Source organism: Mobula birostris, chromosome 10 (assembly GCF_030028105.1).
Source record: "Mobula birostris isolate sMobBir1 chromosome 10, sMobBir1.hap1, whole genome shotgun sequence".
Lineage (NCBI taxonomy): Eukaryota > Metazoa > Chordata > Chondrichthyes > Myliobatiformes > Myliobatidae > Mobula > Mobula birostris.
Window position 1 is genome coordinate 96,381,613 of NC_092379.1, and position 144,179 is coordinate 96,525,791.

General features: G+C 40.5%; 2 protein-coding genes across 2 annotated transcripts in view; one reads left to right on the top strand and one right to left on the bottom strand.

The window, feature by feature from the left end:
- The first annotated feature begins 5,217 nt into the window (after window positions 1–5,217).
- On the top strand, window positions 5,218–111,184 carry LOC140204181 (exocyst complex component 1-like). The gene is made up of 18 exons (XM_072270645.1): window positions 5,218–5,580; window positions 21,735–21,865; window positions 26,502–26,661; window positions 45,565–45,764; window positions 49,328–49,555; window positions 51,156–51,288; window positions 54,320–54,429; window positions 59,827–59,976; window positions 62,915–63,017; window positions 65,183–65,310; window positions 72,393–72,443; window positions 79,457–79,564; window positions 80,658–80,740; window positions 81,875–82,118; window positions 94,742–94,925; window positions 98,072–98,271; window positions 99,501–99,695; window positions 110,698–111,184. The coding sequence occupies exons 1-18, from the start codon at window positions 5,457–5,459 to the stop codon at window positions 110,848–110,850; spliced, it is 2,685 nt and encodes an 894-aa protein (XP_072126746.1). The 5' UTR covers window positions 5,218–5,456; the 3' UTR covers window positions 110,851–111,184.
- Window positions 111,185–140,898: 29,714 nt separating this feature from the next.
- The window catches only part of irg1l (immunoresponsive gene 1, like), a 5,732-nt gene continuing 2,451 nt past the window's right edge, over window positions 140,899–144,179 (bottom strand). The window contains exon 6 of the mRNA XM_072271272.1: window positions 140,899–142,984. Coding sequence (XP_072127373.1) covers window positions 142,066–142,984 — 919 coding nt within the window. The 3' untranslated portion in view covers window positions 140,899–142,065. The remainder of the gene's footprint in view (window positions 142,985–144,179) is intronic.

The following is a 144,179-nucleotide window of genomic DNA, read 5'->3' on the forward strand; positions in this document are numbered from 1 at the left end:
CTGTGGCTTCAAAGGTGGGAGCAGAGAAAATTGAAAGTCTAATATCACATTAAATCAGAGTGGGAGAGAGAATTCAAGGCAAGATGAAAGCAGAGGCACGAACTTCCAAGAAGTAATCAATGTAGTTTATTACAACTGAATCCATGGTAATGTATTGAATACTGTGAATAACTGTAACGTAGCATGATTGATAAGAGTCATTGGACTCTTTGGTAAGTCTTATGTGGATTGTTTACAATTGATACCAAAAAATAGTTACGCATTGTGGATCACTATCTTTGTGGCTTTGAGACTAAGAGAATCAATGACTGGGTTTAACATAATAACATAAATAATTTAGAATAATAACATAAATTGAGTTTAAGAGCTGAGAGGTAATGTTGCAGCTATTTAGGACCCTGGTCAGACCCCACTTGGAGTACTGTGCTCAATTCTGGTCGCCTCACTACAGGAAGGACATGGAAACTATAGAAAGGGTGCAGAAGAGATTTTTAAGGATGTTGCCTGAATTGGGGAGCATGCTTTATGAAAATAGGTTGAGTGAACTCAGCCTTTTCTCCTTGGAGCGATGGAGAATGAGAGGTGACTTGATAGAGGTGTACAAGACAATTTAGAGGCATTGATCGTGTGGATAGTCAGAGGCTTTTCTCCAGGGCTGAAATGGCTAGCATGAGAGGGCATAGTTTTAAGGTTCTTGGAAGTAGGTACAGAGGAGATGTCAGGGGTAAGTTTTTTACACAGAGTGGCGAGTGGTGGAATGGGCTGCCAGCGGCAGTGGTGGAGGCGGAAACGATAGGGTCTTTTAAGAGACTCCTAGATGGCTACATGGAGCTCAGAAAAATAGAGGGCAATGGGTAAAGCCTAGGTAGCCCTAAGGTAGGGACATGTTTGGCACAGCTTTGTGGGCTGAAGGGCCTGTATTGTGCTGTATGTTTTCTGTTTCTAAATTTTAAAAAAACTGCAGATTCAAAAAATCTGAAAGAATGAAGGCAGGAAATGCTAGAAACAAACAACAGGTTAGAAATCATCTGTGGAAAGTGAAAAGGAGTTAATACTTCAGGAAGAAAGACTGGCATACTGAGTTCTTACCAACAATTTAACTTAAGAACCAGTGGTGATGGAGTATGTGCAAGCTGCCACAGAAGGAGGAAAAAAAACATTTGTAGTTTGAAGGAGATTACAGACATCAGAAGTGGCAAGGACAGAAATACGAATGCCAATATTAAAACTAAAACATTTCTGCAGCAGAGAATTGTGTAACCAAATTAATACTATGGTGAATGTGTCTGAGTATGATTTATGGTAAATCCAATTTTGTTTTGAAATGCTGGAAAAAATGCAGAGGTAAAGGGTATAGAAGATACAGTATATCTAAAAGCAGCAGAAATTTCCAACGGTTGTGTGTAAGAATAATATTTTCAGTGGTAATGGAAAGGAGTATGGTTTAAAACACAAGATTTCTCCTCCAGCTTTGCCAATGATCTAGACCAGGGATAGGCAACCTTAAGCACAAATGATTTTCTCGCATGTATTATTCATTCATTTGAGGCAAAACATAACTAGATGTATTTAAATGGATAATTCCCATATTTCAAGTTTTTTATGGCATTTATCTGGCCCACCGTCCACTCATTAATACGTGACCCGGCCCAGAGGCAAAAAGGTTGCCGACCCCTGATCTAGACATTGCCCTTGCAAATGTCATCCATAGGCTATCCTTAAAGATGGAACAAAACATGAACCGTAAGTTGTCTCCTACAGTTGGCTGTATTTTTTGTTACACACAAGTCCCTTGTTGAAAAAGAGAAATGCATTGGCACAATAGTGGTGAATCACTAATACTAATGAGAAGTTTGAGAATTGCAGATCAAGATCGGCTTATGTCTGTGAAAAATGACAGGTATAAGGAGGTGAAGGAGCTTACAGCAAGAAGTGCAATTAAGCAAAAGATAATGTCGTAAAGATCATCTCATTGATTAGAAAATACTGGTGTTCAGGAAGGGATACAAGTGTTGGATCAAAAATTGGCGCAAGGCTAAGCAGATTACTCAGAGATTAGAGTCACAAGGCTTAGCTTTGAGCTATTTTAGGTCTATTTCCCACATCGCTGCTTCATACTGAGGGGATACTGCTGGCACTAATCCACTTTGTAATTTCACAATTGGCTGTTGTCTTGATATGTTCTGGTGCCTGGAGGATGAGCAGGAGCAATTCTATCAGTATTGCTGGCAGCCACCTATTTTGTGTTTGATAACAAGAGTCTAATGTGTGCCTTATTCATGTGATGCTGATGAAAACATGCAGCTTCCTAATCCATGACATAATACCTATCAAATGAAAAGCAACTGGTGATATTTTCCTAAAAAAAACAATTCTACATGTAGCTAGACTTTACAAAATCAGGGATAAATTATATTCCCACTATTGGCAAATGATCACAGACACAGACACGCTCCAAGCCAGACATTGATCTTTTCAAATAAATAGAGTTGTCTTGGTCCTGTCTTTATTTTAGACTTCAAGACTGAAGTAAATCACATATTGTGATTCCTGCATAAGCTGAGTGTTAAGACTTGAAACTTTGATGAGCAAAGAAATCAGGAGAGAAACAAATGCTATTTTAGGTAACAGAAAAGTGATTGGCTGTAGGGTATTAAGGTACTTGTTGACCTTTAAATTATGTCTCTTGAAACTATAATACAATGTTAAACTTACACCTTTATTGATTAAGCTATTTAAAGACAAACAATCTGAGTAAAAAGTTTACCGAAATAAATAAAATTAGTTTAAGATATGAACAAAAAATTTGTGTATCTGGAACACAATATGAGGGAGTTTACGTATGGTAAAACTGCTGTCAGCAAACTCATTTGTAGGTGTCACTGGGCCAAACCTCCCTTGCTTATTTAGAGTCATAGAACGTGAGTTGGAGACATTCAGTGAAATGTGAAGAATGGCATGAAAAGAATTTCCAAATTATTTAATGCAGAAGGAAATACCGTACAGTTTAATAAAGGGTGGGATATGACTATTTAAAAAAAAGTAGGTCATGGAAAACCTATGGCTAGCAATCCTATCCAAAATGTAATATGCACTAATTACCTATGGTGACATGGAGAAAGATCAGACAGTGGAAAGCCACAATGTAGACCAATTTACCATGTCTCAGAAGGTTAAAAAAGATAGGGAAGGTGAGGCTGGGGCATGGAATAAGAGAGAGGAAGGAAGAGTACAACAGAAATGTGGCAGCAATGCTTAGCTTTGAGCTATTTTAGATTCTTTTCGCCCCACATTGCTGCCTCATTCTGAGGAGATACTGCTGGCACTAATCTACTTTGCAATTTCACAATTGGCTGTTGTCTTGATGTGCTCTGGAGCCCAGGGAAGAAGCAGCAACTCTATCAGTATTGCTGGCACACTCCTATTTTGTGTTTGATAGGCACCTCCTTTTCCATCCATGTTTGGAGTCTGTAGTCACTACATTAGCTTCAAGAGCCACTCAATACCTAGCAAACAAAGTTCGAAGTAAATTTATTATCAAAGTGCATATGTCACCACATATAACCCTGAGATTCATCTTTGTGCAGGCCTACTCAATAGATCCATAATAGAACAATAACCATAATAGAATCAATGAAAGATCGCACCAACTTGGGTGTTTAACCAGTGTGCAAAAGATAACAAACTGTGCAAATACAGAAAGAAGTTAACAATAATAAATATCCAAGGAATAACAATCGAGAACGAGATAAAGAGTCCTTAAAAATTAATTCTTGGCTGTAGGAATATTTCAGTGATGGGACAAGTGAGGTTAAGTGAAGTTATCTCCTTTGGTTCAAGAGCCTGATGGTTGAGAGGTAATAAATGTTCCTGAGCCTGGTGTTTTGAGTCCTGAGGCTCCCGTAACTTCTTCCTGGTGGCAATAGCTAGAAAGAAGCATGGTCTGGGTGGTAGGGGTTCCTGATGATGGATACTGCTTTCCTGCAATAGCATTTCATATAGGTGTAATCAGTGATGGGGAGGGCTTTACCTGTGATGGACTGGGTCGTATCCACTACTTTTTGTAGGATTTTCCATTCAAGGGCATTGGTGTTTCCACAGCAGGCTTTTGCTGTTTTGTATGGCAGGTGTTTTTCTCTTCACACTTCTGATGAAGTGTGGCCTGGGAGGGGCAGACACAAATCAGTCTGTTTGGGAGCCTGGGTTGGATGCAGCCAATCAATATACTCTCCACTACACACCTATACAAGTTTGTCATAGTCTCAGGTGTCACGCTGAATCTTCACAAACTCCTGAGGAAGGAGCGGCTCTGACATGCTTTCTTCATAATTGCACATGTGCTGGGCCTAGGCCAGGTCCTCTGAAATGATAACATAACACGGAGGAATTTCAAGTTGCTGACCCTCTCCACCTCTGCTCCTCCAATGACATCTGGCTCATGAGTTCTGGTTTTCTCCTCCTGAAATCAATAATCAACTCCTTGGTTTTGCTGACATTGAGTAAGAGGCTGTTGTTATGTTACCACTCAACCAGAATTTTAACCTCCCTCCCATATGCTGATTCATCACCACCTTTGATTCAACCTACCACTGGTGTCCTCAGCAAAGTTAAATATGGCATTGGAGCTGTGCTTAGCCACACAGTCATGAGTGTAAAGCGAGTTGAATAGGGGCCCATGCCAATGGAGGAGATGTTGTCGCCAATCCGAACTGACTGAGGTCTGCAAGTGAGGAAATCCAGGATCCAATTGCACAAATAGGTGTTGAAGCCAAGGTCTTGAAGCCGTCCTTGAGCCGGAAAAGAAGAATGTTACTGTTGAAATGAAGAAACGCAAGCAACTTCAGCCGTTGACCCAAAGATCGGTTTTCGACCAACCTCCCACGACGTGCCACGGAGTACCTCGGGCAAAACAAGCATGCCAACATCATCCCCTCACCGGTGTCATTCCAACCGGCACCATTCAGTTACCAGGCGAACGAGTGTGAATCATGAACACGCGGGACTGAGCAACACAGTCAGATAGCATGCAGGGTCTCGGCCCTTCCCGCGGACGCTGCCCGGCCCGATCCCCGACGCCGACAGGATTCCGCGCGCGGGGCACGGGTGTCAATCCGGTGGGTGGGCGGAGCCTCCGCGCGCAGGAGCGGCCAGCCTCGCTTTGGCTGAGAAGCTCGAGCTGCACGCGCAGGATTTCCCTCGCGCGTCGGTTGGCCGGAAGCGCGTGTCCGTTGGTGAAGTCAGGAAGGTGGAGGACGGCTGTGTCACAGCAATCGTTTCTTGTACACAGTTTATCTCTCTGTCAAGCGATCAACAACGACCAAAAACAATACGCACTTAGCCAAATTGTCCGTTTTGGTCGCAAGGGTTGTCCTATCATGTGTACAGCTATCTCATCTTCCGAGAGTTGCTGAGTTATTTTCAAGCGGTCAGTTATTCGTGTCCTTTCTATACCTGACATGATTGCCATTCGGAACCAGTTACAGAAGGATTTTTTCACCCCACAAGAAGAAAGGCTTCTGGGCTTGGTGTATGCCTGGAAAGCCGGAAAAAAACGGAAAAACTGCATTTTATGTGTCGCAGGTGCGTGGGCTGTATGATTCTGAGCTGGTTGGTTTGTTAAGAAGCTTTTACAGCGAGTTGTCATCCGGTTTGAAGTTGATGCGAGGAGCAAGTGCATCACGCAATCACTGAACAAAAGTTTTAGACAGACGTATGCAGTTTCCCATGATTCAAATTGCTGAAGCTTCAAGTGCTACTATCTTGTTTTGAAAAAGAATCTAGTCTGCTTGTGTAAGACATTTTAGATGTCGGTTATAAGATGTCAACTCAATTTGCTTCTGATTTGGAGCTTGAAATGCATCAGTATAGTTCAAGCTGAAAACTTCATAATGCGTTTGATCTACTCATTTGCTTATTTTGAATGAGATGGTATTAAGCCAAGTTAAGCACAATTTCACCTTAACAACAAAATGACTGTAAACTGTTTACTGTAAACCAACTTACCGTAACCCACTCAGCAATATAAAATGTATTTCCGATTTATAGCAAAATCACCATGGTAAATCTGCTAGATTTTTATCTTGTCAAAATTTACTTGAGTCATTAACTCTGATGTGTTGTGCTGCAGTATTAAACGTTGTACAGTAGCATATGAGACAATTAACAAATAATTAGATTCTTAAATGTTAAAGAAAGTCAAGGAAAGAGATGAAATCACCTCGTCTCACTGCACACACATTGAACAAATATTTAAAATTAAGTTTTGGGAATTGAAAAAGACCGTTGTTTCCTGCCCATTAGAACGGTTTGAATTTAGTTACTGCCTGAAAATACTTCATGATTCTTGGAGAAATTTTACTGCAGATGGTGCAAGCTATTAGTGGGAACAATTTTGACTGCTGCTACGGAGAAACCAAGTCAAGCTACCTATTGTATTGGTTATACAGTATGTACATTTAAGTGTGTTCCCTGATGGTGTTGCGACTGCAGTATTTAGTCGGTAAGAGGACTGTATGGTGATGGGATATTTACTTTTTATATGAAAGAATGTTTTTTAAAAGGTTGTGATGATAAGCTCTTATTACTGTATAGGCTCATTGATTATTGTTTGGTTATCAATATCTGCACAGGAGGCCAATGTATATTTCAAGATGCATATTTATGTTCTGGAATTTCCCAGTTTAACTGAATTTCTGAATGTGTTACAGTGTAATGTGGTGGTTTTAACTACACTTTGTGATCTCCACCAAATTTTTACCACCTTTGAATGTCCCTTTTTTAACCTAAATGATCCAAATTTAGTGAAATACTAAATGCATCACCTTGTTTTGCAAGTTGTGAGGGAAAGCCATTTCAGAGGTTGCATGTTCCAATGCAACTTCCCCATTTTACAGAAATATAGCTAATAATGTTTCTCTTTTGTACAGTTAGAGAACTAAATTTGCTTGTACTTAAGTCTCATTCTTAATTTAATTTTTGGCATCAGAGAATTTGCCCTGTGTTAATAACAATCTGATATATTGTTAGACAAATACTTAGACTGAAAAGCGTGGGCCAAAATTTGTTTTATTGCATTCAATCCATGTCTTTGTTATCAGTTCTGGAGCTGTGTGACAGTATCTTAATTTTCTTCTGATAAATGTGGGAGTGGAAATGATTAAAATGTCTTGTATTTAATATGAGTATTACTCAGGATGTTTAGATGCAATTTGTAAAAATAATGTAGCACAACTGTTCATATCCCATTAGATGCTACATCTACTTTTGAATTGCCAGTCAGATAAGGTTGTTGTTTCCAGGATATCTGCAATGGAATATTGAATTACGGCCAGAAATTTCTGCAAAATTATATTCATCAGTTCTGAGTTTGCCTATCTAATTTGCAATTAAATTAATTGCTAATCCTCTTCCAGGCGCTTTTCCCTGCAAGGGACCAAAGTGCTAAACCTTCCCATACACCTGCTCCCTCATCTCCAAGCAGTCCTTCCAGGTGAGGCAACACTTCACCTGTGAATCTGCTGGGGTCATGTATTGTGTCTGGCGCTCCTGATGTGGCCTCCTCTACGCTGGTGAGACCCGTTGTAAATTGGGGGACTGCTTCGTCAAGTACCTCCACACCATCCTCCACAACCAGGACTTCAGTGGCCAAACATTTTAATTCCGATTCCCATTCCTGTTCTAACGTGTGGTGTCAATCCATGGCCTCCTCTTGCTGCAAGATGATGCCACCCTCAGGGTGAGGGAGCAACTCCTTGTATTCTGTCTGGGTACCCTCCAACCGGATGGCATGAATATCAATTTCTCCTTCTGATGAACAAATTCCCCCAACCCCCCATTCCTCACTCTGATTTTTCACTTCCTCTCACCTGCCTATTACTTTCCCCTGGGTCCCCTCCTCTGTCCCTTTCTCCTGTTGTCCATTCTCCTCTCCTATCAGATTCCTTCTTCTCCAGCCCTTGACTTTTCCCACCCACCTGGCTTCACCTATCACCTTCCAGCTAGCCTCTTTCCTCTCCCACCACCCCCCCCACCTTTTTTTATTCTGGCATCTTTCCCCTTCCTTCTCAGTCCTGAAGAGGGGTCTCGGCCAGAAACGTCAACTGTTTACTCTTTTCCATAGGTGCTGCCTGACATGTTGAGTTTTGTGTGTGTTGCTCACTAATCTTTAATTTAGTAATATTTGCATCTGACCTAGAAAGAGGATATTCAGCCCAATGAGTTTATGCTAGCTTTAGAGCAGTCCCATTCTCCAGTTATTTTACTGTAACCTGCCCTCATGCCTGACCATTAATACTTCTGATTCTCCTACCAATTCACTTACCTTCCAGCATGTTTATGTGATATGGGAGGAAGCTGGATTACCTGATCACACTGAAGATCAGAATCTAGTTTGGGGCATCGGAGATATGAAATAATTGTATGACTTGCATTGCCACAGTGCTGGATTCCCTTGATTGCAGTGGATGTATAATGGTGTCAAGCTGAGTCACTGACAAGAACCTTGACATGTTTGTGTTAATTTACTAATGCACAAAATTCCCACAGTTGTTCTCTGTTCTTCGAGTACTGATGTCTAACACTGGTAGCTTTTTATAATTACTGTTCCGAAAACCAGACTACTGACCTATGCTGAATAATAATTTATTGGTACATATACTATGTTGTATTTTTCTCAAGTGGACATTCGTCTGTTGGGAACCATGACTACAAATACTTGCAAGCTTCAGTCTTGTGTGCATTGAGGCTTTTGGTCTATGGATGGAATATACTATTCATCCTAGATGAAGTATGAATATTCACAAATAATAGCTGAATAGAAGGACTGTATGAATTTTCATGGCCAGAAATAGTGAAATAATTTACAATGATACTAGAGACAGTTCAGATTGGGGGAACTCTGAGCAAGTTGTGCAGTGAGACTATAGGAAGTGATTGAGTAAGGAGAGTCAGCGGATGTTGCTAACTTGGATTTTCAAAAGACTTTTGACAAAGTGCTACACAAGAAGCTATTCAAGCTAGAAGCTCAAGATATTACAGGAATGGCTGACTGGCAGAAGGGAAAGAGGGAATAAAGGGGGTCTTTTCTAATTGGCTGCTGGTGACTAATGGTGTCCTCAAGTATTGAGTCAATTACTTTTCATGTTGTATGTAGGTTATTTAGGTGACAGGATTGATAGCTTTGTGGCCAAGTTTGTGGACAATTCAAAGATAGTGCTGTGGAAGCAAGGAGTCTGCAGAAGAACTTGGGCAAGTTGGGAGAATGGGAAAAAAGTGTCAGATGGAATGCAATACAGGTCCACAATCCCTTATCCAAAATCCTTTGGGCCAGTTGCATTTCGGAATTCAGAATTTTTCGGATTTCAGAAAATTGATAATTATATTGATAATTAACCAGTGCGGGTGGACTTTAGGACCTGGGAGAGCTCCGGACATATGCACATCCTCCCGTATACTTTAAATCATCTCTAGACTACTTATAATACCTAATACAATGTAAATGCTATGTAAGTAGTTGTTATACTGTATTGTTTAGGGAATAATGACAAGAAAAAAAGTCTGTACATGCTCAAACAATGAATGCTGGAGAGAGAACTTCCGGGTTTTCCCGATCCGCGCTCTTTTACAAATACTATTACAGTTTATTTATAGAGTAATATACTGATAAATGAAATAGTGGGATAATTATAGACCATAAATACACTAATGCATTTTATTTCCAACAAAAACATTCAATAAAACATAAAAATATACAGTTTCAAATGAACCTAATCAAACACATGTTAAATGACTTACTGGAATAAATGTAGAACATAAATACTCTAGGACATATACAGGCTCAGACTAAGCTAAATACGTACAGGTACCTCTAGTTAAGTTAAACATAGAAACATAGAAAATAGGTGCAGGAGTAGGCCTTTCGGCCCTTTGAGCCTGCACCACCATTTATTATGATCATGGCTGATCATCCAACTCAGAACCCCACCCCAGCCTTCCCTCCATACCCCCTGATCCCCGTAGCCACAAGGGCCATATCTAACTCCCTCTTAAATATAGCCAATATACTGGCCTCAACTGCTTCCTGTGGCAGAGAATTCCACAGATTCACCACTCTTTTCCTAAGTTTTTCCTAATCTCGGTCCTAAAAGGCTTCCCCTTTATCCTCAAACTGTGACCTCTTGTTCTGAACTTCCCCAACATCGGGAACAATCTTCCTGCATCTAGCCTGACCAATCCCTTTAGGATTTTATACGTTTCAATCAGATCCCCCCCTCAATCTTCTAAATTCCAACGAGTACAAGCCCAGTTCATCCAGTCTTTCTTCATATGAAAGTCCTGCCATCCCAGGAATCAATCTGGTGAACCTTCTTTGTACTCCCTCTATGGCAAGGATGTCTTTCCTCAGATTAGGGGACCAAAACTGCACACAATACTCCAGGTGTGGTCTCACCAAGGCCTTGTATAACTGCAGTAGTACCTCCCTGCTCCTGTACTCAAATCCTCTCGCTATAAATGCCAGCATACCATTCGCCTTTTTCACCGCCTGCTGTACCTGCATGCCCACTTTCAATGACTGGTGTATAATGACACCCAGGTCTCGTTGCACCTCCCCTTTTCCTAATCGGCCACCATTCAGATAATAATCTGTTTTCCTATTTTTGCTACCAAAGTGGATAACTTCACATTTATCCACATTAAATTGCATCTGCCATGAATTTGCCCACTCACCCAACCTATCCAAGTCACTCTGCATCCTCTTAGCATCCTCCTCACAGCTAACACTGCCACCCAGCTTCATGTCATCCGCAAACTTGGAGATGCTGCATTTAATTCCCTCATCCAAGTCATTAATATATATTGTAAACAACTGGGGTCCCAGCACTGAGCCTTGCGGTACCCCACTAGTCCCCGCCTGCCATTCTGAAAAGGTCCCGTTTATTCCCATTCTTTGCTTCCTGTCTGCTAACCAATTCTCCATCCACATCAATACCTTACCCCCAATACCATGTGCTTTAAGTTTGCACACTAATCTCCTGTGTGGGACCTTGTCAAAAGCCTTTTGAAAATCCAAATATACCACATCCACTGGTTCCCCCCTATCCACTCTACTAGTTACATCCTCAAAAAATTCAATGAGATCCGTCAGACATGATTTTCCCTTCACAAATCCATGTTGATTTTGTCCGATGATTTCACTGCTTTCCAAATGTGCTGTAATCACATCTTTGATAACTGACTCCAGCAGTTTCCCCACCACCGACGTTAGGCTAACCGGTCTATAATTCCCCGGTTTCTCTCTCCCTCCTTTTTTAAAAAGTGGGGTTACATTAGCCGCCCTCCAATCCTCAGGAACTAGTCCAGAATCTAACGAGTTTTGAAAAATTATCACTAATGCATCCACTATTTCTTGGGCTACTTCCTTAAGCACTCTGGGATGCAGACCATCTGGCCCTGGGGATTTATCTGCCTTCAATCCCTTCAATTTACCTAACACCACTTCCCTACTAACAAGTATTTCGCTCAGTTCCTCCATCTCACTGGACCCTCTGTCCCCTACTATTTCTGGAAGATTATTTATGTCCTCCTTAGTGAAGACAGAACCAAAGTAATTATTCAATTGGTCTGCCATGTCCTTGCTCCCCATAATCAATTCACCTGTTTCTGTCTGTAGGGGACCTACATTTGTCTTTACCAGTCTTTTCCTTTTTACATACCTATAAAAGCTTTTACAGTCAGTTTTTATGTTCCCTGCCAGTTTTCTCTCATAATCTTTTTTCCCCTTCCTAATTAAGCCCTTTATCCTCCTCTGCTGAACTCTGAATTTCTCCCAGTCCTCAGGTTAGCCACTTTCTCTGGCTAATTTGTATACTGCTTCTTTGGAATTGATACTATCCCTAATTTCTCTTGTCAGCCACGGGTGCACTACCTTCCTTGATTTATTCTTTTGCCAAACTGGGATGAACAATTGTTGTAGTTCATCCATGCAACCTTTAAATGCTTGCCATTGCATATCCACCGTCAATCCTTTAAGTGTCATTTGCCAGTCTATCTTAGCTAATTCACGTCTCATACCTTCAAAGTTACCCCTCTTTAAGTTCAGAACCTTTGTTTCTGAATTAACTATGTCACTCTCCATCTTAATGAAGAATTCCACCATATTATGGTCACTCTTACCCAAAGGGCCTCTCACGACAAGATTGCTAATTAACCCTTCCTCATTGCTCAAAACCCAGTCCAGAATAGCCTGCTCTCTAGTTGGTTCCTCGACATGTTGGTTTAAAAAACCATCCCGCATACATTCCAAGAAATCCTCTTCCTCAGCACCTTTACCAATTTGGTTCACCCAATCTACATGTAGATTGAAGTCACCCATTATAACTGCTGTTTCTTTATTGCACACATTTCTAATTTCCTGTTTAATACCATCTCCGACCTCACTACTACTGTTAGGTGGCCTGTACACAACTCCCACCAGCGTCTTCTGCCCCTTAGTGTTACGCAGCTCTACCCATATCGATTCCACATCTTCCTGGCTTATGTCCTTCCTTTCTATTGCGTTAGTCTCTTCTTTAACCAGCAACGCCACCCCACCTCCCCTCCCTTCATGTCTATCCCTCCTGAATATTGAATATCCCTGAACGTTGAGCTCCCATCCTTGGTCACCCTGGAGCCATGTCTCTGTGATCCCAACTATATCATAATCATTAATAACAATCTGCACTTTCAATTCATCCACCTTATTACGAATGCTCCTTGCATTGATACACAAAGCCTTCAGGCGCTCTTTTACAACTCTCTTAGCCCTTATACAATTATGTTGAAAAGTGGCCCTTTTTAATGCTTGCCCTGGATTTGTCGGCCTGCCACTTTTACTCTTCTCCTTAGTACTTTTTGCTTCTCCCCTCACTTTACACCCCCCTGTCTCTCTGCACTGGTTCCCATCCCCCTGTTGTGAACTAACTTCCTCACGCCTAGCCTCTTTAATTTGATTCCCACCCCCCAACCATTCTAGTTTAAAGTCACCTCAGTAGCCCTCGCTAATCTCCCTGCCAGGATATTGGTCCCCCTAGGATTCAAGTGTAACCCGTTGCATTATGTCTGGCAAACAAAGCTAAATACTCTACAGGTACCTGATGGGCCAGGAACAGGATTCTCAAGTTATGAAGCAGCACTATGACAGACAGTGTTTTTAAAGACTTCTTCAAGTGTCATCTGTCTCATTAACTCAGACTTTGTCTGAGCAATCTCTCTTTAACTGAGTAAACTGCCATAATCTCTTGCTCACTGATAAATGCACGTTGTTCAAGGCCAGCAATTAACTGATCACACGCGACGATCAAGCTTCTCCAATAACTCCACTTTCTGCGTTATTGATAATGATAGATGCTTCCTTCTCTTTTTCTCATTGTTACCCATAGGGGTACCTGCAGCTCTTTTTGACATTTTCACAGTGAAATTAAACGCAAAGTCAACAGTGAACACAAAATATCAGCAAATAGCAAATGCACGTGTAACCAGTACGAGCGCTGAGCCACAACTGACGTTTGACAGCCTCTGCTAGTTCTTCCACGTCACACCTGAGTGATGTCAGCTGTTGGCGTGCTAAACAAGACTTGTTACTACATGCTGCACACTCCACAAAAAAAAAACTTCGGTTTTTGAAGGTTTTAAGATTTCAGAATTTTGGATAAGGGATTCTGGACCTGTATAGGAAAGTGTATGGTCATGCATTGTGGTAGAAGGAATAAAGGTGTAGGTTATTTTCTAAACAAAGAAAGAATTCAGAAATTGGAGGCACAAAGGGGCTTTGGAGTCATTGTGCAGGATTCCGTAAAGGTTAGCTTGTGGGTTGTGTCAGCACCAAGAAAGGCAAATGCGGGAGGATTACAATATAAAAGCAAAGATGTTGTGTTGAGGCCTTATAAGGAGTAGTCAGGCCACATCTGGGGTATTGTGACCAATTTCAGGCACTGCATCTAAGAAATGACGTGCTGGTGAGGATCCAGAGAAGGTTTATTAGAATGCTTCTGGGAATGAATATGAGGAGCATTTGGTGGTTCTGGTCCTGTACTTGCTAGAATTTAGAAGACTGAGGGGGAACGGGAATCTCATTGAAATTTACAGAATATTGAAACCTCTTAAATTTTCCAAAAAAGAATTAATACCTTTATCTTTCCAAAGTAAAAAAATTGGATCACTCAAAGAAGGCTTAAAAAGGTATTTTCGATAAATTAAACTACAAAGCTTGAATTTTTTAAGATTAAAAAAATTGCAGAACTGAAGCCAAGTTTGTAAAGAATGCTTAATCACAGAATATGTTTAAATTAGCAACTTTAGCTAATTGTATAGGCAAAGCAGCTCCCAATAACGAAGTTAAATAAAACTGTTTCACAGCTTTCAATTCCAAATCTACCCAGATAGGCCAATCCTTCTTATCAACCCAATATGACCAAAAGGACATGTATCGCACATTAATAGCCCAGTAATACATTCTTAAATTAGGCAAAGCGAGACCTCCATCCTTTTTCAACTTTTGTAAGTGACATTTACTAATTCTTGGTTTTTTATTATTCCAGATAAAAGATAAAATAATAGAATCAATCCAGTCAAAAAACTTTTTAGTCAAGAAAACAGGGATATTCTGAAATAGGTATAAAAATTTTGGTAGAATCATCATTTTAACTATACGGATGTGACGAACAAGTGAAAATGTAAGTGGACTCCATCTACTAAATAAATATTTCATAGAATCTAACAGAGGAACAAAATTGGCTTTATAAAGATCCTTATATTTTTTAGTGATCGTGACACCTAAATAACTAAAAGGATCTGTGACTTTGAAAGGAGTATTGTCATACATAGAAACGGATTCATTTATAGGAAACAATTCACTTTTGAAGGTAGACTGATGTCCTTTGAACAATTAGTTGATAAATATTCTCTTTCATACTCACACTTTTTACAATATCTCCAACTTAGACATTTCTTACAAAAATATTTAAGTAATTTTCCTTAGGTATTGGATGCTGACCTGTTAGATACTATTATGAGTATGAACCCTTCGAAGAAGGGTTCCATTGGAAGAATTTATAATTTACTATTGCAATGGGATAAGCGCCCTTTATTTAAGATTAAACAAGATTGGGAAAGGGAACTCAATTTGACTTTTACGGCAGAAGATTGGATGCGAATTCTGAAGTTGGTTAACTCTTCTTCGATCTGTGCTAGTCATTCACTGATTCAATTTAAAATTGTACATCGTTACCATTTAACGAAGGAGAGATTGTCTAAAATATTCCCTCATGTTGATAGTTATTGTGATAGATATAAAACTGAGATAGCGACACTGATACACATGTTTTGGTCTTGCTCTACTGGAACAGTTCTGGAAGTCAGTTTTTTCGACAATTTCTAAAGCACTTAAGATTAATTTACAACCTAACAAATTAACTGTGCTTTTCGGAATAACTCCTCAAAATATCCATGGTATCTCTGTGTCTGACCAACATGTTATTGCATTTGTTACATTGATAGCTAGGAGGGCCATTTTGTTGAAGTGGAAGGATACAACAGCTCCCACTTTGTCGCAATGGTTCTCTCAAGTGATGCTATGTGTTACATGCTCAAGGAGAGCTGTGTTTTTTTTGTGAGAATGATGTAATGGTCTTTTGGCGGTCACCTGATGTAATTTTCCCACCGATGTGAGGTCATGTGATGACATGCGCACCATGGGTATATAAAGGTCGACCCCAGATGACGCAGTTAGTTTTTAGTTTGTAGATTTCCAGGTAGAACATGCTGAGTCTCCGTTTCTGTTGCGTGTTTGTTTTGTAACACAGTTTCATTTTTAAAACGGAGTGTTGCATTCTATTGCAAGATACAATATTTTTGGACTGGAAATTTTTGGCTAGATGTGCTGATTTACTCAATTCCAGTAGTAGAAGGGAGAGTGAAGACTTTATCGAGGTACAGGATCGAGGGATCAAGAGGAGTCGGCATCGTTTGGCAGTTTAACAAAGGATCGACCTTATTGAGTCTTCGTTGAAGGAGTAACGACCTGCATCGAGATAACTCTTGCCAAAAAGAGCAAAGAGTTCATGCAAAGGTTTGCTCTCTCTAAAAGAATTTAAGGTCAGTTGTTTTAAACTGTTTATTTACTGTCTCGTGAATCCTGCGGACAGAACCTGCAGGAAAGTCACGTCTGTGAAGAAATCCTTCTCCAGAGAAGTCTCCCCCAGTTGAACGTATAAATCTGTTGGAATTTCGAATTTACCATTTTAAGAACTGTATCTGACTGTATCTCTTTAAGAACTGTTTTCGCATTTAACGCTTTAAGAACCAGTGCCGAGTGACGATTTGGTGAATGGCTGCATAACTGTTAACTTCCGGTTAAAGTTTTTGTTTGTTTTTTTTTTCCTTATTGTTTATCCGTGTTTAATAAACATTTGGTTGATTTTATAACCTGTCTCGATTGATATTCATTGTTGCTGGTTATATAACATATGTCTTAGTTTGGAGAAAATTAGAAGTCGAACTTTTGAACCTATGTTTGATTTTGAGAAAAGATGGGGTTCATTTGCTCGTTATTATGATTTGAGTTAATTGATGGATTCTCCACGATCTAATTGTAGATTTTTTTTGGTACTTTCTTTTTTGCTGGCAGTTTGATATTTATCTTTAGAAGCTTTATGCATGACGCATAGCTCTGGGGTTGAACACCTAATGGGATTTTTCTTTTTTCCCACTTTTCTTGTTTAGTATGGGTTTTTTTCCATCACAAAATTTTTTCAATCTTTATATAATGTTTCTTTTTCTTGAGACATTGTAAGTGCTGTTTACTTCGATGTACTCATGCTTATTTTTGAAAAAAAAAGAATATTTGAAAAGAAAGAAACCTCTTTACTAAGCTATCATGAAGAGGATGTTTCCAAAAATGGGAGAGTCCAGGACCAGAGGGCACAGCTCAGAATAAAAGGACATACCTTGAGAACAGAGATGGGGAGGAATTTCTTTAGCCAGAAGTGAATCTGTGGAAATAATTGCTGTAGATGGCTGTGGAGGGCAAGTAATTGGGTATATTCAAAGTGGAGGTTGATAGATTCTTGATTAGTCACACATCAAAGATTACAGAGAAAAGACAGGAGAGTGGGGTTGAGAGAGAAAAAGAAACAAACTAGTCATGATCGAATGGCAGAGCAGACTTGATGGGCCAAATGACCTAAATCTGCTCTTAAATCTTATGGTCTTTCTAGTGCTCCAGATACTGTTTTAGCCCAGTCCTACAATGAAATGAAAATGTTTGATAGAAACTGAATTAATTAAGTAATTGATGTGTTTTATAAAGTTATGTGCAACTATGAATAGCTGAATTGAATTTGAATCAGAATTCTCTAACTGCACTGGGGCCCTTAATATTTATCAAAATCATTCTGAATTAATTGTTTTCTGAATTACTGTGGCAATTGTGAAAAATTCTATCTCCTATATTTCTGATCTGGGAGCCCATTGACTCCTCACATGCAATACATTTCCTTGCTGCATTTACTGACCTCTTGGGATGTACAGGCATTAAAATTTTATCAGGAAATACACCTTTGGATTATTTATTAACACTTGTTGTTAAGCTTCCAAATCCCCACTAATAGTAATATGTTTGCAGTGACTTTAGATATATTTTTGAAGAAAAATGTCACTTTAAAGTTGGATGTAACTGTGGCTGCAAAATACATTTATTATCTCTAATCTTAAAATTTTACTGATTCTGCAGCACTTCCTGTTGTTAGTTTGCCATTTTTGTATACAAATTGGGACTTTTCACTGGAGCACAACAGAAAAATGGATGACCTTAGAGTTGTTAAAAATTATGATGAATGATGTATGATAAATGCATACATTCCTAGAGTTGAGGAATCAAGAACTGGAATGTCTGCTTTTAAAATAAGATGGGAGAGATTTAGTAAGAACCTGAGGGGCAACATCTTCATCCAGAAAGTGTCAGTATATGGAGCGAACTGCCACAGAAAGTTGCTGACGCAGGTACATTAACAACATTTAAAAGCAACTTGGATAAGTACATGAATAGGAAAAGTTTAGAGCAATGTAGGACTAGCTTAGTTAGGCACCATGGTCAGCATGGTCACCTTTGTAGGAGCCATATACAGAATATCTGATCTCCATCTGCTTTGTATTCTGTGTTGTATGTTTATTATGGTAATATGAGTCACATGAGTGGAGGCATGGTAAAAGGAAAGGGAATAAGTAATGTATTCTTGCTTATTTCATGGCAGTTGATAGCTTGGGACCGGTGGAGGTCATATCTTCTGCTGACTGCTGAATATAGTTTAGTTTACACTTGGGTATGCTGAAGTTCATTGCTTCAAATTTGATTGTCTGCTAATTGCTAATAAAAGGTTGAATAAAGGATTCAACTTTTGGAGCAACCATTGGAGCCGGGGGCACTTAATGCAAGTATAACAATTCTGTAGCGGCCACAGGCTAGCTACAATTGATTTTTTTTTTGTTTTGGTTTAGTTTTGCTGCTACAGCCTTGATTGACTTGCTTGGCCCAAAGGGCAAATACGAATAGTTCCCTTTAAAGTTCTTTCCTTATATCATTTTCTAATTGGGATTTTTAAAAGTTTTTTTTAAACTAACAAATTCAGATGTCCTTTATGATAGAGGATGACTGATTCCACTTTGAGTTTGTGGGTTTTGAAGTGACCGATAAAGCCAATGTGGGAAATTCAGATATTGGCACATGCAGGCAGGTGGTGGTGGGGGTGGGGGGGGGGGTGGAATTATGAGGTTGTGCGCTCCTGCAGCCTAAGTAGGGCTTCTGTGTGGTCCTGATGCGCAAGCTTGAGTTTCTCAATATCCTCCCCAATGCTCCTTCTACACTTTGAATAGTGATGAGACAGAAATTTCCAAGAGACTGTGAAATGTTCCGTTTTCTCAAGGAGGTTTCAAGCAAATCTTCAAATGTTTTCCTTTATCTGTCTGGTAATTTCTTTCCATAATAGAGCTCAGAATAGTGTGTAAATTTTGGGTGTGCGATGTTCGGCATGCAAACATTGTTGCCTCCCATTTACTAACATACTAACAGCACTCCCATTAGTTAAAAGTTATTGCAACACACATCAAAGTTGCTGGTGAACGCAGCAGGCCAGGCAGCATCTCTAGGAAGAGGTGCAGTCGACGTTTCAGGCCGAGACCCTTCGTCCATGCTGCCTGGCCTGCTGCGTTCACCAGCAACTTTGATGTGTGTTGCTTGAATTTCCAGCATCTGCAGAATTCCTGTTGTTTGAGTTAAAAGTTATTGTTATTTTTTTTCTTTTAAGAAAAGCAATTCTAAAGTTTGTAGCAGTTTCTGGGTTTGATTTTTTTTCACAGTGTGATTCTATGAGGAATGGTTAATTAAGGTTTTCTAGACTAAACACAACTATTGAAACTAATTTTTCAGAGTTTTTTTTTAGCTAATTTTTTTTAACTCTTTCAGATGCTTCACCAAAGCAGCCTACTGCAAGTAGTGGATTTCTACAGTTTCCTTCACAATTGCACAAAGTTCCCTAAAGTATTGTGTTCAGAATCAGAATCAGGTTTATTATCACCAGCATGTGTCGTGAAATTTGTTAACTTAGCAGCAGCTGCTCAATGCAATACATAATATAGAAGAAACAAAGTAAAGATAAATAAGTAAATCAATTACAGTGTATGTATATTGAATAGTTTAAAAATGTGCAAAAACAAATAATATATATTTAAAAAGTGAGGTAGTGTTCATGGGTTCAATGTCCATTTAGCAATCAGATGGCGGAGGGGAAGAAGCTGTTCCTGAATCGTTAAGTGTGTGCCTTCAGGCTTTTGTACCTCCTACCTGATGGTAACAATAAAAAAAGGACTTGGCCTGGATGCTGGGGGTCCTTAATAATGGATGCTGCTGACTAAATTTATAACCCTCTGCAGCTTCTTTCAGTCTTGTGCTCTATCACCCCCCCCCCACCCGCATACCAGACAATGATGCGGCCTGTCAGAATGCTCTCCACAGGACATCTATAGAAGCTTTTGAGTTCTTTTTGTTAACATAACAAATTTCTTCAAATGCCTAATGAAGTATAGTCACTGTCTTGCCTTCTTTGTAGCTGCATCAATATGTTAGGACCAGGTTAGGTCCTCAGAAACCTTGACACTCAGGAACTTGAAACTGCTCACTCTCTCCATTTCTGATCCCTCTATGAGGATTGGTATGTGTTCCTTTGTCTTACCTTTCCTGAAGTCCACAACCAGCTCTTCCATCTTACTGACATTGAGTGCAACGTTGTTGCGGTGTCATCATTCCACTAGTTGGTATATCTCGTTCCTGTATGCCCTCTCATCTGCATATGACATTCTACCAACAATGGTTGTATCATCAGTAAATTTATAGATGGTATTTGAGCTATGCCTAACCACACAGTCATGGGTATAGAGACAGAAGAGCAGTAGGCTAAGCTCACACCCCTGAGCTGCACTAGTGTTGATCGTCAGCAAGAAGAAGATATTATCACCAATCTGCACAGACTGTCGTCTTCCAGTTAGGAGGTCAAGGTTCCAATTGCAGAGGGAGGTACAGAGGCCCAGGTTCTGTAACTTCTCAATTAGGATTATGGGACTATGGTGTTAAATGCTGAGCTATAGTCGATGAACAGCATCCTGATATAGGTGTTTGTATTGCCCAGGTGGTCGAAGGCTGTGTGAAGAGCCATTAAGTTTGCGTCTGCCGTTGACCTATTGTGGTGATAGGCAAGTTGCAGTGGGTCACGTCCTTGCTGAGGCAGGAGTTCTGTCTAGTCACGACCAATCTCTCAAAACATTTCATCATTGTAAATGTGAGTGCTACTGGGCCATAGTCTTTAAGCATCCCACATTGTTGTTCTTAGGCACTGGTATAATTGTTGCCTTTTTGAAGCAAGTGGGAACTTCTACCCATAGCAGTGAGAGGTTGAAAATGTCCTGAATACTCCCACCAGTTGGTTGGCAGAAGTTTTCAGAGCCTTACCAGGTACTCTGTTAGGGCCTTCCGCCTTCTTTAGAGACAGCCTCCGAGACAGAGATCACAGGGTCACCGGGTGCAGCAGGTATCTTCACAACTGCAGTTATATTCTCCCTTTCAAAGCGGGCATAGAAGGTGTTGAGTTTATCTGGTAGTGAAGCATCGCTGCCATTCATGCTGTTGAGTTTCACTTTGTAGGAAGTAATGTCTTGGAATCCCTGCCAGAGTTGTCATGCAGAATGATCCTCCTTTTTGACAGTTTAAGTACACTTGTCTGCCTCTGAGACATTATTATTGAGCCCCTACATACTACAATGAAGGCAAAGACTCAAAATAAGTTGCACTTTCAACACTGGCAGTGAATGGGCAAAAATTATGACCTCATATTTGCATACACAACACACAGAAAATGCTGGAGAAACTCAGCGGGTCAGGCAGCATCTATTGAAATGAATTAACAGTCGATGTTTGGGCTGAGACCCATTTATGATTTGCTATGCATGTGCCCAAATTGAATTATCTGTCATTATTTAGTACATGTGATAAAAAAAGTATTAAAAACCTTTTGAGTTTACTTGAACCAAGCTTTTACTGTGCTGATCGAAATGAAGTTGAATTCAGATGGATCAATCAAGTATAACAGATTTTTTTGTTTCTAATAGTATTCTGCCATTAGTTGTAATGATTCTCCATTTATTTCCTTGTGTAGTATCAACTGATCGTCCATATCAAGCTTCCCTTGTGAAATTTAAAAAAGCTGACAAAGGTGATGCATACAAGCAGGTGGCATGGTGGTCATTTGAAGATTTGCTTGAAGTTGACGGGAAGGATGCAGATAAGGTAGATGAAAAATTATTTTATTGCTTTTCTGACAATCAATCCAAATAATAGTTTAAAGGAATGTTACATGTTTTTTTTTGCAGTTTTGTTCTTACTTTTGTTTACTTTCCTGAGTCTACATGCTCTCCTGTACTTTGCCCCAGTGGATATTAATTATGAATGACTCCTTATAAGAACTATTGATAGGTTGGCATGTTATTTTTGCAAAGAATTTCTACCTTCCTAGATTTCAACCATTGCACTTTCACTCGGGAGGAACTCATAGAAATCAAATATTGGACTTGATTTTCTTTTCTCTATAACCCCGTAAGGTATTGCGCAGCATTGCTATTTCAGCAGAGATCAACAAATCAAGACATGTATTATGATTTGTACCTAGGATTGTCCTGATCTTTGTGATGCAGCTGCTCAGTTAAGCATTGATATACAGCAATACATTTCTTTTGTTTCAGTTTCTTATTCTGATGTAATGGAGTAAACTTGATGCATGAAAGCATCTATCTTTACACAGCACCACTGCCCTAGATGAATGAGTACCTGTTGAGCATAATTAAGAGAAGCAATAGAAACAAAAATCTACTGAACTTAGTCTTATGCCTACCAGTGTACTTGTTACAGGTAGGTTTCTCTGTGAGATTTTAGTAGGAGGGGCCATTATGTAGTCCACTTGGAGATTAAGTCCCAACTTCACACTGAACTTCAACAGATTCAGCACAAATCCATGAGCTCAAATGTAGTTATCCATAAGACACTGACCAATCAACAGCAGAAGGTTTGGTTTCAACAATATCGTGTAACTTCGTAACCTTGTGATGTTTATCATTCACTGTACTGTGACCATCAAGCTAGATAGCTGCTTCTGGTTCAGCATGTCTCCAAAAGTATGCTAAGACAAAGTACTCTCAAAATTGAGGTTCCAGTCTGGTAAGCTATAAAAAAATGAATACATGCATGTTAAGCTAAAACTAGTTGTTAGCCAAATTAATTTACCAGCATAGAACATAGAATATTACAGCACTGTACAGGCCCGTTGTTCCAAAATGTTGTGCCGCCAACCTTTTACTTACTCTTAAGACTAATCTAACCCTTCTTCCCATATAGCTCTCAATCCTTCTATTTTTCTCAAATGTCCCTAATATACCTGGCAGGATATTCCATGCACTCACATTTCTCTGTGTAAAAAAAAAGGTTACCTCGGACATTCCCCATATACTTTCCTCCAATCGCCTTAAGATTATGTCCCTTGTATTGGCCATTTAGCTCTGAGAAAAGTCTTTGGTTGTCTCTTGATCTATCTCTCTTATCATCTTGTACAACTCTGTTAAGTCACTTCTCATCCTCCTTCACTCCAGAGGGAAAAGCCCTGGTTCACTCAACATATCCTCTTAACACATGCTCCCTAATCCAAGCAGAACCCTGGTAAGTCTCTTCTGTACCCTCTAAAGCTTCCACATCCTCATAATGAGGCAACCAGAGTCGAATATAATGTTCGAAGTGTGGTCTATCCAAGGTTTTACAGCTGCAACATTATAAGGCTTTGGCCATCACTGAATGTTGTGGCCATCTCTGAATCAATGCTGAAGGATGGTTGTAGTGGGAGCTGAAATAGGAAGGTAGGCAGAGGGGGTAGCGTGGCTGTGCTGGTAAAGAATAGTATCAAATCAGCAGAAAGATGTGACGTAGAGTTGGAAGATGTTGAATCCCTATGGGCTGAGTTAAGAAATTGCAAGGGTACAAGGACCCAGTGGCAGTTATATACAGGCCTCCTAACCGTAGCTGAGATATGGACCACAGATTACAACGGGAAATAGAAAAGGCATGTCAAAAGGGCAATGTTATAATAGTCATGGGAGATTTCAACATGCAGGTCGATTGGGAAAATCAGATTGGAAATGGATCTCAAGGGTGTGAGTTTGTTGAATGCCTAAGAGATGGCTTTTAAGAGCAGTTTGTTGTTGAGCCTACTAGGGGATCAGCAATATTGGATTGTGTGTTATGTAATGAACTGGAGGCAAGTAGGGAGCTTAAGATAAAAGAACCCTTAGGAGACAGTGATCACAATATGATTGAGTTCAACTTGAAACTTGATAAGGAGAAACTAAAGTCTGATGTAGCTGTATTTCAGTGGAGTAAAGGAAATCATAATGGTATGAGAGAGGAGTTGGCCAAAGAAAATCACAAGGAGCTGCTGGCAGGGATGACAGCAGATCAGCAATGAAGTTAGTTTCTGGGAAAAATGAGGAAGGTGCAGAATAGATGTATTCCAAAAATGAAGAAATACCCAAATGGCTGAAAATGGAAGTCAAAGCTGATGTAAAAGCAAAAGACAGGGCATACAACAAAGCAAAAATTAGCGGGAAGATAGAGGATTGGGAAGCTTTTAAAATCTTGCAGAGAACAATTAAAAGAATCATGAGGAGTGAAAAGAAGAAATATGAAAGCAAGCTAGCAAACAATATCTAAGTGGATAGTAAAAGCTTCTTCAAGTATGTAAAAAAATAAAAGAGAGATGAGGGTGGATATATGACCACTAGAAAATGAGGCTGGAGAAATAGTAACAGTGGACAAGAAGATGGCAGATGAACTAAATGAGTATTTTGCATCAGTCTTCACTGTGGAAGACACTAGCAGTGTGCCAGATGTTGAAGAGAGTGAGGGAAGAGAAGTGAGTGCAGTTACTATTACAAGCGAGGAGATGCTCAAAAAGCTGAAAGACCTAAAGGTACTTCAGTCATCCAGACCAGATGAACTGCACCCTAGGGGTGTGAAAGACATAGCGGTAGAGATTGTGGAGGAATTAGTAACGATCTTTTAAAAATCATCAGACTCTGGCAAGGTGCCAGAGGACTAGAAAATTGCAAATGTCACTCTGAAGAGGCTATAAAGGAATATAAATTGTTTAACTGCATGATCAAAGATTTGGTAAACATAATTGTCCATTTTAGCCAGAAAAGGAAATGGAGCTGTGAGGCAGCAGGTCTTCTAGTCATGTGGCAGTGCTGCCAGAACAGATATTCAGTAAACCCTGCCCTCAAGTTTACCTGGTCCATTTCCGACACCACCCTCCCCTTTCTAGATCTTTCTGTCTCTGTCTCTGGAGACAGCTTATCCACTGATGTCTACTATAAACCTACTGACTCTCACAGCTATCTGGACTATTCCTCTTCTCACCCTGTCTCTTGCAAAAATGCCATCCCCTTCTCGCAATTCCTCCGTCTCCGCCGCATCTGCTCTCAGGATGAGGCTTTTCATTCTAGGACGAGGGAGATGTCTTCCTTTTTTAAAGAAAGGGGCTTCCCTTCCTCCACTATCAACTCTGCTTTTAAACGCATCTCCCCCACTTCACGTACATCTGCTCTCACTCCATCCTCCCGCCACCCCACTAGGAATAAGGTTCCCCTGGTCCTCACCTACCACCCCACCAGCCTCCGGGTCCAACATATTATTCTCCGTAACTTCCGCCACCTCCAACGGGATCCCACCACTAAGCACATCTTTCCCTCCCCCCTCTCTCTGCATTCCGCAGGGATCGCTCCCTACACAACTCCCTTGTCCATTCGTCCCCCCCATCCCTCCCCACTGATCTCCCTCCTGGCACTTATCCGTGTAAGCGGAACAAATGCTACACATGCCCTTACACTTCCTCCCTTACCACCATTCAGGGCCCCAAACAGTCCTTCCAGGTGAGGCAACACTTCACCTGTGAGTCGACTGGGGTGATATACTGCGTCCGGTGCTCCCGATGTGGCCTTTTATATATTGGCGAGACCCGACGCAGACTGGGAGACCGCTTTGCTGAACATCTACGCTCTGTCCGCCAGAGAAAGCAGGATCTCCCAGTGGCCACACATTTTAATTCCACATCCCATTCCCATTCTGACATGTCTATCCACGGCCTCCTCTACTGTAAAGATGAAGCCACACTCTGGTTGGAGGAACAATACCTTATGTTCCGTCTGGGTAGCCTCCAACCTGATGGCATGAACATCGACTTCTCTAACTTCCGCTAAGGCCCCACCTCCCCCTCGTACCCCATCTGTTACTTATTTTTATGCACACATTCTTTCTCTCACTCTCCTTTTTCTCCCTCTGTCCCTCTGAATATACCTCTTGCCCATCCTCTGGGTCCCCCCCCTCCTTGTCTTTCTTCCCGGACCTCCTGTCCCATGATCCTCTCGTATCCCCTTTTGCCTATCACCTGTCCAGCTCTTGGCTCTATCCCTCCCCCTCTTGTCTTCTCCTATCATTTTGGATCTCCCCCTCCCCCTCCAACTTTCAAATCCCTTACTCACTCTTCCTTCATTTAGTCCTGATGAAGGGTCTCGGCCTGAAACGTCGACTGCACCTCTTCCTAGAGATGCTGCCTGGCCTGCTGCGTTCACCAGCAACTTTGATGTGTGTTGCTTGAATTTCCAGCATCTGCAGAATTCCTGTTGTTTGAGATATTCAGTAAACATTGAATAGAAAGTTTTCTAATAATGGGTAGGAATGCAAAGTTGAGATTGCATTTGGATTAGCTTTGATCTTATTGAATGGCGGAGCTGTTTTGAAAGGTCAAATCAACTAATATTAATTTATGTGGTTTTATATTGACATATTCTTTTACATGAAGTAATGTTTTTTCTTATTTTCATAGGATAACCCTGAATTCAATTTGCATTTTGATAAAGTATACAAGTGGATTGCCAGCAATTCTGGAGAGAAAAATAATTTCATGTCCTGTCTTTTCAAGCTCAATCGACATTATATGCACAGTAGAATTAAGTTTAGAAACATCAGTCCTCAGATTTTAGAAGGTAAGATTTACAAATGCATATTTTACCTTAATGAAAATTATATTACAAAGATGTAAAAGGAAATGTGTTTAAAATGTGTAAATCTCTCCTCATATCCTGCTTGGCCTGCTGAGTAATTCCAGTATTTTCTGAGTAATTTCCAGTATAATTCCAGATTAGCTATTGTTCCTCTGACAACAACAGGCATAGTTTGATTTATGTCTGCAAGACTTCTTCTTTTCTACACTAATGTAGAATTGGCTAAAGGCTTTACTGAGCAGGCTTCAATCAGTTTGTACAATCAAGATCATTTCTAGGGAACACACACAAAATGCTGGAGGAGCTGAGCAGGTCAGGCAGCATCTATGGAAAAAAGTAAGCAGTCACTGTTTAGGGCTGAGACCCTTCATTAAGATCAAGATTATTTCCATACAACTTCACACGTGACTCTGTTTACCATCTCAAAAAAACTCAGAAAATTCCCTGAAAATAATGGGTAGTTTCCCCATTCAGAGACTAGTCCTATTTACAATTTATTGGTTAGTAGGGCTATCTGTACTAGTTTGATTGTTAATTGTCCCACTATCAAGGAAATAGCTGAAATAAGTAGCATAATCCAGGATCCAAGCATGAAATTAAAGCATGTCTTGGATTTCTCAGATTGTATGTATAGGAATAACAAAACAAAAATTAAATCACTTCCTTGTTCTCAAATAGGAAGATATTGTAAATTGCAGTGCCTTATTTCCTATTTTGTAGGCGATGAGTAAAGAGTAGTAACTTGCATTCACATTACTCTTCTCATGCACTGAAATATCTCTAAAGAGGTTTAACAGCTGAAATACTAAATGACAAAATTGACAGTTTGACAGGGGAATATTCCCTTTTTGAAATGCTTTTTTCCTCCTTTTGAAATGCTCCTTAAACCAAACCCCTTTAACCAAGTCTTTGGTTAAAGGGGTTTGGTTTAAGGAGCATTTCAAAAGGAGGAAAAATTAAAAGGATGTTGGGAGAGATTTCCATGGGTTAAGCTCAATACAAAAGAAGACCTGGCTGCCAGTGGTGCAGAAATTAAAATCAGGAATGTGCAGAATAGTATAATTTGTGGTGCACAGAGTTTTTGAATTGAAAGGAAGAACGGACTTTGAAAGACATTATGGTAGGGAAAGGGATGGGAGATGATAGTGTATTTGAATTCAGGATCGTGGAAAGATTTAAAAATAATCAGGGTGATTATTTTGAAATTGAGCTACTGTCATTGCGGGAACCATTGTATATTAGCAGGTGTAGGCCTAATGGATCAACAGGATTTGGAAAGAGGGTGACATGCCAGCATAGCATTTAGCACAACGCTATTACAGCTTGTGTTTGAAGTTCAGTTCCAGCGCCGTTCTGTAAGGAGTATCTCTGTCCTCTCTGTGGATATGTGGGTTTTCGCTGTGTGCACCGGTCTTCTCCCACAGTCAAATTCATATCAGGTTGGTTAACTGATTATCGTAAGTTGTCCCATGATTAGGTTAGGGTTATTCGGAGTTGTGGGGTTGCTGGGCCGGCAGAGCTCCAAGGGCTGGAGGGGCCAACTCTGCAGTGTATCGCTAAGTAGAAAAATAAATAAATAAAATGTAGGGAGCAGGAAAGGACGTGATTTCACAATTGAGGTGGTGAGAAATTTTAGTGCAAGTTAGGTTCAATGGACTAGGAAAAGGGAGGGAAATGACAGGTGAAATTATAGTTACAATCTTCAAGATAAAAGATATATTGTAGTTCTCACACCTTTTGTGGGAGATGTTTGTTGAGGATATAGTGGGAATAATGAGTTTGTAAAAAGAATTTATGGTAGAGAATGAAGTGTTTTCATTGTACAATAATTGCTCCTGCAATTTCAATTGCAGGAGGCATTACTTGTGACAAGAATTGAGAGATTTAAAAACTAGTGCCTGATGGGACATTTTGTTCAGTTTCAAGTAGCAAGAGCCTAAAAGAGGCACAATTGCAAATTGTTGGTTGAAAATTGATTAAGCAATTATGTAATTGGCAAGTACCAAAATAAAGATTAGATTAGATTATGAGAACACTCAGTCCTCTTTTATTGTCATTTAGAAATGCATACATGCATTAAGAAATGATACAGTTTCTCCAGAGTGATATCACAGAAAACAAGACAGATCAAAGACTAACACTGATAAAACCACATAATTATAACATATAGTACAGCAGTGCAAAGCAATACCATAATTTGATAAAGAACAAATGATAGAGATAGTAAAAAAAAGTTCTCAAAGTCCCGAGTCGATCGACTCCCGAGTCCCCGATAGCAGGCAGCAAAAGGGAGAAATTTCCTGCCATAAACCTCCAGGCACCGTCAACTTGCCGATACCTTGGAAGCAGCCGACCCTGAGTCCATCCGTCCAAAAACTCTGAGCTTCCGAGCAGCCTCTCGGATACAGCCTCCCGAGCGCCGTCCTCTGCCGAGCGCCTTCAACCTCTCCCCGGCCACTGAAACACACAAAGCCGAGGATTTCGGGGCCTTCAGCTCCGGAGATTCCGTTACCACACAGTAGCAGCAGTAGCAAAGCAGTCATTTCAGAAGTTTTCCAGATGTTCCGCTGTGCTGTCACATCTGTCTCCATCAAATCAGGATTGTGCACGGTCCCCTACTTGACAAATAACAGATATTCATCACCGAAGTGGCTGCGCGCGCTGTCATCGCGCCGCCATCTTCTCCCCCCTCCCAGGTTTGTAAGGTTTGTGCAAAGTGGCCATTGTGAGAATGGCCATAGTGTGAGTGGACAGTGTTAGAGTGGAACTCTGAGGCTTTGATGAGAAGAGGTGGAAGCTAAGGTGAGGTTTCTGTTAAATTCTCTATATTTTTATCATTAGTCTGTTAGCATAGTGGGAATGGAACCCAGGACAGTGGAGTGCTACTCTTGTGGGTTGTGGGAAGTCAGGGAGTTTTTCAGTGTCACTGATGAACACACCTGCAAGTGGTGCATCTGGCTACAGCTTCTTACAAACTGTGTTAGAAGAAGTGGAGGCAAACTGGATGACCTATGGATCATTCAGGAGACTAAGGGATTGATTGACAAGTGTTCCATGAAGGCAATTATTCCTAAGTTGCAGGACACAGACAAATGGGTGACTATCAGGAGAGAGGAAGGGAACAGGGAGTCACTACAGATTACCCCTTGTGGCAGTTCTCGTCAATAACAAGTGTATTATTTTCAATACTGTTGTGCAGGACATAGTAACAGAGGAAAGCTACAACAATCAGAGTTCTGGTACTGACCTGGTTATGTAGCTCAGACAGAAAGGGGTGGGGGAGGAGAATGAAGGAAGAGGTGAGAATGAGTTATGGGGCATTCACTGGATATGGGGGCAAACAGGAACAAGACTCCAAATGGTATTATGTTGCCTCCTGGGTACCAGGGTCAGAGACGTCTCTGATGAAACTGTGGCATTCTTTTGTGCAGCTCCTGATTGGGGTCCACATTGGTACCACTGAAATAGGTACGAAGGGTGACAAGGTCCTGCGAAGTGAGTTCAGGGAGTTAGGTGCTAAGTTAAAGCACAGAACCTCCAGGATTTCAGAAATGCTAGCTGTGCCACATACTATTGAGGCCAAAAATAGGAAGATAACGCAGTTTAACACGTGGCTCAAGGGATGGTGCTCGAGAGAAGACTTTAGATTTTTGGAATATTGGGCTTATTTCCAGGGAAGATGGGACCTGTACAAACGGGACAGTTTGCTCCTGAAATGGAGAAGGATCAGATATCCTTGGAGGGTTGAAACTAGAGTTGTAGGGGGTTAAGAACCAGAGTGGCAAGGCAACAAGTGGAATGACTGTGGGGAAAGATACAAAGTCTACATGCAAAGACAGAAACTGAAGGCTGAGCATGTAGTACTAATATTCTGAGTCTACTTCAATGCAAGTAGTATTGTAGGTAAGCCAGATGAATTTGGAGCATAAATAAGCATATGGAACTACGATGCAGCCATTAGTGAGATATGGTTGCGAGAGAGGCAGGACTGGCAGCTCAATGTTCCTTGGCTTCGTTGTTTTAGACATGATAGAGGATATATCAAATGGGGTGGGTAGGCATTACTCATCAGGAAAAATGTCACAGCAGTGCCTAGGACATATTGGAAAGCTCATCTACTGAGGTAATATGAGTGGAACTAAGGAATAAGGAAGGAATGATCATATCAATGAGTTAATATTATAAACCTCCCAATAGTCAGTGGAATTTAGAGGGAAAAATATTTGTAGTGAGACAGCGGACAGAAAAATAAGGTTCTGATAATAGGTGATCTTAACTTTTTGCATATTGACTAGGACTGGAGATTCTAACTTGTAGAAAGACCAAAGAGATTCAGGTAGGTGTGGAATGGGATAGATGGTTTTCTGGTTAAAATGATACATGGAAAGTGAGAGGTCTTCAATACTGAAATATTGAGAGTACACACTTTTGTACATTAGAATCATTAATTTGATAGAATAAAAAGCAAGGTTAAAAGGTTTGGGGAAACCTGGTTTTCAAGCAACTGTGAGGCCCTGTTTAAGAAGATGAAGGCAACAATCAGGTCTCTGCAGTTAGGATCAAATGAGGTGCTTGATGAGTATAAAAGGAGCAAGAGAACATTTATGAGAGAAATCAGGAAGACTGAATGAGGAAATGGGGTTGCTCTAGCACAGTGGTCCCCAATCACCGGGCCGCAGACCGGTACCGGGCCACAAAGCATGTGCTACCGGGCCGCGAGGAAACGATATGATTTTGTGATATGAAACGATATGAGTCAGTTGCACTTTCCTCATTCCTTGTTGCGCCCACTGTTGAACTTGAACGTACGCGAAGTCATCAGTGGCCCAAGATGTGCAAAGGAATGGGTCCGTGACCCATTTGTGAATGTCCTTGGCGAATCATCCATGTCAGCGTGGGAAAAAGATCAACTCTTCGAGCTTGCAAATGACGGTGGGCTGAAAAGTATGTTTGACATAACATCTGTGCCAGCATTCTGGATTAAGTTAAGGCTGAATATCCTTAGATAGCCACGAAAGCACTGAAAACATTGCTTCCATTTCCAACATCATATCGCTGCAAAGTGGAGTTTTCTGCAATGAATGCAACGAAAACTAACTTGCAGAATAGACTGGACATAAGGAACCCCCTTCAAGTATCTCTGTCTCCCATCATCCCTTGATGGGACCGTCTTGTTGCAGGAAAACAAGCCCAGGGCTCCCACTGATTCAGCAATATTGGTGTGTTGCAATTATTTTATATGTTCATACGAGGAAAATATGTGCTGTGTTTAATATCCAAATGTTACTTAAAATGTTATGATGCTATTGACTTATAATTCAGTGGTCCCCAACCTTTGGGCCGCAGACCAATACATTGCCGCGAAGAGTGCAGCAGTGGCCTGAACGCACCCAGCACAACTTTAAGAAAAAAGCCAAAATAAATAAGCTAATTAATTAGGTGCCACCCGGCTCGTAAATGTCGGCCCAGATCAGAGGCGATTGCTGATTGTGTCATGGTGCTAAAAAGGTTGGGACCCCAGCTCTAGCAGACAAGGTGAAAGAGAATTCCAAGGGCTCCAATAAATATATTAAAGGCAAAACGATAGCAAGGGACAGAATTGGTTCATTTGAAGATCAATGTGGTTATCTAAGCATGGAGATGAAAGAGATCTTAGGCAAATTTTTTGCATCTGTGTATACTCAGTAGCTGGACACATGATCTATAGAACTGAGATAAATGAGTAGCGAGGTCATGGACCACATCTGGATTACGGACGTGGAGTTGCATACTGTCTTGAGGCAAATTAGAGAGGATAAATCCTCAGAGCTTGACAAGGTGTCCCTTCCAATTTTGTGGGAGAATGATGAAGAAATTGCAGGGGCCCTAGCAGAGAATTTAAAACGTCCTTAGCCACAGGTGAGGTGTCAGTGGACCGGAGGATAGCAAATGTTGTTCTGCTATTCAAGAAAGGTGCTAAGAATAAGCAGGAAAATTACAGGTAAATTATTGGAAAGTATTCTAAGGGACAGGATATATCAGTATTTAGGTAGATGGGGCCTAATAGGAGGTAGTGAACATGGCTTTGTGTGTGGTAAGTCATGTCTAACCTGTTATGATATACTTGTACATGCACTCGTGAGCAGACGATTAAAGTTGGTGCGCATGTGCCGGTGTGCCGAGGAAAGAGGACCGGGTCGAGACAACAGAGACTTATGGAGAAGAGGAGTTCGGTGGGTAATAAAATGGATGAGTTCAGAGCGCTAGCCAGGCGTCAGAGAACATTTCGGGAGTGCAGTATTATGTGTTTCACTGGTACGGGGCTGCACAAGGACATACCCGATCAAAACTTCTCCATGGATGGCTTCCAGACCGTTAGGGCTGACCGGAAGTGCACTGAGAGCGGTAAGCATAAAGGAGTTGGGTGCTTACTGTTCGGGTTAACAACAGATGGTGCAATCGAGGAACGTGTTTGTAGACCGGATATCGAATTTTTTGTTGGACTTCGGCCATATTCCACCGAGATACAACACTGGGCGGCACGGGAGGTCGTTTCTGCCTGTGGCCATCGAACTTGCAGCTCCTCCCGTGAAGGATCAGACACCCTGAGCCAATAGGCTGGTCCTGGACTTATTTTCCATCTGGCATAGTTTGCATTTTGTTGTTTGATTGTTTGTGGTTTTTGTATTGCTATAATTATGCTCTATTCTTGGTTGGAGTGGCTGTAATGAAACCCAATTTCCCTCGGGATCAATAAAGTATATCTATCTATCTATCTGAAATATCTGTCTCGAAACATGGTGGCAGCGATGGGGTTCGGAAAATTGCTTTTTTCAACCGCAGCGCCTGATTTTTTTCAACTTGCTGTTGGCAGCATAATAGCAGAACTCTGAAACATCAGAGGGTGAGTGTTAAGGTAGAAAAATGTCGACCGAGACAGGCAACCAGCCACAAGTAGAGACGGGTGCAGTAGCAATGCTTGGAGGTGAGACAGCAGAATCTCAGCAGCACCCAGCGCCCACGGGCGACCCCGTGCCGGAAAACCATGGTCGGGACAGAAGTCCTCCCCCAGTCAGCGGCATCCGCCCGCCACTGGCCGTGACGGTCAACCGCGGAGTGATAGACGGGTGGAAGACATGGCGGCATATGTGGACTAACTACAGCGTCGTAGCACAACCGCACAAACAAGTTCCAGCATAGCAGATGGCATTATTTTTGCATACAATTGGACTGTCAGGACTTGAGGTCTACAACAGTTCTGTGTTCACAGATGAGGCTGAAGGCCAAGACCTCACAAAGATTTTAGCTGCATTTGACAGATATGCTATCGGTGAGAAAAATGAGGCATATGAACGGTACTTGTTCAACAAGTGGCAACATGAACAAGGTGAGACCTTTGAATGGTTTCTTGCCAGACTTAGATCTCTTGCAAAGACATATAATTTTTGCTTGTGTATGTCAGACAGTCTGCTGAGAGAGAAGCTCATACTGGGCATTAACGACTCCCAAACCAGAAAACTTCTGTTACAAGAGAGAAAACTATCGCTCAATTACTACATTGACAGCTGTAAAAGCACAGAAATGGCTGAATCACACCTACAAGCATTCAGTACAGCTGCAGATCCGCTAGTGTCCATGGGGTTAAACCTCGCACTAACAAGAAAGGTTCAAAGCATCCTGGACAGAAGGCTAGTGCTAGTGATGGAGCCAGAGCAAAAGGCACCTTGAATAGCCACAGAAGCGAGGTGAACCCTTGCAAATACTGTGGCACGGAACATGCAAGAGACAAGCAACAATGCCCAGCATACGGACAGGTGTGTAAGGCGGATGGCATTCAAAATCACTTTGCAAAGGTATGCAAGCAGAAGCCTGTGCATGGGGTGGAAGCACAAAGCGATGATCAGACCAACAATGACAGCAGTACTGAGTTTATCGACAATGTCATACTGGTGATCAACAGTTTGAAGACAAAGGATGACGTATTTGCACAGATGCTCATCGATGGAAAGTTAATAGACTTCCAAGTCAACAGCAGCGCGAGCATTAACATCTTACCCCGCAAGTACTTGAAGGGAGTAGTCCACATACTAAGACAATACACAAAAAAGCTGATGATGTGGAACAAAACCACCATGGATGCAGAAGGGATGTGTAGAGTGAAATTGCGTAACCCCATGATGAACCGCAAGTATTTTGTCGAATTTGTTGTGGTCACTGACGACTTTATACCATTGCTGGGAAGTAGGGCCAGCCAGCAAATGAAACTGATTACGGTCAACGATGACAACTTTCGCAGGGTGCATGCATCTACACTTAAAGAAAAACAATGCACACCAGAAGAATGCTATGAAGAAGTGTTCGATGATACGCTCAGGGAGCTTCCGGGTGCAGCCCACCAGCAGATTGATGAAGAAGTTCAACCTACAGTGTTACCTCCACAATGTCTTCCTCACACTATGAAGCGGAAAGTGAAAGCTGAGCTTGATCAACTGGTAGACCACAAGGTGATAGCTCCAGTCCATGAACCTACAAGGTGGGTCAGCCAGTTGGTGGTCACAGAGAAGAAGAACGACAATCTTTGTATATGCATTGACCCTCAACTATTGAACAAAGCACTGAGGAGAGAACACTACCCCCTTCTGGTGATAGAGGACATTTTGCCAGATCTTGACCAGGCTAAGGTTTTCAGCAAGCTTGATATGAGTTCTGCATTCTGGCAAGTGAAATTGGACTGTGAATCAAGCGTGCTCACCACATTCAACACACCTTTAGAGCAGTATAGATGGCTCAGACTCCCGTTTGGAACCAGCATTTCATCAGAGATCTTCCAGTGCAGGCTGCAGCAGGTGCTGGAAGGACTACCGGAAGTGATCTGCGTCGCCGATGATATTCTGGTGTACGGAAAAGGGGAAATGCAGGAAAAGGCAATCACCTATCATGATTGGAAACTTGACAGCTATTACAGCGTTGTGCAGGGCAGCATATCAGGCTCAACAAGAACAAATCTGTCTTCAGAGTGACAGAGATACCCTTTTTGGGGCATCTCATCACAAGTGAGGGACTTCAGCCTGATCCTGAAAAGGTCGCTGACATTCTCGACATGCCAGCACCCATGGATGTGCAGGGAGTGCAGCAATTGATCGGATTTGTCAACTACCTGAGCCATTTTCTACCAAGTCTCTCAGACACCCTTGAGCCAATAAGACAGCTGACAAAGCAAGATGTAACATGGGAGTGGTCAGCTGAGCAGCAAAATGCTGTCTCCAAGGTCAAGCGGATGGTATCCGAAGCACCGGTGGTAGCATTCTACAATTCTAAGGAAGAGCTAACCATCCACTGTGACACCAGCAACAAAGGCCTAGGGGCAGCACTCCTCCAGAATGGACGTCCGATCGCATATGCAAGCAGAGCACTAACGGACACAGAAATGCGTTACGCAGCAATTGAAAAGGAAATGCTGGCAATTGTTTTTGCACTTGAGCATTTTTATCAATACACTCTTGGCCACTTCACAAGAGTACTCAGCGATCACAAGTCACTCGAAATGATAGTTAAGAAGCTGTTGGTGAAGGCACCAAAGCACCTACAGGGTATGCTTCTTCGCCTGCAGAGCTATGACTTCGACATCACCTACTGTCAGGAAAGCTCATGCACCTCACGGATACACTATCACGAGCAGTTAGTGGTACTCCAGGCCTGCCAGGAGAACAGCTTCGACAAAGTCAATATGCTATCGCACCTGCCAATCCACGATGAGCGTCTAGAGCAGACTTGCATAGAAACAACAAAAGATGACACACTACAGATGTTGAAACGCGTAATCATCAGTGGATGGTTGAGCGAACGTGACGCGCTAACAGAACAACTTACGCCTTACTATAGCTATAGGGATGAGCTCGCAGTCCAAGATGGCTTAATCTTCAAAGGTGAGCGTGTCATCATACCGCAAAGTGAGCGAAAAGAAATGAAGGAAATAATTAATTCGTCATACTTGGGCGTAGAAGGATGCCTTAGACACGCACGCGAATGTCTTTTTTGGCCAGGCATGAGCAGCGTTATCAAGCAATATATTGCTGCATGTGATATTTGTCGCATATACGAAATGAGTCAGCAGAAAGAATCGCTTATGAGTCATGAGGTACCTGCTCAGCCGTGGGAAAAGATAGGTACTGATTTTTTACATTTGAAGGAAAAGAGTACCTCGTCACCGTTGATTACTACAGCAATTTCTTTGAGGTAGATCTTCTTTGCAATACGACCAGTGCAGCCATTATTCATAAATTGTAGGCTCATTTTGTGAGATATGGTAGCCCAACACAAAAGTGGTTAGTGATAATGGGCCACAATACACGTCAGCGGAGTTTCGCAGATTTGCACGAGAATGGGATTTTGAGCACTTCTGTAACAGCCCTGGAAATAGCAAAGCGAATGGAAAAGCTGAGTCAACAGTTAAAACAGCTAGGCGGATCCTCACAAAGAACAACAAATCACGAGCAGCTCCCTACCTCGCACTCCTAGACCATCGCAACACACCTTCGCAAGTGCTAAGCACAAGTCCTGCTCAGCGTTTGAGTCCTACAACAGCGAGTTTACTGGAACCCAGAGTTGTACGTGAACACAAGCATATGAAGCAACGCGTCCAGCAGCAGGCCGACAATTACAACAAATTAGATCTTGCCCCACTCGACGAAGGGGATACCGTGCGCATGCAACCCCTGGTGCAAGGTAAAAAGAATTGGGAGAAAACAATTGTGTGTCAGCGCCTTGATGTGCGTTCATATGTAGTTCAAGCCCCTTCTGGGATCTACTGACATAATCGCGAACATCTGAGGAACCGCCTGAAAAGCTAATCACATATGAACAGGCAAAACTAGGTCAAACAACCGAGATCAATGACCACAGTGTGCCTAACACATCAAATGCACACAGCTAAATACTAGCAGAGGCTAATGACATAACACAAACACTAACACAAACGTTGAAACATGCAAATAACAAACAACAGGATTCGGACAAAACAGTAAAAACTCGTTCTGGCCGCACAGTGAAAAGGCCATAATATCCAGAAGACTTTGTCCCACATTGAATAATTGCATGAACAATTGAACAATAAGTCTGTGACACTATTTGGCATTTTAATGTCATGTTTATACTCAAAAAAGGGCCATGTCCTATTTTAGGTTGTGTAGTTTGTAGTTTGAAGTTGAAGTCGAATTTTAGTATTTTTTATATTTTGTATATATGCTCATACAAAGGGAAATAATGAGTGGTATGTATTTGTGACAGGCATAAGAGACATAAGGCATGATTAATGAATGCTTTGAAAGTTAATTCCATGAAAATACACTGGAAAGCAGACTTCAGAGAAATTGAGTTTGTTAATAAATTGTTCCTTTTCTTTGTTTTGATAAAAGGGGGGATGTTACGATATACTCGTACTTGAACCCGTGAGCAGACAATTAAAGTTGGTGCACATGCGCCGTTGTTTTTATCTGAAATATCTGTCCCGAAGCATAACCAATGATGGAAATTTTTGAAGAGGTTCCAAGGGAGGTTAGTGAAGGAAAGGCAGTAGACTTTAGCAAGGCTTTTGACAAAGTCTGCATGGGAGGCTGATCCAGAAGGTTAAATTGTTTGGCATTCAAGATGAGATTGTCAGTTGGATTCAGCATTGGCAGAAAACAGAGTGGTAATAGATTGTTGTCTTTGACTGGAGGCTTATGACTATTGGAGTGCCGCAGGGATTGATGCTGGGTTCTTTTGCTGTTTATCAAGTATATTAGTGATCTAGATGTGATAAACTGGATCAGAGAATTTGTAGTTGACAGCAAGATTGAGGATATAGGGTACTTGAGGAAGACTATCAAAGCTTACAGTAGGATCTGGACCCAGTGAGAAAAATGGGCTGAAAAATGGCAGATAGAATTTAATACAGATAGATGTGAGATGTTGCACTTTGGTAGGCCAAGCCAGGGTAGAATTTACAGAGTGAATGGTAAGGCACTGATATGTGTGGTAGACCCCCAGACGGATCTGGAAATACAGATCCCTAATTTCTTGAAAGTGGTATCACAGGCAGTTAGGGTTATAAAGAGAGCATTTGGCACATTAGCCTTAAGTACAGGAATTGGGATATTATGTTTCTGCTCATGATCCTGAAGACCAAAGCCCAAGGATTGATTGATGGTCCAGAAGCTGAAGCCCTAGGACTATGAGTCTGAGAGTCTACTAGGGAAGTCGAAGGTCCGATATCTTCAAGTCCACTAGAATACTGAAGGCAACCTGTCCTGAGGTTGGAAGACTGTCTGAGTGTGTGAGTGGGAGTATGGGTGGGTGAGAGGGAGGAAGAGGGCTTGTTTTGCTGCTATGATATTCTGTGTTATACTGTCAGGCATTGTGGACATGCTTTGTTGGTGCCGGAATGTGTGGGGACACTTGCCGGCTGACCTCCACACATACTTAGGTTGTGTTGTTTGTTAACACAAATTGTCTATATCACTGTTTCAATATACTTGTGATAAATAAATGAGTCTGAATCTTTTGTACACAACATTGGTGAGGCCAAATTTGGATTAGTGTCTACAGTTTTGGTCACCTGCCTGTAGGAAAGATATCAATTAACTTAAAAGGTTCCAGAGAAAATTTACAAGGATGTTACTGGGAATTGAGGACCTGAGTTATAGGGAAAGGTTGACTAGGTTAGAACTTTATTCTCTGGAGGAGAGAAGAATGAGGAGAGATCTCAGAGGTATACAAAATAATGAGGGGTATAGATAGGGTAAATACATGCAGGTTTTTTTCCTTGAGGTTGGATGAGACTAGAACTAGAAGTCGTAGCTTTAGGGTGAAAGATGAATTATTTAATGGAACCCGAGTGCAAACTTCTTTACTTAGAGGATGATGCAAGTGTGGAACGAGCTGCTGATAGAAGTGATAGATGTGGATTCAATTGCAACATCTAAGAGAAATTTGGATAAAGTACATACATGGATGAGAAGGGTATGGCGGGCTGTGGTTGGTTCAGGTGATGGTAAATGGGACGAAGCAGAAAAACGGATTGGCACATAGTAGATGAAGTGAATGGGTTTTTGAGCTGCATAACTCTGATAATCTTTATATAATTGGTTTTAATACTGAAAATAATGCTTCATTTCAGCCAAAGATGGCAATAAGTGATTAAATAGTTTTCTGTCTAATAAGTTCTGTTTTACGATCTTTAAACTTGAGGGCAGAGGTGGAGAGTATTCAATGGGCTGGAAATTATGTAAATTTCCTGTAAGTGTGCGCCTGTTTGGGATTTCCATAATTATGAAAGAGCTGAACTTGTTGGTATTTGACATTCTTGTGACTGTGCCTCACCATGGTACCCTGGTGAATTCCAGCAGAGGAACGCAACATTGTATCAGTTACCCAACATGTACACTGTATAATCTACCCGATTAATGGTGTCCGGTTGGAATTGATGTGGTAGTGCGCCTGCATTGATTTCAACTCAGATTCAGATTTATTTATTTAACACATTCATCGAAACATAGAGTAAAATGCATCACTTACATTAACAACCAACACAATCTAAGGATGTGTTGGGGGCAACCCACAAATGCCACCATGCATTCCAGTGAAAACATAGCATACCCATAATGTTCAGCAGAACAGTACAGAACACAACAAACAACCACCACAACAAAACAATACCCGTTCTTCCCTCCCACCCATCCGCACGTGCACATACACAGTTCTCCAGCCACGGGACAGGACATCTCCAGCCTCCAATCTACAGCCTCCTGTGGACTTGTGAATTCACAGACGTTGGGCTTTGACATCGGTGGACTTACAGACATAGGGCTCTGGCCATCAGGCTACTACTTCCAGACTTCTGATCAACCGTCAGGCTTTAATCTTTGGTATCAACCCCAGAACTTGCCAATAACAGTGAAGGAGGACCCCGTACGCAAGACCTAACTCTGTTCTCGCTGATTTGCTTAACTAGTGGATCACCAGCCATCATATTCAGTGGCAAAGGAACAATAGATCACAGTCAGTAAAATAACTGAGATGGTCCATAAGACATAGGAGCAGAATTAGGCCATTCAGCCTATCGAGTCTGCTCCGCCATTCAATCATGGTGATCCTGGATCCCACTCAACCCCATACACCTGCCTTCTCGCCATAACCTTTGATGCCATCAACTTTTGCTTTAAATATACTAACGGACTTGGCCTCCACCACAGTCTGTGGCAGAGCATTCCACCGATTCACCACTCTCTGGCTAAAAGAAAGATTCCTCCTTACCTCTTTTCTAAAAGGTCGCCCCTCAATTTTGAGGCTGTGCCTTCTAGTTCTGTATACCCCCAATATAGAAAACATCCTCTACACATCCACCTTTCTATTCCTTTCAACCTTCGGTAGGTTTCAATGAAATCCGTCCACACTCTTCTGAATTCAGGGAGTACAGGCCCAAAGCTGCCAAACACTCCTCATATTTCAACCCCTTCATTCCCAGAATCATCCCCAGGAACTTCCTCTGGACTCTTTCCAATGACAACACATCCTTTCTGAGATATGGGACCCAGAACTGTTGACAGTATTCCAAGTTCAGCCTGGCTAGTGTCTTATAAAACCTCAGCATTATCTCCTTGTTTTTAATATTCTATTCACCTTGAAATGAAGACCAACATTGCATTTGCCACATTTACCACAGGCTCAACCTGTAAATTAACCTTCTGGGGGTCTTGCACTCCTAAGTCCCTTTGAACCTCTGATGTTTGAATTTTCTCCCCATTTAGATAATAGTCTGCACTATTGCTCTTTTTACCAAAATGCATTACCATGAATTTCCCAACAATGTATTCCATCTGCCACTTTTTTTGCTCATTCTTCCAATTTGTCTAAGTCCTGCTGCAATTGCATTGCTTCTTCAGCACTACCTACCCTTCCACCCATCTTTGTATCATCTGTAAACTTTGCCACAAAGCCATCAATTGCATTTCCAAATCATTGACAAACAATTTGAAAAGTAGCAGTCCAAAACTGACTCCTAAGGAACACAACTAGTCACTGGCAGCCAACTAGAAAAGGCTTCCTTTATTCCCACTCGCTGCCTCCTGCCTGTCAACCATTCCTCTATCCTTGCCAGTGTCTTTCCTGTGATGCCATGGGATTTTTTCTTGTTAGGCAGCCTCATGTGTGGCACCTTATCAACCACCTTCTGAAAATCTAAGTAAATGACATCCACTGCCTCTCCTTTGTCCATCCTGCCTGTAAGTTCCTCGAAGAAATCTAACAGATTTGTCAGGAAAGATTTCCCTTTACAGAAACCATGCTGACTTTGGCTTATTTTTTCATTAGTCTCTAAGTACCCCGAAACCTCATTCTTAATAATGGGCTCCAACATTTTCCCAACCACGAAGGTTAGGCTAACTGGCCTATAATTTCCTTTCTTTTGCTTCCTCCCTTCTTAAAGAGTGGTGTGACATTTGCGATTTTCCAGTCCTCCAGAACCATGCTAGTATCAAGTGACCCTTGAAAGATTATAACCAATGCATCTTCTTTTTTTTCTTTATTAATCTTTTTATTGATTTAAAAGGAACATAAATACAAGCAAGAGGAGAATTATCTCAAATGTACAAGTTTGTATATATCAATAACAATACAGAGATCGAAATAGACATTATCAAAATTATAGTGTTAAGCTAGTATGTAATATATAATAAAAAAGAAAACAGCTAATTTTCCTCATCAGTTCATGAAGAGGAAAGAAAAAAACTTTGAATTTTAAATCAAGAAAAAAAAACCCACTACACTATACAAAAAAAAAGGACTGGGCAGTCCATTCTGAGGATATGACCAAAAAAAAAGAAAGACTTTCTGATCAAATCTAAAACTTCAAAAAAAAATTGCAAGAGTAATATATCAAATTAAATGAAAATATTGAATAAAAGGTCGCCAGATTTGCTTAAATTTAAAGGATGTATCAAATGTCCGACGACTTATTTTCTCTAAACTTAAACAGGACATAATAGAGGAAAGCCAATAAAAGACAGTAGGTGGATTAGAATCCTTCCACTTCAGTAAAATGGCTCTCCTAGCCAATAAAGTTGAAAAGGCTATCATATATTGAGCAGAAACAGGAATATTTCCTGGTTTCAGTGGGGTAATCCCAAATATTGCTGTAAGTAAATTAGGTTGTAGGTCCAGATCCAAGACTTTTGATAATGTTTTAAAAACAACTCTCCAAAAGTTGTCTAGCTTTATACAAGACCAAAACATATGAGTTAAAGTGGCCACCTCATTATTACATCTGTCACAAATAGGATTGATGTTGGAAAAAATACGTGCTAGTTGCATCTTCTATCTCTTCAGTAACCTCTTTCACAACTCTGGGATGTAGTCCATCTGGTCCTGGTGACTTATGCACCTTAAGAGCTTTCATTTTGCCTAAAGACATGTTGGTTATTCACAAGCATTGCTGACTAGGACATACAGAGAATATAATGTAAGATCTGCTAATGGTGGTGATCTGTAACTAGTTCATGAACTATCCATGATTCAGAGATAGATCAAAGTTTTTATACGGTGCCAAGTACACATAAAATCCAGTATTCCCATGGGCAAATCCCAGCCACTAAACTAGGAGAGATTAGGTCAAGGTTGATGGATTCAGAATGCTTGGAACACTCTCAGCATCCTGGATGCAGGAGAACCTGGATACTGGGTGTGCTCCGAGCATTTGCAAATGGACCTGAAGCTGCAGAAAGGAAACGTGTAAAGCCCACTTCAGGCTTTTCTCCCGCATCACTGCGAAGATCATTGATTGACAGTTTATATCTCCTTTCATCTGTGATTTTTCTTTGTAAAAAGCTGAAGATACTGAAGATCTGAAATAAAAAACAAAAAGATGTTAGAAACAGTTACCAGGTCAGGCTACATGAAAAAAATAATTATACAGACTGAAGATCTTTGATCGAAGCTGGAAAATGCTCTGGAATGTTATTGGAATGTTTCCAACATTTTGTATTTTATTGTTGATTGCATGTGTCACTTGATTGCACCTTTGAGAAACTTTCCATCAATTACTGATGAATAAACATAGACTGATTGGATAGTAAATGTCCAGATTGAATTTGTCTTGCTTTTTTTGTGCAATTTTCCAAGTAGCTGGGTAAATAACAGTGTGAAAATTGCATTGGAATATCTTGCTTGACTAGAAGCACTACTCATTCTGGAGTGCACATCTTAACTACTTCAACAACCAATTTGTTTGGTTCTGAAGCTATTACTGTATCCAGTACTTCCACCTGCTTCTTGATATCAGGTCAAATGAATTGTGTGAGGAAAAAAACTTTCCTCTAAATATTTCCTTCCACAAATCTCTGCCCTCTTATTTTATACTTTCCTGCCTTGGGTAAAAGACTGTAACATCTACCTTTTCTATGCCCCACATGATTTGATAAATATCTATAAGGTCAGCCTACAGGCTCCTTTTCTCTAAAGAAAAACAATTACAGGCTTGCCTGTCTCTCCTTATTAGTCAAGTCCTCCATTCCAGGTAACAACCTTATGAAACTTTTCTCAGGAGGAGAAATATTCGTTGAGGATTCTGCCTATATCCTGCAGCTCCATGCAGGGAAGCCACTTGGTCTTTGAAGGGACCTATTCTCTCTCTAGCTACTCTTTTCCCTTAATTAAGATACTTCCTGAAATCTTTTAGGATTTTCCTTAATCCTTAATTTTCTCTTGCCAAGACCATCTTTGGTCCTATGTTTGCCCTCCTAAATTCCATGTGTATACTCCTGCATTGCCCATATTTCTCCACAGATTCATATGGCCTTTTCCTAACCTGAGCCTTAATAGAACTCGGCATTCAGGGTCCACTTCTGCTAGCCTTGCCCTTCACCCCAGCAGGAACATACAAACTTTGAACTGTCATTATCTCACTTTTACAAGCCTACCACATTTTGGAAGTCCAATTGGTCACAAATATCTTAGTTCAGTGGTAAATAGATGGAAACTCGTTTAATGGCTTTCTCATTATCAGCATTTTTAAAGTGCTGATGGAATACACTGGATGTTGTTTTCCTTGCTTTTTTTGATGATCTGGTGGTGTATTGTCCTGCAGAATTACACTTTAATGCAAGCTATCCTTTCTTGTGGCAGAGGTAAGCCACAGAGTAGATTCTGAAAAAACATGACTGAGTAACACTGGGCTAACTTGCAATAAAATACATACCTGAAGATATTCAAACAATTTTGTGATGCATCTGACCTTGATGGAACTATTATGATGAACTCGCCCTTAGTGGTAAGACCTTCAATGCAAATAATAGTCAGAGTCTGAGTCCTTAACTAGTTTGCAAGAGGGGCTTTTAAAATTTGCATTGCATTTTGTAAATTTGTACTTGATGTGTGATTTGTTTAAAAAGACATTGAGTATTCTACTCATGATTTAATATAGTTAATGAATAATTAAATATACAAAATCTGCTGATTAAAACTGTCTACTGAAATTATAATAGTGATAATGCTTTAGATGTATGCATTGCCTGTAAAGCACCTTGTGATATCCTGAGGACATGAAGACATTACGTAAATGTGCATTAGTTCTTTTGCTGTAAGTAGTAGATATGAAATCCTAAACAATGAATATTAAGCTTCGTGGGAAATTGTAATCATGAATTATTATCCTATAAGCAACTTGCTGTGTTAGTTCTTGTAATGTAGTATATCAGTCCTAATTTTTCTAATGTCATGTTTTCCCTTTATAGTTTTGCTGATATACATCATCTGTAGCATATTTAAAGATTTATCATGTGAAAAGTGCAGTCTTAAGATTTACTTTGAATAAGAAGTGCTTTGAGTGTTTTTATTTTAATGTAAAGGAAGTATAATCAAATCATTGGATTTCAGAGGGTGTGCGACCTCCAGTAGAAGAGCGAACAAGTGAGGCTGTTGAAGTTGATGACGAAGAAGAAATTGGTGTTTATCAAGAACTCACATCAAAAGAGGCACTTGATGTAGAAAAAATAATGGAACAGTTTGATCAATCTATATCAAATTCCGAAGCTTTTGCAGAGAAGATGAGTAAAGATCTCCATGTATTAGATGAGGTATTCATATAAAGTAAATGTTCTTGAAAGTCTTGATGTATTTGCTAAATGTTCCACATGGATTTGATGTTTATTTAGCTTTCTGAACCTTGGATCTTCTTAGAGAGAGGCACACTATTTCATTTATTAGTTAATACAATGTGCTCTTTATGGTGCTACTAGTTGAATTACTAGTTGATTGTTTGAATTACTTTTACTTGCTGAATTACTGAAAGTTGGTATATTATTGTATTCTGTAAAAGTCATAAATTGATAGATGCTGTAAGTATTTACTGATAAGTACAGTATGTACAATCATTTCTTTGATAAAGAAAACTTCTAGTTTTTATAATTTTGCTATAATGGTGGAATGGAAAATGGGTTACTGATATTACTGAGAAAACATTTAATTGTTTTGAAAAGCTACAAAGTACTGCTTATAAACTGCCAAGCTAGAGTAGCATTTAATACCTTAAGAAAAATGGTTTACATAATACAATCCGAGCATTTGAATTTCTACTTTTCAGTGAAAGATACTTGGACTCATAATTACCTGGAATAAGTGTTTTCTTTAATTTTAATATATCTGTTGTTCATCATACACCACCTTTTACATTCACGAGAAAGTCTGCAGATGCTGGTAATCTGAAGCAACGCACAACAAGATGCTAGAGGAACTCAGCAGGTCAGGCACCATATATGGAAAATAATAAACAGTCGACGTTCAAGCTGACACCCTTCTTCAGGACTGAGAAGGAAGATGCCAGAATAAAAAGGTGTAAGGGAGAGGAAGGAGGCTTGCAGGAAGGTGATGGGTAAATCTAGATGGGTGGGAAGGTCAAGGGCTACAGAAGAAAGAATCTGATAGAAGAAGAGAGTGGACCGCAGGAGGAAGGGAAAGAGGAGAGGACCCAAGGGAAAATAATAGGCAGGTGAGAAGTAAAAAGTCCGAGTGGGGAACAGAGGTGGGTGGGGGGATTTGATTACCAAAGGAGAAATCAATATTCATGTCATCAGGTTGGAGGATACATTGCTTCATTGCTTTCCAGAAAATCTTTTCAGTCTGCATGGGTTTTGTTGAGCTTCTAAACTGAAAATATATGCTGGAGATACTCCATTGAGAGAAAAAAGTAGAGTTAACGTTTTAGTCAACAGTCTTTTAAAAGAATTGGAGAATTTTCCTATCTTTTCAGTATTTTCTGTTCTTTTAAAAAATTTTTTGACTTTTAGTAACTGAGCTTCTGGCTGTTTAACTCTTTAATCTTGGCTCCATTTCTCCTCTGACTGGACACTGATGAACCCATTTACCTGTGATGCTCCTTTCAACAAACTATGCATTTGCACTCCTCTGTCTCTGTTGGCTTAACTTCCCAAATTGCATCACCTCACACTTAATCTGTATTGAACTCAAATTTGACACCCTTAACTCATCAAAATTCTCCTTTAATCTACGATAACCTTCTTCACTATCAACACCTCCTAATTTTATATCAATGGTATGCTTACTGATCAAGCCTTGTACATTCATATCCATATCATTTATATAAATAACAAGCATCCCAATACTGACCGCTGTGGTACACCACTCATCACCAGCCTCCATTCTGAGAAAAAGCCTTCAACTTCCATCCTCTGTTTCCTACCTAGAAGCCAATTTTGAGTCAAAGCGATAGTATCAAAATATGAATATGTCGCCAAATAATACCCTGAGATCTATTTTCTTGCAAGCATTTACAGGAAAATAAATAAGTACAATAGCGTTTACAAAAAACTGCAAGATAATAGAAAAACAACCAATGTGTAAAAAAAGGTAACACTCAGTGGCCACTTTATTAGGTATACCTCTACACCTGTTCGTTATTAGGTTTATTATCACTGGCATGTGATATGACATTTGTTAACTTAGCAGCAGCAATTCAATATAATACATAATCTAGCAGAGAAAAAAATAATAAAATTTTAAAAATAACAAGTAAATCAATTACGTATATTGACTAGATTATTAAAAATGTGCAAAAACAGAAATACTGTATATTAAAAAAGTGAGGTAGTGTCCAAAACTTCAATGTCCATTTAGGAATTGGATGACAGAGGGGAAGAAGCAGTTCCTGAATTGCTGAGTGTGTGCCTTCAGGCTTCTGTATCTCCTACCTGATGGTAACGCTGAGAAAAGGGCATGCCCTGGGTGCTAGAGGTTTTTAATAATGGACGCTGCCTTTCTGAGACACCGCCCCCTGAAGATGTCCTGGGTACTTTGTAGGCTATGGGGAAGAAATGTGTTCTAAGTAACTTTGACTGTGGAAAGATTATTGTTGCCAGGCAGGATGATTTGAGTTTCTTAAAATTGCTGGTCTCTTGAGATTTTTATGAACAACAGTCTCTCAAGTTTACAGAGAATGGTGTGAAAAACATAAATCATCCAGTGAGCAGCAGTTCTTTGGGGAAAACGCCTTGTTAATGAAAGAGGTCAGAGGAGAATGGCCAGACTGAATCAAGCTAACAGGAAGGTGACAGTAACTCAAATAATGACATAACTCAAATAACCACGTGTTACAACAGTGGTGTGTAGAAGAGCATATCTGAATGCACAACATATCAAACCTTGAACTGGATGGCCTACAGCAGCAGAAAAGCACAAACCTACATTCCTGGACTCAGTGGCCAGTTTACTGTAGACAGGAGGTACATACTGTACAGTATATATAATACTGAGTACATGAGTTATAGAGTCTGTAGGTTGTGAACTCAGTTCAGAGTTGAGGTGAATGATGTTATCCACATCAATTCAGAAGACTGATGGTTGTAAGTTAATAACTGTTTCCGAACCTAGTGGCTCCTGTATCACTTACTAGCTGTCCCTGGATTCCATGGGACCTAACCTTCCAGACCAGTCTACTGTGTGGGACATTGTTGAAGGCCTTGCTGAATTCCAAATAGACAATATCTACTACCCTATCGTCATCTACCTTTGTGGTAATTTCTTCAAAATAATTTAAAGGTTCATTACCGCAGCTTTCCATTAACCAAGACCTACTGACTCCTAATCAAACTCTGTTCATATGCTGGTATTTGCCATCCCTCAGAATTCCCTCCAGTAACTTCCTGACTTGTCAGTTTGACTGGCTTGCAGTTCATTGAATTGTCCGTACTACCTTGCTTAAAATAATGGAAGAATATTAGTCACCTTCCAGTCTTCAGGAACCTCACCATTGTCTAATGATGAAACATTTATCTCCTCAAGAGCTCCATAATTTCTCCTCTAGCCTCCCATAATGTCTGAGGATACACTTCATTAGGGCTCCCCTCTTTTTCCCTAAGTTTTAAAAACTCTTACTTCCCTAACATTTCCATTTCTGATGAAAATTGCTGCCTTCCTTACTTGCTGATTATTTCCACTCTTTAAGTTTTAATTACATACTTTTAGCCTTTCCACTATATTGTCCATGTACATGAAGCTTTTTCTAAATCATTAGACACAAAAAATCAATAACATATATATAGATAACTGCACATTTTAATATGTCCAGACATGTAAGTAACGTTGATGGTTATAGTGTACATTAAGGTTCTTGTATATCTTTCAGGCAAACATACGATCAATCATTGTGTCTGAGAAGCAAGTAACTGAACTAATGGAGTTGATCGATGTGAGTCTTGTTGAAGTGAGAAACATTGAACAAACTCTTCAGACCTATGAAGAACTGTTGCAGAGTGTTAAAGAACAGATGGACCATATTCACCAGAGTAATAATCAGTTACAAGTCATTGATTCTAACCAACAAAAACTTTTAGAGGAAGTACTTTTTCTTGTGGTAAGCAAGCAATGACCGAACTACAGGTGGGACAATAAGAGCTATGTGATTTTGTCATTTACAGGTTTACAGACCCCTTGGTTAATGGTAAGGGTCCGTGGCATAAAAAAGTATGGGAATCCCTGTTTTAATGTAACAATCTTTAGGAAGCATGGCCAAAACAAAAAAGTTTAATATGACAAAGACACTGCTTCAATCTGTATAAATGAAGCCTCAAATGCTTTCACAAGAAGAATAAATGATTTAAAAGAAAACAGGCCTGCTTTGCACAATTTCAATTGGGCTTTTATTGCTAAAAGGCTGGATGTACATGGAGAAAATTTCATGTATATTTCATCTATATTTGATTCTTCCATCGTTTTCCTTCCTGTGTATGGAAATGAATTGGCAAGCTGTGTGCATAGTGACGCATAGAGTGACACAACTCACTGGTGCGCCAGCACATGCAATTCTTGTGCTTTATGTAATTATGTTTTATGTAATGTTGTCACTTCCTTATAACTTGGTCTAGTTTCTGCAAATCAAGTTTGGCAAATTTACTTCGAAGATTTATTTAAAGAAGAATTTAAATCAAAGTTAGGGGTCTAATTACTAGTTAATAAATTTCATATTTTGTATCCTGCAAGCAGTTTGACAAATATCCTTTGTGTACTCATAAGAATGAAAGTAAAAAATCAAAAATAGTTTTCCAACAAAGAAATTGTCCTTGAGCTATAACAATGGTGTAAAATATAGCATTGGTTTGTTACTTTCTATAGTATATTTTTCCCCAACAAAGTGACTGACCACTACTTCAGAAATGAAATGTTTCTGCTATTTATTTATACATTGAAGCAATGCTTTCCTCTTTTCTGATTGAGATTTCAGGCCCATGTCAGACTGTGAGTAGTTTCATTCATAGTCTTGTGAACTGAAAACCATTTGAAACTAATTAGTCTCTATTTGCATAATGTGAATAGCCTGAGGGAGAAGAAACTACTTCTCCATTGTAAGTATAATTATAGAATTTCAGATTACTGTGTCACCTGGTATCTCAATTTAAGATTTGTCTTTGTATCCATTTTCCGTATTTTTGATTTGTTCCTGGCCAGCAAATGTTTGCATTTGAGACATATTTAATTTCAGTTTTCCAGTTTTTATAAAGTAAACCCATATAGCTCAATCTTTAATGATAAAAACTGAAGCAGTTAGTTGGCCTCTTTGCAAAACCATTAAGCATTTAACAGCATCATGAGATAAATAGTGAAACTATATACAGAAAATCGTATTGGGAATGAAAAAGAAACTTTTCATTTACATTCTCCACACACAATGAGAATATTTTAAGTTAATTTAAGGAGATGTGCAAGAGCGTGATATGGCTTTCTGTCTACAAGATTACTAGCATGGATTTTTTTCTCTTTGATGCATCTTGCAAACTACAATTCCTTCTCATCACTCTTGTTATAATGCAGTGAATATTTGGCTTAGATTTAAGGATACCTTGTTCCATTGTGTGTGCTGAAAATATTTTATCTTGTATGATTTAAATGATTTTACATATCCAATACATCATGATATTCTGTGTCTTTTTATAATACTGTAATTATTGTTTTAATAGGACAAGTTGGACCTTGCTGAAGAACATCAAGAGGCTTTAAGGACTGGTGATCTGTCCATACCTGACAACTTAAAGGCTTGCATTGCTGCTGTTGAAGCTTTGAATAATTGCATGAATGTTAGGTTATTACCGGGTATGCTCCATTTTGGCTCTTCTACATTATGTAGTTTGTAGCTCTTGGAGTTAATGAATGTGTAAATCCTATAAGTGTGTGTGTGTATATATATATACACACACACACACACACACACACATATATATATATATATATGTATGTATGTGTGTGTGTGTGTGTGTATAGGCACACTCAGTGGCCACTTTATTAGGTACACCTGTACACCTGCTTGTTAATGCAGATATGTAATCAGCCAATCATGTGGCAGCAACTCAATGCACAAAAGCATGCAGATATAGTCAAGAGGTTCATTTGTTGTTCAGAGCAAATATCAGAATGGGGAAGACATGTGATCTAAGTGGCTTTGACTGTGGAATGATTATTGATGCCACAGTGTGGTTTGAGTATCTCAGAAACTCTTGATCTCCTGGGATTTTCACACACAACAATCTAGAGTTTACAGAGAATGATGCAAAAAATGAAAAAGAAATCCGCTGAGCGGCCATTCTGTGTGCAGTGAGGCCTTGTTAATGAGAGAGGTCAGAAGACAATGCCTAGACTGATTCAAGCTGACAAGAAGACGATAGTAACTTAAATAACCACAATTTCCAACAGTGGTGTGCAGTAGAACATCTCTGAACGCACAACATGTTGAACCTTGAAATGGATGGACTATGTAGCCAGAAACCACAAACAAACACTCAATGACCACTTTATTAGGTTCAGGAGGTATTTGATGAAGTGTCCACTGAATATATGTGAGTCCGCCAATTAACTTTAATATTTTAGACCTTGATTAATAATAAATGCAATGAAGTGCAGTAGAACGTTCTGTCATTGTTCAGTATCTTTCTGAAGGGAACGTAACTCTATCTAAGCACCCAATTTGAAGACACTTTTTTTCTTGAGTATATTTTTTTCATAAGGAACCAAAAGTACAAGAAGGATGCCTTTACTCAGCACAAATTGAATAAAGCACTCCACTCACCTCCAGATTGACAAACCAATCTATCAGCAAATAAAGGCTACAGGTTGATATACCATCATTTTACACTCAATTGCCACTTTTTAAGTTACTCTCACCTTCCTGACAGCTTGAACTAATTTGGCCAGTTTCTGAGATATTCAAAACACTCTGTCTGCACCAACAATTATTCCATGGTTAAAGACACTTAGATTACATTTCTTCCCCATTCTGATGTTTGGTCTGAACAACAACTGAACTTCTAGATGATGTCTGCATGCTTTTATGCTTTGAGTTTGGCCACTGAGTATATTTGCTGAGTCACTAATAATTGGATGCATCAGAAGGGTTTAGTCTTGTGTCGTGTCTTGAGGTAAACATCAAAAATGGGGAAAAGCTAGCAGAAAATTATTTCTTACAATGCTGCAGCAGATATTTTTATCATTCTTTCATTTAACACACAACAAATTATTCAACTGTGAGACAACTATGAAATTCATAAGGCAAGAAATTAAACCTATTAAGAAATTGACTGTGTGCTATAGATATTTTATGCATTCAGTCTTAAATCCCTAAGAGATATTAATCACTGCTATTGCTTCATTGGAAACAGATGATATACCAAAAGATTTTTGAAGTAATTGTTAAAGTATTTTAGAAATATATGGTAGATCTGTCGAATAGTGATGTGTAAGGGATTGAAATGGCTTTTCACCCACTGAGCTAAACCTTGCCGCAGGTATAATTTAAAGGAATTATCTAGCAGCTAATAGTACAAGAGCAAAATAAATGACGGGAATATTCACCAGTTCATGCAGCATCTGTGGTAGGAAAAATAAGAATTTGTTTCAGTTAAAGGCTGATATTATCAGCAGTATTGTCAACAGAACTGATTTTACTGTGAAGGCTGATTTATACTTGTGCGTACGGGCTATGCTGTAGCCTACACAAGTGGCCTACGCCGTTGTGAGCATTTATACTTGTGTGTTAGTGTGACTGTGTTGCTCTGCAATTCACCGCCAAACCGCTAGTTGATGGTGGGGTTTCTGTGCCACTGTGTTGAGTTTCTTCCTGTACCTCAAACAGTGGCAATTGAAACTGAGCACATCATGTTGGAGTTGGAGCTAATAAATGTTGAACAAGAGTTTCTTTTATTGAAATTACTGCAACGCAGAAAAGAGAGAAGACATCGGAGGAGACGGTGTGTACGACTATTGAACGGATTGAGGCAGAAAGAGGGTGAATTTTCTGGGCTTGTCTGGCCACTGAGAGTCATGGATTAGGAAATGTATTTCAAATATTTCAAATATTTTTACCACTCTTCAAGTACGAAGAGTTGTACAAACGTACATATTTTCGGACTTCCTCAATTAGCCTCTCCTCGATTTGGTTCATTTTCATGCTCAACTCATGTTCTTCTTCTCTCTTCTCTGTCAATTCTGAAATGGCAGAGAAGAAGAAGCAACCGGAAATGCGTAGGAGGAAATGCGATGCTACCAAGCGGACCAATCACAGTTGTTGCGGTCTGCATCGCCGCGACACGTAGTTACATTTTGGGAGAGGTGCACGTTAGGCTACGGTGTAGAGTACAGCATAGGGTACACGGCTACGGCGTACATTTGACGCAGAAGTATAAATTGGGCTTAAGTCCGTACATGTTTTCACTGATTTTTGGAGCTCTAATTTGGGAAAATCGTATCCCCTTTTGTAACTATTGCTGGTTGATGTCAACAAAAACATAGCATAGGTAAATTCACTATATCTATACAGATGTGAAATGAGAAATGGTACTCCTCATGGGTTAACTCACTCCTTTCACACACTGAGTATTGAGGTGATGAAGATATATACTGTATGTCCTGAGCTAAGGAATTTCCCAATGCTTATAAACTGCTGCAGTTTGTGAGATAGTCATAGCAATGAGGCTACAAGCTTCATTTGATCTTGTAGCCACAAAAGCATACTGTTGATTCAGCATTTCACCTTGGAATGAAGCTTGTGGGAAATATGAGTTGTGGGCCATTATCTGTAATATTAATTGGTTGCTTTAACATGAAATGTTCCTTAATACTCTGATTTTATTAGGCCATCGGAAAATGCAAAGTGTTGTCGAGCAATTAATAACATTTGAAAATTTGCGACAGCTATTTGAAAGAAGATTCATACTGCATATTAACAATATATTTGTGCAACAGGTAAGACTAACAATAAAGTTAGAAGTTTTTGGAATAAATCTGGTTAGGAAAGTTTTTGTAAAGCTTTCTGGTATATGATCAAAGTTTCAAGTATGTGATATTATGCTGTTCTGGTTTATAACTTTCTTAATACTTTGATAAACTATAGTTAAATGCATTGAAGGTTATGCCTCATTCGTTGGTCGTATCATTTTTGAATATGACATGATCTAATATATCTTGAATTGAATAGAAAAAGTTGTGTGAATAAGCTAATTCTAATTTGATTTTGCTTACCATTCTTTTTGATACTTGTTTTCTTGATGAATGGATATTAACTGACTGGGCAATACTCAGCAAACTAACTTTTACCTGTTTAATTAAATATTTTACATGCTTTCAGCAGACCTTACAGAAAGTTTGTTATCCATGTCATTGTTAACTTTTTGAAATGTTTGAAATACAGTGGTCATTATCAGTTTGTCCCTTGTTATAACACTGGCCCAGAACTTCTGCTGAGGTGCTCACTGCTTACTTTTACACTAAACCCCACCATTATCTAGAGCAGAATCGCTGGCATAAGCCCTTTGAAACAGACTAATGTTTCCAGTGATAGCGTTTTCAATAATTAACATAAAACCTGAATCCAGAATGTTGACAACAGAAAACATTCAAACCCCATTGACTATTAAACATACAAATTTCAAAATTCCAAGAACTATTTAAAATACATAAGATACAGAACACTAGTAGAGGTATTTCCCCACAACTGTTCTTTATTTTAATAAAGGCTGCAAACTCTGCTTAAAAATTACTACTTTTTACCTAAAAGTGAGGTCATTACTTCCAACAGATAAGCCAGCTCAAAGCAGTTTCTTTTCTTTATTTTCAATAATTAAACAATGCTGGCATAAAAGGCTGTCCTTAATTGCTCTTGAAAAGTTACTAAAGTCGCTTAGTGGTTAGTATAACGCTATTACAGCTCGGGACATTCCAGAGTTTGGAGTTCAATTCCGGCATCACCTGTAAGGAGTTTGTATGCTCTCCCTGTGAACCACATGGGTTTCCTCTGAGAGCTCTTCAGGGTTTCCTCCCACGATATGGTTAGTAGGTTAATTGGTCAATGTAAATTTCCCTGTGATTATACTAGTGTTCAATAGGTGGGTTGCTTGGCGGTATGACTCGTCAGGTCGGAAGGGCCTGTTCCGCTCTCGGACTCTAAATAAATAAATAAAGGTTAGTATTAAGCAACTTTGAATTTTATGCAGTAGTAAAAATTGTCCTAATATTATGTTGCAAGTGAGCTCCAAGGTTTGGATCTGGTGGTGATAAAGGAACAATGATATAATTCCAAGTCAAAGTGGTTTCTGAGTTGAATGGTAGTGTTCTGAGGCGGCCTTCTTCTTCTGATAAAGGCTGGGTTGGGAGGAGCTGTTGAAGTAGCCTGGAGGAGTAATTGCGCTGCCTTCTTAGAAGGTCTGCACTGCAATTATAGTCTACCACTTGTGGAATATTTGAATACTTTGTGTGGGTAATCAAGAATGCCCACTTTTTCTTGGATAAAGTCATGTTTCAGGTGTTGTTGGAGTTCCATTAATATAGGTAAATGAAGAGTATTCCATCATATGCTTGATATAAGCCTTGCTGCTGATGAATAGACATTGGGCTATCGAATAGTGGTTCAGATGTTTCAAGATGGCAGTCATGGGATGCCTCAATGTTTATGGACTCATCCCATTGCTTACCAACAGTCTTTCCAAAAGTGATTGTTAGGATGTTACTAATCAGAATCAGGCTTAATATCACTGGCATATGTTGTCAAATTTGTTGTTTTGTGGCTGCAGTACATTGCAATACATAATAAAAAAAACTATAAATTACAATAAGAAATACAGTTGATTCTAGTTAACTGGGCCATCCCTAATCAGGGTAGCCAACTCTTAAATAACAAAAAGAAGTAAATAAAATAGCTGGGATTCCCTTTGTATATTTGGGACACTATACTGCTTAATTGGGACAGGAGACTGTTGCTGAGCAGCTTCTAACTAGTGTCAGTCACATGCATGTTGTTTGGCTATTAGACACTACAATGTGCTTAGAGGAAACAGATTTTAAATAGTGTCACTTGCAAGTGCTTGTATTCAAAAAGCTGTGATTTTTGTCACTGATAATTGACCAGTAACAAGCAGCAAGACAATTCAGATTCTAGGGTGATATTTATTACTTTACTAATTCTGAAGCATTATTGGCTTTTAACACGCAAGATTCTATTGGTTATTAATAACTATTGTAGAGTAATTGAGTATGCAAATAAGGTTATAAAACAGCCTCAATGTTAGCAATTGGTCAATAGCTGTTGCCAGCTATTCAATTTCTGTATGTAAGTGCCATTCTTTTGTTCAAACTTACAAACAGTTTGGTTGCAGGGTTCAAGCTGTTCTCCTTATGTACAAGTAAATAAAATGTGATTGAGTAACAAGTACAAGTTTTCAGACACAAACACGAGGAAATCTGCAGATGGTGGAATTTCAAGCAATGCACTTAAAAGTTGCTGGTGAATGCAGCAGGCCAGGCAGCATCGCTAGGAAGAGGTACAGTGGACATTTTGGGCCAAGACCCTTCGTCAGGACTAACTGAAAGAAGAGATAGTAAGAGATTTGAAAGTGGGAGGGGGAGGGGGAGATCCAAAATGATAGGAGAACACAGGAGGGGGAGGGATGAAGCCAAGAGCTGGAAAGTTGATTGGCAAAAAGGGATATGAGAGGATCATGGGATGGGAGGCCTAGGGAGAAAGAAAGGGGGAAGGGGGAATCCCAGAGGATGGATAAGGAGTATAGTGAGAGGGACAGAGGGAGGAAAAGAGAGAGAGAGAAAAAGATATATATATTATAATAATAAATAAATAAATAACGGATGGGGTATGAAAGGGAGGTGGGGCATTAATGGAAGTAAGAGAAGTCAATGTTCATGCCATCAGGTTGGAGGCTACCCAGACAGAATATGTGGAATTAAAATGTGTGGCCACTGGGAGATCCTGCTTTCTCTGGCGGAACAGAGCATAGGTGTTCAGCGAAATGGTCTCCCAGCCTGCGTTGGGTCTTGCCAATATATAGAAGGCTGTATCGGGAGCACCGGATGCAGTATATCACCCCAGCCGACTCGCAGGTGAAGTGTCGCCTCACCTGGAAGGACTGTCTGGGGCCCTGAATGGTGGTAAGGGAGGAAGTGTAAGGGCATGTGTAGCACTTGTTCCACTTACAAGGATAAGTGCCGGGAGGGAGATCGGTGGGAAGGGACGGGGGGATGAATAGACAAAGGAGTCACGTAGGGAGTGATCCCTGTGGAAAGCAGAGAGGGGGGGAGAGGGCAAGATGTGCTTAGTGGTGGGATCCCGTTGGAGGTGGCAGAATTTACGGAGAATTATATGTTGGACCTGGAGGCTAGTGGAGTGGTAGATGAGGACAAGGGGAACCCTATTCCAAGTGGGGTGGCGGGAGGATGGGGTGAGAGCAGAAGTGTGTGAAATGGGAGAGATGCATTTGAGAGCAGAGTTGATGGTGGAGGAAAGGAAGCCCATTTCTTTAAAAAAGGAGGATACATCCTCATCCTGGAAAGAAAAGCCTCATCCTGAGAGCAGATGCGGCGGAGATGGAGGAATTGCGAGAAGGGGATAGCATTTTTGCAAGAGACAGGGTGAGAAGAGCAATAGTCCAGGTAGCTGTGAGAGTCCGTAGGCTTATAGTAGACATGAGTAGATAAGCTGTCTCCAGAGATAGAGACAGAAAGATCCAGAAAGGGGAGGAAGGTGTCAGAAATGGACTAAGTAAACCTGAGGGCAGGATGAAAGTTGGAGACAAAGTTGATAAAGTCAACGAGCTCAGCATGCATGCAGGAAGCAGCGCCAATGAAGTCATCGATGTAGTGAAGGAAAAGTGGGGGACAGATACCAGAATAGGTTTGGAACATAGATTGTTCCACAAAGCTAACAAAAAGGCAAGCATAGCTGGAACCCATACAGGTGTCCATGGCTACAACTTTAGTTTGGAGGAAGTGGGAGGAGCCAAAGGAGAAATTATTAATAGTAAGGACCAATTCCGCTAGACGGAGGAGAGTGGTGGTAGAGGGGAACTGGTTAGGTCTGGAATTCAAGAAGAAGCGGAGAGCTTTGAGGCCTTCCTGGTGGGGGATGGAAGTATATAGGGACTGAACATCCATGGTGAAAATAAAGCGGTGGGGGCCAGGGAACTTAAAACCATCGAAAAATTTCAGAGCGTGAGAAGTGTCACAAACATAGCTAGGAAGGGATTGAACAAGGGGGGATAAGACAGTGTCGAGGTATGCAGAAACGAGTTTGGTGGGGCAGGAGCAAGCTGAGACAATGGGTCTGCCTGGACAGGCAGGTTTGTGGATCTTGGGTAGGAGGTAGAAACGGGAAGTGCAGGGGGTGGGAACTATAAGGTTGGTAGCAGTGGATGGGAGATCCCCTGAGCAGATAAAGCTGGTGATAGTGTGGGAGACAACGGCCTGGTGCTCCTTAGTGAGGTCATGATCGAGGGGTAAATAAGAGGAAGTATCCACGAGTTGACGCTGTGCCTCTGCAAGGTAGAGGTCAGGACACCAGACTACAACAGCACCGCCCCCCCATCGGCGGGTTTTATAGTAAGGTTAGGATTAGTGCGGAGGGAGGGAGTGGAGAGCAGAGCGTTCAGAAGGAGTGAGGTTGGAATGGGAACAAAGTGCGGTGAAGTCGAGACGGTTGATGTCCCGTCGGCAGTTAGCAATAAAGAGATCCAGAGCAGGCAGAAGACCAGAGTGGGGTGTCCTTGAAGAGGAGGAGGGTTGAAGACGGGAGAAGGGGTCATCGGTGGGGGTGGGAGAGTCCTTACCGAAGAAGTAGGCTCGAAGACGGAGCCGGCGGAAGAAGAGTTCAGCGTCATGGCGAACACGGAACTCGCTGACTTGCCAAAGAAGTAGGCTCGAAGAAGTTTTCAGAGTTCAGTTAATTTGCAAAGACACTAGCAGGTAACCATTTTTAGTACCTGACCTTGGTGAACTAACAGCAAATGTCTAATCTATCGAAAATTGACAGCTCAAGGATGTCACTCATCGTTAAGGACCATGAATTTTATTTTCCTGGAGGTGGTCGCAAACTCAGATTTTGTGTCCAAGTTCAACCAAATTGCTGAACAATGGGGTTGTCAAACTGAAGAAGGTTACAGAGACCCTTGATCTGCATGCTTAGTAACAAACCTTATTAACTCCACAGAACGTGCCTTTACTTTTTTCCTCTTTTTCAATTTTTATGTATGTTATCTGGAAGTTTTGCTGAAATATTTGTATAATCTTGGAGGTAAAGTTGAGTGATCTTGTTTCTTTCGCTAAATATTCTGAAGACTTTTACTCTTTCTTGCTTTTAAGGGAAGTGACCAAAGTGTTAGCTTGATGCAGCAGACTGGAGAACTGATCTTCCCCAAGCATAAATTTTATCATGATGAATTGTTGCCATACAGCCCTTTAATGGCCTGGCTAAAAAGCAGCAAACCCATTATATTTAATGACTTATCTAAGGTATGTTTATTTGCCTGTCAAAAATGTGGTCTATAAGATATGAAGGCCAGCAAATTATGATGTAAATACATGATTACTTATTCATGTGACATTACTCTTTGCTTAACTATGATATTAATTCTGAATTGCAGAGCGGGACCATGTATAGTACTGAGAAGTATACAGGTTTAGTATAGTCTGTCAAAGTAGTCTGAATAATCAGCTGTATCAATGGATGGCCATGTACATAATTGTAAATTAGAACTGAAATAAGAGATTTCAGCATCAAGCACATCTGATTCCACAACTTATGTTCTCATTTTCAAGGACTCTACAACCTGTGTTCTCAATATGATATGTTACTTATTTATCTATTAATATAATTTTATTTTACTTTTTATATTTGTACAGTAGCTTGTCAGCCTTTGTGTGTAGTTTTTAATTAATTTTATTGTGCTTCTTGTATTTACTGTGAATGCCAGCTAGAAAATGATTCCTAGGGTAGTATACGGAGACATATGTACTTTCATAATACATTAACATTGAACTTTTTGAAAACAATTTATGATGGAAGTTCTTAGTAGCTGCTTCTACCACACATAGAACAGTACAGCACAGTACAGGCCCTTCAGCCCACAATGTTGTGGCAACCCTCAAACCCTGCCTCCCATATAAGCCCCCACCTTAAATTCCTCCATATACCTGTCTAGTAGTCTCTTAAACTTCATTAGTGTATCTGCCTCCACCACTGACTCAGGCAGTGCATTCCCCACACCAACCACTCTCTGAGTAAAAAACCTTCTTCTAATATCCCCCTTGAACTTCCCACCCCTTACCTTAAACCCATGACCTCTTGTATTGAGCAGTAGTGCCCTGGGGAAGAGGCACTGGCTATCCACTCTATCTATTCCTCTTATTATCTTGTACACCTCTATCATGCCTCCTCTCATCCTCCTTATCTCCAAAGAGTAAAGCCCTAGCTCCCTTAATCTCTGATCGTAATGCATACTCTCTAAACCAGGCAGCATCCTGGTAAAGCTCCTCTGTACCCTTTCCAATGCTTCCACATCCTTCCTATAGTGAGGCAACCAGAACTGGACACAGTACTCCAAGTGTGGCCTAACCAGAGTTTTATAGAGCTGCGTCATTACATCGCGACCCTTAAACTCTATCCCTCAACTTATGAAAGCTAACACCCCATAAGCTTTCTTAACTACCCTATCCACCTGTGAGGCAACTTTCAGGGATCTGTGGATGTGTACCCACAGATCCCTCTGCTCCTCCACAAGTATCCTGCCATTTACTTTGAACTCTGCCTTGGAGTTTGTCCTTCTAAAGTATACCACCTCACACTTCTCCGGGTTGAACTCCATCTGCCACTTCTCAGCCCACTTCTGCATCCTATCAATGTCTCTCTGCAATCTTTGACAATCCTCTACACTACCTACAACACCACCAACCTTTGTGTCGTCTGCAAACTTGCCAACCCATCCTTCTACCCCCACATCTAGGTCGTTAATAAAAATCACGAAAAGTAAAGGTCCCAGAACAGATCCTTGTGGGACACCACTAGTCACAATCCTCCAATCTGAATGTACTCCCTCCACCATGACCCTCTGCCTTTTGCAGGCAAGCCAATTCTGAATCCACCTGGCCAAACTTCCCTGGATCCCATGCCTTCTGACTTTCTGAATAAGCCTACGGTGTGGAACCTTGTCAAATGCCTTACTAAAATCCATGTAGATCACATCCACTGCACTACCCTCATCTATATGCCTGGTCACCTCCTCAAAGAACTCTATCAGGCTTGTTAGACATGATCTGCCCTTCACAAAGCCATGCTGACTGTCCCTGATCAGACCATGATTTTCTAAATGCCCATAGATCCTATCTCTAAGAATCTTTTCCAACAGCTTTCCCACCACAGGCGTAAGGCTCACTGGTCTATAATTACCTGGACTATCCCTACTACCTTTTTTGAACAAGGGGACAACATTCGCCTCCCTCCAATCCTCCGGTACCATTCCCGTGGACAACAAGGACATAAAGATCCTAGCCAGAGGCTCAGCAATCTCTTCCCTCGCCTCATGGAGCAGCCTGGGGAATATTCCATCAGGCCCCGGGGACTTATCCGTCCGAATGTATTTTAACAACTCCAACACCTCCTCTCCCTTAGTATCAACATGCTCCAGAACATCAACCTCACTCATATTGTCCTCACCATCATCAAGTTCCCTCTCTTTGGTGAATACTGAAGAGAAGTGTTCATTGAGGACTTCGCTGACTTCCACAGCCTCCAGGCACATCTTCCCACCTTTATCCCTAATCGGTCCCACCTTCACTCCTGTCATCCTTTTTTTCTTCAAATAATTGAAGAATGCCTTGGGGTTTTCCTTTACCCTACTCGCCAAGGCCTTCTCATGCCCCCTTCTTGCTCTTCTCAGCCCCTTCTTAAGCTCCTTTCTTGCTTCCCTATATTCCTCAATAGATCCATCCTATCCCTGCTTCCTAAACCTCATGTATGCTGCCTTCTTCCACCTGACTAGATTTTCCACCTCACTTGTCACCCATGGTTCCTTCACCCTACCATTCTTTATCTTCTTCACCGGGACAAATTTATCCCTAACATCCTGCAAGAGATCTCTAAACATCGACCACATGTCCATAGTACATTTCCCCGCAAAAACATCATCCCAATTCACACCCGCAAGTTCTAGCCTTATAGCCTCATAATTTGCCCTTCCCAATTAAAAATTTTCCTGTCCTCTCTGATTCTATCCTTTTCTATGAAGGAAGAACATCTGATAGAAAGATCTTTGAGACTGTATTTGGAATTCATTACGTCCTTTATAAATCCACAGAACAGGTGAAATCCAGAAAATGTTATGATTAGAGTATATTTTGATTGTTGCAAGTTTCCCCCTCTTAGCATTTTAATTCTCTGTTTCTTTTTCAACAGGTATATGCTGAAAGCATTAGAAAACTTTATGACAAGCAAGTCAAAGAATTCTTTGATTTAGTAAAGTTTAAACTGACTGGGATAAAGAATGGTGTGAAATTCAGTAAGTATGCTTAAAGAGACAATACCAGACAGCAGGACTGACAGCAAAAAGCCTTATTATCATAGGAAAAATTTGTGACGCAGATATTACCATGGGCCTTCTGTCCTATGATACTTCCCATTCTCCCCTCCCCCTTTCTTTCTTCCCAGGTCTTCCGTCCTATGATACTTCCCATTCTCCAGCCTTGTATTACTTTTGCCAATCAACTTCCCAACTCTTAGCTTCATCCCTGCCCCTCCTGTCTTCTCCTATCATTTCGGGTCTCCCCCGCCCCTCCCACTTTCAAATCTCTTACCATCTTTTTTCCGTTAGCCCTAACAAAGGATCTCGACCTGAAACGTTGACTGTACTTCTTCCTGTTGATGTTGCCTGGCCTGCTGCGTTGCACCAGCATTTTGTGTGTGTTGCTTGAATTTCCAGCATCTTCAAATTTTCTCGTGCTTTATGAAATGGATTTATGATAATTATGTAATTTTGCCTGCCCATTTTAAAGATTGATCTTAATTATAAACTTAAGTAACTTTGCCTTGTTACAGGCACAACAAATCATAAGAAAAATGTAAATGTATTTAAATTACAGCTTTCAGCCAGGACTGTCATACTCATTTTCTAAAACAAAAGGCAGTTTGAAATTTGAAATGAAATCAAAGGTACCAAAGTTTGAAGATAGTGTTCATTTTGCAAAATTTTAGCTCAACGATAAAAGTGAATGACTTGCCTTGTTCTGGATGCTTCTGCCTTTGAAAATGGACAAATAGAAACTATTAAAAACTTCAGTTATCTTAAACATCTTAGTACCTTAAAAATCCTTTAATTTTCCATGTTAAAGGAAATAAATGCATACCAAATACAATCGTCCTCATTGATGAACTCTTTTATTTTCAGCGTCATTTTGACAAATATATCATTTGGTTCTTTCCTGGGATGTGATTCACAGGAAAAAATGCAGTACTGTAGCTGGAGTATAATGATCTTTATATGAACATAATATGTTTTGCATGTTTGTGTTTCAGTCATCTTGAAGTAAAAACTGGTGTTCCATTTGTGTTTTGTACCACTTGACTAACTATTAGCAATTTCTAGATTTTCTCCAAAAGCCCTGACAAAAAGGCAAAGGAAAAAGTATCAAAGACAGGAAGGAAGCGATGATAGAACTGAGTGTGGGTGACGCATTAATAAAGTTATGTTAGCCATTAAGCAGTCACATTTATGAGATGCAGATTATGTCTATAAGTTAAGATAAATTGTTCAGTTTCCTGTAGAAGCCATTAGCTGGGAGACGGTATAGGGTCCTGACCAAATACATCACTATCCTTTATAGATGCTGCTTGATCAACTGCCTTCCTACAGCAGATTTGTTTTTGTTTTAATTCTGTATTCAACCTTCCAGCATCTGCAGTCTCTGTGTTTCTAAAGTTTGATATAGTATTATATATTACCATTGTGCCATGTCATTTGGCGTGAGTGATCGTGGTCGTATGACCATGATTGTTCTTGACAAATTTTTCCACAGAAGTGTTTGCCATTGCCTCTTCTGGGCAGTGTCTTTACAAAAAGGGTGACTCCAACCATATCAATACTTTTCAAAGAGAGTCTGTCTGATGTCAGTGGCCACATAACCAGGACATGTGATACCAGCTGCTCCTATGCCTTCATGTGACTCTGATTCAGGGATTAAGCAGGTGCTACACCTTGCCTGAGGGTGACCTGCAGGCTAGCAGAGGGATGGAGTGCCTTACACCTTCTTTGGTAAGGACATATCTTCACCCCACCACTCGGTATCATTTAGACACCCCTATTTCTATGCTTTAATAGGGGTGTCTATATAATACTGTATCAAATGCAGATGCTGGAAGTTGGAACGTAGACAAGAAAAAACAAATTTGCTGGAACACAGCGGATCAAGCAGTATTTGTAGATCAAAATGATAAGTCAATGTATTAGGTCGGGACTCAGTACCAGGTCCCAACTAATGGCTTTAAAAGGGTGAACTATTTATTTTAACATGGACACAATCTGATTCTTATAAATATGACTATTTAATGGTTAACATAACCCTTAGGAAATATGTCACCCAGACTGTGTATTAATATAACAAGAAACAATTATGTTATCAAATATTTAACATACAAAATCTGGTTTCTCTGTTGTGTTGTGACTCTTAGAGATTCAGGAAAGTTTTGAAAAGCTGACTGCTTCCACATCCAATCTTCAGAAAACGTTTTTCAGAAATTCTTTGTATGAGCATTTAGAATCAGAAACTGACTTAACAGATCGTGGAATCCTCGACAAGGTACAGCATGTTTCCAATCCTTTAGTTAAATACGTCAGCTTTATAATAGTCTTATGGGTACCATCGCAGTTGGTCCAATGTATATTTAACTTTGAATTTTTTCTGATAAATGCATTACCTGTCCTTATTTGATCATTTGCATCAATGCTTAAAAATCAGCCGTATATTGTGAAAAATTCTACTGCGCACCATTTAAAAGTTATTACCTAAAATGTCAATCATATAATGCAGTGTTCATGTACTACTCAGATTTGGGTTACATCTTTTATTTGTCTACTTGTCACTTCTGTATTTTAACATTATCATCTTCTAAATGCGTTATTTTCACATGTGCTTTTGATCCCTTTTTCCATACACCTTATGATAGACTTAATTTTTTTTTAATTTAAAGCTTCTTTCAGTTTCCCAGACTGCTTGATTATCACTGAAAAGTGATCTGGCTAAAATGTTACTTGCTGTCACTTTGTGTTGTTATGTGACATACTGTGTGTTTTCTGTTCTTTAACCAGTCTTCACTCCTTGCCAGGATATGACGGCTCATAATCTTTGAAGGCCTTCTGACAGGAACAAACTGTTTGGTGTACTGTACTATCTACATAGCAGCCAGGTGTCAAACAAGCCTGAGTGGGAGGGAGGAAAGAGGCTTGTTTTGTTTGTTGTGTTCTGTGTTGCTCTGCTGGGCATTATGGGTATGATATGTTGGCACCAGGGTGTGTGGCCACACTTGTGGTCTGCTCCCAGCACATCCTTAGGTTGCTAACACAAACAACACATTTCATTGTATGTTTCAATGCACATGTAACAAATAAATCTGAATCTGTATTCTTATCAGATCTCAAAGTTCATTTATTATTGAAGTATTTATGCAGTATACAACCCTGAGATTCATCTCCTAACAGGCAGCCACGAAACAAAGAAATCCAAGGAATCTGTTGAAGAAAAACATCACCTTCTGCCCCACACACAAAAGCAAGTCACACAAATGGGAACAAGAACATCAATCCCCCACCCCCTACGCAAAAAACAAACAACAATAAGAAAGAATGAGCAAAAACACAATATAAAACACAAAATCAAGGTAGTCTATATTCAGTCAGATTTGTCAAGCATTCTACTGTTATTGACAGTAGTTAGCCTAATTTCAAGGTTTAGTCATTCCTCAAACGTGTGTTTTGGCTTCTAGCAATAGTATTCTACATCTTTGTTTTGATTCACGATGGTGTTAAGATACCATTTTCATGATGAATTTCATAATTTTATGAGTAAGGATTTATAATTTGGTCAGAATGTCTTTCCATTCATATATTGAGTAAGTTTTCTTGATAAGGTGATCAGGGTTGGTGCCTTAGTAATCAGAATCAGGTTTATTATCACCGGCACAAAACCTGAAATTTGTTAATTTAGCAGCAGCAGTTCAATGCAATACATAATCTAGCAGAGAGAAAAAAATAAATAAAATTTTAAAAATAATAAATAATCAAGTAAATAAATTACATATATTGAATAGATTTTTAAAAACATGCAAAAACAGAAATACTGTATATTTTTTGAGAAGTGAGGTAGTGTCCAAAGATTCAATATCTGTTTAGGAATCAGATGGCAGAGGGGAAGAAGCTGTTCCTGAATCGCTGAGTGTGTGCCTTCAGGCTTCAGCACCTCCTACCTGATGGTAACAGTGAGAAAAGGACATGCCCTGGGTTCTGAAGGTCCTTAATAATGGACACTGCCTTTCTGAGACACCACTCCCTAAAGATGTCCTGGGTACTTTGTAGGCTAGTATCCAAGATAGAGCCGACTAGATTTACAACCTTATGCAGCTTCTTTCGGTCCTGTGCAGTAGCCCCTCTCCATACCAGGCATTGATGCAGCCTGTCACAATGCTCTCCACAGTACAACTATAGAAGCTTTTGAGTGTATTTGTTAACATGCCATATCACAAGACAAGACAAAGGAGCAGAAGTAGGCCATTCGGCCCATCGAGTCTGCTTCGCAGCTCCCCCATGAGCTAAACTATTCACCCATCTAGTTCCAATTTCCGGCTTTTTCCCCATATCCCTTGATACCCTGACTAATTAGATACCTGTCAATCTCCTCCTTAAACACCCTCAATGATCGGGCCTCCACAACCATATGTGGCAACGAATTCCACAAATCCACGACCCTCTGGCTAAAAAAATTTCTCCTCATCTCTGTTTTAACTGGGTACCCTCTAATTCTAAGACTATGGCCTCTTGTCCTGGACTCACCCACCAAGGGAAACAACCTTTCCACATCAACTCTGTCCAACCCTTTCAACATTCGAAATGTTTCTATGAGATCCCCTCTCATTCTTCTATACTCTAATGAATACAGTCCAAGAGCCGACAGACGCTCCTCATATGTTAGCCCCTGCATTCCAGGAATCATCCTTGTAAATCTTCTCTGAACTCTCTCCAACATCAGTATATCCTTTCTAAGATAGGGGGCCCAAAACTGCACACAGTATTCCAAATGAGGTCTCACTAATGCCCCATAGAGCCTCATCAACACCTCCTTACTCTTATACACTATTCCTCTTGAAATGAATGCCAATCCAACTTGGTGGTTAACCTTTAGGGTATCTCATCTGCCATTTCTTTGCCCACTCTCCTAAACTGACTAAGTCTCTCTACAACCTTTCCATTTCTTCAACATTTCCTGCTCCTCCACTTATCTTGGTGTCATCCGCAAACTTGGCTACAAAACCATTTAATCGATAATCCAAATCATCGATATACATCGTAAAAAGAAGCGGCCCCAACACCGACCCCTGTGGAACACCACTAGTAACCGGCAACCAATCAGAATAGGATCCCTTTATTCCCACCCTTTGCTTCCTGCCTATCAGCCAATGCTCCACCCATTTCAATATCTTTCCTATAATTCCATGGGCTCTCATCTTATTAAGCAGCCTCATATGCGGCACCTTATCGAAGGCCTTTTGAAAATCCAAATACACAACATTCACAGCCTCTCCCTTGCCAATCTTATTCGAGATTACCTCAAAAAATTCCATTAAGTTGGTAAGGCAGGATCTTCCCTTCATGAAACCATGCTGGCTTCGGCCTATCTTGTCATGCACCTCGAGGTATTTCATAACCTCGTCCTTGGGGATTGACTCCAGTATCTTTCCAGCCACCGATGTCAGACTAATAGGTCTATAATTTTCTTTTTGCTGCCTCCTTCCTTTCTTAAATAGCGGAACTACATTTGCGACCTTCCAGTCCTCTGGAACCATGCCAGAGTCTTTTGATTCCTGGAAGATCATTTCCAATGCTTCTACAATCTCCAAAGCCACCTCCTTCAGAACACTCAGGTGCACCTCATCCGGGCCGGGAGACTTATCTATTCTTAGTCCACTTAGCTTCCCAAGCTCTTTCTCTCTAGTTACCTTGACTGTACCTAATTCTATTCCCCGATACCACTGGCTATCAGGTATATTGCTCATGTCTTCCACTGTGAAGGCTGATGCAAAATACTCATTCAGGTCCTCTGCCATCTCTTTGTTATCCATTATAATTACTCCAGCATCATTTTCAATCGGTCCCATATCTACCCTTGTCACTCTTTCACTCTTCATATATTTAAAAAAACTCTTAGTATCCTTATTTCTGTTAATCGCCAACTTCCTTCCATAATTCATCTTTTCTTTCCTAATGACTTTCTTAGTTTCTTTCTGTAAGTTTTTAAAGGTCTTCCAGTCCCCATTTTTCCCACTAATTTTTGCTTCCTTGTACGCCGTTTCTTTTGCTTTTATTTTTGCCTTAACCTCTCTCGTTAGCCACATTTGTGCCATTTTTTCATTCATAATTTTCTTTTTTCTTGGAATATATTTTTCCTGCGTTTTCCTTATTTCTTGTAGGAATTTCATCCAATTCTGCTCTGCCGTCCCTCCATTTAGTTTACTTTTCCAATTGACTTGGGCCAGTTCCTCTCTCATACCACTGTAATTTCCCCTGTTCCACTGAAATATCGATACACCTGATACCAACTTCTCCTTTTCAAATTTGAAACTGAACTCAATCATATTATGATCACTACTTCCAAGAGGTTCCTTTACCTCCAGCTCCCTAATCGCCTCAGCTTCATTACACAGCACTCAATCCAAAACAGCCGGTCCCCTGGTGGGCTTCTGGACAAGTTGCTCCAAAAAGCCATCCTGTAGGCATTCTACAAACTCCCTCTCCTGAGATCCATTACCTTCCCAACTTTCCCAATCCACTTTCATATTAAAATCCCCCATAATTATCATGACATTGCCCTTCTGACACGCTTTTTCTATTTCCAGCTGCAACTTGTAGTCCACATCCTGACTGCTGTTTGGAGGCCTGTATATAACTGCTATTAGTGTCTTTTTACCCTTGCCATTTCTTAATTCTACCCATAAGGATTCTACCTCTTCTGATCCTATGTCCCTTCTTTCTATTGATTTGATATCGTTACTAACCATAAGGGCCACGCTACCTGCTTTATCTACCTTCCTATCCTTCCTGTACACTGTGTATCCTGGGATATTCAGCTCCCAGTCACATCCATCATTTAGCCATGACTCAGTGATGGCCACAATGTCATACCTTTTAACCTGCACCTGTGCAGCAAGGTCATCCACTTTATTTCTAATGCTGCGTGCATTTAAGTCCAGTACATTTAGATCAGTACCTGTTGCCACTTGTGCTATATATCTATTTTGCAGCAAATTATCCTGTATATTCACCGGCCTGTCCTTCTTACCATCTTTGCTGCACAGTATTTTTGACTTATTTCTATTTTCCTCTTCCTCGATCCTAACACCTTGGTTTCCTTCCCCTTGCCAACTTAGTTTAAACCCTCCCTAACAGCTATATTAAACAATCCTGCTAGGATATTAGTACCTTTTGAGTTCAGGTGTAATCCATCTTTTTTGTACAAGTCATACCTTCCCCAAAATAGATCCCAATGATTCAAGAATTTGAAATCCTGCCCCCTGCACCAGTTACTTAGCCACACATTCATCCGCTTAAATTTGCTATTCTTACCATCATTAGCTTGCAGCTCAGGCAGCAATCCTGATATTATTACTCTGGAGGTCCGGCTTTTCAATTTTCTTCCTAGCTCCCAGTAATCTTTCTTCAGGACCTCCTCCCTTTTTCTGTCTATGTCATTGGTACCAACATGTACCAAGACTTCCAGCTGCTCGCCCTCTCTCCTCAGAATACTCTGGACTCGATCTGAGACATCCCGTACCTTGGCACTAGGGAGGCAACACACCATCCGGGTATCCTTGTCCGGCTCGCAGAATCTCTTGTCCGTCCCCCTTACGATGGAGTCCCCTATAACTACTGCATTTCTTCTTGCTGTCTTGATTTTGGTTCTGGGTAGAATGCTAGAGTCTCGTTCACTGTGGTCCTCCTCTGTCAGGTCTGCCTCTTCAACAGAATCCAAAACGATATATCGATTTCTGAGGGGGACTGTCACAGGGGTGCTATCCACTACCTCTCTATAGGTAGTATCTATCACCTCCTCACTTTCCCTAATTAGCCGAACTCCTAGTAAAGTATAGCCGCTGTCTTGCCTTCTTTATAACTACATCGATATGTTGGGACCAGGTTAGATCCTCAGAGATCTTAACACCCAGGAACTTGAAGCTGATCACTCTCTCCACTTCTGATCCCTCTATGAGAATTGGTATGTGTTCCTTCGTCTTACCCTTCCTGAAGTCCACAATCAGCTCTTTCATCTTACTGACGTTGAGTGCCAGGTTGTTGCTGCGACACCTCTCTACTAGTTGGCATATCTCGCTTCTCTCTTCACCATCTGAGATTCTACCAACAATGGTTGTATCATCAGCAAATTTGTAGATGGTATTTTGAGCTATCCCTAGCTACACAGTCATGTATGTATAAAGAATAGAGTAGTGGGCTAAGCACACACCCCTGAGGTTCACCAGTGTTGATTGTCTGCGGGGAGGATATGTTATCACCAATCCGCACAGATTGTGGTCTTCCAGTTAGGAAGTCGAGGATCCAATTGCAGGGGGAGGTACGGAGGCCCAAGTTCTGCAACTTCTGGATCAGGATTGTGGGAATGATTGTATTCCCCTAATAGTCTTGGATTCATTTGACATTCAACAGTCAGCTCACTCACATTTAAACCATCTGGCTGCCAATCCTTTTGGAAATAAAAAAAACATTATTGTCAACTTATGTCTTGGAAGTACTATTTTTATTATATATGTAATTTTGGCTTTTTGCATAGTGTCTTAAAACAAACAAGATGTTTTACTTTGTGTCTTCAACAAACCTATTGTCTAGCATACTCTGTTATTTAAAAAAACAAGGTATCTATTTTGGTATTTAAATAAATCAAGTTGTTTCTGTGACAAGACACGACAGCACCTCTACTTTCTTTGAAGTTTGTGTAGATTCAGCATGTCACCAGAAACTTTGACGAACCTCTGTAGATGAACAGTGGAGATTATCCTAACTGGTTGTATCATGGCCTAGTATGGAACACCAATGCTCAGGAGTAGATAGGCTACAGAAAGTGGTGGATACACCCAGTCCATCACAGACAAAGCCCTCCTCACTACTGAGTACATTTACCTAGCACACTATCATTAAGAAAATATCAAACACCTCCACCATCCAGGCCATGCCCTCTTCTCACTACTATTATCGGGCAAGAGGCACAAAAGTTTGGGTCCTACACCACCAGGTTAAGGAACAATTACTACCCAATAACCATCAGGCTCCTGAACCATTTTGGACAACTTCAGCCACCACTACTCTGAACTGATTCTGTACCCTGCAGACTCACTTTCACTGTCTTCTTTTGCATGTTGATTGTATATGTGTGCCTGTTTATCTTAAAATTCTATTGAATTGCTTTAACTGCCTAAAGAAAATGAATCTCAATGTGGTATATGGAAACATGTATGTTTTTTGATTATAAATTTACTCTGAACTTTGAACTTAGACTTTCTATTGGAAAAAAAAAGTTGTCTATGCATCTGTTCACAGCATTAATGTACAATAAACTGACTTTAAATATTTTGCTTCTTTTTTGGCCTGTATGCAATTATCAAGGCAAAAGATGACCAGGACAAGGAATGGAGCACTTCCTCATTTTGTACAGAGGTATGGCTTAAACTTAATAAAAATATTATTGTACCAATATACTTTCTCATTGCTTTCAATATATCATTTGAACAGATTAATTTGCCATAAATGAAGAACAGTACTATACCATTGTCAAAAATATATGGTCGGCATTTTGAGTATTTTCAATTATTATGTTGGGTTTCCATTATCTGAAATGCAAGAACAAAAGAAAATGAGTAGGATTAGGCTGCCAGGCTCCTTAAGTCTGCCCATCATTCAATATGATCATGGGTGTTCTATGCTGGACTCAACTCTCCACTGTACCTGTTCCCTACTACCCTCAGTTTATCAGTCTTTCAAGTATCTATCTGCATGCACTTTAAAAATATCCGATGTTCTAGCCTCTACCAGACTCAGAGGCAGAGAGATCCAGAGATTCACATCCTCTGCATTAGGTCACCGCTCATTTTCGTAAACTCCAAGGAATACAGACCAATCTGTCTAATCTCTCTGGAGAAGAAAGCACATTCATCTCAGGAATTAGCCTTGTGAAACTACTTTGGAACCGCCTTTATCCTTTTATAGGTAAGGGAACCAAACCTCTGCACTGGATTCACGTGTGACTTCACCAAAACCCTATACAACTGTCAGACTCAAACTCCAACACCCTCACCATAAAGACCAACTTTCCATTTGCCTCCTTTTTAGATTTACTTGCAAACTTTTTATAATTTATGCACAAGAATACTTAGATACCTAGATTCGCTGACAATACCACACTAATAGGTATCATATCGGACTGTGATGAGACAGCCTATAGGGAGGAGGTACAGCATTTGACAGAATGGTGTTGTCATAATAATCTGGACTTGAACATCACAAAAACCAAGGAGCTGATAGTAGACTTCAGGAAATCAAAGCGCGTCGAGCACTCTGCTCTGCACATATACAGGAAAGAGGTGGAGAGAGTAGAGAGTTTCAAGTTCCTCGGCGTCCACATCTCGGCTGACCTCACCTGGACCGCCCATATCTCTTATCAGGTAGGGAAGGCCCAACGGAGGCTAGACTTCCTAAGGAAGCTAAAGCACGCTCTCCTCCCTCATCACCTGCTGATCAACTTCTATCGGACAACTATAGAGAGCCCCCTGACGTATTGCTGTGCAGTGTGGTTTGCCAGCTGCACAGAACAGAACAGGAAGGACTTGCAGCGGGTGGTGAGGGTAGCAGAGCGGGTTATTGGCACAACATTACCCTCCCTCAGAGACATTTATACTGGCAGACTTCAAAAGAAGGCTACTTGTATCTCAAAGGATCCCAGTCATCCTAGACATCACCTGTTTTCCCCTCTACCTTCTGGGAAGAGATACAGAGCATTAAGGATGAAAACAAAGAGACTCCTTAACAGCTTCTACCCACAAGCAGTGAAATGTATACCACCCCCTTCCCTTCTCCTGCCCCCCTCCTAAGACGGCAGCTAAATGCATCACACTTCCAGGAATGGCAGGTGTGCAATAGTCCTACCCCCTCCCCCCCCCATCCATATATTATTAATTTTGTACTGCACTCCTGAGGTTTTAGAGTTTATTTTATGTATATATTCCTTGTCATACTGCAAAACGTTGAGCTGCTAAACTGTGTTTCATTGCTCCACAACAATGACAATAAAGATATTCTATTCTATTCTATACCTCTAAACCTCACTCACAAGCAGTCTCACTCCACTGAGGTAATCTGCAGTTTGATTCCTCTCACTTCAATACATCACTTCTCACTTCCCCACATTAAATTCCAGTTGCCAGATTTTCCTATATTTCATTGCAAAATCGATGTCCTCATCACAATATGCCCATCCAACTATTTTCATATTATTGACAAACTTAGTAGTCTTGCCTTTCATATCTTCCTCCAGATCTTGAATGTAAATAGTGAACAATCGAGGCCCAAGATCCGTGGGATACTCCACTAGTTACATTTGTCCAGCCTGAAAAGGACCAATTTCTTCCAACTCTGTTCTTTGTGACCACCAGTTTTCCATCCATGTTAAAACATTTCCTCCACTACATGGGCTCTTAATTTATGCACCAGCCTCTTATGCAGCACTGTTACGAGAATCACCCTTTGTAGTAATGATCAGGAATGCGCAGAGAGAGAACCTGTAATTACCGTTAAGTACCTTTATCTCAATGGAAGAACACGTGAACCTACACAACCTATACCTGTGTACACACCAGCTACGTTTTCCTGACTTCCGTGAATAAAGAACAGAAAATGTAATACCAGTTAAGACGGAGTTTCTGCTGCTGGCCACATGTTCTTCGCTATCCCGTTTCAAATCTCCATGTGTCCGTGGGGTACCTCACATCCACAATAGTTGGTCTCCTACAGAGTTACTGCCACCACTCCACTTGAAGCGTCTGCTTTTATATTAATTTCTTGCCAATTCAAATAATGCATTTCAGAGTCGATGGCTGACCTTTAACACCTTTTTATTGGCTCTTCTCCAGACCAGCATCCATTTATTGCCCTCTTTCCAGCAAGTGACAATCAATAATTTATGGCTCTTTGTGCTCAATCAGCCACCAGCTCAAATCACACAGACCAACATTCACAAACCTGCATGTTATATCCAACCAAAGACAATCTCACAAATAACTTCTTATTTGGAAATGATCCCTGGTTCAGCAAACTACCTGAGGTATCACTGTGTCGACTTTAAAACATTAAGCCAAGCGACTAACACACAAAATAGAGAACACAATCTCTTCATAAAATGGCCCTCCATCTCCTTCTTCATGGCAAGGACAAAGGCAATTAGTCCATCTGCTTCCACTGTCCTTGATTAATTTGAATGCACTGATTTGTAGACTGCAGGTCTTTCTGGCCAACAGCACCTTATCAAATGTCCTTTGGAAATTTAAATACGCAACATATACATATTCTGTCAACAGTCATTAATGTTCTCAAAGAATTTGAGCAAATTCGTCAAATATGTTTACCCTGCATAAAAGCATGTTGACTATGTTTTATTATATTCAGCTTTCCCAAATTGGCAGTTATTTCCTCACTTATATATGGCTCTAGTGTCTTGCCAACAATATATTTCTAACTATGTGGCATGTAGTTTTCTGCTTTTCCTCTTGCACTCTTTCTGAACAAGGGAGTGATATTGGCTGTTTACCAATCTTCTGAAAGCTTCCAAACAGTGAGTGCATTACCTCTGCGGCTATTTCCTTTTAAATCTATGGGTTCAAGCCACTGAGCCCTGGTGATTTGTTTGTGAATTTCCCTGTGATTGTGATTTTTACTTGTTCTTCCTTGTTGCTTGAAGTAAGTCTGCCTTTCATCTAAGGGATAATTGCAATAACCTCGAAGACTGAAGCAAAATTGTTTCATTTTATCTGTCATTTCTTTATTACTTCACCAGCCTCATGCTCTAGAGGTTCCAAATCTACCTTGGCTGCCATCATAAACACTATAAAATTTGCAGATGTTGGAAGTCCAAAGCAACGTACACGAAATGCTGGTGGAACTCAGCAGGCCAGGCAGCACCTATGGAACAGAGTAAATAGTCAACGTCTCAGGACGAGACTCTTCTTCAGGACAATGTCTGGCCTGCTGAGTTTCTCCAGAATTTTGGGTTGGCTGCCATCATTCCCATTTTATATCCATAAAAAGGTTACTTTGATTTGATATTACATGCAAGTTTTCTCTTAAAAATCAAACTTCTTTCTCCTTGTGACTCTTTTAGTCTTTCACTGATGGACCTTAAATCATCCCTTGCTATGGTGTATGTTCTACTTTTCAATTTTGCATTATCCTTGACTTCTTTATCATGGAGTCCCTCTTTTATAATTGGATAAATACCTGCTGAGTGTTATGGATCAGCTGTCTCAATCTCTGCCACTATTTATCCTGTCTCTAAGCTTATTTTTCCCAGTCCACCTTGGAGATTGCCTCTTCAATTCCCTAATTTATATTGAAGATGGTGGTTTTGGATCCAAACTGCATAGTTGGGTTTAATATCAATAGCATATGTCCTGAAATTTGTAGTTTTGCAGAAGTACGTTGCAATACATAGTATAAAGCTGTACATTACAATACAAAGCATATGAAAAATTAAGTAAGTAGTGCAAAAAAGAGGATGAAAGGTGTATAAGATAATAAGAGGCCTAGAAAGAGCAGACAGCCAGCACCTTTTTTCCAGGATGCCAATGGTTAATGCAAGAGGACATACTTTTAGGGTGATTTGAAGAAAGTATAGAGGGATGTCAGACATTGTTCTTTTATACAGAGAGTGCATGGAATGTACTTCTGGTGGTAGAGGCAGATAAAATAGTGACATTTAAGAGACTCTTGGTATATGGATGCAAGAAAAATGGAGGGCTGTGTGGGAGCGAAAGGTTAACTTGATCTGAAATATGTTAAAAGGTTGGCACAACTCCTAGGCTGAAGGACCTGTTCTGAGACACAAATCTTACGGTTACAGTGTTTTATTAGTATAGGTCAGACAAGGTCGGTGTGTTCCATCAAGCAAGGAGAGTAAAGTAACAGAGTAAATAACAGTGGCAAAGGAACCCATATGGATGCTACAACTACAGGAGATTCTGCAGTTGCCTGAAATCTAGAGCAACACACACAAAATGCTGGATAAATACTCCAGGTCAGACAGCATCTATGGAAGTGAATAATCAGCATTTCAGCCAAGGTGCTTCATTGGGATATATGCTATCCTTTTATACTGCAAACTGTTCTGGACCAGTTTTAGATAAGAAACCTATTTAATTAGTACTGACTGAATCACACTAAAGCTTTGCAGACAAAAGAACTACAGTATAGAAATATCGAACCAATGTGCTACAGGTTACTAAAACTTTAAAAGCAAACAGGTGATTATACAAACATCTAAGCAAGTATAGGAAACCTAAACCTCCAAGAAAACATACAGTAACAAGCAACTAATCCTAATCCAACACTTGCTTGTTGTCTAATTTTCTTAAATATGAAGAAAGGTTACTCTGAACAATTAATATTTTCGTAAGTGTTGCTTCCTTGGATTTTTTTTTTGTTTATGATAGACCACTTGAAGCTGAGTGCAAATATAATTTCAGACTGCTTGTACCATGTAGGAATTTGGAGAAACAAGTAATTGACTTTTATTGAATATAATATGCCTAATTGCATAATAGTGCTGACGCTTTGCAAAAGTTCAACTAAGCTAAATAAAAGTATTGGTGATTTTCATTTGTGTTCAGTGTTTCAGGCTTAAGTGTCCAACAATAATCAGCCATCATTAATAGATTCCAGTTGCCTTGGTACTGTTTCTCCATGACTGCAATGTCCTGGTGAAACTTTTCACCATGCTCATCACTGACAGTGCCAGGATTTGCAGGGAAGAAGTCTAAATGGGAATGCAGAAAATGAGTCTTTAGTGACATGTTGCACTCCATGGTTTTGTATGCTTGAAGCATGTTGTCATCCAGCTGCATGTAGTTTGGTGCACTGTAATTCCCAAGAAAATTTTTAACAACATTGAAGTTCTTTGAATTGCTTGTCAGTGATGACCTGTTAGATTTGTGGACCAACAAAAATGCCTTCCTTAATCTTGGCATCAGTTATTCTGGGAAACATCTATCTCAAATATCGAAATCTTTTATGGAAATTTATAGCCTTTCTTAAAACCCATCCTGCCATGCAGCATCTGTCCTGCCTAAGCATGCCCAGGCATGCCTGGACAATATAGCAAACTTTTCAGCTGACATTGTGGGCAACATTATAAATGACTTGAATTATGAATTGAAATAACAAAAATATAGGCAATTTCAAAAAGATAGTGCATGATGAGGAAATTTGATGGTGATTTTCATGATCAGCAGGCCAAATTCCATAAGATACACTCAAGTATATTCAGGAAGCAAAATCTTTGTTGTCCAGTGTTATCAATCTGAGATATTAACCTTGTTTCTCTGTTGGCAGATTCTGTTTGAATTACTATTTCCAGCAATTTGGGGTTTTGTCGTAAATTGGAGAATGTCCACTGTCTTCTGTGGCATAATGTTTGCTTACTTCATTACGCCGATCACCGTAAATGCTTTGCTGCTTTGATCAGGTTATCCACTAAATTTGTTTTCACAGCCACTTTCAACAGTGACTGTATCTAGCACAGACATATTTCATGTGGATTTGAGCCGCTTTAATTCACTCACAGTTGCATGTCTTCAAGACATTCGGTGCTTTTTCAAGTCATCATCCTTGCTGAATCCTGAGAGTCCAGGCTGAATGCTATGTTCCAGCACATGTATACTCTTAAGCTTTCTTATATGCACAAACTCATTCTTTTTCAGAGCACCCAGACTCTATTGTTCCATTTCATCCATTGTTTCATCCTTCATTCACTGAGATACTTTTTCTTTCCCTTCCAATTGCCCATCACATAATTATGACTTCACATTTCTTTCAGTCTTACCTTGTTCTCCACTTTGTCCTCTAACCTTCCTCAAATGCTTACTTCTCAGCAGACAGCCCAGCTTCATCCCATTATGTTCACATCATGAAGCTTAATGTGATGTTGGCTCCTTTTATTGTTGCCTTTGTGTTTGTGCTGTTTCTTTGGACAGGTGCTCAATTATATCCAACCAGCTGATGCTGAAGTCCAGTTACCTGGATTACATTTTTCGCTCTTTGCTTCTGTAGGGTATACACAAAATGTTATGTAGTTTCAGATGCCAGTTTAATATCAGGTATCCAAAATGAAATTCTGTGTGCTGTCTGTACCTCTGTGATGCTACTGCAAGGAAGGTTTTTACCTGTGTAGCTCACCGTACTTGTGTATGACAATAAACTGAATGTTTGTGTGTTCTGTCTCTCTCCCACTTCCACTCTCACATGCACACATTGTCAACTTTCCCACCTTTTCTATTTTTATTTAGTTCATGAAAGCATTTAGATATTCCTTGCCCATTATTTGTGAAATTACAGAAAGAGAATAATGAGGATAACTGGCCTGTGTGTTTTATTACTGTGTTATCTTTATTATTGTGTTTTCTTTCAAGATCATAGATCATGTAGTCACAGAATTGGAGCCTGTGTGCATTGCAGAGGAAGAGTTTATCACCAAATTTTTTATGTTGACGGAAGACACATATAGTGAAACACCACAGGTAGAAACGTTCTATATATTTTCAAACTCCTTGTAGTTTGAGTGTTTTATAAATTTCAAGTTTTTTTAAAATATTAATTTTTTTGAGTTTTAATGTGAAATATGTTTCCTTTAAGTTTTATTAGCTTCAATACTCTTAAATACAAAGCATTTAATTATCTTTAGTAAATGAAATCATTATTCAATAAAAGTTCTATCTTATTCTAATTGAGTGGTTTAAATAGTAATGATTTTTTTGCTCTTATGTTTGCAGTTTAAAATATTGTCAGGTTATAGCCAAGAATCTTACATAGGTGTAGCATTGTAGTGGTCAATATAATTTTTGGCACTGACTGGTCAGACAGAACAATACTTTAAAATATCAGTGATATCCATACCTAACTGCTTCCTGATTAGTTGTTAGGTCAAAGATTATGACTCCCACTGATTAGAAGAGATGTTCATTGGTGGATTCACTATTGTTGAAAGCTGTTTAATTTCTGGGGTTTCAAACCCAAATGAAATGTTTCAGAGATAAGGAACAAAAAAAAACAAAATAAACTAGAATTCTGTTTAAATGTTTTTGAGTAACTTTATATGTCAATTAGAAAGTCATGCTGAATAACTAATAACCATTATTTAACTGTGTGAACGTGGCTGATAGCAGCAAATCATAAACACAAGAGATTCGGCAGATACTGGAATATTTCCGTTTCCCCTTCCTGCTTCAATTTCCCACTCTGGCTCCCCTCTTGCCTCTTCTCTTCATCTGCCTATCACCTCCCCTGGTGTCCTCCTCCTTCCCATTCTCCCATGGTCCACTCTCATCAACCATCAGAGTTCTTCTTCTCCAGCCCTTACTTCATCCTCTCTCCCTCACCCACCTCACTTCACCTATCACCTTCCAGCTTGTACTCCTGCCACTTCCCCACTTTCGTATTCTGGCTTCTTCCCTCCTACTTTCCAGTCCTGATGAATGATCTCAATACATCGACTGTTTATTTATTTTCCTCTATAGTGCTGCCTGACCTGCTGAGTTCCTCTAGCATTTTGTGTGTTTAACTGATAGCAGAAGAGCTTTGAAAGTTTTTAAATTAATTGATTTTTTTTTTCAGTTGCTGGGAAGTAAAAGTGATCTTGTGGCTACAGTTATCCAAGACTCTACAGAGAGAGAACAGATGCATTGGAGTACTGCAGAGTACGTAACATATTAGATCATGTCAGTTATTTGTGATAAACTGACATTTTTGTTTTCCTGTACGTATATTTTTATGGCCACGTGTAGGTAACTGAATTAAGATCGAAGAATCCAACAAACATTTCAATGCTTACCAACAACAAACTTATAGTAATAAAATTACCAGTTTTTATTCCTATAGATAGACATCTTTTAAATCAAAGAATATTCTATGCCAAGAAATGACTCCCCTACTGTTGCTTTGAAAACCACCTTCAAAAAAGGTGTTTTCCTACAGATATCTGCTCCTAGTCCCAATGTAAAGTAATTTGAAATTCAGATGGAAGCAATTTAGGTTTTTGAGTTGAGCACTCAATATCCAGCATGTAATATTAATTCAGATTTATTATTTATTTCACATAAGCATTTGACAATTTCAAATAGGATTTTTCCACTTACTAAGTTATTGAAATTATTAATCCACTTACAGATGGTGTTGGTTTCCTTACTGAAAGAAAGAACTATAATACCAGTTTTAAGCATCACAGATATCTTTGTCTGTAGAGAAATGCTTGATTAAGGTTTGTCTCCTTATCTTAAAAGGTCATGGCTTTAAGTTCATATTAAGAAACTTGATCACAAATTCTAGCCTGCAGAGTTGCTATGTTATAAGAATGTCAGATGGCAGATGAGTTATTCAGAGTTCCATTTGTTCTTCCAAGTTTGAAAAGAACTGTTACCTTAGCCCCATATCTTAGGCTGCATTTTATCCCAGCCAAAATCCTGCAACAAATTTAAAATTATTTGGACCTTTTGTTTCATTGCAGTTTGTTGGACTTTGCTGCATCTCCTTGCATTGAATTTCAAAAACCGCTTCATTGCTTGTGAAGCACATGAAGGTATCCCGAGCGTGTGAATGACATCCAATAAATACAAATCCGGAGCATGTTCAAACATAAGTTACAACTCATTTCCTTAATAATTTCTCTATTACTCTAATATTAGTCTTGAAATTCGAATAACTAACAGATTATGTCTGTTCACACTAGATGAATCTTCCATCGCATTAATATTATATTTTCTAATTATTCACTCACTACATGTTAAATAAGTGCAAAAAATTTGTGCCATAATTTTTACTATACTTTCGACTAGGCAGGAAGATGCCGGACTAAGTATTAAACGAAAAATGATGAATGAAATCTTCAGTACTCTTGAACTAGATCTGAGAAGTTTTGTAAACCTTTGTGATAAGATCAACCCATCAAACACCTTGCATTTACTGGTAATAGTGAGCCAGCGTGCACTGGCAGCTCAAGATTCTGACCCTCCTTACTTTATCAAATCTACATTTGGAAATAGTCTGGTGCATGTGAAGCGCAACTTTGACAAATGCATTGTAAGTAATTGATATTTTGTTCTATATTTTAATAAAGTACTTATTGTATTACTTCAATAGCAATAGCTATCAACAAAAAATATAGCTCTAATTCATGTTTTTCCATATCTTTACATAAGGTATTTCAGATGAGTTTTGTAACCATATAACTATATAACAATTACAGTACGGAAACAGGCCATCTCGGCCCTTCTAGTCCGTGCCGACCTCTTACCCTATCCTAGTCCCACCGACCTGCACTCAGCCCATAACCCTCCATTCCTTTCCTGTCCATATATCTATCCAATTTAACTTTAAGTGACAATATAGAACCTGCCTCAACTACTTCTGCTGGAAGCTCATTCCACACAACTACCACTCTCTGAGTAAAGAAGTTCCCCCTCATGTTGCCCCAAAACTTTTGTCCTCTAACTCTCAACCCATGTCCTCTTGTTTGAATCTTCCCCACTCTCAATGGAAAATGTCTAACCACATCAACTCTATCAATCCCCCTCATAATTTTAAACACCTCTATCAAATCCCCCCTCAACCTTCTACGCTCCAAAGAATAAAAATCTAACTTGTCCAACCTTTCTCTGTAACTTTGGAGATGAAACCCAGGCAACATTTTAGCAGACCTCCTCTGTACTCTCTCAATTTTATTGACATCTTTCCTATAATTCGGTGACCAGAACTGTACACAATACTCCAGATTTGGCCTTACCAATGCCTTATACAAATTCAACATTACATCCCAACTCCTATACTCAATGCTCTGATTTATAAAGGCCAGCAAACCAAAGGCTTTCCTTTCTACCCTATCCACATGAGAATCCATCTTCAGAGAACTATGCACCATTATTCCTAGATCTCTCTGTTCTCCAGCATTCTTTAATGCCCTACCATTTACCATGTATGTGCTATTTTGATTAGTTCTACCAAAATGTAGCACTTCACATTTTTCAGCATTAAACTCCATCTGCCATTTTGCAGCCCACTCTTCTAACTGTCCTAAATCTTTCTGCAAGTTTTGAAAACCTACCTCATCATCCACAACTCCACCTATCTTAGTATCATCTGCATACTGACTAATCTAATTTACCACCCCATCATCCAGATCATTAATATATATTACAAACAACATTGGACCCAGTACAGATCCCTGAGGCACACCGCTACACACAGTCCTCCAATCTGACACACATTTATCCACCACTACTCTCTGGCATCTCCCACCTAGCCACTGCTGAATCTATTTTACTACTTCCATATTAATGCCTAACGATTGAACCTTCCTAACTAACCTTCCGTGTGGAACCTTGTCAGAGGTCTTACTGAAGTCCATATAGACAACATCCACCGTTTTACCCTCATCAACTTTCTTAGTAACCTCATCAAAAAATTCAATAAGATTTGTCAACATGACCTTCCACACACAAATCCATGTTGACTGTTCCTAATCAGACCCTGTCTACCCAGATAATTATATATACCATCCCTAAGAATACTTTCCATCAATTTACCCACCACTGATGTCAAACTCACAGGCCGATAATTGCCAGGTTTACTCTTAGAACCCTTTTTAAACAATGGAATCACATGAGCAATACGCCAACCCTCTGGCACCATCCCCGTTTCTAATGACATTTGAAATATTTCTGTCAGAGCCCCTGCTATTTCTACACTAACTTCTCTCAAGGTCCTAGGGAATATCTTGTCCGGACCCAGAGACTTATCCACTTTTATATTCCTTAAAAAATGCCAGTACCTCCTCTTCTTTAATTGTCATACTTTGTAGCATTGTTAAAATGATTTAAAGAGGACTTGAATTCATATGCTACCTTTCATGGCCTTGGATCACATTAAAATGCTCTGCAGCTGATGAAGTACTATTGAAATCACTTTTGTGATGTAGGAAATATAGCAACCTCTGAAAAATAGAAGTATATTATTGACTAAATGCAATCTGTTTTTGAGATGTTGAATAAAGATTAAATATATTCACGACACTGGAGATAAATCAATAGCACTTCAAAATAATGTGTATTTGCTAACGTATCATACAGGGTCTTTTTAATATTTTGACTGAAAGGTTACCACTGTCAGTACGTCTGACATTATAGCACTCCTTCTCTTCTGCTCACTTCTCAGTCAAGACTGAGAAGGGTTTGTATCCTGTTGTAATAAATCAAATATACACCAGTGGGTGGCTTAAAACTTTGCCTGCTCAAACTGAAACAGAGCAGTTTTGTTTCTGAAGAATTTGCTCAAAGCCATCATCTCAGTAGAATACCATACAGTATTTACTTTAGAGGATTGCTATCAAAATTGAGCTTCCTGTCAGTTGATTTCAGATGCATATGTGAAGTTTATAATTATATTTATTCATTTCAGTGATTAAGCAAATGATGTCATTGCATTTAATTTAATATTTGAATTCTCATATTTAAATTATTTCCTCTGCAAGTTTTTAATAGGTGGTATTTTGAGATTTAGAATGTAGCCCAACAAAGCAATTTAAAAATATGCTTACTGTGTAACTTCCTTTTTGAGATTGGTAGTCAGCCATATGTTACTTTTGAAATATAGATGTCCTGGGGCACAAAGTGTTGACAGGACACAATCAGGAGCAGAAAGAGGTGGCCACGGAAGTCAGCAGGTCCAAAGAGGTAGAAGAACCAGTAAGCCTGAGAGAAGTAGAGAGTGAATGATGAAGTGCATCAGGATGAAGCAACTGAGCTGTCAGGTTGCAGTGAGGGGAAGCAGAGTACTGACTGAAAGCCTTCAAGTTGAGGAGTTGAGCACAATGAATAGTGAAGTACAAGAGAAGGAGAACGGAAATGAGTGTTGAACGGGGAAACTGAAATGGATATTTAAGTAACACTATTCTGAAGCAAACTGGGGCAACAAATAGAAGAGAACAATAAAGTTGAGAAAGGAATAATGGAAAAGTGGTAAAGATGGCCAGGGAGTTGAACAGATATTTGATATTACCAAAGTATCAAGGTGATACTGGGGTGAAGAAATTCCTGGAAGGTGACAACATACAGAAAAAAAGGTAAAAGGCAACAGGAAGAGCATGCATGTGACAAATGCTGCTGGGAGTTGAAATATCATCTGCTTCAGCTTTTTTTCTGGCCTTTAAATATGCTTAAGTATGCTCTTCATACATTTTCTGTGGAAATAAAAACAAATCAATATTCTGATGATGCGTGTGATGTTCACTGGTCACTCTTTCCACAGATGTTGCCTGATGGAGTTCTTACACCATTTCTGTTTTTGTTACGGAATCCGGCTTTTAAGCATTTTCAGCTGCTTTCCCCAATATGCAGACCAAAGTTTTTTTTCATTTCCAGCTGTAACTCTCCAACTTTGATGCTTTTACATAATAAAAGGGAAATGTAAAACTGTCGTACATCCATCTTCTAAATCTGACTGAATGAACCACCAGCAGCCACTCAATGATTAGGATTTATTAGCAACTGCAAATTAATAAGGCAGGGCAAGCAGAAAAACCGTTATTGGAGTGGACAATGTGAGAGTGGGGATTTGAGGCTTTAGCTCTTCAAGGCCTCAGCAAGGAGAGGCTTGATTGAAAGAAGGCAAAAAGCTGCAGATAAGATTTTTTTCAGTTTATTTATTTTTTCCTTATTTATAATTGCATGGTTAGAGCAGTAAGAATGCCAGCCAGGATAGTTGAATGCTTCTCTTGCAGGTTGTAGGAAGGCAAGTTCCTGATGACTTTGCCTGCGAGAAGTGCATCCAGCTGCAGCTTCTAACACTCCATGTTAAGGAGTTGGAACTGGAATAGAATGAACTCCAGATGATTTGGGAGGCTGAGGGGGTGATAGACAGGACAGATAGAAAGGTAGTTACACCCAAGGAGCAGGACACAGGAGACCAGGTGACAGGCAGGAAGTTGAAAGGGGTTAAGTAGCCAGTGCAGAGTACCGCTGCGGCAATCCACCGCAACACGAGGTATGCCACTGGATTCTGTTGGGGATCACCTAGTAAAGGAAAGTCACAGCGGTCAGGTCTCTGGCACTAAATCTGGTTCTGTGGATCAGAAGTGAAGGGGAAGAAGAGGTGAACTGTGCTGATATGGGATTCATTAGTTAGGGGAATGGTAAGGAGGTTCTGTCTACAAGAATGAGGTTTCTGAATGGTACGTTACCTCCCGAGTGCCAGAATCCAGGACATCTCGGATCGAGTTCTCAGCATTCTTAAATGGGAGGGTGAGCAGCCAGAGGTTCTGGTCCATATAGGTATCAATGACATAGGTAGAAAGAGGAAAGAGGTTCTACAAAGTGAGTTCATGGTTTAGGTGCTAAGTTAAAAGACCAATTTCGACCAATTGCTCAGTTCCGACCAATTTCACTCCTGAATGTGGAGGGGAAGATTATGTTTGGCATTCTGACAGAAAGAATATCTTCATTTGTGATGGAGAATGGATTGGTAAATACATCTATGCAGAAGGCAGGAAAATCTGGCTTCCTGGGATGCCTTGAACATTCTAGTATGATATGGCATACCATCCAGGAGTCGAAAAGATTGAGAAGAAATCTGGCTGTAGTTTGACTTGATCTGGCAGATGCGTATGGTTCTGTTCCCCATGTCCTGATTAAGTTTGCGATAGAATTCCTATGGATTCCTGCTAAGGTGAGGAACTTTGTTATGCAGTACTACAATGATTTCCAGATGAGGTTTTCCACTCAGCAGTTTACAACTAGGTGGCAGAGCTTGGATGTTGGAATCCCAATGGGATGTGCGATTTCACCCATCCTTTTTGTGTTAACCATGGAGGTCATTGTGAGGGCTGCAGAATCAGTGGGACCAGGTGTCACACTTGATAGCGGAGGGGAGTTACCACCAATACGAGCATTCATGAACGATCTCACCCTTTTGGGTCCCAGCACGGAGGCAGTGGAAAATGTACTATCTAGACTCGAGGAACTAATGGACTGGGGAAGAATGAAGTTCAAGACCAAGAAGTCAAGGAGCCTTGTTCTTAGGAGAGGAAAGTTGTTTGACTTTCATTTCACCCTTTGTGGAGAGGAGATTCCATCCATTCAGGATCAACCAGTTAAGGGTCTCGGGTGATGGTACACAGAGGAGCTGAGAGACACCAAGAAGGTTCAAGATGTCTGTCAACAAGTTTGACTTGCCTGCCTGGACTGATGCCACGGATAATGTGGCCACTAACTGTCTATGAAGTGGCAATGTCCCATGTGAGGCAATGGAACGGAAGATCAACAAGTATGTGAAGAAGTGGCTTGGAGTACCAAGCAGCCTCACCAATGTTGCAATCCACAGTAGCCAGACAAATCTTACCATCCCAGTGCAATCCCTTGTTGAAGAAGTCAAGTTAGCCAAGGTAAGATCATTCTTGATGCTTCGAGACTCAAAAGACCCTGTCATCAAGAACACCCAGCCGCATGTGAGATCAGGCAAGAAGTGGTCAGCCCGTGTAGCAGTTGATGAGGCAGAGTCTAGACTGAAGCACAAGGAGACGGTTGGGGCTATCCAGCTAGGCCACCAGGGACTTGGATGGACAACCCACAAGTGGTGGTCATCTTCTACAGGTAAGGAGCGCCGTGAGCTTGTAACACAAGAAATACGAGAGGTAGAAGAGGAGAAGTGGTTAGCTAAAGCAGCTGGCCTGGCCAAACAAGGGGCTTGGACCTGGTGGGAAAGTGTTGAACAATGACATCTATCTTGGAATGTTCTGTGGCAGATGGAACCGATCTGCATTTCTTTTTTATGCAGAGCAGCGTACGATCTGCTCCCAACACCTGCCAACCTCAGCACTTGGTATGAAGGTAAGACAGACAGGTGTGCTGCTTGTGGCGAGAAGGGAACACTTCAACATATTTTGAGTGCATGCAGAGTCAATCTTTCCAGCGGCATGTACACTTGGAGACAACAAAGTTCTCAAAGTTATAACAGAAGCAGTTGAGCAGAGAGTACTGCAGCACAACTTATCTCATGCCCCATGTTGCACAGAACATCGCATGTCATTTGTGAAAGAAGGCTCCAAGTCAAGGGTGTACAGCACAGGCTCACGATCAAGCATACTTTCTTCAGCCAGTGATTGGTGTGTCAAGGCTGACCTGGACGGGAAAGGCATTTTCCCGGAGCAAATAGCTTTCACCACATCGCGTCCAGATATAATCGTATGGTCTGACACCAGTAGAGAAATGGTTATTGGTGAACTCACAGTCCCCTGGGAAGACAACATCGATGAAGCCCATGAGCGCAAGTTAACCAAGTATGCAGAATTAAGATCAGAGTGCAGAGACAGAGGATGGAAGGTCTCATGCTATCCATTCGAAGTAGACTGCCATGGGTTTATTGCGTTCACTTTCCAGAAGTGGCTGCGTGACCTTGACTTCACTAGAAGAGAGATCAAGTCAACCAGCAGGGCTGTAGCTGAGGCAGCAGAGAAAGGATCAGCATGGGTGTGGACCAAGTATGTCCAGAGGGGCAGATAGTCAGTCAGTGTATACATATCTTGCAAACCCTTCAGTAGTTGCATAGACACCTGAAGAGCAGACTATCTGTTGGATGGAAGTGACCAACAACTCTGATGGAGGCAGATACCAAGTTTTTAAGCTCACCAATGGGAGGTGGTGCTGTAGCACTGCTGGCCCACCACCTCGACGGAGTCTTGATCATAAGTGGGCCAAAACACCTGAAGGCAGGTGGCAGATCAACTGATGATCCCACTGGTGATAGCACAGGACAGTTAATATCTTAGTCCACGTGTTTTTTTTTTTCAGTTCTAAAGACAAGACCTCCAGGATTGTGATCTTAGGATTCCTACCATGTGCTAGTGAGGCTAGAAATAGGAAGACCATACCATTTAACACATGGCTAAGGAGTTAATATATGAGGGAGGGTGTCAGATGTTTGGGTCATTTGGCTCTCTTCCAGGGAAGGAGGGACCTGTACAGAGGAGTTGGTTTGAATCTAAACTGGAAAGGGACTAATATTCGAGCAGGATAGTTTGCGAGTACTGCACGGGGTGTTTAAACTGGAGTTGCAGAGGAATGGGAACCAGAGTACTGGACAGATTGTAGAAAGGTTGTGGCAACGGATGTTGTTAAGACCTTAGACAAAGTCAGGAAACAAAAGGTTGAGCACGGTGGGACTAATGTTCTGAGCTGCATATATTTCAATGCAAGGAGTATTGTAGGAAAGGCAGATGAGCTCAATGCATGGATCAACGCATCGAGTTATGATATTGTAGCCATTGGTGACATTTGGTTGCAGGAGGAACAGGACTGGCAGCTCAGTATTCCAGGGTTCAGTTATTTTTGATGTGATCAAGCACAAGAGACTATAGGGGGAGAGATGGCATTACTAATCAGGGAAAATTTCACAGCAATGCTCAGTCAAATCGGACTGGAGAACTTGCTTAGTGAGGTTTTATGGGTGGAATTGAAAAATAAGGAAGGTATGACCATGTTAATGCAGCTATATTACAGACCACCCAGCAGTCCATAGGATTTAGAGGAACAGATTTGTGGAGAGATAACAGTCTGTTGCAAGAAACATAAGGTTCTGATAGTAAGTGATTTACTTTCCACATATTTACTGGAACTCCTGTATTGTAAAAGAACTAGATAGAGTTCACCAAATATGTTCAGAAAGTTTCTTTCATCAGTATATAGAAGTCCTAACTAGAGAGTCTGTGCAACACTTGATCTCCTATTAGGGAATGAGACTGGGCAGGTGACAGAGGTTTGTGTAGGTACTGAGGAGTGCAATAGAACAAGGGGGTCTGGAAATATAGTTCCATAATTCATTGAAAGTGGCGTCACATGTAGATTAGGTGGTGAAGAAAGCATTTGCCACATCAGCCTTCATAGATCAAAGTACTGATTACAGGAGTTGGGATGTTATGTTGAAGTTGTGTCAGATGTTAGTGGAGCCTAATTTGGAGCACTGTGTGCTGGTTTGATCACCTACTTACCGAAAAATGTAAATAAAATAGAAAGAATACAGAGAAAATTTACAAGAATGTTGCTGGGACTAGGAGGATCTGAGTTTTAAGGAAATAGTGAATTGGTTAGAACTTTATTCCCTAGAATGTAGAGGATTGAGGGGAGATTTGATAGAGGTATGAGGCATATAGGTAGGATAAATGAAAGCAGACTCTTTTCCACTGAGGTTGAGTGAGGCTACAACTAGAGGTCATGGGTTAAGGGTGAAAGTTGAAAAGTTTAAAGGGAACATGATGGGGAACTTCTTCACTCACGAGTGGTGAGATTGTGGAACGAGCTGTCGGCACAAGTGGTGGATGCAATTACAACTTCAACATTCAAGAGAAGTTTGGACAGGTACGAAGTAGGATGGGTATGGAGGATTAAGGTCCAGGTGCAGATCAGTGAGACTAGGCAGTTTAAATGGTTTGACATAAACTAGATGGGCTGAAGGACCTGTTTCTGTGCTGTCATTTTTTTATGTCTATGATTATATGACTCTTCCATAGACAATAGAAATAGCTGAAACAAAGTGTGTACTGCCATGAGTAATGGTGGTCAGCAACCTCGTCCACTATTCACTTAATTCCTATTTTACAACCCTGATCCTTAGTCTCCCACTGCTTATTTTATTTTTTTAATCATTTGAGTATCCTGCAGTTTTTTGATCAGGCCTACCCCATATTTTCCATTTATAATGATTCTAATGAAGGAGTAGTGAGCCACCTCCTTGAACCACTACAGTTATTCTAGTGAAGGTACTTATGTTTTCTGTATGCTACTAAGTTCATGGGTTTAGACTCAATTGTAATAAATAGTGTGCAGGGGTTTGGAGAGGAACTGAGGATGGTGAGTTCCTATGGACATGTTGCCTTTGTTCTTTATGGAGATTGCAGGTTTGGAAGGTGCTGTTTGAGCAGCCTTGGCAAGCAAGTGAAATGCATTTTGTAAATGGTGTTAGCATTATCATAAACATAAGAGATTCTACAGGTGATGCAAATCCACAACAACACATACAAAATGCTGGAGGAACTCAGCAGGTCAGGCTGCATCTATGGAAATGAAAAAACAGTTGACGTTTCAGGCTTAGACCCTTCATTGGACTGGAAAGGAAGGAGGAAGAAACCAGATAAAAAAAAAGGTGGGAGAAGGTTGTAATGTATGGATCTATTTCTTTTAGAACAATGACTCCCTTTTGTACTACGTATGGACTGATAATTTACCTATGCGAGTTGATCTGTTATCTACGCATACGCATTGATCTCTTGCTGTCTCTCGTGAATACACCAATTAAAGCCACTTCCAACTTGAGTGCTCTTATTTAATTGATATGTAGTTTCACAGAAACTACAAAGTGGCAACGAGTACAAACCTGAGTGCCAGAGAATATCACCAACTGCACCAACATTTACGGGACAATTACAGGACCAGACGGCAAGGGGAGAGTTAAACAGTACGGAGAAGGACTTCATGGATACTAACAAAGGGATGCATGAGTAACTGCATAGTACACAGTGAAAGATGCACAACTAACAAAGTTAAAGTGAAAATAACGTGGCAATGGCTTTAGTCGGGAAAGTTGATGAATTTGATAGTACTAATGAAGGCTGGGAGTCGTATACAGAGAGGGTTGAACTGTATTGTAAGTCAAACAACATGGATGAGGAAAAGAAAGTATGCACACTTCTTAGCTTAATGAGTGCTAAAACGTACAAGCTGTTTTGCAATCTAGTAACTACTGAAAAGCCAGCAAGCAAGACATGCGACTAAGTTGTTGCTATTTTACAAAATCACTTGAGCCCTAAACCACTGGTAATAACTGAGAGATTTAGATTTCACAAAAGGAGACAGTCAAAGGATTAAAGCATTTCTGAATACATTGCAGTACTGCGCAAACTTTCCCAATACTGTGACTTTAGAGATGGACTCTCTAATGTTTGTATGTGACATACATAGACAAAGCATTCAAAAGAGGCTACTGTCAGAAGGAGACCTAACCTTAGAACAGGCATTGACCATTGCAATATCATTAGACAGAAAAAGATGGTGCAAAAAACCAAAAATACTATCAATGTGGCAAATCGTCCCATGATGCAAATGACTGTTAGTTCAAGGAAAAAGTCTGCAGAAAGTGTCACAAACAAGATCACATAGAGAGAACATACAAGTCAGATAAAAAGCACAGCCAAAGAAAAAGACCACACCCACTGGAAAAATTTCAAACACAAAACTAAGCAAATGCATAAAGTGACCAAGTGTGTACCAGAATGAGACAACACAGTGCCAGACAAAGGGAAGCTGTCATGCCTAGAACTGCATGGTATTACTGAATCAGATCACAAATTCATATGGATCATAATAGATGTCAAACTAAAAATAGAGCTACATACAGGGTCAGTTTTGTCTATAATTTTAGAGGCTGATTACAACAGACTTTTTAAAGCTACCATTAGAGAAGGCCTCAGTGATGCTGAAGACCTGCACAGACGAAAAAGTGTCTCCCAAAGGCAAACTGAAAGTGAATGTGATGTACGGATGCCAAACACAACAGTTAGAGCTTTGTGTTGAAAAGTGGAGGGCCAGCACTTTTTGGACATGAATGGTTAAGAAGAATCCAACAAAGCTGTCACACAATCAAAGCTCTCAATGTGCCATCAAAAGGCAACTGCAGCCCAGATAGTAGCACGAACCAGAGATTGTCACAACTGCTTAATTCTAACGAGAAGATGTTAGAGAATCTGCATGAAAGACACCTGGGTACATTCAAGGTGAAGTGTCTCACCCAGAGTTAAGTGTGGTGGCTGGGAATAGATAGATGGAAGACTTGATCAAAACCTCTTCCGGATGCCAAAAAATTCAAAATGCACCCCCATAGGCACCATTATACCTGTAGGAGTGGCCATCTCCACCATGGCAAAGAGTACATATTGGCTTTGCTGGGCCATTTATGGACTCCATGTTTCTGATTTCTGTAGATGCTCATTCAAAGTGGCCAGAGGTCATGCCAATGAAGTGAACCACCTCAGAAAAGACTGTTTCTGCTCTGAGGACTATCTTCACCAGAAATGGCATACTAGAACAAATTGTGAGTGACAACTGACCACAATACACATCAGAAGAGTTTAGACTATTCATGAAGAAAATTGGCATTAAATATAACAAATCAGCTCTGCACCACCCAGCAATGAATGGGTTAGTTGAAAGATTTATTGAAACCTTCAAGAAGTCCATTAAAGCTATGGACAAGGAGGTAATTTCTCTACAGCACAAGGTGGGCAATTTCCTTCTCGTGTATCAGAGCTCTGTTAAGTGACGGCAAATCAAACATCTGCAATGCTGTTCATGAGCAGGAACCTGAGATCTTGCATAGATCTCCTGAAACCAGATCTACAGTGGGAAGTGCAGAATAAACATTTCAACCAGTTGCCAAGTAAATCAGCAAGGAGCTTTGAGTTTGAATTAGAAGTCCCAGCACATGATTACCGAGAAGGTAAGTGGACAGCTACAAGAACTGGACCATTGATGTACACAGTGGATGTTGAAGGTCATACATGGAAACAACACGTGGACCAGATACTGAATGCTCAACTGACAAACACACCTGAGTCAAACACATCCAACAAGAAAGACACATTACTGCTATCAAACTTGCTTCTCAGTGATGATCATGTCACTGACAGCAATGTCACACCGGCAACTGAGAATGGTGTCATTGACAAGCCACCTGCCAAACCCGATGCCACTCCACAGGTCCAGAAGCGCTACCCTGAAAGAAACAGAGCCCCACCACCCAAAAGACTAAATATTTAGTATAGTGAAGTTAGTTATGGACTGTTATTTTGGAAGTATGTCATTTGAAAATGGTTTGTGAAAAGGAAATTGAATGTTTTGTACATATACAGTTTTATGTTACATTAATCTAAAGGGGCAGCAAGTGTAATGTATGGATCTATTTGTTTTAGAGCAATAACTCCCTTTAGCACTACGTATGCACTGATAACTTACCTATGCGCATTGATCTGTTGAATACACGTGCGTATTGATCTCTTTCTCCCTCTCCCACACTGCAACGTTAATACCTCCTGCATGCATGTTTTTACTTAATTGATATGTGGTTGCACAGACACAATGGGGGAAGGAGGGCAAAGTAGAATGTGATAGGTGAAGCCTGGTGGGTAGGATAGATAAAAGTTGGAGAAGTAGGAATCGGAGAAGTAGGAATCTGAAAGAGAAGGAGGAGGGACACCAGGGGGAGGTAATGGGCAGGGAGGAGAAGAGGTAAGAGTTCAGAGTAGGGAATAGAAGAGGGAATGGGGAGGGGAAAAGGAAAAGAAACGAAAGGAGAAATTGATTGATAGAAGTAGAAACGAAGGCTATGGGATAAGTACTTGAATAAGAGGGGGAACTTGCAGGACTGTTGGAAGAGGTAGACATGGAGTAGTTCAGGATTGAATGACCTTTTGTGCTGGAACTAGTCTGATTCAGACAAACTGTAAGATCGATGGATGTAAATAATAGATATGCATTGCAACAATACAATATGTTCCTGTGATAAGTGTGCATGGTTGGAAAGGTAATCTTTGAGAAAGTTGTGTAATATTTTACTTTGAGTAATTTTTTAACTCTCCTAGTTATATTTATTGTTTTATTTTAATTCAGTCTGGTTTGTGCAAGCAAATGGAAGAAGCTAAGGTTCCAAAGAAGACCAAGATTGGTATTCTGCCATTTGTTATTGGATTTGAGGAATTTTTAACCGTCGCTGAAACCATCTTCAAGAATGCTGAGCGAAGAGGCGATTTGGACAAAGCTTACCATAAATTAATTGCAACAGTCTTCACAAGCAGTAAGTAAATATTTCCGAAGAAGAGGCATATGTGTAAAAGCAGATAACCTTCAAACTTGTGGTGCCTAACAACAGGAATTCTGCAGATGCTGGAAATTCAAGCAACTTTTATGTGTGTAACTTGTGGTGCCTTCCCACGTAAGGCTCTTAGATTATGCTCAGTGCAAGATCTCCCAATCCATTAGATTGACTTGCTCTTCTAAATGTAGTTAATGTGGATCAATTGTGGGTTATGTTCCTGCCAGGCTAATACAAGTTTTTATTGAGTAACACTGCTGCTGAAAAGAGAATGCAATTCTACATATGGCTCCTCCCCCGCCACAGTACTCTGTCCACTCACCCACTAGAAGTATTTTGCGGTGGCTAACTAGTCTAACAATCAGCGTGCGGGAGGAACCCGAGTACCCAGGGAACACCTGATCACAGGGAAAACATGCAAATTCAATGCAGACATCATTGGAGATCAAGGAGTGTGAGACAATAGCTGTACTAATTGCATCACTATGCCATTGTGATTTCTCTAATTCAGGGATAAATTTCTTGTTTATAAATCTATATTAGAAAACTAAATTATTTTTAAAATCTAATCTTAAAATTGATTCGACATTTTTAAGTTTTGCATGTTCTGGCCTCAGTAAAGGCCTTACCATTGTCCCCGTTCGCCCACACCTCAGTGAGTTCTGAGCACGCCATGACATCAAGCTCCTTCCACCGATTCCGTCTCCGAGCCCACTTCTTTGGAAAGAATTCCACAACCCACACTGATGACCCCTTCTCCTGTCTTCAAACTTCTTCCTGCCTCCTCTATTCGGACACCCCACTCTGATTCTCTGCCTGCTTTGAAGCTTTTTATCTCAAATTGCCAATGAGACATCAACAGTCTTGTATTCAGCACGCCTCTCCCCTCCTTGAATATTACCCTCTCTGAATGCATGCCCTCCACTCTCTCTGCATCAAGCACAAATCTACTATCAAATCGCTGTCAAAGGGGGTCCTGTTACAGTATGTGCACTGACTTCTACCTTGCTGAGGCCAAGTAACAACTCTCAGACACCTTTTCGTACCTACACCTTGAAGAGGACCCCACTCTGGACCATCAGAAAACTGTCCCAGACACCATCACTGACCTCATCAACTCTGAAGAACTGCACGCGCTGCCACCATACTCGTAGTTCCCTAACGCTGCATTGCTCGTTTCCACCTCCTACCCAAGATCCACAAGCCTGACTGTCCAGATCGGCCTATTGTCTCTGCCTGCTCCTGCCCCACTAAACTCATGTTCTCATACTTTGATTCCATTCTATTCCTCTTGGTCCAGTCCCTTCCCATCTACATCTGCGACAATTCTCATGCACTTGATCTCCTCAGTAACTTAGAATTCCTTGGCCCTGACCACCCCATTTGCACCATGGGTGTTCAGTCCCTATACGCTCCTATCCCCTATCAAGAAGACCTCAAAGCTGTCCGCTTCTTTCTTAATAGAAGAACCAACCAATTCCCTTCCATCACCACTACCGCCCTCTGTTTGACAGAACTGTTCCTCATCCTCAACAGTTTTTCCTTTGGCTCCTCCCACTTTCTCCAGACTTGAGGATGGGCCCCAGCTATGTCTGCTTCTTCGTTAGCTATGTAGGACAGTCCATATTCAAAGCCTTTCCCAGTAAGACTCCCCAACTCTTCCTTCGCTACATTGGCAACTGCATTGATGCTGTTTCATTAACCTATGCTGAGCTCTTCAATTTCGTCAACTTTGCCCCTAATTTCTACCTTGCTCTTAAATTCACTTGGTCTATTCCTGACTCCTCCTCTTCCTTTTCTCAAATTTTTTTGTCTCAATCTCTGGAGACAAACTGTTGACTAACATCTTTTATAAACCTACCAATTCCCACAGTTATCTTGACTATACCTCTTCCCACCGTATCTTTTCTAAAAGTGATATTACCTTTTCTCAGCCTCCGTCGCATCTGTTCCTAGGATGCTGCTTTCTTTTTCAGGACATCAGAGTTGGCCTCCTCCTTCAAGGAATGGGGTTTTCCTTCCTCCACTATTGATGCTGCCCTCACACTCATCTTCTCCATTTCCCTGACATCCATGGTCACCCCATCTTCCCACCCTCTTAACAGTGGTAGAGTTTCTCTTGTCCTTATCTACCACACCATAAACCTCTGCATCTACCTCATCATCCTCCACAGCTTTTGCCGTCTCCGAAGGGATCCTACCATTAAACATATCATTATCTCCCCTCCCCTCCGCTTTCCCCAGGAATCATTCCCTCTGTGATTCCCTTGTCCAGTCGTCCCTTCCTACTAATCACCCTCCCGTCACTTATCCCAGCAAGCGGCCTATGTGCTACACCTGCCCATTCACCTCCTTTCTCACCTCCATTCAGGGCCCCAAACAGTTCTTCCAGTGGAGGGAACACTTCACCTGCAAATCTGCTGGGGTCGTCTATTGTGTACGTTACTCCTGATGCGGCCTCCTCTACATTGGTGAGACCCGTCGTAAATAGCGGGAACTGCTTCATCAAGTACCTCCGCTCCATCTGCCAAAAGCAGAACTTTGTAGTGGCCAAATATTTTTATTCCCATTCCCATTCCAACATGTCGATCCGTGCCATGATGAGACCATACTTTCTATCCCCTCTCCTCTTCTTCCATTCCCCACTCTAGCTTTTTACCTCTTCTTACCTGCCTATCACTTCCACTTGGCCCACCCCCCTTCCTTTTCTCCTATGGTCCACTCTCCTCTCCTGTCAGAATCCTTCTTCTCCCACCCTTTACCTTTCCCACCCACCTGGCTTTACCTTTCACCTTCTAGCTAGCCTCTTTCCCCTCCTACTTTTTTTATTCTGGGGTCTTACCTATTCCTTTTCAGTCCTGAAGAAGGGTCTTGGCCCAAAACATTGACTGTTTATTTATTTCCATGGATGCTGTCCGACCAGCTGAGTTCCTCCAGTATTTTATGTGTGTTGCTTTGGATTTTCAACATCTGTAGATTTCATGTTTAAATTATGCACTTGTCCATTAAAAGCATTTTTACACATTAGAATAAGATTCTTTTGCACAGTTCAATCTGTTAAGTCCTTCATACGAGATCAAAAATTTTACTTAAATAAATAACTTTAATCTTTTTGTTTATATTTCAAGTTAAAAACATTGCTTTAATGAATTTGAAGATTCCTCCTGATGTTGTTATAATGGAGAACTTTCACCAAATCTACTGCTTCCTCTCCGAAATGAAGATCAGCAGTCTTGAAGATAGGAAAAAGGAAGCCTACCAACAATACTCGGAACATCTTAACCTCTATGTTACTAAATATCTGGGACAGCCATTGGAGAAACTAAATGTCTGTATCTTAATTGTATCTTTCAAAGTGAAAAGTGTTCATGATTTTGCTTGTTTTAATTCCTTTGTTAGTCGCATACCATGAGATCAAAGTTCAAGTCTGATCCCAATGTTGCAAATGTTTCACAGAAGATTTGGCACCCACAGGCGACTTTGAACAGTTAACCCATTCCTTGTTTTACAGGTCTAGAATGGCAGATTTAAATATGCAAATCATTCCAGATACTGCAAAAGTAGAACTGCATTAAATTATGCTATTTTTATACCTCCACATATGCTGCTTAGTGATATGACAGTACTGGAATGAGAATTAATAGATGTGTTTTCTGAGTAGTACATGCACAAATACTTCTGCAGCCTTCAATTTTTCCTTGGTATCAGATTACCTGTCCAAGCAGCAGCAGAGAAACTGTTGCATTTGGCACTTTTCTTCGTAACTCCATGTCCTGAGAATAGGAGAATTAAAATCCTAAAATAAGGTGGCATATTGCAATCATCTATTTTATACAGATCTGCTAATAAGGCAACATCTAGAAAAAATGTCACATTGTGATGAGATGGACATACTACAGTATAATGTAAGGAAATAACAGCTACTCATGCACAAGGATTGGAGATTAGCATTTCTATAAAACTTGTCCTTGATGTGGTTGACAAGGTTTTCATTCTTGGAAGATTTGCAAACTGTGCTAAATTATGAAGGTGTTGAAGGAATGTATGCAGAGAGAAAGGTTAAGTTGTTTGAAACTGCTGAAGTAATAGAACAACAGTAAGACAGTAAATCCATAGAACCTATTAATCATTTTTTTATCTTAACTCATTTATAGCCCCTGTTTGTTTATATCCCTTGACACATTTCCCGGCAAAATCTACTCATCTTGGACTTGAAGCTTGTAATTTGAATCATAGAATGCCCATCGTAGAATTTAGTTCTGTTTGATTACATCATGTGGCAAAACTGAATGACTGCATCCAGAGTAAATTAAGTTTCCCTACTTGCGTTGAATACAGAATAGATGATGCTTTATACTCTTCAGCCTCTAGGTTCAGAGATATATTTTAGCATGACCACAACTCTGTGCCCGATTTAAAATTTAAAATTTGATCAACATAAATGTTTTAAAAACTTGCTGTAAAATTTGTCAAATTCTGCAGTGTGCAGTGTTGAGTATTTTGATATTTAGAACTTCTATTGATCATACATTTGATATATATGTTTTTAATCTGCAGATCTTCTTTGATGGGGTCAAGACTCGTATTGCACAGGGAGTCAAAGAGGATGAAATAAGCTATCAATTAGTATATAGCAAACAAGAATTAAGAAAGGTAATAGAAAAATATCCAGGAAAAGAGGTGAGGAAGGCTCTGGAAATCCTCTACAAAAAAGTTCTAAAGCATCTGAGTGAAGAAGGAAACCTGTTACAGGTATATAGAACTAATAAATAATTCAAAATTGAAACCCTGTACAAGAGTCAAGTAATGCATTTAATTAGGTAACTATTATGTCTTTTAGGATAGGATTTATGGAAGTGCTATTACACACAACTTAATTTCTCACATTGAATTTGTTCCCTGTCTAGTTATTGCATCATTCTGGATATCATAGATTTTTTGTGCAATAAGAAAATAAATGGAGTGAGTCAAGCCAGCAGATCAAGTGGAGTTGAGAATTTAACAAAAAATCCATGCAGTTCCTAAAAGACTCTGTTCGACCTTAGAGATTACAAAGTAGTTAGCTTGTGTGGGAAAAGATAATTACGAACAGTACTTGTAAGCATGTCCCGTAGAGCATGAGTGCATATATGAATTAATGAGCATGAGTGAATATAAGAATTAATGAGCATGAAAATATTGGAAATATTATGGTAAGTGCAGCAAAGAAAGTGACCCTTTTTTATTCAGAAAGGACTGTTGCTATGGAATGAAAACTGCAAACTGCTTGCATAGATTAGCACATATGTGACCATAACTTTACAAGTGCATTGAATTCTATCAGCAAATAATACCAAGTTTAAGTGCTGAATTTAATGTTCATTGCTACAATTGCAACATCAAACACTTGTGATTAATCAAAGGATCTACAGAAAGCTTTGACACAAAGGATATTGGCACTGTGACAAGAATACACATAGATAAGATGTTAGCTGTCCTGTGTGATCAGCAGTTGGTCTGCCACCTGTCTTCAGGAGAGAGAGAGAGATAAGGAAAACAATGGTGCAGCATTTGGAGATGTGTAATGAAGGGGAAGGAGAGCTGTCTAGAGTGGCTCCCCCTTTGAACCCTGAACTGTTTGAAGTGACGGACAGGCGATACCCCAGCAGGGGGATAAAAAGGGACAGGTTCGCTAAGGCAGCACACACACGACACCCGAGGTAACGAGACCCTGGAAGCGGTGCGCCTCTCACAAGTTGGTGGGAAGCTTTTGGACGGCTGATCGCGGGATCAAGCCTTAAACGCACAGGGTGGAAAGGCACGATCGGCGGGAGCCTGGTGTGTGTCCACCCTTGCCTGGGTGCCAGGTTCAGCGCAGGGAAACGATCGTATCTGGAAACGAAGGGGTCACGGTCAGTGACCTCAGATGACATCACAAAGGACTCGCCCGACAGCTGACTGCGAAGGTCTGTGTGTGGAAGCTGTTTTGAATATTCATTCGTTTTGCTCTCTCTCCTCCCCACCACTATCCATCGCCATGGCAACGATTACTGCGAACTGAACTAAATTGAACTGAACTTTGTGTCACTTTGAAACTGCTCATTTGCCCCTAGACAACGATAGAGCTTGTTTGATCCTGAATTCTGTGTACATGTATGTTTATTATTGCTGAACTGTTGCATTCATTATCCTTTTGATTAGAGTACTGTGTTGCTCGTTTCTTTGATAAAACTTTCTTAGTTCTAGTAATCCAGACTCCAACTGAGTGATCCATTTCTGCTGGTTTGGCAACCCAGTTACGGGGTACGTAACAGCACCTTTCATACATAATTTATGTATAGGGAGACAGATTCTGCTAAGGTGTAATAATAACAGGGTTGTTGTGGTGGGAGATTTTAATTTCCCAAATATTGATTGGCATCTCCCTGGAGTGATGGGTTTAGATGGGGTGGAGTTTGTTAGGTGTGTTCAGGACGCAATATGCAGTTATGACTACAAGAGGAGAGGCTGTACTTGGATCTGTTATTGGGAAATGAACCTGGTCAGGTGTCAGGACTCTCAGTAGGAGAGCAGTTTGGAGATAGTGATCACAATTCTATCTCCTTTTCCATAGCATTGGAGAGGGATAGGAAGTTAGGGAAACATTTAATTGGAGTAAGGGGAAATATGAAGCTATCAGGCAGGAACTTGGAAGCATAAATTGGAAACAGATGTTCTCAGGGAAACGTACAGAAGAAATGTGGCAAATGTTCAGGGGATATTGGTGTGGGGTTCTGCTTGGGTATGTTCCAATGAGAGGGAAAGGATGGTCGGGTACAGGAACTGTGGTGTACAAAGGCTATTGTAAATCTAGTCAAGAGGAAAAGAAGAGCTTACAAAAGGTTCAAAAAAATAGGTAATGATTGAGATCTAGAAGATTATAAGGCTAGCAGGAAGGAGCTTAAGAATGAAATTAGGAGAGCCAGAAGGGGCCATGAGAAGGCCTTGGCGGACAGGATTAAGGAAAACTCCAAGGCATTCTACAAGCATGTGGAGAGAAAGAGGATAAGATGTGAGATAATAGGGCCAATCAAGTGCGACAGTAGAGAAGTGTGTATGGAACTGGAGGAAATTACAGAGGTACTTAATGAATACTTTGCTTCAGTATTCATTATGGAAAAGGATCTTGGCGATTGTAGGGATGATTTACAGTGGACTGAAAAGCTTGAGCATGTAGACATTAAGAGGATGTGCTGGAGCTTTTGGAAAGCATCAAGTTGGATAAGTCACCGGGACTGGATGGGATGTACCCCAGGCTACTGTGGGAAGCGAAGGAGGAGATTGCTAAGCCTCTGGTGATGATCTTTGCATCTTCAATGAGGATCAGAGAGGTTCCAGAGGATTGGAGGGGTGCGGATATTGTTCCCTTATTATTCAAGAAAGGGAGTAGAGATAGCCCAGGAAATTATAGGCCAATGGGTCTTACTTAAGAGATTGGTAAGTGGATGGAGAAGATCCTGAGAGACAGGATTTATGAACACTGGAGAGGCATAATATGATTAGGAATAGTCAGCATGGCTTTGTCAAAGGCAGGTCGTGCCTTACGAGCCTGATTGAATTTTTTCAGGATGTGACTAAATACATTGATGAAAGTAGAGCCGTAGGTGTAGTGTATATGGATTTCAGCAAGGCATTTGATAAGGTACCTCATGCAAGGCTTATTGAGAAAGTAAGGAGACTTGGGATCCAAGCGGACATTGCTTTGTGGATCCAGAACTGGCTTGCCCACAGTGGTTGTAGATGGGTCATATTCTGCATGGAGATCGGTGTGCCTCAGGGATCTGTTCTGGGACCCCTACTCTTCGTGATTTTTATAAATGACCTGGATGAGAAAGTGGGGAGATGGGTTAGTAAATTTGCTGATAAAACAAAGGTTGTGGGTGTTGTGGATAGTGTGAAGGGCTGTCAGAGGTTACAGCAGGACATTGATAGGATGCAAAACTGGGCATTAGCAGATGGACTTCAACCCAGATAAGTGTGGGGTGGTTCATTTTGGTAGGTCAAATATGATGGTAGAATACAGCATTAATGGTGAGACTCTTGGCAGTGTGGAGAATCAGAGGGATCTTGGGTTCTGAGTCCATAGGACACTCAAAGCTGCTGCGCAGGTTGACTCTGTGGTTAACAAGGCAGGCAGTGCATTGGCCTCCATAAACAGTGGGATTGTGTTTAAGAGCCGAGAGGTAATGTTGCAGCTATATAGGACCCTGGTCAGACTCTATTTAGAGTACTATGCTCAGTTCTGGTCGCCTCACTACAAGAAGGACATGGAAACCATAGAAAGGGTGCAGAGAAGATTTACAAGGATTTTGCCTGGATTGGGGAGCAATGAGAATAGGTTGAGTGAACTCGGCCTATTCTCTTTGGAGCGACGGAGGATGAGAGGTAACCTGATAGAAGTACAAGATAATGAGAGGCACTGTTCGTGTGGCTAGTCAGAGGCTTTTTCCCAGGGCTGAAATGGCTAGCATGAGAGGGAATAGTTTTAAGGTGCTTGGAAGCAGGTACAGAGGAGATATCAGGGGTAAGCTTTTTTATGCAGAGAGTGGTGAGCGTGTGGAATGGGTTGCTGGCGGCGGCGGTGGAGGCGGAAACGATAGGGTCCTTTAAGAGGCTTCTGGATAGATACATGGAGCTTAGAAAAGTAGCGGGGTATGGGTAAGCCTAGGTAGTACTAAAGTAAGGACATGTTCGGCACAGCTTTGTGGGGCGAAGGGCCTGTATTGTGCTTTAGGTTTTCTATGTTTCTATAATTTATTGTTAAAAGTTAGTAAACCACATTTTTGCAGAGCACATGAATACCTTATTCAATGGCACATAAATGAAAGATGTACATGTGAAATTACAAATGCACTGTTGTAATGCAGCTACGCAAGAAGATGCATACTGACATAGAATACAAGTCTGAGGTTTTCCGGTGACATAATCATCCAGAATGGCAGCTTAAATCAATAGCTCCTCCGGAAAAACGCATATTTTGCCCCCTGTTAATCCGTCAAATATAAGATCTTTCGAAAATATCTGAATTGATACGAGGGGCAAGAGTGGAGATAAAAAAAAGCATATCTGTGGAAGCTACGGATGAGAGGTCTGCAGCGAGCGGCTCTCCTACCCGAATGCGTGGTAGCGAGGCTGACGATGGGCCTCGTTCAGGTGAAGTGGCAAATATGATAAAAATTCTGGAAGAGATACGAGGGTTCCAAAAAGATATAAAACAGCAACTAAATGATATCAAGTCAGAGCTCGCCAACGTCAATCAAAAAATAGCGGTGGCAGAGACACGAATTGAGAAGGTGGAAGATCTCGTGCAAAACGTGGAACGGATACTAAGTAAGACGATAAAAATATTAAATCAACAAGAAAGTAAACTGCTTGACCAGGAGGGAAGATCACGATGGAAAAATATCAGGATATACAATGTTCCCAAAGGAGCGGAGGGTTTGTCTATGCTGGATTTTTTAGAAAAGTTGCTGCGGGACGTGCTGGAGTTTCCATTGACTATGGAGCTTGAAATTGAGAGGGCACATAGTGCGCTCATCCTGAGGCCTACTGGAGACAAGATAGGCCACGCTCAATAGTAATTAGATTCCTTCGATACAGTACCAAGGCGGAGATTCTACAAAGGGCCTGGGGAATGAAGAGGGTGTTTTTGAATGGGAAATTAATATATTTCGATCACAATTACCCCCCAGCGGTCCTGCAGAAATGTAAAGAATACTTTGAAGTAAAGCGAATATTAAAGCAAGGAAAGATTAGATTCCAAACTCCATACCCTGCTAAACTGCGAGTGTTTTATGAAGATGGGATTCAACTGTATCAGACAGTGGAAGAGGCGACTACAGAAATGAAGAACAGAGGGCTGCCTGCCAGCGTGGTCAAACCAAGGGAAAGCCTGGCTGAGCAGTTATCCCGATCTGCTTGGGAAATAGTAAGAGAACTGAGAAAGCAGGGGACGGGAGGAGGGCGAGAGAAGAATATCGGGGAGAGACTGTGAGTTTTCCCGAAGACAGCCCTCACCCCCTCCTGAAGAGCCATAAGGTTTGGCTAACTTTAAAAGTGTTGATAAGCTAAACGGAAGCAAAAATAGACAATGCTATACCTATCTCAAGAAATACTTATTATAATGTGGATTTTATATTACTCAATTTTTTTTTTATTCATTCATTCACTCCTTTTTCCCCATCTGAATGAGAATATATATATGGGAGGAGTACAGGGGAAAATCTTTTCTGTGTAATGGACATAGATTTGTTCACTTACTTTTATGGGTACTGTAATGGGGGACCCTCAACTCACTGGTAGGAGGGGCTATCCCCCACGGATAGACTTTTCCTCTAGCTCAACCCAGAGTCATCTACTAGAGACCTCAGACTTGGAATCACATCTTTGTTGCCTTTTTTATTATTCGAGTTTCTTGGTTCTTATTTGTTCAGGGAGTAGATTAAGTTTTATTCTGCTAATTTCAATGATATATTGACAGGTAAATACACATGGCTAAGGACAAAGTAAAATTCATTTCTTTTAATGTCAATGGGCTGTTAAATCCAGTCAAGCGCAGTAAAATTCTATCAAAAATGGAAAAAGAACAAGCCCGTGTAGTATATTTACAGGAAACTCACAAGTGATAATGAGCATGGGAAACTAAAGAGAATGGGCTTAACTAATTTGTTTTTCTCCTCATATGAATCAGGACATAGGAGAGGAGTTGCTATTCTTATCTCAAGCAAGCTAAATTTTGAAAAAGTATTCAAAATGGGAGATAAGGAGGGCAGATATATTCTGGTAAGGGGGAATATAGACGGAAATTCAGTTACTCTATTCAATATATACGCACCCCCAGGAAGTGATATTAGTTTCTTTCAGAAAATTGCTCATATTATGGTAATGGAAACAGAAGGTCTCCTGATATGTGGGGGAGACTTAAATTTACAATTATAACCAAAGTTAGACTCTTTCAATAGAAAAACCGATGAAACAAAATCCTTACATTAGAAAGTTAATACACTTTTTGAGGATGTTGGTCTAATTGATATACGGAGGGGCCTTTTCCACGACAGAAGGGATTACACTCATTATTCTGCTCCCCATTCTGTATATACATAACATATATTTCATAACATTTGGAAAAGACAAAGACAAAATAAACACCTGTGAAATTGGGACAATAGATGTAAGTGACCATGCACCTATATATTTATCTGTTGATTTTGACCTACAACCAAAGAATACTATTTGGAAACTAAATTCAAGTCTACTCAATGATCCCTACTTTAAGGAACAAATTAAAAAAGAAATTGGTCTTTCCTTGGAATTCAATGATAATGGAGAGGTTTCACCTCCCATTCTATGGGATACTCCGAAGGCTGTCTAAAGAGGGAAAATTATGTCGATATCTTCATATAAGAAAAAAATAAGGAATAAAACATTAGAGGAATTACAAAATAGGCTGAAAGAACCAGAAAAAAAACACAAATTGAATTTGGCACAGGATACATTAGAGGAAATTTTAAAAAATTAGGAATGAAGTTAATAGTTCGGCTACGCAAGAAATGAGGAAAAATTTAATGTTTCTGAAACAGAGACATTATGAAAGTGGATCTAAATCTATGAAAATACTGACGGGGAAACTGGAAAAAAAAGATAACAGAGAATGTAATTCATAGAATTAGGGATCCAAGAACAAAAATGATAAAAAAAATATGCTAAGTGAAATTCAAGAAGCTTTTGAAGTGTTTTACTAAACTCTATACTCCAAAGTTCCAGGGGGAAGCATAACTCAAATTGACACCTTCCTGAATTCACTAGTGTTACCCACTTTAAGCGAGGAACAAAATAGAACAATGACTGCTGACATAACTGAAGTTGAACTAAAAGCTGCAATTAGTAGGCTTAAATAAGCAAGTCACCAGGATCAGATGGGTATACTGCAGAGTGGTACAAAGAATTTAAAAATGAGTTAATTCCTGTCTTACTCCCCACACTGAACTGGGCTCTAAAAAAGGCACAAATGCCATCCAGCTGGAAGGAAGCGATAATCTCAGCTATACCGAAAGAAGGCAAGGATAAAATGGAACATAGGTCATTTAGACCAATATCTGTTCTTAATGTAGATTATAGATTACTTACCTCCATCATGGCCAAACGATTAGAAGAGTTTCTGCCCACGCTGATACATAAGGATCAGACAGGTTTTATACAACAACTCCAAACACAAGACAATAAATGAAGGACACTTCACATTACGGATCATATACAAAAAAAAATAAAATCAAAGCAATAGTGGCGCTGAAAAGGCATTTGATTCGGTTAATTGGAATTTTCTTTACAGAGTTTTACATAGATTTGGTTTCCATGACACAATTATTAAAACTATACAGGCACTATATGACACCCCTACTGCTAGGATTAAAATCAATGGATATTTATGAAATAGTTTTACCCTAGAAAGGGGCACGAGACAGGGTTGTGCATGGTCACTGCTACTCTTCGCATTATATCTGGAACCATTAGCTCAGTACATCAGACAAAATGAAGATATCAGGGGATATCATTAAAGGGACACAGCATAAATTGGCCTGCTACGCGGATGACATTTTCATCTATCTAGGGCAACCAACATACTCTTACCTAAATTGACGCAATCCTTTGAACAATATGGTCAATTATCAGGATACAAGATCAACATAGATAAAACCCAATTACTTTTATATAGCTGTAGTCCACCAAGAGAAATTGAAAGTAGATATCCCTGAGCATGGCAAACAGAGTCTTTCAAATATTTGGGCATCATTATACCAAAAGATTTGGCAAAATTATCAGAATGCAATTATCAGCCTATAGATTAAAAAAATTAAGGAAGATATAACAAGATGGAACCTAATTCCTTATTTTAGTCTCAGTTCAAGGATTGAATCTATTAAAATGAATATACTGGCCAGACTACTATATCTCTTTCAGACCCTACCAGTAGAGGTTAATCAAAATCAATTCAATGAATAGAACAAAATGTTATCAAGATATATACGTATATGGCAAGGTAAAAGGCCTAGAGTTCGTCTCAAAACTTTGCAATTAGCCAAGGAAAAGGGGGGATGGGGCCTACCTTCTCTTAGAGATTATTATTTTGCAGCACAGTTGAGAGCTGTGATATGTTGGTGCAACCCATCATATGACGCTCAATGGAAAACCATTGAGGAGGGGATACTTCCCATCCCCATACAGGCAATTTTGGCTGATAACAACCTGCAAAGTTACATAAATAATATTGACAACCCATGAATGAAATGGACCCTTAAAATATGGAAAACTATTATAAAAGAACGTAAACTAGAGGGAGATATTGTATTCTTAAATGGTGTGCATATGACTTGGATTTTACGCCGAATAAACTGGGTGCTAGAGTTAAGGACTGGACAGCTAAAGGAATAACAGTTCTTTGCAATATATTGAAAGAAGGAACACTGTTTAGTTTTGAAATGCTTAAAGAGAAACACTTATTAGAAAAACAAGACTTTTATCGGTATTTATAGATGTGACAGAATGTTAATAGGACAGTTAAAAATGTAACCAAGGCAAGTACATGTTTGATAGAACTATTTAGAAAAGCATATAATTCAGATAACGGTAGTAGAATAATTTCAAGCGTGTATAAGAGTTTGTCAAATCTTAAAACACATTTGACTTCATACATTAAAACAAAATTGGAGAAGGAAGGAGGGATAATTATATCTGAGGAAGAATGGACAATAATACGGAGGTATCAATGGAAGTGTACCAGTTCACAGAAATGGAGGGAGTCCGGATGGAAAAACTTGATAAGATATTTTATTACACCCTCTCAGAAATCCCATTATAATAGTAACTCCCCTGCTTGCTGGAGAAATTGTGGAAATCAAAATGCAAACCATTATCATGTTTTCTGGAAATGCCCCGTTATCAAAGACTATTGGAGTGGGATACACAATGCCCTACAAGACATCTTTAAATGTGAAATATCCTTAGAAAGTAAGACCATATATTTTGGGTATATACCTCAAGAATGGTTGAAAAGAGATAAATATTTAATGAATATACTGATGGTGGCTGGTAAAAAGACTCTTACCAGGAAATGGTTAACACAAGAGAGCCCAACTTTAAATGCATGGATGGAAATTACAATGGACATTTACAAAATGGAGAAGATAACAGCATCTGTTAATCATAAGTTGGAACAATTTGATTCATACTGGGAAAAATGGCTTAACTACATAACACTTCATAGGCCTGATTTAATTCTCACAAATCAATGAATATGTTGTGAAAAAAAAAGATCACTCCCTACTTGTACATAGTTTTCTCCTTTTGCTTGTTCTTTCTTTCCTCTCTTTTCTATGTGTATACTTCAGATAAATATTATGTGGAGCTTTGTGGCAAATATGACTATATGATATATATGTACAATATCTGAAATACATCTTATGCAAATGTTTGTTTGATGATGAACTTCAGTAAAAAATAAATTACAAAAAAAGAATACAAGTCTGAACTAATTAAATTGTTTATGGGAAGATTACTAAGAAGTTTATTTTAGAAATCCATCTGTACTTTTAATGTGTTCTTAAACTGTCTTTCTGTGTGTACAATGCATTGAATATACAAGTATTTCAAGTCCCAAGCCTGATTAACCACAGAAATTGTACATTTAAGGTGACTCCAAAGAGAAAGATCAATTTGACATGTTTGCTCTCTAATGACAGGTAACTAGTGCATCATCTTGTTGTCAAAGGTAGGCATTTAAGGCCTAATTCCATATTCAAAACTTAGGCTGGCTCTAAATCTTTATTCACACTCAAGTATTACTGTGTAAAATCAGTTAAGAATTTACATCAATGTAGCGTACCAATGTGCCTAGTAGTGTCTATGCGTAAAAAGGACAAGTGCAGAAAAACTGAAAAGCAAATCTGAATGCTGTGCCATGTGGATACACTAGCTCCCTCTGGTGATCGATTTTCAGTTTCGCTAACATTACTTCCTACTGATAAATTTTATTCTTTACTTTAATTTGGTTAAATAGCCTATTTTAGACAAGAAGATAAGGGTGAAGATTTATATGTGTAAAAATGGAATAAGAGGTGTCAATACTGAGGGAGAAGTTATGCTTTAGGAACTTTCATGAGTCTGAATGCAAATTAACTTTGCAAACATTTGGAGAAGTGTTCAAACAAACATAATTTATAGAAACTGCCAATCAATATTTTTGTTTAATTTTGTGGGAATTGAGTTTTAAAGTAGAAAAAAAGGGAAAAACTTAATTTGTACTTAAAATTCAAGGATCTTGTGCTTGTTCAGTCAATGTAAGGTGCAAGGCCATTATATAAGTCAACACTATTAAACACAAACTCCAGGTATTTATTCTGTATCCTTTTTACCATTTCATAATATAGAAACAGATAAATACAGATGTTTATGAATAGCGACCAAAAGCCACCTTGTATATGCAAAGAAATTAGCATAATTAAACTTACAACAACACACACAAAGTGCTGGAAGAACTCAGCAGGCGAGGCAGCATCTATGGAAAAGAGTAAACAGTCAACGTTTCATGCCTCAGCCCGAAATGTTGACTGTTTACTCTTTTTCATAGATGCTGCCTGGCCTGCTGAGTTCCCTCCAGCATTTTGTGTGTGTTGCTTTGGATTTTCAGCTCAGGCAGATTTTCTCATATTTGTGATACTTAAACTTATGATTTACTTTGCAGGTGGTGTGGGGCACAATGCAAGGAGAATTTGTTCATCAGTACAAGCAGTTTGAAGAAATGATTGTTCAGTGCTACCCTGGCTCTGGCATTACTATGAACTTTAGTATTGAGGACATACTGCAGTATTTTTTAGATATAACAAAATCAAACTGACAGCAAGCTGATTAATAATTAAATGTCTACTCAACTGTATATTTCTTCAATTCTCAGAGTTGTTATCTTTCCTCTTAAAAGTTCAGTTATACAACAGTTTAAAATTAAGCCTGTACTTGATATTAAAGTTTTACATCTCTAAAGCAGAATAACATGCTATTTTAATTATTTTCACAATTTTAAAAAATATATTTTTGTTACGACCTTAGATTTAACCCTTGCAAACCTGGATTGTTTTGTAATAAGCAAGAGCAACATAGCTCTGAATTTACTGATGTGTGCCCAAAATTGCTCTTTAAATATTTTACTTGAGACAATAAACCGTTTAAAGTCAGTGTAACTTGCTTCAGTATAATGTGTAACTTTGAGAACTTGTGTTATTGTTCCACATCACTCCAGAAACTGACAGGTACTTAACTTCACAGCAACAACTCGCGGATACCTTCTCTTATTTACCCCTCGATCGTGACCCCACTAAGGAGCACCAGGCCATTGTCTCCCACACCATCACCGACTTTATCCACTCAGGGGATCTCCCATCCACTGCTACCAACCTTATAGTTCCCACACCCCGCACTTCCCGTTTCTACCTCCTACCCAAGATCCACAAACCTGCCTGTCCTGGCAGACCTATTGTCTCAGCTTGCTCCTGCCCCACCGAACTCTTTGCTGCATACCTCGACATGGTTTCATCCACCCTTGTTCAATCCCTTCCTACCTATGTTCATGACACTTCTCACGCTCTTAAACTTTTCGATGATTTTAAGTTCCCTGGCCCCCACCGCTTTATTTTCTCCATGGATGTCCAGTCCCTATATACTTCCATTCCCCATCAGGAAGTTCTCAAAGCTCTCCACTTCTTCTTGGATTCCAGACTCAATCAGTTCCCCTCTACCACCACTCTGCTCCATCTAGCGGAATTAGTCCTTACTCTTAATAATTTCTCCTTTGGCTCCTCCCACTTCCTCCAAACTAAAGGTGTAGCTATGGGCACCCGTATGGGTCCTAGCTATGCCTGTCCTTTTGTTGGCTTTGTGGAACAATCTATGTTTCATGCCTATTCTGGTATCTGTCCCCCACTTTTCCTTCGCTACATCGACGACTGCATTGGTGCTGCTTCCTGCGCGCATGCTGAGCTCGTTGACTTTATTAACTTTGCCTCCAACTTCCACCCTGCCCTCAAGTTTACCTGGTCCATTTCCGACACGGCCCTCCCCTTTCTAGATCTTTCTGTCTCTGTCTCTGGAGACAGCTTATCCACTGATGTCTACTATAAGCCTACTGACTCTCACAGCTATCTGGACTATTCCTGTTCTCACCCTGTGTCTTGCAAAAATGCCATCCCCTTCTCGCAATTCCTTTGTCTCCGCCGCATCTGCTCTCAGGATGAGGCTTTTCATTCCAGGACGAGGGAGATGTCCTCCTTTTTTAAAGAAAAGGGGCTTCCCTTCCTCCTCTATCAACTCTGCTCTCATACGCATCTCCCCCATTTCACGCACGTCTGCTCTCACTCCATCCTCCCGCCAACCCACTAGGAATAGGGTTCCCCTGGTCCTCACCTACCACCCCACCAGCCTCCAGGTCCAACATATTATTCTCCGTAACTTCCGCCACCTCCAATGGGATCCCACAACTAAGCACATCTTTCCCTCCCCCCCCTCTCTACTTTCCGTAGGGATCGCTCCCTACGCAACTCCCTTGTCCATTCATCCCCCCCATCCCTCCCCACTGATCTCCCTCCTGGCACTTATCCTTGTAAGTGGAACAAGTGCTACAAATGCCCTTACACCTCCTCCCTTACCACCATTCAGGGCCCCAGACAGTCCTGCCAGGTGAGGCGACACTTCACCTGTGAGTCGGCTGGGATGATACACTGCGTCCGGTGCTCCCGATGTGGCCTTCTATATATTGGCGAGACCCAACGCAGACTGGGAGACCGCTTTGCTGAACACCTACACTCTGTCTGCCAGAGAAAGCAGGATCTCCCAGTGGCCACACATTCTAATTCCACAACCCATTCCCATTCTGACATGTCTATCCACAGCCTCCTCAACTGTAAAGATGAAGCCACACTCAGGTTGGAGGAACAACACCTTATATTCCGTCTGGGTAGCCTCCAACCTGATGGCATGAACATCGACTCTCTAACTTCCGCTAATGCCCCACCTCCCCCTCGTACCCCATCCGTTATTTATTTTTATACACACATTCTTTCTCTCTCTCTCCTTTTTCTCCCTCTGTCCCTCTGACTATACCCCTTGCCCATCCTCTGGTTCCCCCCACCAATCTTTCTCCCTGGACCTCCTGTCCCATAATCCTCTCATATCCCCTTTGCCAATCACCTGTCCAGCTCTTGGCTCCATCCCTCCCCCTCCTGTCTTCTCCTATCATTTTGGATCTGCCCCTCCCCCTCCCACTTTCAAATCTCATACTAACTCTTCCTTCAGTTAGTCCTGACGAAGGGTCTCGGCCTGAAGCGTCGACTGTACCTCTTCCTAGAGATGCTGCCGGCCTGCTGCATTCACCAGCAACTTTGATGTGTGTTGCTTGAATTTCCAGCATCTGCGGAATTCCTGTTGTTGAGGTACTTAACTTTACCAGGTTTTTGATGCTTCTAGGAGTTTCTTGATGATGCACTAATGCATGGTTTCCATAGAGACTTCTGCTCAGCAGCACCTAGGCGTAAATTCAAAGGCTGATGCACCTAGGAGAAGGCTAGGTCTCAGGGTGCAACACATAATCTAGCCAAAAGAGGTGAAATTCGCCTGAGTTAAATCATAAACTCCAAAAATGATTCTTCCTTTTTCAAAATTAGAAGAATACCCCTTTATAAATCAGACTTCTTCATTTTGTTTCCATGGATGTGACGGCACTAAATCCAGCTGCATGCCCTAAACCTTGAAGCTTCTGATTGCTTAAGTACCTCTTTTATGTCAAATGCTCATCTTCTCTCTCCCTGAACTTCGAGTAAGTGCCAGCATAGTGCCAGCATTTTGGTTATTCAATGTATATTTTACACACAGTATGCAGAAATAAGATTTCAAAATGAGACCATATAGGGCATCAGACTAGATCATTTATATATTGCTAAAGGTCCTGAAGTAGCCAGATACTTTTCAAACACTCAATCATTCCATGTACTATAGTTTCATTTGTATTTATTAAATAAGTCATTGTTGCTATGGTTATTGACTTTATTGAAGTTTCCATTTTTGACAGTAGAAAGAGATACCATTGTTCAGATCCCCCATTATTTTCCTCCTTACAGGATGTCTTCTAATAGTTTGAGTTGTTAACTAGAAACTATAGGCTAGAAATTTCTAAGCCTAAGAGAACAATACATTAAATATAGGAATTGGAATTTGGGACAGATTCTGTTTCCACAAGGATTGATTCTAACTGAAAAAAATGCTTGCATTTGTAATGTCTACCATGCCAACAGCAGAAGAGTAATATTCTAAAAGTGTATCAACTTTAATTCCCAGCACAAAGTATGTCTTTTCCTTTGGATACCGACATTAACAATTTTCTATTTGTTATTATTGAAAACATTGTAAGAGACGCACATCTACTTAAAAGCTAGGAAAGATTCAGAAAAGTAATCAAATGCTTGGACAGAAACCATCTTGCCAAGTTAAAACATCCATAAGCACTTGTCTTTGAAAATGAGGATGAGCAAGAAAATGCAAAATTTTAAAATTCTGGAAATACTGGAGAGAGAAACAGTTACCTGAAATATTAACATTTTTTAGATTCCTACAGAATGTTGCCTTGCCAGTGGAAATGAAAGGAAATGTTTGATGGTGAAAAAAAAACAAAATCTGGCATCATGTTTATCTCTAGAAAAATCTTAGAATTTCTGGAGTGATTTCTTAAAATCTTAGGAACAGCTTTTACCCTCCACTATCAGAGTCCTGAATTCTCTGTGAACTCACAAACATTACCTCACTATTTCTGTTTTGCACTATTTATTTATTAATTATCATAACTTTTTTTTAACTTTGTGCTGTACTGCTGCTACGAAACAATAATATAATATGAGTGATAATAAATCTGATTCTGAATAGGTGAAGTTCATGCGTTGAATTCAAGTTTCGTGGTTGGGAGACAAGAATTTTCCACTTTCCCAGAGGTACCATGGTTAGAGTCGGGGTATATTATTTCTTCTTTTGTCTTAATATTCCTGTTAACATAGCTTTATCATAACATCCAATTCTTTGTTATTGAATTCAAACCCTTCCTCAAATTAATTCTGAACCATGTTATTAGCAATTTTGACATGAATTTTAAGCTCTAGATTCAATTCATCACCAAAAGTTCTGAACTTCATTCAGCAAACATTATCCTGATTTAGTCTGAGATCCTTCACATGCTTTTTATAATTTCTTAATTTGATTACTCTAATTTCTATTTTGAACTTTCCAGAATCTGGTGTCTTTAGATTTCATCTGGATGCATCCTGTTCTGCAGGAAATTGAGTTAATTAATCATTCCTCCATGTACTGAGCAACATTTGCCCTCAGACTCCATATTTAAATTTTCATCCTTGTGGTAGATTCTAACAAAATTACATCTCACTATATGTCTCTGCAATCTCCTCTGAATCAATCAAAATATCAGAATCAGGTTTAATATCATCGGCATATGTTGTGACATTTGTTAACTTAGTGGTAACAGTACAATGAAAGACATGATAAAATATAGAAAAACATTGAATTACATTAAGTATATATGTATGTTAAATAGGTAAGTTAAAAATAGTAGTGCAGAAACAAATAATAAAAAAAGTAGGGTAGTTTTCATGGGTTCAATGTCCACTTAGAATTAGATGGCAGAGGGAAAGAAGCTGTTCCTGAATTGCAGAGTGTGTGCCTTCAGGCTTCTGTACGTCCTTCTTGGTGGTAACAATGAAAGGGGGGATGTCTTAGTGATGGGGGTCCTTAATAATGGATGCCACTGTTCTGAGGCACCGCTCTTTGAAGATGTCTTGGATACTACCCATAATGGAGCTGACCAATTTTTGCAACTTTCTGTAGCTTCTTTCGATCCTGTGCAGTAGCCACACCTACCCACCCACCCGCCCCCCCGCCACCTCGCCACCCATACCAGAATGTGATGAAACCTATGGGAATGCTCTCCATGGTACATCTGTAGAGGTTTTTGACTATTTTAGGTGACAAACCAAATCTCCTCAAACTTCTAATGAAATATAGCCGCTGTCTTGCCTTCTTTATAGCTGAATCAATATGTTGGGACTAGGATAGGTCCTCAGAGATATTGACACCCAGGAACTTGAAGTTGCTCACTCTCTCCACTTCTGATTGCTCTATGAGGATTGGTTTGTGTTCTGTCGTCTTACCTTTTCTGAAGTCCACAATCAGTTCTTTGGTCTTACTGATGTGAGTGATGATGTTGCTGCGACGCCACGCAATTAGCTAGTAAATCTCATTCCTGTGAATCTCAGAATCTCCATCTGAGATTCTGCCAACAGTAAATTTATAGATGGCATTTGAGCTATGCTTAGCCACACAGACATGAGTATAGAGAGAATAGAGCAGTGGGATAAGCACACAGCCCTGAGGTAGCCAGTGTTAATTGTCAGCAAGGAGGAGATGTTATTACCAATCTGCACAGATTGTATCATCAAGCTGATACAAAGCTAACTTTATCTACTGAAGGATAAAGTCTTTGCTAAGTGCAAATACAGCAGTGACAGAGCAAAAGACTATAAACTGTTGTTTGGCCTTGAAAAGATTAATGTGCCTTGAATAACCTGTCAATCACAATGCTTCAGAGTTAACACAAGAGAAGACAGCAATTGCTTCTTCAGCAAACTTATGAGGGATAGCCAGCATACCTAGGCATATCATACAGTTCATTGAAGTGGTTTCAATTAAAATTACAGTCAGTTGCTAATTTCAGTACTATTCAAGATCAGAAGGTTTTATGTTTGTGATTCTCTAAGATAAATTACAACATTGGCATACAGATTGCCAGCTGAGATCAGAGAAATGCCTTATGTAACACACCAGCAAGTTATGGAATTTTTTGCTAATTCTTACAATGTTATATGAGTAACTTATGTTAGATGGGAGGATCCCGAAAGACCTGCTGTACGGGGAACTAGCCTCCGACAAGGGAGCACAAGGGTGGCCCCATCTCCGTTTCAAAGATGTCTGCTAGAGAGACATGAAGTCACGGAACATGAACGTTGAGAGGTCGGAGGACATCACAAGCGATCGCTCTTGCTAGAGGCTGGAACTATACAGAGGTCTAAAAAGAGGAGAAGAGAAGCTGAGGCTTGCTGCTGAAGAAAAGCGCACTCGTCGGAAAAACAGAACCAAGACAACACTGGAGGACAGTGCCTTCAAGTGCAGTCACTGCAGCTGAGACTGTCACTCCCGTGTGGGCCTCTACAACCACAGCAGACGCTGCTCTACCGACACAGACTGAAGCAAGACTTTCCAGGTGCAGATCCATGGTCTCACAAGACTTAACGGATGCCACCAGTAACTTAAAACAGAAACAAAAACTATTGGAGATACTCGGCTTGTCATGCCACATCTGTAGGATGAGAAACAATTAACATTTGCCACCAAGGACCTTTTACTGATGGAATCTGGCCTGAAACATTTTTTTCTCCCCACAGTTGAAGCCTAACCTGCTTCATATTTACAAAATGTTTGGGTTTTATTTTACATTTACAGCACATGCAGTTTTTTTTTAATTTTCATTTAGGTGAGAAATTTGATTAAACATTTGATTTCAGTTTACTAAGAAAAGTGATTAAGGCATGTCAATATGCACGTTACATGTGGACTTCAGTGCTGCATTTAATGAGGTCCTGTATAAATACTGTACAAACTGTGATTGAGAAAGATACAAAAGAAATGAGACAAATTAAACGAGTTGTCAAGAAAGTTGTGGATGAAGGATAATGTCGGAAAATGTGAGGTTATGAATTCTGATATATTGAATATAAACCCGAGTACATTTTTTTGTGGTGAAAAGCTGATAAAATTTGGTGTACAGAGGGACTTTGCTATGCTGGTTTATGAAAAATATCAAGGTGAAAGGGTGAAAGTACAGAAAACAAATTAGGAAGCAAATGATTAGTTAGTGATTATTGCAAGGATGTACAAATGCAAGGGAGGCTTGCTGAGAAAGTGCAAGTCATAAGGAGATGGCATTAGATTACCATGTATCCTTATGACTGAGTGATTTAATAATTTCACTAAATTTATTTTTTTGCTATGTTCTTTGGGAGAGATTAAAATAGCCTATATTCACTGTGTTTTAGAAATCTGAGAGATGATCCTATTAAGATGTAAAGATGCTGAGAAATGGTATAGGTGCTAAAAAGTTATTTCTCTAGCAAGATACTGAGAATTAGGATTCATAGTCTCGGGATAAACAATTGAACATTTAGAACTGAGATGAGAAGAAACTGCTTTAAAGAAGTTTGGAACTGTTTGGAATTCTATACTTCAACATATGGGTGCTCATGGCTATGATCAGTAGATTTCTAGAAACAGAGGGAATTAGAAGATACAGAAATAAAACAGGAAAGTCGTTTAGACACAAGATCAGTGATGGTCATGTTGAATGATGGAACAGGACACTGGAAATGCTAGCTGTTTCCATTAATTAACATGTTTAAATCAAGTTTGCTGTATAGTGCAGCAACTACACCAGAAAGCCAAAGCATTGAACACGCCAGTACAGGTGATGAGAACTCTATTCCATTATTATATACATCAGAGTTCTCAAGCACACCTCACTCAGGGTTCAGAATAAGGGAAGGCTCTGCAGCATGTGCATTCTAGTAATGAGAAAGAATGAAAGGAAAGAAGAAATTTCATAGACAGAGTAAACAATGGTTATCTGTTGATATACTAAATCTCTCTGAGACTGTTTGCTTTATACACCATTTGCCAAAAAAATGGCCAAAATTGAAAAGAAGAAGTGTGTGGCGGGGGAGGGGGGGGGAGGGTGACTAGGCACTACAACCTCGCCAGTGTTGGACAGACAGACACAATTGCATCACGCTTTCCTGCTTTCTTTCATATTCCCGCTCATCATTTCACCTGAGCATTCTGGTTAGAGCAGAATAATCTGAATTTGATTTTAATAGAATAATTTGAATATAAGATTTTAATGTTGAAGGAAATTTACTAATTGTGCAATGATAATATCTAATTAACATTTTGTTTGTCATTTAGTGATTTTCTTCCAAAAAGGTCTGCTGACTTTACTACCTCTACACAGTGGTTACCTCTCAGCTACTCAAAAGTCCAAAGTAAATTTATATCAAAATACATATGAAGCCCCTTTCTCCCGGGCATCTCTTAAAGATGCAGCTTATTAGCTCCTCACTAACAGCCACCGGACACAGCGTTGAGAAAACTACCTTTCTCTGACTCCGTACATCTAGGATAGATATTAGATTATGAGAACACTCAGTCCTTTTTTATTGTCATTTAGAAATGCATACATGCATTAAGAAATGATGCAATGTTCCTCCAGAGTCATATCACAGAAAACAGGACAAACCAAAGACTAACATTGACAGAACCACATAATTATAACGTATAGTTACAGCAGTGCAAAACAATACCATAATTTGATAAAGAACAGACCATGGGCATGGTAAAAAAAAGTCTCAAGTCCTGATCGACTCCCGAGTCCCCGATAGCAGGCGGCAAAAGGGAGAAACTCCCTGCCATAAACCTCCAAGGCACCAACAACTACCGATGCCTTGGAAGCAGCCGACACAGACTCCGTCCATCCGAAAACTTCGAGCCTCTGATACAGCCTCTCGAGCGCCATCTTCTGCCAAGCGCCTTCAACCTCATCCCGGCCGCTGAAAAAAGCAAAGCTGAGGATTCGGGGCCTTCTGCTCCGGAGATTCCCGTTACCACACAGTAACAGCAGCAGTAAAGCGGGCATTTCGGAAGTTTCTCCAGATGTTCCACCGTACTCTCACATCTGTCTCCATCAAATCAGAATTGTGCACGGTCCCCTACTTGACAGATTACAGATATCATTCACCGGAGAGGCCGCGCGTGCTGTGTCACACCACCATCTTCTCCTCCTCCTCCTCCTCCTCCAATATGATATGACTTGAATCCCACCAAACCCATGAGTTTAGGGTGTCTTGCCCCCAACCAAACCCTGGTTTGTGTGAATACTGTGTGCTTTACTGTCCCATGCAATTGCCCGTCAGCAAGGAATAACAACTCATACACTGCATACATTATAAAGAAAGCATATTTATGAATGTTAACAACCAAAAAGTTATTAAATGAAAGATAAAAACAAAAAGGGCCTATTATTAAACAGTCAAATGTGCACATAACTTGGAGCTTATTTTCAAGTTCTCTTTTACTCACGTGCTGGACCCTAGGTCTGTGTGAAAGCACACACCACTTTCTGAACATCGCTTGAAATCCATCACAAGCAAACAGGTTCCCCCACGCAACTATTAGTCCTTCCTCCTTGAAGCCATACATCTGCACAAAGCACCTTGTGCAACAGGGATGGCATCCTCAGCCATCTTCCCTCCTGTCTCCTCTCAGCTCCTGCCAAAAAGACCTCGACTCACACCAGTGTCCATCACAAGAACCTCTCCACCCAGCATTCTCTAGAACCTTCTCCCAATTCCACCATTCTGACTGGCTGTCACCACATTCCTAAGTTGAACAACAAAGCCTCATGTCTTAACTCAAACCCAAACAAGCTGGAAGCAGAATAGACTGCTCTTATTGAACTGCTAAAATGAAATAGTTACAGCATAGCAGTAAAAATATTAACCAGGGCGTTACACATATATGTCACCAGAGACTACTCTGAGATTCATTTTTTGTGGGCTTTCACAGTAAATATTTAGAACTACAATCAAATAAATGAAACACTGCACATAACAAAGACGTACAACCAATGCACAAAAGGCAAAAAATTGTACAAAAACAAAAGAAAAATAAAACAAAATAATAATAAATATCAAAAATGTGAGTTGTAAAGTCCTTGAAAGTCAGTATGTAATGTATGATATCAGTTCAGTGTTGGGATAAGTGAAGTTATCCCATCTGGTTCAAGAGTGAAATGGTTGAGGGGTAATAACTGTCCCTGAACCTGATGGTATGAGACCTGAGTCTCCTGTACCCCCTTACTGATGGTCTGGATGGTGAGAGTTCTTGATGGATGCTGCTGCTGCTATCCTGCATCAGCGATTCTCCTCAGTGGTGGGGAGGGCTTTACCTGTGATGGATTGGGCTGTGTTCACAACTTTTTGTAGGCTTTTCCATTCAACGGTGTTGGTGTTGCTGTACTGGGTCGTGATGCAACCAGTCAGTATATGCTCCACTCTACATCTCCAGAAATTTGTTGTGCATTTGGATTACATACCTAATCTTCGCACCTAAGAAAGCAGAGGTGCTGCCGTGCTTTCCTTGTAATGGCATCTACATGCCAGGCCCAGGACAGATCCTCTGAAATGATAACATTGAAGAATTTAAAGTTGCTGACCCCCTTGATACTTTTTTGACTCCATTCAATGAGGTAAAATGCGGAAGATCCTGAAAGCTTACAGAGTGCCAGACCATCTACTGAGAGCAATGGAGTCCAGCTGTACCAAAACCATGGCGAAAGTTGTATCACCAGACGGAGAAACAGCAGTGTTCGAGCTCCTAGCTGGTGTGCTGCAAGGAGACACTCTGGCACCCTACATCTTTATAATCATCCTTGATTACGCTCTGCGTCAAGCTACCAAAGATCATGACAAGCTTGGTTTTACCATAAAACCAGGGAGAACCAAGAGGGTCAGACTAGTTACACTCACAGATCTCGATTTTGCAGATGACATAGTCCTGCTCTCTGACCAGATGGAGGAAGCACAGCAGCTACTGACAAAAGTGGAAATTGAATGCAATAAAGTTGGACTTCACCTAAATGCTAAAAAGGCAGAGTACATGGCATTTAACTGCGACGAAGGTACTCTCAAGACCGTAGAGAATGATACCATTAAGAAAGTCTTTGACTACAAGTACCTCGGGTCAAGAATGATGAGTTCGGAGAAGGACATAAAGATACAGAAGGCGCTGGCGTGGAGGGCTATGAATGACATGAAGGAAATCTGGAAGTCAAACTTGACCAGAGGGCTTAAAAAGAGGATTTTCATAGCAGTCACAGAGTCCATTCTCACATACGGATGCGAGATGTGGACACTCACCAAGACGATGCGAACCAAGACGATGGTTGCTATACATGAGTGCTCCGGATGGCTCTTGATGTGAGTTGGCAACAGCACATGACAAATGTTGAGCTCTATAACAACCTACCGATGCTCTCCATTAAAATCGAGGCGAGAACATTGCAATTAGCGGGGCACTGTCTACGCCACCCCGAGCTATCTACCAGCCTAGTCATCATATAGGAGCCCAAACACGGGAGGATGAACCCTGGGCGCCTCCCAAGACTATAGTCAACAAGCTCCTAGAAGACAGCAGCATGTCTAATGTAGATGAACTGAACACACTGATGAGGGAGAGGGAGAAGTGGAGAGTCCGTCATTGTGCCCGATGCCGGCCCCCTAGGCCTGAGTCGACGTAGTAGTTTGATACCCTGGTGAGGACTGGCTTGTCCTGTAGACAACAATCAGCTCTGTGATTTTGCTGACATTGAGTGAGAGGTGGTTATGGCACCATTCAACCAGATTTTCAATTTCTCTCCTATATGCTGATTTGAGGGAGGAGAAGATGGCGACGTGACGCAGCTTGCAATAGCCACTCCAGTGAATGATATCTGTTATTTGTCAAGTAGGATGCCGTGTACAATCCTGATTTGATGGAGACAGACGTGAGAGCACAGAGGAACATCTGGTGAAACTTCTGAAATGCCTGTTTCGCCGCCGCTGCTACTGTGTGATCCAGAATCCCCGGAGGGGAAGGCCCCAAGTCTTCGGCTTTGCTTGTTGCTCGGCAGCCGGGGTGGGGTCGAAGTGCTCGGCAGAGATGGTACTCGGTGTCGGAAGGCTGGTTGGAGGCTCGAAGTTTTCGGACAGACTCTGAGTCGGCTACGGTCGGGTGTTTCCAATGCATTGGCAAGTTTGCGGCACTTCCGTCTGCATGAGATGATGAGGCTATCAGGACTTGAGACTTTTTTTTACCGTGCCCGTGGTCTGTTCTTTATCAAATTACGGTATTGCTTTGCACTGTTGTAACTATATGTTACAGTTATGTGGTTTTGTCAGTTAGTCTTGGTTTGTCCTGTGTTTCTGTGATATCTTTCTGGAGGAACATGGTGTCATTTTTTAATGCATGCATTTCTAAATGACAATAAACGAGAACTGAGTGTCCTCATAATCTAATCTAATCTAATTTGTCACCGTCTTTGATTCAGCCCACAACAGTGGTGTTATCAACAAACTTAAATATGGCATTGGAGTTGTATTTAGCCTCACAGTCATAAGTATAAAACGAGTAGATTGGGGGGCTAAGCTCACAGGTTTATGGTGTTCCTGCATTGATGGTGATTGTGGAAATGTTGATGTCAATCCAAAATGACTGGGGTTTGCAAGTGAGGAAATCAAGGATCCAGTTGCACAAGGAGGTATTGAGACTGAGGTCTTGGAGCTTATTGACCAGTTTTGAGGGAATGATAGTGTTGAATACAGAGGTGTAGTCAATGAAGAGCATCCTGATGTATGCATCTTCACTGTTCAGATGTTCCAGGGTTGAGTGAAGAACCAATGAAATGGCTTCTCCTGTTGACCGACCTCTCAAAACACTTCATCACAGTGAAAGTAAGTGCTACTGGATGATGGTCATTAAAGCAGGTTACTGCATTTTTCTTGTGTACTGGTATGATTGAAGCCTCCTTGAAGTAGACGGGTACCATAGACTGCTGAAGAGAGGTTAAAGATATCCATGAACACTCCAGCCAGTTGATTAGCGCAGGCCTTCGGTATTCAACGAGGTATACTGATTGGGACATTTGCTTTCCATGGGTTCACCCTCCTGAAGGATGACCTCTGAAACGGAAATCACAGATATGACTTCCCATGCATAAACCATACAGACTATTCCTGATCAGGCCTTGATTTTCAAAATTACAGAATTCCTTTCAGTAATTTTCTTACAGCTCAAGTTAGGCTCACCACCCTGTAGTTTCTATGTGTAACCTTTCTACCTTTCTCAAACAATGGAATATTATCCATCCTCCAGTCTTCCGGAATTTCACCAGTGGCTAATTATAAAACATCTCTACAAGAGGGTCTGTGATTTCTTCCCCAACCTCCTATGAGGTATGGGGACACACTTGGTCAGGCCCTAAGGATTTAACGCCTTAATGTGCTTTAAAGCTGCAAAGGAAGGGGGAAGAAGCCGGAATAAGAATTTGAAGGGAGGGGAAGGAATACAATCTAGAAGATGATATGTAAAGACAAGTGAGAGGGGAGGTAGGTCCATGGGGGACGGGGGCTGAAGTGAGAAGCTGTGAAGTGATAAGTGGAAAAGGTAAGGGCTGAAGAAGGAGAAATCTAGACCAGGAGAGAAATGGAAGGAGGAGGGACACCGGGGGAGGTGATAGGCAGGTGAAGCAGAGATGAGGTTAAAGAGGAGCAGAGTGGGGAACGGAAGAAGAGAAAAAGGAGAGGGGCATAATTACTGGAAGTTAGAGGATTATTGTTCATGTCATCAGATTGGATGCTAACCAGATGGAACATGAGGTGTTTCTCCTCCAACCTGAGAGTAGCCTCATCATGGCAGTAGAGGAGGTCATGGACCAACATGTCAGAATGGAAACGGGATTGGAATTAAAATGGCTGGCCACTGGGATATCCTGCTTATTGCAGAAGGAGTGAACAAAGTAGTCCCCTTGATCTTCATCATTTATCTTCAATGTAGTGGAGGCCACATGAGCACCGGATACAGAAAATGACCTGAAAAGACTTGCAAGTGAAATGTTGCCTCACTTGAAAGGACTATTTTCCGTCTTGATTGGAGAAGGTGGGGGTGAATGGGAAAAGTGCCAGGTAGGAGTGGGGAGGGATGAACGGCCAAAGGATTCATGGAATGAGCGGTCATCATGGAAAGTGGGGGTGGGAGGTAAAGATGTGTTTGGTGGTAGGATCTCATTAAAGATGGGCAGAATTTATGGAGAATGATGTGCTAGATACAGAAGTTGATGGGGTATATAACAACAAGAGGAACTCTATCCCTGTTAAGGTGGCGGGAAGATGGGGTGAGGACAAATGTGCTGGAAAGAGAAGAGTTCCAGGCGAGGACAGCATCAGTGGTGGATGAAGGAAAACCATTCTTTGAAGAAGGAGGACATCTCTGATGTTTTGGAAAAGTAATCCTCATCCTGGGAACAGATGCAGCAGAGATGAGGGAACGGAGAAAAGGGAATGGCAATTTTACAGCTGACAGGGTGGGAAGAGGTATAGACAAAATAGCTGTGAGAGTCAGTACGTTTATAAAAGGTATCAATAGACAGTTTGTCCCCAAAGATGGAGATAGAGAATTTGAGAAAGAGGAGAAAGGTGTCTCAAATAGACAGAGTGAATCTAAGAGTAGGATCGAAGTTAGAGGCGATGTTGACAAAATTGACGAAGTCAGCTTAGGTGCATGAAGTAGAATCAATACACTTGTCAAAGTTGATGAGAAAGAGTTGGGGAGGGTTGCCAGGGAAGGTTTGAAACATGAATTGTTCCACATAGCCAATGAAAAGGCAAGCATAGATGGGGCCCATGGCTGCACCTTGGGTTTGAAGAGAAATTTCATTAACTTTGCCTCCAACTTCCACCATAAGGGCTCTAGATCTCACCCTAGTCACCCTTTTTACTGATAATTGAAGTACCTTGTTAAGATTATCTTTAACCCTCTCTGCCAAATCTATCTCATACACTCTTTTTGCGCTCCTTATTTCCCTCCTAAACCTGGTCTTCAACATTTTATATTACATGAGGGATTCATTCATACCTAGCTGCTTAAACGTGATGTACGCTACCTTCTTTTTCCACAGAGCTTCGATATCGCTTGTTACCCAGAGTTCCTTGAACTTGGTATGTTTGATCTTCACGTTTTGAGAGATTTCTCTCTCAGCAGGTTATGCAGCACCTTGCTTCCATTTGCCAGTATCAAATTTGACTTTGTCCTCTCATAGCACTCTGCTATTTTTGTATTGTGTTACAGCAGTTCATACTGTTAAAGCACTGGCTTTTAATTGCTAGCATTGTTATAGAGAAAGTCATTTGGATCCTCAGCAGCTCATCTGAAAAAGTTTTAAATGATGTATTTCTATTATTGCCTGTAGGTGGTGTTACCTTCCTAAGGTTGAGTCATTCAGAATTCTGTGAGCTTTCAATTGTCAGGAAATTTTCAATCTGTTGAATCCACCAGTTACTTCTGGAAAAAGTTCCTGAGCAGTGATTTTTTGTGCAACAAACATTGATTAAAAGTATTTTCATTGAAATGAAATGTGTGATAGATCAACTTAATTGTATCTGAAAATTATTTTATCAGCAACTTACTTTATCTTAAAATAAAAATTAAGTCTAAGATGCATCATTATCAATAAAAAGCCTCAAAGAAATATATTATTCAATGTGCTTCATTGAAGAGGTTAATTTTTCAGAGGTATGAAAGGATAGTGTTGTAGAATGATTTGAAGGAGGAGTTTCAGATCATACAGCCAAGGCAGCAGAAAATGCGTCAAACAGCAGCTGTGCAAAGGTAGGTGGCTTTGTACAAGATGCCAAATTGAAAGCAACAGGCATTGCTTAGTCCAGTGTGGATGGGGTCTTTGATTACGTTGGCAGCTTTACTGATTCAGTGAGAAGTGTAGACAGCATCCATGAAGAAGAGGGAGACTTATGTGGTGTATTGAGCTACGTCTACAATTCCCGTCAGTTTCTTGCAGTCACAGGATGTTGACATAGTTTACAATAGGACACTGACTTCTGGTTCTTCCAGTAAGATGGCTATGCATGCGAACGCAGTGACCTATTGGGTGCCAACCAAAAGTGTTTTTTCCTTTGTAAAATTTGTTTTTTATGATCCAAAGACAATTTTACTCCAAGAACATCAGGTACTGCAGGGCTACTCCACCAGTGAGCTGCTCGTTGATCTTGATCAGAGTAGCTGGACTGGTGTCAACGGCAGAGCCGGCTGAGCTGTCTATGGGGCTGGCCAAGGCTGAGAAGGTGGAGGAGCCAGCCGAGGCTGGGATGGTGGAGAAGGAGCCGACTGAGGTGTTGAAGGAGCCTGTCAGGATGTCGGGGGAGTCCAGCAATGTGTCAGAGGAGCCGGCTTGGATTCAGAGGAGCTGACCTGGCTGAAGACCATGTTACTGCCCACTATTCGGAAGCATCAGAGTTGATGCAGTATAACCATGGAAATTGTCTCAGGCATTTCACTTGTGATCGCAAAGTTCTTTTCGACAGTGATAATGTAAGTTGCTGCAGGCCTGTTACACTTGTCTGATGGAGAGACAGTTGACATGGGAGCTGTGTAGCCTCAGTTGTAGCAGAATGAGGCCTCAAGCTTCAGACTTGCCTGCTGCTGCAGACCAGGTGAGCGACATAGAAGCACTACAGCGTGGTTGAGTTCATCTTGGGCCTGGCCTCACCTGTTGGTGCTAAACTCCCGTGTTCGAGCAGTTTTATGACCGGCTGGATTGTGTGCGTCTGTACACTGCCAGAAGTCTGTAGCATCAGTTGCTGAACATTGTCACTCAGGGTCTTGAACTAAATATTTTTTTGAGTGAATATGCTTCTTTGAATTTGTTACTCACTTTTTTTGAATATTTGCTTGCTGCTTTTAAATGTTTTGCTCCTTGGCCCCAGAGGAATGCTGTCTCATTCAGATGTATCTATGGCTTGAATGATAGTTAAACTTGATTTGATTTGACAGGATGCAGAGCTGAGCTGAGAAGTGGCAGATGAAGTTCAATCTAGAAAAGTGTGTAGTGATATATTTTGGAAGGCTGAACTTAACGGTGGAATACAGAGTTAATGGCAGGATCCCTAGCAACTTCGAGTAATAGAGGAATCTTGGGGACCATGTTCTTAGATCCTTCACACTTGCCAGGCAAGTTGATAGGATAATTAAGAAGGCACATGATGTGTTGGGCTTCATTAACTGAGGGACTGAGTTGAAAAGTCATGATGTAATGTTGCAGCTCTATAAAACAGTGCTGATAAACTGTCAGAAGTGTTCACTGATATACTTAACCTCTCACTTCAGCAGTCTCAGGTACCCATCTGCTTCAAGCAGACTTCAATCATACTGATGCGTAAGAAGAACGTGGTATTGCTGCTTCAAAGACAATTGTCTAGTAGCACTTATATCCACTGTGATGAAGGGCTTTTAGAATCAGATCAATTCCCAGCTGAGGAGAAACTTGGATCCGCTCCAATATACTTACCATCACAACAGGTCAACAGGAGATGCCATTTTCATTGGCTTCTCACTCAACCCTGGAACATCGTTAGAGTGAAGATGCATATTTCAGGATGCTCTTTATTAACTACAGCTCTATATTCTCTGTATGAGAGAAAACTGGCAGGGAACATAAAAACTGACTGTAAAAGCTTTTATAGATATGTGAAAAGAAAAAGATTGGTTAAGACAAATGTAGGTCCCTTACAGTCAGAAACAGGGGAATTGATCATGGGGAACAAGGACATGGCAGACCAATTGAATAACTACTTTGGTTCTGTCTTCACTAAGGAGGACATAAATAATCTTCCGGAAATAGTAGGGGTCCGAGGGTCCGAGGGTCTAGTGAGATGGAAGAATTGAGGGAAATACATGTTAGTAGGGAAGTGGTGTGAGGTAAATTGAAGGGATTAAAGGCAGATAAATCCCCAGGGCCAGATGGTCTGCATCCCAGAGTGTTTAAGGAAGTAGCCCAAGAAATAGTGGATGCATTAGTGATAATTTTTCAAAATTCTTTAGATTCTGGATTACTTCCTGAGGATTGGAGGGTGGCTAATGTAATCCCGCTTTTTAAAAAAGGAGGGAGAGAGAAACCGGGGAATTATAGACAGGTTAGCCTGACATCGGTGGTGGGGAAAATGCTAGAGTCAGTTATCAAAGATGTGATAACAGCACATTTGGAAAGCGGTGAAATCATCGGACAAAGTCAGCATGGATATGTGAAAGGAAAATCATGTCTGATGAATCTTATAGAATTTTTTGAGGATGTAACTAGTAGAGTGGATGGGGGAGAACCAGCAGATGTGGTATATTTGGATTTTCAAAAGGCTTTTGACAAGGTCCCGCACAGGAGATTAGTGTGCAAACTTAAAGCACACGGTATTGAGAGTATGGTATTGATGTGGATAGAGAATTGGTTGGCAGACAGGAAGCAAAGAGTAGGAATAAATGGAACTTTTTCAGAATTACAGGCAGTGACTAGTGGGGTACCACAAGGCTCAGTGCTGGGACCCCAGTTGTTTACAATATATATTAATGATTTAGACAATGGAATTAAATGCAGCATCTCCAAGTTTGTGGATGACATGAAGCTGGACGGCAGTGTTAGCTGTGAGGAGAATTCTAAGAGGATGCAGGGTGACTTGGATAGGTTAGGTGAGTGGGCAAATTCATGGCAGATGCAATTTAATGTGGATAAATGTGCGGTTATCCACTTTGGTGGCAAAAACAGGAAAACAGATTATTATCTAAATGGTGGCCGATTAGGAAAAGGGGAGGTGCAACGAGACCTGGGTGTCATTGTACACCAGTCATTGAAAGTGGGCATGCAGGTACAGCAGGCGATGAAAAAGGCGAATGGTATGCTGGCATTCATAGCAAGAGGATTCATGTACAGGAGCAGGGAGGTTCTACTGCAGTTGTACAAGACCTTAGTGAGATCACATCTGGAGTACTGTGTGCAGTTTTGGTCCCCTAATCTGGGGAAAGACATTCTTGCCATAGAGGGAGTACAAAGAAGGTTCACCAGATTGATTCCTGGGATGGTAGGACTTTCATATGAAGAAAAACTGGATCGACTAGGCTTATACTCTCTGGAATTTAGAAGATTGAGGGGGGATCTAATTGAAACGTATAAAATTCTAAAGGGATTAAACAGGCAGGAAGATTGTTCCCGATGTTGGGGAAGTCCAGAATGAGGGGTCACAGTTTAAGGATAAAGGGGAAGCCTTTTAGGACCGAGATGAGGGAAAACGTCTTCACACAGAGAGTGGTGAATCTGTGGAATTCTCTGCCATAGGAAACAGTTGAGGCCAGTTCATTGGCTATATTTAAGAGGAAGCTAGATATGGCCCTTGTGGCTAAAGGGATTGGGGGTATGGAGAGAAGGCAGGTACATGGTTCTGAATTGGATGATCAGCCATAATCATACTGAATGGCGGTGCATGCTCAAAGGGCCGAATGGCCTACTCCTACACCTATATTCTATATTTCTATTCAATGCTATCATCCCTCAAAACTATTCACCTAGACCTCAATGTCTCCTTGTGCAACTGGATCCCTAGACTTTCTTTCTTGGAGTTCCCAGTCAGTTTGGATTAGCAACAACATCTCCTCCACAATTACCATCAGCACAGGTGCACCACAAGGCAGTATGCTTAGCCTGCTGCTCTTATTGCTTTATAAATAGGACAGCTCCAATGCCATTTTTAAGTTTGCAACTATATCAGTTATTGGCTGAATCAAAATCAGCATATAGGAGGGAAATTGAAAATCTGGCCGAGTGGTTCACCTCTCACGTAGTGGCAGCAACACCAAGGAGCTGATTATTGAATATAGGAGGAGGAAACCAGAGGTCCATGAGCCAGTCCTCATTGAGGGCTAAGAGGTGGAGAGGATTAGCAGCTTTAAATTCTTTGTTGGTATTATTTCAGAGGATCGGTACTGGGTCCAGTGCCATTATAAAGAAAGCAACAATGTCTCTACTTTCTTAGAAGCTTACAAAGATTCGGCATGCAATCTAAAGCTTTAATTACTTTTACGGATTTGCAGTGGAAAGTATATTGACTGGTTGCATCTCAGCCTTGTATGAAAACACCAATGCCCTTGAATGGAAAAGCCTACAAAATGTAGTAAATACAGCTCAGTCAATAAAGGGGAAGGCCCATCCCACCATTGAGCACATCTACATGGAGTGCTCTTGCAGGAGAACATTATCCATCATCAAGGATCCTGACATTCCAGGCCATGCTCTCCTGACACTGCTGCCATAAGTAAGGAGGTACAGGAGCCTCAGGACCCACATCACCAGTTTCAGGAACAGTTAGTACCCCTTGACCATCAGGCTCTTGAATCAGAGGGGTTAATTTGGCCCAATACTAAACTGTTCTTACAACCTAGGGACTTACTTTCAAGGACTCTTCATCTGATGTTCTTGATATTTGCTGCTTACTTATTTATTATTTTATTATCATTTTTTTTGTATTTGCACAGTTTGTTGTCTTTTGCACACTGGTTGTTTGTCCATCTTGATGTGTGCAGTTTGTCATTGATTTTCCTGTATTTTCATTTACTGTGAATGCCCACAAGATAATGAATCTCAGGGTTTTATATGGTGATCTATATGTACTTTGATAATAAATTTACTTTGAACTTTGAACTTCAGAAAGAACCTGGCAAAGTTCATTGTGGACAGAGTTCCCTGGGAATATGCTGGGAAATTCACAAATGTCGACACATTATTACTGGATTGTGTAAGCAATTATCTCTTTGGAACAAGTTTGTAGGAGATTGGGCAAGTGTGCATCTGACAAGTGGAGAGTGATTAAAGACAGGTACTATATGCTCCAGAAAGAAGAAAGAATAAGGAAAGCAAGGTAAGGGAGCCATGGTTGTTGAAAGAGGTGGCAAATTTAGTCAAGAAGGAAAGCTAAGTCCTAGGAAGCTAAGAGTGAATAGACCAAACAACTGTAAAGAAGCTAGAAAGGAATTTAACAAGGGAATTAGGAATTTGCATCAGTATTTACCAAGAAGGACAAGGAGTATAGGGAGATCAATGTGGAGCATTTCAAGATAAAGAAGGAATTCATGTTGGGTTTTGTAAATATCTTTAAGATAAATAAATCCCCAGGGCATGATGGCACATACCCCAGGTTACTTAGAGAAGAAAGAGATGTGATTGCTGGGGCCTTTACCAATATTGTTACATAACAAATGAGGTCTCTGAGGCCCGGTGAGTGGCTAATGTTCCATAATTCAAGAAAGGAAATAGAGATAATCTTATAAACTATAGATAGGCGAGTCTCATATCAGTGACAGCACAGTTATTGGAGAGGGTTCTTATGGACAGGGTTTATGAAAATTTGGAAAACATGGGCCTGAATAGGAACAGTCAGCTGGCTTTGTACAGGTCAAGTCATGTCTTAGGATCCAAGTTCTTCATTTCCTGAAGGTGGCGGCAGGTTCACATGGTTGCAAGTTAGACACATGGCTGCTGTATTTCAGCAGGAAGGACTGCCACACTAGTCATGGAAGGATAAAAAATGGTTACTATGCCACAGTTGTAGCTGCTTAGGGGATGCTTGGATGCAATATCCTAGTAAGAGAGAAAGATGTGAGCGTTGCTTAGCCAAGCAGGCAGAAGCATCAGCAGTATCTCCTCACCACCATCCAGAAATCTTAAACCTTGGACTCCCTGTGGCATATTGTTGCTAGATTTCTCTACAACAAACTGTGGACTTCTATTCCCCGGTCCCTCTTTTCTACAACCCTCATCAGGGCTCTGCCATTCACTATATAAGCCCTACCATGGCTTGACCGTCCAAAATGCATCACCTCACACTTATCTAAGTTGAAATCTATTTGACATTCCTCAGCTTGTCTCCATATCTGACCAAGTTCTCTCTGCAATTCATTCTAAGCTGCTTCACTTTCAATAAGACGCCCTAACTTAATATTATCAGCAAACTTACTAATCATGCCATGTAGATCTGTTGCCACAGGCAGCTGTGGGGGCCAAGTCTATACAAATGTTTAAGGAAGAGGTTGATAGATTGTTGATTAGTCAAGGCATGAAGGAAGGAGTTTGGGGCTGAGAGGAAAAATGGATCAGCCATGATGAAATGGTGGAGCAGGCTAGATAGGCCAAATAGCCTAATTCTACTCCTATATCTTATGGTCTTATATCCAACTCATTTACATAAATACTGAATAAAAGAGGTCTCAACACTGATTCCTGGGGCACACCAGCACACCACTAGTCACAAACCTCCAGTCAGAAAACAGCCACTGCTTCCTATCATTAAGCCAATTCAGAATTGCAGGATAACATATTTACAATGGGAGCACATTCCAACTGGCAGAACATCTTGAATCCCCTATGACTTAACCTTCCAGATCAGCCTGCCATGTGAGACCTCTTCAAATATTTCAATAAAGTCTTTCTAGACAATGTCTACTACCCTACCTTCACCTATCCTCCTGGTTACCTCAAAGTTCAAAATACATTTACTATCAAAGTATTTATACTATATACAACTGTGAAATTCATCTTACTGACAGCCACAAAAACAAAAAAACGCAAAAGAACCTACTGAAAAAGACACTCAAACACCAAATGTGCAGAAACAAGAACAAATTGTTCAAAAAATAAACAGGAAACAAATAATACTAAAGTTCACAAAAGTGAGTCCACAAACACAAAGACAGTTTATTGCTGCAGTCAGTCCAGTTAGTTGCAGGCCACAGCCTCAGCTCAGCACAGAGATGAGTAAACCACGTGGCACAGGGAGCTAAACACCTGCCCCTCCCTCTCCTCCGGCCCTGACACCCCGACATTTTCAATCTAGCCCTGCACTTAAATCAACCAAACACCAGCTTATTCTTCACCCTCGGGCCCACGCCCTACCACTTGGATTCAGCTTGTGCCTGCCATGATACTGGAAATCTATTGCACCTCCAAGACCCAAGTTCACTGAATCCCACAGAATGCCAAAAAATGCCAAATTTTACAGGCGGTTGAGAAGCACAACTCCAAAAGGGATGTCACAGGCTATTGATTGAAGTGATTATTGTCCAGAAAAAGTGTGATTAATAGAGTAGTTAGTAGATTTGTTTGCTGCCAGTAACTCTGAAAGGTTCATCAGTCATTGCCTCTCATACATAAAATCATGCTGACTGCTCCCGATTAGGCCTTGACTATCCAATATAGCTACCATCGTTAACTATGCAAAGGAAGAAAATGCTCATGTTTATTGTGCTCATTGAAACTTTCATGATGAGATCAAGAAAACCATGAAGTGATCATTTGGATAGACAGGATCTGATTAGGAACAATCAACATGGAAGGTCTTGTTTGACAAATCTAATTGAATTTTTTGAAGCGGTTACGAGGAAAGTTGACAAGGATAAAGCAGTGGATGTTGTCTATATGGACTTCAGTAAGGCCTTTGACAAGGTTCCACATGGAAGGTTAGGAAGGTTCAATCGTTAGGTATTGATATTGAAGTAGTAAAATAGATTCAGCAGTGGCTGGATGGGAGACGCCAGAGAGTAGTGGCGGATAACTGTGTGTCAGATTGGAGGATGGTGTATAGCGGTGTGCCTCAGGGATCTGTACTGGGTCCAATGTTGTTTGTAATATATATTAATGATCTGGATGATGGGGTGGTAAATTGGATGAGTAAGTATGCAGATGATACTAAAGTAGGTGGTGTTGTGGATAATGAAGTAGGTTTTCAAAGCTTGCAGAGAGAATTAGGCCAGTTAGAAGAGTGAGCTGAAAGATGGCAGATGAAGTTTAATGCTGATAAATGTGAGGTGCTACATTTTGGTAGGACTAATCAAAATAGGACGTACATGGTAAATGGAAGGGCATTGAAGAATGCAGTAGAACAGAGGGATCTAGGAATAATGGTGCACAGTTCCCTGAAGGTGGAACCCCATGTGGATAGGGTGGTGAAGAAAGCTTTCGGTATGCTGGCCTATATAAATCAGAGCATTGAGTATAGAAGTTGGGATGTAATGTTGAAATTGTATAAGGCATTAGTGAGGCCAAATTTGAAGTGTTGTGTACAGTTTTGGTCATCGATTTATAGGAACGATGTCAACAAAATAGAAAGAGTACAGAGAAGATTTACTAGAATGTTACCTAGGATTCATCACCTAAGAGAAAAGTTGAACAAGTTGGGTCTTTATTCTTTGGAGCATAGAAGGTTGATGGGGGACTTGATAAAGGTATTTAAAATTATGAGGGGGATTGATAGAGTTGACGTGGATAGGCTTTTTCCATTGAGAGTGGGGGAGATTCAAACAAGAGGACATGAGTTGAGAATTAAAGGGCAAAAGTTTAGGGGTAACATGAGGGGGAACTTCTTTACTCAGAGAATGGTAACTGTGTGGAACGAACTTCCAGCAGAAGTGGTTGAGGCAGTTTTGATGTTGTCATTTAAAGTTAAATTGGATAGGTATATGGACAGGAAAGGAATGGAGGGTTATGGGCTGAGTGCAGGTCGGTAGGACTAGGTGAGAGTAAGAGTTCGGCACGGACTAGAAGAGCCGAGGTGGCCTGTTTCCGTGCTGTAATTGTTATATGGTTATGGTTATATCCAATATTAACACATTGCTAGAGGCTTATCCCTGACACTTAAATGCACAATTTAAGATATGTCTGCTTTGTCACTGCTTGAATTCTGGCTGCTTGAATATCATCTGTAACAACGAAAGGTATGTTTTGGGTGAGCTCAGACCCACTGAGACCACCCTCCAGAATTTGAATATTTAAAGGAGTCCTGCCAGTTGGGATATGTTGTAAATATGTTATTCTGCAAAATTTGCCTATTTGTCTTCAAAATGTTAAAGTATGTAATTACAGCTATTTTAAATGTAGTTAGGTGTTTATTGCTTGAAACATCACTGGACTGTTCAGTGCAGGGAGAGCAAAAATAGATTCTCCAGCTGGTCCGCTATGTTGAATAAAGACCTTTTATATCTCTGAGCTACAGTTTCCATACACTTAGCCACAGCCACAACATGAAGTATTTACCGTTTTACAGACTCTGAAGTGTTTTTAAAGTACAACTACTTCACAGTGTAAGAAATAAGAAGGCCAATTCGTCAGTTAAAAAAAGGCTGAGAGGCGAAATATCTTGTTCTTAATCATTATTTTGAATATTCTCATGACAACTCCTGCACTTTCTCCCTGAGAACTCAAATACAGGTGCTTCACCCTGCACTAAATTTTAACTTGTAGTTCCACATGAATGGATGAAAATTAAGAAAATTATCAAATTATGCTGCATGATCCATCCAGTTTTATTCCACTGGAAGGCCATTTCAAAGGGAAGTTATGAGATTATGTGAATCTTAAGTCACTTTTTATAAATTAGCATGTTTTTCATGAAAATTTGATAGTTTCATGATTACCTGTACTGGGACTCGGTTTATTTTTAATCTCTATTTAGTTAAGAAATCCAGCTTATTACTTAAGACTTTAAATTCCCCAGCTACCAAGATATGATTCTAAACCCATTTCCAATTCAGGAACAACGCCACTTCTCCTCAATTCCTCAGTGATTCACGTTATCTGGTTATCTGGAGGGATCAGCCAATAGGGTTAGAACTCAGAAATAAGAGAAGTGATAATCTCCTAGATATGGTATAAAAAACTCTCAGTAGTCAAATCATAGTAGTCATAGGCAAATCACAGTATTGTGTAAAAACAATACAGTTGTAATAATGGGTGATTTTAACAATATATGGCAGGAACTGGTGAAACTAGATTGGGAAAGGCTGCTAAAAGGAGAAAACACATCCAGTAAGTGGGGTGCATTTAAAGGTGAGGTAGTAAGAGCCGAGAGTCAGCAGTCCCTATGAGGATAAGAAACACAAATGGTAAGATTATGGAACTTTAATTTACAAAGGAAGATGAAGGTTTGATCAGAAAAAAATCAAAGAAGCATATGTTAGTTATAAGTATTTGGTTTCAACTGAGTCCTTTGAGTTGTGTAGGGACATCAGAGAGAACTTAACATGGAAATTAAGATGACAGAAAAAAGGACTGTGAAATCACCTTTACAAGAAGGAGAAAGCCACAGCATTTTATAGTTACCATTTTATGGCATCATTCACCACAAGCGGCTAAGCATTTTAATTCTGATGCCCATTCCCATTTCCATTTTGATGTGTCCATTGTAGCCTCCTCTTGTGCCAAGATAAGGCCACCCTCAGGGTGGAGGAGCAATGCCTTATATACTATCTCAGTACCCTCCAACCTGATAGTATGAATATCGATTTCTCCTTCCACTGTACAAAATTCCACTCCATCCCCCACCCCACTTCTCTATTTCCATTCTGACTGCTTCTCACCTGCTTATTACCTCTCCTGGGCACACTTCTCCTTCCCTTTCTCCTATCGTCCATTCCCCTCTCCTACCAGATTCTTTATTCTCCAGCCCTTGACTTTTCCCACCAACCTGGCTTCATCTATTATCTTCCAGCTAGCTGCTTTCCCAACCCCTATCTTTTAACTCAGGCATCTCCACCCTTCCCTCTCAGTCCTAAAGAAGGGTCTCGGCCTGAAACACCAACTGTTTATGCTTTCCATAGATGCTGCCTGATCTGCTGAGTTCCTCCAGCATTTTATGTGTGCCACTTTGAATTTCCAGTATCTGCAGATTTTCCTGAGTACATGTTTTATAGTATATCAGAAGCAAGGGGAAGCTGGGGAGAAATTAAGACCCTTCCCCAAGGACAAAAGTTCAAATTTCAAAGTAAATTTATTATCAAAGTACATATACGTCACCAAATACAACCCTGAGATTCATTTTCTTGTGGGCATACTCAGTAAATCCATAATAGAATAATAGCCATAACAGAATCCATGAAAGACTGCACCAACTGGGTTTCCAACTTGTGTGCAAAACACAACAAAATGTGCAAATGCAAAAGAGTAATTATGATAAATAAACAAGCAATAAGTATTGAGAACAGAAGATGAAGAGTGCATAAAAGTGACTCCATGGGTTGTGGCAATATTTCAATGATGAGGCAACTGAAGTTGAGTGAAGTTATCCCCTTTGATTCAAGAGCCCGATGGCTGAGGGGTAGTAACTGTTCCTGAACCTGGTGGTGTGAGTCCTGAGGCTCCTGAACCTTCCTCCTGAGGACAGCAGCAAGATGATAGCATGGCCTGGGTGGGGGGGTCCCTGATGATGGATGCTGTTTTTCTGCAGCAACTCTCTGTGTAGATGTGCTCAGTGGTGCAGAGGAGTTTCTGTCCAAGGGCATTGGTGATTCCATAACAGGCTCATTTATTGTTGTTGCTGTTCCTCTCTGTGTCTTGTGATGCATCGGGTGGCAACCTTGCCACTTCTTTACCATTTGTCTGTTTTTACGAGGCTGAGTACTTTCAACCTAGCACAGATGGAAAGCATTCAAGAAGCTGGCCGGATTTGAATCCAGAACCACTCACCTCCAAATCCGGTGCAGATTCAACTACAGCACCGGCTAGCTTAGTTTTGGATGTCATGCCAAATCTTCACAAACTCCTGAGAAAGTAGGATTGGTTCATGGTGCTCTGGTTTCCTCTTCCTGTAGTCAATAATCAGCTCATTGGTCTTGCCGACATTGAGTAAGAGATTGGTGATGTGCACCACTCAGCCAGGTTTTTAATCTCCCCGCTATATACTGATTCATCACCTCCTTTGATTCGCCCTATGACAGTGGTTTCATCAGCATACTTACATATGGCATTGGAGCTATGCTCAGCCGCACAGTCAGAAGTGTAAATCAAGGAGAGTGGGGGCTAAGCACACAGCATTGTACTGATGGAGACGGTGGATGAGATATTGTTGCCAAAACAAACTGACTGGGGTTTGCAAGTGAGGATATTGAGGGTCCAATTGCACCAGGAGGTATTGTGGCCAGCATCTTGAAGCTTATTGTTTAGTTTTGAGTGGCTGATGATATTGAATGCTGAACTGTAGTCAATAAAGAGTATCCTGTTGTATGCAACTTTGATGTCCAGATGTTCTAGGGTTGAGTGAAGAGCCAAAGAGATAGCATCTGCTGTGGATCTGTTGCACTGGCAGGCAAATTGGAGTGGATCCAAGGCACTTCTCAGGCAGGAGTTAATATGCTTCATCACCAACCTCTCAAAGCACTACATGAGGACACGAGTGCTACTGGATGATAGTCACTGAGGTAGGTTACCACCTTCCTCTTAGGCACAGGTGCAAGTGAAGTCTGCTTGAAGCAAGAGGTTGAAGATCTCATTGAACACGACAGCCTGTTGATTAGCCCAGCTCTTCAGTATTTGGCTACGTACCCCATCCGGTCCAGATGCTTTTCATGTGTTCACCCTCCTGAAGGATACTTGCACTTTGGCCTTAGAGACGAAAATCACAGGACCTTCAGAGTCAATGGGAGTTTTTGATGTTTTCTTCAAGTTTTGATGGTCAAAGTGAGCATAGAAGGCATTGAGTTCATCTGGATGTGAAGCCCTCTTGTTGCCAATGTCACTTGATTTTACATTACGGAAATGGAAAGCCATGTGTGGAGTCATAAGATATGAACAGGATCCTAAATGGATATCTGGCATTAATATTCAATAAGGGAGAAGAATGTGAGAGAAAGTTATATTTTGGAACATGTCTGTGTGAGGAAGGAGAAAGTGTCAGCGACTCTGGTAGATATTAAGATGAGTAAATTCTCAGCCCAGATGGAATCTAACCCGGGATGCTATGGGAAGCAAGGGACAATTGTAGCTAGATTTAGTAAGTCTTCTGACAACACAAAAATTGTTGGAGTAGTCGATAATGAAGAAGATTATGATGGAATACAGAGGGGTACAGATCATCTGGAAAATTTGCTGTAGCAGTGGCAGATAGAATTTAATCCAGACTAGTACTACATATAGTAAATGGCAGAGATATTGGACATCCTTATATACAAAGGAATATTGGAATAAAATCTCTATCTACCCTTATAATTTTATGTCACTAAGATTACCTGTTTTCTACATTGCAGTGAGCACAAACCCAGCCTATCCAAATAAAGCCTTTCATTTCATGCAACATTCAGATGAATCCTTTCTCTACTCTATCTAATGTCACAGCTTCCTTCCTGTTGTGTTGCAACTGGAACTGTGCACAACTCCCCCCAAGTGTAGCCTGAGGTTTTGTACTGCTACAACCATGACAGCCCAACTCTTATACTCAATATCCCAGCCTAAGAAGGTAAGCATATCTTGTGAGGCCCCCCGTTGGTCAAGGTCAACCATGGATGTCATGTGCCAGCTGTCTGTGAAATACAAGCCAAGGCAATGCTACCCAGTACAGTATGGAGAGTAGCAGGATGCCCACGTAGCAGGACCTTCCTCTCCACACAGCTGATAAATCCAAAGGAACAGCAGAGACCAATACAGTTTGACATCAGAAGCATCTCGGGAGTTGCCAGTCAGCATTGAACTCAACATAGGACTGCCTTAGGGACTCCAGCTCTGGATTTTTCCTCGGGTTTCAATCCCAAAGCCTTCCCCTTGAGTGGGTATAGCTGCAAGGACAGCAGATATTTGAGATCAGAGCTTTCCTCCTCCTGGGTATGCTGCCAACCACGGCTGATGAGTCCCACCTGACTAAAGCCACTGGTTTCAAGGCATCAGTAACCCGCCTTTACCCCTTCTCCTGTTGGCAGAAATGGTTCTGCCAGGCTCAGTACCTAAGCCACATGTGAAGGTCAAGAGCTGGACTTGGTTGTCAGATGCTATTTGGGATGCATACCATTGGGAGCATTTAATACGTAGTGGGAGCTTATCCTCACTATAACAACCTTGAGGAACCTAAGTGTATCTGAATATTGTCTTACTACCCGATCCACAGCAATGACACATTTCAAAATATAAAATATAAGAGAATAATAAGGACCAATGGCTACAGTTACTTCATCAGGTAACTGAAGAGAGCACCCCAGTGTATATGTAAGCTTCAAGACTTTGCTATAAAAAAAACTACAAAGCTGTCAAACATTTTTGACACAATTACCAAAACAAGTCACAAATGCATTTAAATTCAGAATAAATATTTATTGAATCTTTTAACAATTATGTTCATGAAATAGATGATTACAACCCTTATTAGCACCATGTCGATTCAGGGAAACAATTTACAAATACAATGCCTGAAGCTCTTGTGATAGGATTAGCTCTCAAGTTTGAAAGTGACCAATTATTTTTAGCATAATCCAGATTCACTTGGTTTTTCCACCTTCCAGTTGAAGGACAGTTAAGGATACATTCATAGTGGTGGAAAGTAAGTATATATAGTGTTGGCCATGGGTGATCTGAGAATTCCAAACTCGCTATCTCTTTAGGCCAATAGAAACCATGTCTTTGAGAATGGACAGATTACAGATGTCATTTATTTTTTTATTTATTAGGGTCGAACATGGAGCTGCTCCTTCGAGACATGCCGCCCAGCAGCCCCTGATTTAACCATAGCCTAATTATGGAACAAATTATAATGACCAATTAACCTACTAACCAGTACATCTTTTGACTGTGGGGGTACCCAGAGGAAACCTATGTGGTCATGGGGAGAATGCACAAACACCTTACAGGCAGCGGCGTGAATTGAAACTGGGTCGCTGATACTGTAAAGTGTTGTGTTAAACACTACGCAACTATTACCCAATTCCCTATTAAAACGTGGACTATATACTAAATATGGACTATGATGCAACTTACAGTATGAATGCAAACCAGTATCGGATTGGGATAGCTGGCAGCAAGGCTACTATCATCATGGAAGTGGTGGGATTTCCAAAGAGGCAGTACATGGGTTATCTCACTAACTACAACTCTGCATTCCTGCCCAGTTTGATGTGTTAAGAATACAAAGACTCTGCTTCCGGTTCCCTGGTAACAATCCAGTGTCACAGGTACCTTCACTCAGTGGACGCAAACAACAGGAATTCTGCAGATGCTGGAAAGTCAAGCAACACACATCAAAGTTGCTGGTGAACGCAGCAGGCCAGGCAGCATCTCTAGGAAGAGGTACAGTCGACGTTTCAGGCCGAGACCCTTCGTCGAGCAACTTTGATGTGTGTTGCTTCACTCAGTGTATCGAGTTTCCTGTGCTGCACCTTCACACTGGGGATGTCATCAATTTTATACTCAGTGACACCAGAAGTTTCAATCATTTCAACACAGATTACATTTCACCCATGAAAACCCATGAGCATGCTAAAATCACTCTTAGAGATCAGTAAAAATTAATCTTTTTCACTCCAAATATGAATTTAATGTGGAACAATCTTTCATATTTTCAAGGTTTTCAACTGATTCAATGATAGCTTCTATATTGTCCTGCTGCAGCACATATGATGCATTATTTTTGAATTTCCTGACCAGGGATTCTCTGGACAGAGGGTTTCTCCAATGTCCGTAAAAGGTGTCACATCTTCCACGGAGAATGTCATCGTTCTTCAGGACCAAAACTACTTCTCCATACATCTTCTCAAAGCTGGCCAAGTTATCTTCAGGATGCTGGAGCTCCACTTTGTTCAGTAACTCACTGAGATCAGCTCGCTGCAGTTTGCTTTCACTGAATGAGTCAATGCTCACATCTCCATCCAACAATGCAGAGCAGGCATTGAACTGGAAGGAATGACGAGCCTCGTGTTCTGTCTTTGGGAACGGTCTGTTGATGTACCGGGAAGCAGGGACACGCAGAATGATCTTCTTGATCATGGAGGTGGGAGAAACACCTTCATTGACAGTCGCTAATTGCCTCACAGAGACAGCAGCGTCGACCACCCAGTGCATGCCCAGATGAGCTGGGAAGCGCTTAAATGCCATGTCTTGCTCTTCTAGCAAGAAGCATGTCTGCTCGAGAGATGGTATCTCTTGAGGGTGATAATCACCATAGAAAGCAGAAAACCCAAAACAGCCAGGGGTATCATCTAGAATTGCAGCACTACCCGCCATTCCTTTAGAGGCCAGGAGAGCTGCCTCAAAGCCTAGCCGTGCAGCATTGCCAATATGAATCGGTTTTGCCTGGGTAGCTGCATTGGCCATTGGTGCCCCTGCAAGTGATGCTGCAATAGCCAGGGCATTAACACATTGCTTGGGATTAAGTTTTAGAAATTTAGCAATAGCTGCAGCACTACCCATTGTCCCCACAACACTCGGAGGGTGGAACCTGTGGGATAAAAAAATAAATTCAGTCATCAGCTACTTTTGCTTTTTCCTTACTGTTGCAACCATTGATTCCGTAACAATAGATTTAACAGTTATGCTATGATAAATACATTGATAGTGTGCTCTAATAGAATGTATGAAGTGTAACATCAACAAAATGCACCACAAGGCAGCTCCAAAAAAAAACTGCAAAGACAGAGACCTCCACCACTAGCAGCTGGCTTGTGGGAACACCATGACCTGCAGGTTGGCCGCCAAGTCCCCTCTTAGCCTGACCCTGAAATATATATTGCTGGTCCTTCATTATCACTCAGCTCCCCGCCTAACAGCACTGCAGTAACATCTTCACCAGAAGGTCTGCAGCAGTTCAAGAAGGTGACTCACCAATGCCTTCTCCAGGGCAAATGGAGATGGACAAAAACATTGGCCTTATCTGTGACGCCTAAATCATGAAAATAAATATAAAATAGTTTTTTCTCCTCTTCTATAGGTTTACTGGTTGGATGCGTCCTTGAGTCACAAGGCTTTTAAAAATATAAAAAGGTGCATGGATGTGCTAGTTACTCACTGAGTGAATTTTTAACTGTGAAATGAAATGATTACTACTAAGTATGCTTCTGGGCATTGAATATTACCTTCACAATGAAGATTTTGAAAGATTTATATTTGTTCCTGTTTACATTTGTCTCACATTATCTCTTTATTTTATCTTTCTTTCCTTTATTTCATTTTCTGAATGTGATTTAGTCCTAGGTTAAACAGTCCAGGTTCCAACTAGAACCACTGTCATTTATGGCTGCCTAACAGAAGTACTGATGAGCAATTTATGGTAATAAGATTGAAGGACGTGTAACGTCACCATTCCCCACTCCACAGACACTGCCTGACTAGCTGGGTGTACCCAGCATTTTCTGTTTCTATTTCTCAGTGTGATTCCATAGTTGTTGGTGGAGGGCACCACAAGATTTGTGTTGTCTGCTGAGTATCTTAAAGAACAACATGTCCCTTCATCGGACACGCGGGACAAAAAGGCAGAGAGTGCAGGAAAGTGTGTTGGGGGGGGGGGGCGGGGAGGTGATAAGGGCAGCGTTGTTGTACCATGTGTAATTATATTCTAGATACAGTACTCCACATAATTTTATCTTTTTCAGAACCCCATAGTAAATGTTTATTAAAATAAATGTTTTAAGTCTGTG

Bases quoted from the DNA above. Each gene is read 5' to 3' on its own strand.
- LOC140204181 (XM_072270645.1), top strand. From the start codon at position 5,457: ATGATTGCCATTCGGAACCAGTTACAGAAGGATTTTTTCACCCCACAA. The intron at 65,311-72,392 runs GTACAGCATGTT...GCAATTATCAAG, and splicing joins ATCGTGGAATCCTCGACAAG to GCAAAAGATGACCAGGACAA. The intron at 72,444-79,456 runs GTATGGCTTAAA...TTTTCTTTCAAG, and splicing joins CTTCCTCATTTTGTACAGAG to ATCATAGATCATGTAGTCAC.